General features: G+C 41.1%; 2 protein-coding genes across 6 annotated transcripts; one reads left to right on the top strand and one right to left on the bottom strand.

Annotated features, from left to right (window-relative positions):
• Positions 1 to 548: 548 nt before the first annotated feature.
• Positions 549 to 37,997, bottom strand: rfc2 (replication factor C (activator 1) 2). Its single transcript, XM_052035850.1, has 11 exons — positions 37,843 to 37,997; positions 24,757 to 24,826; positions 16,223 to 16,264; positions 14,619 to 14,725; positions 12,091 to 12,192; positions 10,561 to 10,661; positions 9,141 to 9,298; positions 7,745 to 7,810; positions 5,765 to 5,845; positions 4,939 to 5,052; positions 549 to 836 (listed from the first exon to the last, which is right to left on the bottom strand). Exons 1-11 carry the CDS (start codon positions 37,974 to 37,976, stop codon positions 726 to 728), a joined length of 1,086 nt encoding a protein of 361 aa, XP_051891810.1. The 5' UTR covers positions 37,977 to 37,997; the 3' UTR covers positions 549 to 725.
• Positions 37,998 to 38,056: 59 nt separating this feature from the next.
• Positions 38,057 to 83,016, top strand: rffl (ring finger and FYVE-like domain containing E3 ubiquitin protein ligase). 5 transcript variants are annotated; one of them, XM_052035851.1, is made up of 10 exons: positions 38,082 to 38,531; positions 41,809 to 41,850; positions 49,136 to 49,246; positions 50,571 to 50,613; positions 61,208 to 61,395; positions 70,794 to 71,204; positions 72,834 to 72,899; positions 76,163 to 76,373; positions 76,467 to 76,490; positions 78,101 to 83,016. In XM_052035851.1, the coding sequence occupies exons 5-10, from the start codon at positions 61,219 to 61,221 to the stop codon at positions 78,280 to 78,282; spliced, it is 1,071 nt and encodes a 356-aa protein (XP_051891811.1). In that variant the 5' UTR covers positions 38,082 to 38,531; positions 41,809 to 41,850; positions 49,136 to 49,246; positions 50,571 to 50,613; positions 61,208 to 61,218; the 3' UTR covers positions 78,283 to 83,016. The 5 variants fall into 5 exon arrangements, with proteins under 5 accessions (XP_051891814.1, XP_051891811.1, XP_051891813.1 ...); XM_052035853.1 differs by lacking the exon at positions 49,136 to 49,246; XM_052035852.1 differs by lacking the exon at positions 50,571 to 50,613.
• Positions 83,017 to 113,120: the final 30,104 nt, after the last annotated feature.

Genomic DNA, 113,120 nt, shown 5'->3' with positions numbered 1-113,120 from the left:
AACGGCTGTGCTGGCACATTGAAGGTAATGGTGGATCACATCATCATATCTGCCTTTGCCAGAAGTGGTTCCCGGGATATGGGATGGTGCACTAGGTTCTAATCATAAATCTTTATTGTCAGAGGGCAGTGTGGCACAGCAGGGGCAGATTAGTAGAGGACCACTGCCTTGCGGATTGACTGCAAGGCCAATCCTCTTGTATGCTTCAGTGAACAAGCGTGACGATGGCTTGGAGCTCGGCCTCCAAGCTTGTGCTAACCTGAGCATCATTTGCAGACTGCAGTGTGACTCCTGAGGTTCGCATGACCTTTAAAACTAACACACTTTGATTTACATCTTCTATGCCTTAACCCACAAATGTAGATCCTATCTATGTGAAAATATCAAATGCACATTGCAACATGGATCATTTTAACTGCAAACTGCAACCAATGCTTCAAGTACAGAAGATCTTCAAAAATGTTGCTAAAATGAATGCCAGGTAATACCTTGGTCTGAAATTAGAAAACAAAGATAATTTGCCCAACATCAACTCAACCAACGTCTTTGGTAAATATCAAGATTGTCACATTTATTATGTGAATTTTTAAGAAGTTCCAAAAGAAAAGTTACAAAAACTGATCTACAGAATCCCGAACATACAAGAAGAGTGATCGTATGTATCTAATTCAGTTCACATACAAGCCTTTGTAAACATAAACACCCTGGAGGATATTACTCATGGATCAGCTTGCAGGTGGAGCTGCAGTCTTTTGACAAAGTCGAGCAAGTAATCCAGCCATTTGCAACAAGGAGTTCACTCCTTCTGCAATTCTCATGTGTGTGTACCCAATCTCCTGCAGGAAGAAAAAAGGAGAATTTACTTTTTCAATAAATGACAAACTGCTAGATAGTTGCATTTTAGTTGTAAAGGCCAAACTCTATTGTCCTTTTGATTCTGAACATTTCCTTAATTAGACATTACAATTTTTGTAGCAAACGCCAACAACAGCTTTTTTCTACTATGCACTATCACCTACTTGAGGAAATGATAGGTTTTGTCGTTACAAGGTGAAAGATATGCCAACAATTCTTAAGTCGGCCATAATAAAGGAAAGACAGTTCAACCTATGTGGAACTCGACAATTGTATCAACTCTGGCACCAACTTCCCCCCACCCTCAAATTCACTTGGACTATTTCTGATACCTTGCTCCCCTTTCTGGATCCCCCAACTCCACCTCAGGATTTAAACTATACACTGATATTTACTGACTCCCACAGCTGCCTAGATTACACCTCTTCCCACCCTGTCTCATGCAAGGTCTTCATCCCTTTCTCTGTTCCTCTGCCTTCACCACATCTGCTCTCGAGATGATGCTTCCATTCCAGGACATCCGAAACGTCCTCCTTTTCTCCCCCCACATCCGCTCTCACTCCACCTCCCCCAGACAGAACGGAGGTAGAGAGTTCTCTTGGTCCTTACCTTTCACCTCACCAACCACTGCATCCTGCACATCATTCTGTCATTTCCCCCAGCTGCAATGTGACCACACTACTGGTCATATCTTCCCCCTTTCTGCTTTCCATAGGGACCACTCTCTCCGTGACTTCCCGGTTTATTCATTCCTCCCCACCATTCCTCCCTGTCCTCAGCACTTTTCCCTGCAATTGTAGGAGGTGCATCACCTGTCCCTGCATCTCCTCCCTCACCACCATCCAGAGACCCAAACAGCTCTTCCAGGTGAGGCAGAGATTCACGTGCACCTCCTCCAACCTCGTCTACTGCATTCGATGCTCTCAACGTGACCTCCTCTACATCAGTAAGACCGAACATAGACTGTGAAGCCGTTGCCAACACCTGTGCTCTGTCCACAATGGCCACCTGGAGCTCCAGGTTACAAGCCACATCAACTCTTCTCCCCATTAACACTATCTGTCCTCAGCCTCTTCCACTGCCAGGGTGATGCCAAAGGCAAACTAGAGGAACAGCACCTCATATTCCACCTGGGTAGGCTACAATCCAATGGCAGGAACATGGAATTCTCCAATTTCAGGTAGCCTCCTCCCCCTCTGTCCCTTTCTCTCTCCTACTGATCCACCCAGATCCTCTCGCACACTCCCTTCTTTCCAAACCCACCCCGTTACCCAGTTTCTTTCCCCTCTAACTGCCCATTACCCATACACTCTACCCACTCAGTCCCCTATCCTATCTCCTCTCCACTGTTCCCATCTGCCCACCTTCCCTCCCTTATCTGGTCCCACTCTTCCTTTCCTATCATATTCCATCATCTCCAGCCCTTTCCTGTCTCCACTTATCACCTCCCAGCCTCTGTTGCCATGTCCACCCTTTCCTTCCCCCACCTGGCACCATCTGTCTGCCAACCCCTCCTCACCTGGATCCATCTATCACTTGCCAGCTCCAGCCTCACCCCTTTATACCAGCCATCTCCCTTCTATACTCAGTCCCGATGCAGGGTCTCAACACGAAATGTTGACTGTACATTTCCCTCCACAGATGCTGCCTGACCCGCTGAGTTCCCACAGCAGTTAGTTTTTTTTTTGCTCCAAATCCCAGCATCTGCAGTCTCGTGTCTTCAAATTATACAAAGTCTTTCAAAATTTCAGATGATCCCAAAGCACTTGAAAACACTACAAGCAGTTTTGAAGAGTAGACATTATTGCAAGATACAAAAAATAAAAATCTACTTTGTAGAAAATTAAGCCTAATAATAAAAAGACCATGCTTATGACATTTCCACCTGAGCTGTTCTTTCTGCAAATCTGTACTAAATACTGACCAGTTTTATATCTTGACTCAAACCAGATGTAGCCAAGAGCAATCATGTCTCATCTCATTAGGGAGAAAACACTCGATTTGTTTTTCCAGAAGGGTTTAAACACAAGTCTCTTTGAGGAAAGATCATGTTGTAATAGCATCATTGCTCAATTTTTTTCTCTTCCCCCTGCTTTCTACTCACTTCCCACAGGACCAAACCTGTGGCACAGCATTCGAGTTCGAAGATCTGCTTCATGCTCTGCTCAATGTCACTTCTAACCAAGAAGTAAACCCCAGCCTAAACTTGACTCCTTGCTCCTGATGGCCCCAAAAAGATCAGCTCTCATGGATCACAGGATCATCTTCCTATGACTACAGCAGCCTAAATTTCCAATAGTTTTACCAGGAAAATTTGCCTAAGATCAGGAAACCAGCACAAAAGATGGAAGAATTTCAATCATATTGTATCAAACACAAGTTATCACAATGTACAACATAGTTACATAAAAAATGTTGAAGGCCAGCTCTACCACAGAACTGTCCCTGGCCCACTCAGAGGCTCTTCAAATTAACCTAGTTTATTTTATTATAAAAGCATAATATATTTATAGATATTCAACTTACTGAGAAGTTGACTTGTGTACCTCAATTAAATAAGTTAATGGCCCAGGATGTTTTTTTTCACCAATTGAACAATCAGGTCACTCACTGGTGGTGAAGTAGGTTGTTACATAAAATGGCTTCTTTTGGGTAATACAAGTCCATTTTTAACCATTTCAATAAGTCAGCACCATTCTTAAGTAATTTTTTTTTAAAAACTCCCGGAAGGCTGCTTTGCAAACAAACTTGGACAGAAAACTGAAACATTACTTCACTAAGCAAAAACTCAGTTTAGTGCAGCTCAAGTCCAGACTGCAAGCCGAGACATTGTACCATCAGCAGAAACTTAGAGCGCAGCTTACTAGACAGACATGTTGAAGTAATTCTGGACACAAAAAGCAAGATATGCAAGTCAGTCAACTACTTGGGGGAGGGGGTGGGGAAAAGGTGATTTTAATCAAATTAAGTACACATTAAAGACAGGTTAATTGTAGGGGCATGAAAAGAACGATTGTTCAGGATAATGCAATAAAGAAATTGGCATAAGATATTGAAGTCAGAAAAGATTAAATCATGGTTTAGATATATTATGCCAAATACTGAGACCTCGTAGATAAATGAAGAGCGTGTTCTAAAAATAAATTTTAAAGGAAGGAGAACCTACGCATATTCAGCAGAGGGAGAAAGAATGCATGTTACTAAAAACAAATTGTACAAAAAGTCAAGGTCAAAAACAAGTATACAGAATGACTTACAGTCAACTGAAGGGAAACAGTAACAACCTTTATGAACCTTGTGCCATTTTTGAGGTCAAGGCTCTTGCTGGCTAAAATATCTTCCAAGTTCTTAGCTTCAGTTTTTGCAGAAGGCGAAAGTGGGATCATGGGTTCACTCAGACATATGAAGAATTACAGCTGAAGACAAATACCCAATATTACAAGTGTGGCAAAGTGGCACAGCTAATACAGCCACTGCCTCACAGTACCAGAGACCTAGGTTCAATCCTGACCATGGACTGCATCTGTGTGGAGTTTGTACGTTCTCCCTACGTTCATTCCTAACCTTAAACTGAGCAGTTTGCCGACCATTTTAGAGGGCATTTAAAAGCCAACCACACTGGTGTGCCTAGAGTCACAAAGACCAGACTGGGTGAAGATGGCAGATTTCCTTTCCTGATGGATATTGGTGAATTCCAGAGTTCGGCAGATTATGACAACTCTGTAGCTCTGTGATCATATCTACGTGTCTTTTCTTTCTAAATTAACTGAATTTAAATTCTGCAGCTGCCATGATGGTATTTGCACTGAGAACACTGGATTCCTAAATCCAGACCTCAGGATTAATGGTCTGGCAATATGATCACCACTGCTCCACCACAGTGCCCCACACACTGCACACCAAATGCTATGTGTTCCAGTCTTGGTATGTAGTCAAATCCTGAAACTGTAGGAAGATCGCAATCGAGCAATTCAAGATCATCAGAGCGATTTTCTCAGATTGTTATTTTAAAGTCAGTGGTAACCACTTAATTAAAGTAATTCCAACTGCAAATCCTGGGTTAGACATTTCAACACTTCTTACCTTTATAAATTCCAGTTTCAGGTACTCCTGCATTTGGAAAGTTTTACAGACTCTGAAGATGTTGCCAATGATGTCCTCAGGTGAATAACCCAATTTCCAGAGATGAGCAACAACCTATAATAACCAATGTAGAAAGAGATAGAGAGGAAAGGTTGATGACACACTCCATTGCCAAATGACAGGAATCACAGGGGAAAAAAAAACTGCAATTTCTTGGGCAGCCAACTAAAAAACAGAATAAAATAAAAGCTAGATAAAGTGTGAATAGGGGAAAGAATATAAAGAGGTGGGCTGTGACAATATTTTGCAGACCTTTAAACAAGCATTAGATTAGAGAGAGGGAAGTACAGAAAACTTGGTGCTTTTTTGAGGAGGGCTGATAACATTGATTTTAGAGGAGGAAAGAAATGGGTCCCATATGGATGAAACTAAGACAGGAAACAGAGGATACGAGATGGGAGGAGAAATTAAGGAAGGGCGAGATAGTTGATCAGTCGTCACAATGCTTCAGAGGAAAAATTCTAAGCTCTTCATGGTATTGTATGCAAGGGAGTAAGAGATGGCTGTTCCTTGTTAAATTGTTTTTTGTTGAGAGAGTATTGGAAATAACTTGAACATGCAGAATAATATTGGATTAGGAGGGAATTTGGCAATGGTCCAACTGAATGTAGAACTGAAGCATTTACATATGAAACATTAACCGCTTATTTGTCTTCACACATCCTCATGACGTAGTGTACCATAAAAACTTAGGGAACACTGATAAGCGCGAATTGAGAGACAACAAAAGATGATTAAATTTGGCAAATGATCCTGTATGACCTACCTTATATGCCTCATCAATGTTTGCATTAACACAGTGCTGAATCATCTCTTTTACCAGGAGAGGATGAGGTTCATCACACACCTATTAAAAAACAGTGCAGTTGAAGAGAGAACAACAACAAAAAAATGTGTAATATCTTGTTTTTGCCTGTAATTACCTTAAGTTGCTATAACTCTCCATCCCAGGGATTTACCAAGGTCTTTGGATTGATTTTACTTGATGCCAACAATAGATAATAACTAGAAACTCAACCAATAGCTTTGTAAATCATGCAAATCAATTGGTCTACATATAGTATGGCTGACAATTGTGTATAAACACTATAGTGGTTTCCAACATCCTGTGATAGCGCTAAGGTACAATATAATATACCTCTCTTTTAAGGTTTTACTTAAAATTAAACATGCAAGCATGTTGTAGCCTCGCTTTATCTCAGGATATTAAATAGCCCTTTAAAGCAAACCATTTCCAGAAAGAGTATGTTACTCCCTGATGTGGTGGCAGATGCAGAGGTTACTTTGGCTAATCCCTCAGACAAATAAAGACTAACCTGTCTAATTTATACTGCAGTTATAATGACGTTTATGCATGTGTACACAAGACTGATGGATTAAGGAAGCAACAGTCTCAACTCCCCCAAGTTATCTTCAAATGGGGGAAAAGAAAACTGTCTTCAAAGGAAGATGCATTCTACTCTTAAAAAGTTAAGACAAAATCAAAACAAAAATCACTGAACAATGAAATTTTTTTTTAAAAAAGGTGCAAAAATAACAGAAACATTGGGTAACTAAGTATGCATTATCACAAGACAAGGGAGCGGAAGCAGGCCATTTGTTCAGTGGTAGTATTCGTGCTGAAGAACACATATTTGGGCTAATACTTCAATGTAATGTGAAATATTTTGGAGCACTGTTTTTAACCAACCAAGAACAGATCAATTGGCCAAAACTTCAAAAAAAATTAACTGTTAAATGCGTACAAATGACTTGGATGAAAACACCGAAGGTTTGGTTGCTAAGTTTGTCGATGCTATAAATATAGTTAGGAAAGTAAGTTGTGATGAGGACATAAGGAGGCTGCAAAGAGATACAGACAGATCAAGTGAATGGCAAAGATCTGGCATATGGAGTGTAATGTGGGAAAATGTGAAATTGTCCACTTTGGTAAGTAAAAGAAAGGAATGCATAACACCCAAATGGAGAGAAATTACAGGAATCTGAGGTGGAAATGAATCTGGATGTCCCTGTGCATGATTTGCCAAAGGCTAGTAAGCAGGTACAGTAAGTTATTAAGAAAGTTATGTGTTATTGTTTATTGTGGGGAGAACAGAATAAGCTTTCATTTCAATAACACGGGGCACTGGTGAGCCCACATTGGGAGTACTATATACAGTACTGGCCTCCTTATTTCAGGAAGCAATTAAATGCATTGGAAGCAGTTCAGAGAAGATTTACTAGGTTAATGCATGGAATGAACAGATTGTCTTATGAGGTAAAGTTGGACAGGCTGGGCTTACATCCTCTAGTGTTCAGCAGCCGAGGGGGGACTTGATCAAAACATGCAAGCTCCTTAAGTTTTGAAAAACTGAATCTGGAGAGGATGCTTCCTCTTGTGGGACAACCACTGGATGTAATATGTTTTGATATTCAGAAGGCCTTTGATAAAGTCCCATATTAGAGGTTAGTATGCATAATTAAAGCACATACGATGTGTAATACATTGGCATGAACTGAAAATTGTTTGACTGATTGGAAATAGGGCGTGGTAATAAATGGGTCACTGTGGGTAGACACAAGTGTGGAGCTGACATTGCATTCAGATCAGCCACGATCTTATTAAATGGCAGAGCAGACTCCAGGGACTGAGTGGCCTATCCTTTTTACTAATTTATTTGTTAATATGTATATTCAAATTCAAGTTCAGAGGATGTGAAAGATGCTGCACAAATCCAATGCTTTCTTTCCACAAAAATGCACTTACCTTGAAAACATTGTCACTGTTCACAAACTCAAATCCTGAATGTGTTGATTGCAAGTTGTTCAAAGCCTGTTAAGATTTGAAAATAATTTGATCTAGAAACCCAAAACTGAAAAACAAAATAATAACTAAGAAATGCACAACTCGGAATATCTACATCAGAATTTATGTTCAGAATGAGCTTGGAAACACCCAAATCTTGCTCTGTCTGCTTCCTTTTGATGTGAAGGTAGTATAGACAGACTTAAAGTTCCAAGAGTGTTGGGTCAAATCTGTTCATAGCCATGTCAGCTGCAAATAAGACCACCACATGGTATAACAGCTGCAGCTCATCATACAAGGTTGAAAGCACAGTACTGTCCTGTAATAAGAGGCCAATTACCTTACATCAGACAGATAAAGAAACTGGAAGTGAAAAATCTGTACTCCTTAATGAGAAGGGGAAGGAAAGCAAAATGAAAGCAATGAAATGTGGTGCCTGGATTTCTCAGTTCTGATGAGATGTTATACAAAATATTAAGAGGAATAGATAGAGTAGACAGCCAGTACCTCTTTCCCAGGGCACCAATGCTCAATACAAGAGGCCATGGCTTTAAGGTAATGGGTGGAAAGTTCAAGGGGGATGTCAGAGGGAGGTTTTTCCACCCAGTGGTTGGGGCATGGAATGCACTGCCTGGGGTGGTAGTGGAGGCTGATACATTGGTCAAGTTCAAGAGATTGTTAGATAAACATATGGAGGAATTTAAGATAGAGGGATATGTGGGAGGAAGAGGTTAGATAGTCTCAGGTGTGGTTTGAAGGTCAGCACAACATGGTGGGCTGAAGGGCCCGTATTGTGCTGTACTGTTCTATGGTTATCAACTAGGGGTGTGGACTCCACTTCCAAACAGATAACTGCTGAGCGTTTACACGTTTGTCAAAAAGATACTTCTTTGATGAATATCTTATATTTGAACTCTGCATCAAAAAAATGCATTGCAATTTACACAAGTCCTATTTTAATTGCTGGTAAAGGAACTTGGGAAAAATGGAGGAGAAATTTCTTCTTCCATGAACCCGTTCTCACTTACATTTGTCAACACTAAACTTATTAAAACTGAAACTTCAATCTTTAAAGCCATAACTCTCGCCATTGCAAAATGCTTCATAAAAATACATTGCCAAAATCAATATTCGTCAACAGTCCTAAAGCCCTCTGTGGCTCAGTATCAAATTAACTTGATTAATGTGCCAATAAAGCAAATTGGGATTTTTATTATGTTAAAAGGTACATGTATAATGAAAGTTATTACTTTTGAACTTGTGAAAAGCCCCACATCTACTTAACTAGGTGATATCGCTATCCAAGATCTAACAAGCAATACCCTTATTCTAGTGTCATGCCTAGTAGTGTTTTTACCTGTCTCATGTCTCCTTGTGCTGTAAAGATGATGGCTTCTAGTCCGTCATCTGTATATTGGACATTCTCCTTCTCAACCACCTGCATCAGTCTTGCAAGGACTTGAGCATCGGTAAGTTTTGTATAACGTAGAACAGCACAACGAGACTGGATAGGCTCTGTTAATACATCAAAAGAAAAAATAAGATCGAAGGTACACTAATCACCAATTACAACAGACAGAATTATAATCTGCTACAGTGAATTCACTCTGAATAATACCTTCCTAATATCTAGTCTTAAATTTATTCTGGTAGTTTGCTGGACTGGCCAGGGCATTAAAGAATTGGCTATAACAGTAAAAAAAAATTTGTCTCTGAAACAATGAATATATAGCAATTACCCTTTATGTGGCTTATCTCATCAACCAGCACTCTTAGCCATCACACTGGTATTCTTAATACTAAATTTTAGCAAATTGGAAATCACAATGAAACAGAATACAATGCAAACAAAACAAGCTCAAATCTTTAAGAAATCAGCTAAAGCACTTCTGTTATTGCATTTGGGTCATGATCCACCTCAAGTACACACAATATACATAAACAACCACATTTAAGTGAGTGCTAAATACAAGGTGCTGTACAGTATTAACAAAGTACTGGAATATAATACTTCTTTTAATTGTTTAATTATATAGCAACTGGTAAAGGCTCCCTCTTTCACTTTTCTCGCTGTAAAAAATACAAATTCTTGAAGCTCACAGCCATGGACTGCCAAACCCACATGATGCAATCAATCCTGGATGGGATCCAATCTGAACATTCTATGAGATGAACTGCATGACTGATTCACCTTGCTGTGGAGAGTACCCAGGTCAAGAAACAGTGAGTGACTAAAAATAAGCCAAGTGACACAGCTGAATAAATTATAAGATCAGCTCCAGAAGTGGTTACACTTGTATAATTTACCACCCTATCAACACCTGCTTATATTTAAAGCAATTACTTAAAACTACCAACTCTTTGTGAAATAGATATATATTAAGAAAAACGTTCATAGATAAAAGACAGGTTGGAGGCAGCTAATCCAAAACTTCAGTCCTCCAGAAGACATTCCAAAGGCAGGTTTGGGTGACATTTTCCCTATCCATCAGTGGATAGTTTTACTTGACCCAGTCTGTATTCTTTCCCACAGCCCCAGAGCAGAACCTGTTCTTCAGCCCTTAACTTCTCAACCATTTCACAGCACTATACTGTCTGACTGCCCTTTTGGATTTTTTAAAAAAATATAAACTGGCAAGTGCATAACATTGTTTTTTTAAAAACCCTGATTAAAACCATAAAACAAAATGGGCAACATATCCAGAAACAACGGTAGTCAATTTAATGCCTTCTGGAGACACATTTAGTAACAGATAATCAGATTAGCATAAACCTACCTATGATTTTATCTGAAGCATTGCATGCCAGTGCAAACCGTGTAGTTTTAGAGTAAATCTCCATTGTCCTCCTTAAGGCTTGTTGGGCTCCATCCGTCATACTACAAGTCATATAGAAAATTTAACAAAGCATGAATGTATTCTCCTTACCCTATATTCAGTTCCTACCTGTCTGCAAAAACTAGATAAGTACCTCTAGAGAGAGATTCAATGCCTACTAACAGCACTGGTTAATACAATGCCAGGTTTTTTTTTGAAACATGAATTGATGCCTGCTTCACACAAAACACATTTACTTTGCTGTCAATGATGGTTGTTTAAAGTAACAAGATAGCACCAATTGGAAAGGTGCTGTGTTTTTGGCTAAGTGTGGAAGTGCCCTTAATAGAAATGAAAGATAGTTTGACCTTGGATTCTTATAGCTGTTTGGCATACCTTTCAAACCTCCAAAAGCATTCCATAAACAATTTTTTTTGTAGTGAAGTCACTTATTTTAAAAACTAATTATATACAATTTGGTCCTATGGGATAAATTAGATAAATGATCAGTTAATCTGCATTTTCTTTTAGTAGTGCCATTTGAGGAATGAATGTCGGTTAGGATTTCAGGAAAACTATGTGCTCTTTAACTTATGCCATGGAATCCTACACATCCACCCCCTGGGCAAATGAGACCTTAGGTTTAATGTTTCACATGAAAGGTATCTACCACCAACAATTCAACGGGGTTGCACAAGAGTTTCAACATAAATAATGAATACGATCAGACCGAGAGGCAAGCGCCACAGCAACAAGTAGTCTTTGCAGTTACCAGCCCATAAGTGGCCCTAGGTACTGTGGAAGTTACTGGCCTCTGAAAGAATATCACAGACAATTTAAAAGCAATTGGGCATGTATGAAGTTGCTCAATTTACTTATGGCTCTGGTCTTGTCCCATATCTCATTCTCCCTCAACACTGGAGGAGGCCATTTGGCCTTCTGAGTCTACACTGGCTGTCAGTGCAAGCCTATTCTCCTTAACATGTTCTCTCACATAACTCTCTCACATGTTCATCAACTCCCCACTTGCACTAGAAGTCAATTAACCCACCAGCATGTTTCTGCGATGAGAGGAGAAACCTGAGAATTCGGGGGAAACCCACACCATTACAGGGAGAATTTGCAAACTCCACACAGACAGCACTGGAGGTCAGGATCGAAGCTGCTTCACTGGAGCTATGCAGCAGTTAAGAATAGCTACTGCACCACCGTGATGCACACATACTGCATCCTAATGATGTAAAAAGGGGTTTTCAAACCATCAGGGACTATGACAAGCAATGCAGAGTTACTTTCCGAAGCCAGTATTTTACATTTATTTCTGCTTACCTGGTCGAGGCTTTTAATGCTGCCCAAAACACACAATTGCAGGGGTGGCAGGGAAAGGCCTCTAATTTCCATGCCAAGGTGTGGCTGGTGCCTGGCCCTCAGTTAAGCTACAAATTAAATCAAATCATGGCATTTTACATTTAAATGCAAGAACCCTCTCACCTGTCTGCTTCATCCAGGATGATGATCTTGTGACGACCTTTTGGTAGCGTAACCTTCTGCTGTGCAAACATTTTAATTTTGTTTCTAACCACATCGATACCTCTGTAACAAAGGCATGTCACAACTACGTCAAGTCCTTGTTAAAGCAACATATGTCAAGTATTTAAAAAAATGTATTTAACATGAAACATCAAAAATAACTGCAGGTATTGAGCTAGATGAAAGATTCAATCTCGCATTTTTCTAAGGGAAGATGGTATAAGAAAATGGAAAGGTTCACAATTATTCAACAGTGGTGACTCTTCAGGGATTGAATCCTCTGGAACGGATTACTAGTGAACATGATAAACTGTTTAAGATATATTCCTCTAAAATGAGAGATGACAAATTCCTCAAGATTTCAAGGCACGTTAGAAACATATTAGTGAAGGTCACTCAAGTGAAACATCATGGGCACTGCTCCTAGGTTTTGTCACAATGACCCATAGTTGGTAAGGGGGATCTGAACAATGATCACAGAAATATTCTGGGCTTTTTGTTTGCTTTCTCTGGAATAAATACTAATAGCAGTTTAAAAAGGGCAGTGTACAAGATTACATTGAGTGTTGACAGAATCAAAAGGCTTTCCCTAACCAACTCAATACTAGAATGTCAGCAATACCTCATTGGTAAAATTTTTGTTGGAGTCAGAAGATTTCAGGGTCAAGCCACTGTCCACAGTCAAGTATGCAATTTAGGCTGACATTTCAGTGCAGGTGTGTTGCAATGTTTAAGTACTGACCTTTAGATGAGATATTAAACAAAAGTATCACCTGGTCCCACACTGGTTGTGAAAGATTTCACAGCAGTACTTCAAAAAAAAATTAGAAGCACTCTGCCAAGATCCCAGCCAACACCACATAAAATAAGTTATCTAGTTATGCCTCTCATTGTTCAAGTGGGTCGTCAGTGTGCAAAAATGAGATGCCACCTCGGGCTACAGCAGTTACAAAATGTCAAAAGTCAATCACTCCTTGTGAAGCATTGTCAGCAAGTGAAATGGACCATACAAATGAAAGTTATTTCCTTTTTTTGAACTGTTTACTGCACAGGTGGAGGCCATTCAGTCCATCAAGAGTATGCAACTCTCAGACCAACCCTATCAATCCCATTCCCATATTTATTTCCAAGCCTAGTCTCTCTCTCATATCCATTGACACTTCTGATTCTCCCACCAGCCTCCCACTCTAGAGATAATCTACAGTAGCCAATTAATCTACCAACCAGCATGCCCTTGAGACATGGGAGGAAACTGGTGCATTCCAGGGGAACCCCTTACAGTCAGAGGGAGAAGTATGCAAACTCCATGCAATCAGCACCGGTGATCAGTAGTGAACCAAAATGACTGGAACTGCCAGACTGCAGCACCACTCTGCCTCTCTCTTCATTGCACATTGTGAAATGGAATCATAAGACCACAATTTAAGAGCAGCTGATGACCTCAATTTTATTACTATCAACTGCAGCATTAAAAAAAACACATGCACTTGTTTAGAGCTCCAAAATCCATTGTTCATTTCAAATGCAAATGTTGAACAATAGATATCAGCTGCAACAAGGAACACTTTATTTTGAACATATTCATTTCCACATTTAATAATGCTTTTGACGGTATTAACTGTCAGGGGGACACCATCTTCATTGTGCCAATGACTAGACTGACAGTAATAATAGTAGTTTCAGGAGTTAACGCAAAAAAGACTGGAGGAAAAGTTGCCGAGTGGCAAATCCAGGCCGTAAACTTAAATGTTTTTTGGTGCATTTCATGCTCCTTATGAAAAAAATGCTTCCTTTTCCTCACACCTTCCAGAGGCCAGCTGCTTCTGAGACTACACTCAACAGGATTTGTAATGCTTGTGTCACTGTTATAAATACAACCAGCAGCAAAATTTCTGGATTTGATTAAGTGCATCAGATCTTTATTTAATCTTTCACTTTTAGCAAATGAAATTATGGATAGCTGGATTTCACTGGGTCTGTTTCAGAAAGAATGGCATCTTATGAAAAATAGCAATACGTAAACAAGGCAACAATAAAATAAAAGTTGAAGAAAGCACCAGTTGGTGAGCGCCTCTAACTGAGAATCCCTTGAACAAAAGCTAAAACTGATACTGTATTCTGCATTCGACTTCTGGACAGCATCATGTAACTGTGGGGTTACTGCGCACAAATTGCCTGCTGCATCTCCTTCATTACATAGGGACTACATTTCACAAGCACTTCATTGGCTACAAAACATTTTGTTATGCCCCAAAAGGGATGTGGATGTGCAAGTTTCTCTTCCTACCCCTTTTTACCAGTAATACCAAAGCCAAATGATGACAGACACCAACATATTTTTTAAAAACCTTCCTTTACTCTCTTTACTCCGGAGTCACAGCTAGATGGGTACAAGTATCTGCTTGACCTGTTTTGCTGTCAATGGTCAAGGTCCCATATTATATTCAGATATGGGAGTATATTTATTGTAAAAAATACAAGAATCTTACCGGTCATTTGAGGCATTGAGTTCAAGAACAGCGTCCTTCAGTGCAGGACCCAACAGTGCTCGTGCTAAGCACAAGATGCTAGTTGTTTTTCCAGTGCCAGGTGGACCCTAGGTAAAGATAAAAATAAACTATTAACAACTGAAGGTAAGCAAAAGATTAAGCAATTCATTCAAAATAAAAATCATACAGACTACAGAAGCTGAGAGAGAGCACTAAGAACTGGTATTCAGCAACAACTACTTCTCTCAATAAATACTAAAAAAAATTAGATTGTTAATTAGAAGATAGACATGGTTATGATTTAGATATAATAGCATAATGCTCCAGTTAGTTGCATCCAGGGACTGGGACCAATAATCCATTTAAAAGCCTGAATTCTGCTATAGCAGCTGGGAAAGTTAATTGAATCTGAAATAAGCAGCTAATATCAGTTATTGTATTACAAACTGACATAAAAAACGTTAATTCATAATATCCTTCTGATAAGGAAATCAGCCAACGCTGTCCGTTTCAAAAGAGACTCAGAAGCCACCAACATTGTAGATCAATAACTGCCTGGCTAGCTGCTCAGTTCAGCAGAAATTTAGTACAGGGAATAAATGTTAACCTAGCCAGCAACACCCACTTCTCCTGAACAAATAAATGCTTTTTATTAGATAGAATAAAACTGTTACCAAATCAATTTAACTAGTATCAACTGTACGCACCTGTCTCAGTGATACAAAGAAAATATACTACTAGATGCTTCTTGCTGTATAATGGTTTCTTTCCATAAACCAGCAATCCCCAATGTATATTTCCTAGGTAATTGGGGGGGTGGGGAGGGCAAGCCTTCTCATACCCAACAGGCAAAATGAGACTTTTTTTTCCCCAAATTGCTAATGACAATATACAAACACTAAAGATATTGAGGGATAAAGATCTTCACCCAACAGAGAAACACTATGTTAGAAAAGTCAACAATGGTTTTCTATTGACATCAACACTGGATTTCACAAGCATAGTGACCACAAGATTCAATCAAACATTAGGGATGTGTTGATCAAATGTTTTAGTCACATGCAAATAAATGCTTTAGGCTACCAAGAGAAATTTACATGCACAGGTGCAGATGGGGAGAAAGATGGTTTTCAAGGTCTTAAAAAGGCAACACCATCTAATTACTGAGTCAGGTAATTTTGTTACTGGTAAAACGTGTGTTATCTTTGAAGAAAACTGACATGTTCTTAATCAAAAGGAATGCGATGAATGTAAAAATAGCAGCCATTCTTGTCCAACCCATAAAAACATGCGAAACCGTTGTGTATGAATTGTACCACACCAAGAAACCATGGACAATCATCACTGTTAGGAAATCAAATGGCAGGAACAGCAGATACGAAGGCGCAGGGGATGCAAACTTACTACAGTGAATATAATAAGCATGTTATCAGAACTTATACAGACAACTGCCGAGTTCCTTTTCAAAGCATCAGGCGTAATTACTCTTCAGTATGAACAAAACGGATTGCTTGTATCAATGTTTCTCATGATTTAAAATGTTGTTTCAAAATCATCTCAATATGTTATCACGTAAGAAAATGAAATAAATGATTCAAACTCACTGCAATAATGATGTTTGGTACATTTCCTTCTCTTGCAAAAACCTGTTGAAAATGATGCAATGGAATTATTTAGTAACTACAATCAGTATTTATTTACAAATTCCCCAATTTTGCACATTCCAGTGCTTTGTGGATATATGGTGATGAGACAACATCAACAACACCTAACAGAGAGCCAGAAAATCAACATATCACTGCTGAGCAAAGAGACCATCATCAAACCGGAGTCTTGACCCAAAAAGATGTAGTCATGGCCACAAATCAAAGATTTATATTGGATTCAGCCCATGCTTAGTTTTTGCCTCTCGCAGGATGCCCATGGTCATGTTGAGACACAGGTCTCAACGTCTTGCTGAACTCACTAATGCAGTTACTCCCTGGGGGAGAGCAGGCTTTGAGTAGCAACTAAGCCAGAGATGACAGACACCAAGGACCTGCCTCCATTTGGAAGGCCATTTCCAATATGTCCAAGTACAGTACACCATGTGTTACGGACAGGTTGCATTCCTAGAAAACCATCCATTTTGCGATTGCAGTAACATGAACCCTTGACAAAAATTTACAAAATTTGTTGCTTCTTCCACATTTTGCGTTATTTAGTTATCTTTTCTCACATAAATTCCACAAAAGCAAATTTTTACTACCCATCTCATATTTTTTTGGTAGTGATTTGTGAATACCATAAAGGCTAATTTCTGTTACCTGAACTTGAGACAAATAGAAAAAAGGTGAGAAACATGTAATAACTAAACTAAAAAAAATCTACAAATTAAAAAAGTTGAATGTGCTTTTTAATGAATCTTTATGTAAGTATATTAAAAATATTACTTAAAATAATGTAAAGCAAATCTTTAGTGAAGGTCAGCAACTTCATTCAAGCTAATGAGGCCCTGCAGGATGCATCAGCCAATGGTGGCATAAAGCCGGCAGGCCAGGAACGAAGTGCACCTGACCCCTCAGGTCACGATATAATTGAAACTCCACTGCATCCAACTGCAAAAAATGTCAGATGCACTGCCGTCATTCCGCACTGACGTACTCAGGTGTGAAAGTGCAGAATGCACCACCATCTGCACTGCAGCTAACCTGTGCTTCTCTATAGAACCACTACTAGCCATCAGCAGAATTTTACACATTCAGCTTATGTAGAAAAGCAATTAGCTAGCCTGACTTTGGGAATACAAATGTTGTATCTCAACCTTCTGGCATCTTGAAACAATTGTTTTCTCGTAATTGGAACTACAGAACAAAATTAGAAGTAGAAGACAACCAGAAGGTCATTACATTCAGTGCCACAAGTTTGTTCCTCAGAGCCAAGAAAATAATGCAATTCTACATACAACAGTTCCACTCAGCAATTATACTCCTGTGAAGAATTGATAGGTTGCACAACTTGCTTCATCCTTTGCTTTCTACCAAAGAAACATAACTAAAGCAATGATCAGCACAAAATGAAGCTTCTCTTTCTTCTGTTATAACAGTCATCTCTGACCTTCATTATCTTTGCTAATTCCCCCGACTGAGCATACTGTCTTTACAGCGAGCAGATATTAAAATATCCCTAACCTCACTGGTGTCCAAAACTAATCATCAACCATCAGCTTTCTGAAGCACAGGTATAGGAACTGAGATAAAGATCAAGGCCCAGGAAGAAGGAAGCAAGAGCAAGGCTTTGAAAGGACGCCTCTTAAGCTTTGGCAAAGGAAATCTCAACCAATGTGTCAATATTTAACTGCAGAACTAACATGTCTCCAGGCTTCGACTTAGAGTCCCATAAAGTCAAATAACTCCGCAAAAATTGACAGGAATGACTATTGTTTTTTTTTTGATCATCTTGCATTCTTTCTTACTGACCATTTGTGAATCTTCAATAAGTTATGTCAGCTCAACTAGGAACAATGAAAAATATATCAGTATGCTTCTTTGATACATACATCATGCTTACTTTGATAGTTGACCTAAATTTCTTCCTTACCCCTCAAGCCTGGATCTCTAGTTTCATACAAAGAAATCATCTGATTCCCTCCTCCCCTCCCCCACCTTCAGCCAGATCATTGTCCATCCTCAATCAATCCCTCTTCCCCAATTCAGATACTCCTCCCAGACATTCTGGGAAAGTCAATTAAGCTAAATCTCATAGTCCAATAATAGAAGCTTCAACTGCTTGACAAATACAAAATATACAAAGTAGAGCAGAGTTCGCAAAGGATCCAAGTCCTTTTGTCTCTTTACAGAGGGAAGCTTCTGAAAGATAAAATATCTCCAAACACAGATGTTCCAGCAATGACATCAAGGCTGCCTGGTCCACATAGAAAATAGTTCTTATCCCAAGGAACAGCACAGTTTGCAACACAATAATCCAAAATCTTGCTAGTTACGTTTCCCAAATACACACCAAGGAAGTTAAATGTGGCAAGGGTTTCTACTTCTACGACACCTTCAGACAGGTCTAGATTCATTTCCCTTCTAATCCTTCTTCCATTTACTTTAAATCTATGTTTCCTGATGTTTGACCCCACAACTCTCTCTAGGTGCCTCATTATTTTATACACATCAAAAAAGCCTTCCCTGATCCTCCACTGTTCCAAAGAGTACAAAACCTGCCAATACAACCTTGCCTCATAGCCAACATTTTCTAGTCACAAGATCACAGAATGGTTACAACAATGGAGACGGCAATTTGGCCTGTCAAGTCCATATCAGTTCTATATAAAAAACAACACAGCTAGTCTCACTTCCCTGCCCACTACCCAAAGCTTTGCAAATTCTTTCCTTTCAAAGTCCACGCAAGCTACAATAGAATCTGCCCCCACTACTAACCCTGCATTCCAGACCACAACCACTCACTATGTAAAATAATTTTAATCTCATGTCACTTTTGATTCTTTTGCTGATCATCATCATTCTATGTCCACTAGCTCATGTCCCTTCTACCAACTGGAACACTTTTCCAATAGCTACTTTTAGTCTATATCCTTCATGATTTTAAATAGTTCAATCAGAACCACTTTCAGACTCCTCTCCTCCAAGGGAGAGCCACCCAAGCTTCTTCAGGCTATCCATGTAACTGAAATCCCTCATTCCTGGAATTATTTTGGTAAATCACATCTGCATTCTCTTTGAAGTCTAACAGGATATAATACTGTGGCCAAACCAGTGCATTATAAGGCGGCCAAACCTCTTCATAAGAACACTGGAAAATTGACGGAAAGTAGTTCACTCAGCCCCTCAAACCTGCTCCACCATTCAATATGATCATGACTGATTTGCCCAGGGTCTCATCTTTTCTGCCAGTCCTTCATAGCTTTCAACTCTCTGATCTTTCAAAGATTTATCTACTTCCTCTTGAAATACCCCCAACGATGTAGCCTCCAAACTCGCTGGGTTAGAGAATTCCAGAGACTAACCACCCCCTACAAGAAGTTGCTCCCGCAGCATCTCAGTTTTAAATGACCAGCCCCTAATCTTCTATCTCCCTCACTCAGGATTCTTCCATTAATGGAAAAATCTCGACATCTACCCCATTGTAGCCCCTCAGGATCTTCTATGTTTTAGTAAGATCATCCTGCATTCTTCTAAACTCCAAAAATACATATCTAATTTTTTTTAGCCGTTCAGGACAAGATAGCACTCCTATCCAGGAATTAAGACCATAAATCTGTGTTAGACTGCCCCCAATGCCAGTATATCCTTCCTTAAATAAGGGAACCAAAACTGTCCACAGAAATCCAGGTGTGGCCTCACCAGTACCCCGTACAATACTTTCCAATTTCTAAAGTCCAACCCTCTTGCAATAAAGCCCAATATGCCATTTGCATTCCAAGCCATTTGCTGTACTGACCTAACTTTTTGCAATGTGTGCACAAGAAAACTTGGATCCTTCCAACTCCACTCAGCTACAACCTGCCTTTAGATTCCTCTTATTGAAGTGCATGACCTCACAGTATTGCACATAAACGCCATTTGCCAAGTTTCAATCCATTCTCTCAACCCATCAATACCCTGTTGCAGATTCTAAATATCACACCTCATCCGGGTCATCGATGTAAATCATAAACAATTGAGGGCCAAGAACCAAACCTTGGAGCATCTACTTCTTTCCAGCAAAGGAAAGGATCCAAACATTCTCACTCTCTGCTTTTTGTGAGATAACCAATCTTCAATTCATGCTAACAGACTTCCCCTATTACCATGAGATCTTATCTTGTACAACACCTTTTACGTTGTCAAATGCCTTCCAAAAATCCAAATATACAACAAGCACAGGTTCGACTGCTTTTGTAACTCTGCAGAATTCTTGTAAGTTGTCAAGTACGATTCACAAAATCATGTTGACTTGGTTTAATTGCTTTAAGCTTCTCTAAGTGATTAAGTGATTATATATTCCAGCATCTTGGCAACAAGATGTTAAGCTAACAGGCCTATAGTTAGCTGTTTTTTTCTTCTCTTCTTGAACAATGGAGTCACTTTTACAGTTTTCCCAGTGTTTTTGAAAAACTTTAACCAATAGCTCTACCATTTTTGCAGCCACTTCCTTTAAAACCTATGGTGCATGCTGTCAGGACCTGGCATTGTGTTGGCTTTCAGTCCCATTAGTTTTGTTTCTCATGATACTAATTGTTACATGTTCTTCCATACTGTTCGAAAATAGCCCACCTGATATCATTGGGATATTTGCAGTGTTCTCCATCATGAAGAATGATGCAAAGATATTATTTAACCTATTCGTCATTTTCTTGTTCCCTATTGTTAATTCCTTAGTCTCACTCTCTAGGGTCCCACACTTCCCCATGCTACCCTTTTCCTTATTACGTAGCCATTGAAGCCCTTGTTGTTTGTTTTGATACTACTTGCCAGTTTTCTCTCAATCAATTTTCTCCCTCATTAACTTTCAGTCTCTCACTGCTGGTTCTTGTAAAATTCCCAGTCCTCTGGTCTACCGCTTGCATGCTCTAGTCCTTGTTTTAATATTTCCCCCGATCTCCTTTGCTACCTACAGATAATTCATCTTTCTCCTAGGATCCCTCTAATTACATAGATAGGATCATGCCTGTTTATAAAGTGCTGGATGCCATATGCTTTTTAAGCACTCTCTCAGCCTGCCCTGCCATATTCAACAAACTATGCACAAACCCATACTCTACGTTTATACTGTTAGAAATGCACCCTCTAGTTTATATTCCTGACATTCTTCATACAAAAATTTCATCTGCCACTTTGCCATCTATTCCACCAGCATGTCTCTAAACCCTTATTATTCTCCACACAATTCACTCCTCCACCAAATTATGCCCTGTATACCCAAGTCTAAGTCATTAGTATACATTAAAGGAAAGCAGTGGTCCTTGTATCATTCCCTGGAGATCTCCACTGGAGGAAAGCAGAGTTTCTTCCAATACGAAAGCAACTTTTTACAATCATCCTGTTTACTGTTACTTAGCCAATCCATACTGTTACAGCTGATATCATTCCACAAACCTCAGTCTTGATTACAAACCTATTATGGGAGACCTACTTGGTCAAATGTCTTCTACAAGTCCACATATAAACTTCAATCACTTTTCCCTGATTGGGTTTTGAAGAAGTAATTGGGAGAATTAAAGTAAATTTAATTCAATTAACTAAAACACTGTTTTCTTTTACAAAATCCATGCTCACTTTCTCAAATCTCTTTACACTTGTTCAAGTGACTGCTAATTCTGTCTCTTCTGGACTAAAGGGCCAAAACTGTACCCAGTACTCCAGGCGTGGCCTTGCTAACACTTTGTACAATTGTAACAATACTTCTCTTTCTAAACTAAGATAGCAACAAAGGCCAATGAGCCATTTGTCTTCTTAACTGCTTGCTCCAAATGCATGTGTCCTTTTTTGTACCTCATGCACAAGAACATCTAGATCTCTCTGTACTCCAATTATTTGCAGTCTCTCTCAATTCAGATAATAGCCTGACTTTCAAATTGTCCTACCAAAATGCATGACCCCACACTTTCGCATAGTAAACTTCATTTGCTAAGTTTTAGTTCACTCACTCAACCTACTTATATCCTGTTGCAAGAGTCCAAACATCCTCATCACATGCCCTCCCACCTATTTTCCTGTCCTCAGAAAACTTGGATACCTTACATCCTGTCCCGTCTGCCAAGTTATTAAGATAGTTGGTAAGTAATTGAGGGCCTATGACTGATCCTTGAAACGCTACTCTAGTTACATCTTTCCAGCCTGAAAATAACCCATTCATTCTAGGTCTCTGTCTTCTATGTCCTTCCATGTTAACAATTCCCCCATATCTACTGCACTAGCCTTTTATGTGACACATTGTCAAATGACTTCTGTTAATCCAAATGTACAACATCTATAGGTTCCCCTCTAACTGCTCTACCTGGTACATCCTCAAAGAACAAACTTATGAAAATGATTTCCCTTTCATAAAACCATGTTGATGTGGTTTCATTGCATTAAGCTATTCTAGCAGCTATTTCTTCCTTGATTATAGACTTCAGCACCATCCCAACAACAGAAGTTAAGCTAAATGGCCTATAGCTTGCCACCTTTAGTCACTCCCACTCTTCAACAAGAGTGTCACATTTGTAGTCTTCCCAATTGCTGATATGTTCCCAGAACTCAAGAGTTTTGAAAACAGTCAGCCACTGTCTTTGCAGCCACTTCCTTTAGGATCCTGGCAATTTGTTTGCTTTTTGTCCCATTAGTTTTTCCAATACTTTGTCCTGTGTTAGGCACTGTTGCAAGTTCTTCCCTCCTATTTGAAAATAACCCATTTGTTATCCTTGAGATGTCTGCAGTGTCCTCCACCATGAAGACTGATGCAAAAATATTAGTTTAAATTATCTGCCATTTCTTTGTTTCACGTTATTAATTCCCCACACTGGGGAATTAATTACTTACCTTAGCTACTTCTTCCTATTATATCCAGAAAAGTTCCTGCTGTTTGTTATATTACTTGCCAGTTTACTGTCCATAATCAATTTTCTGCCTCCTGATTTGATTTTTTGTCCTTCACTACTGGTTACTGAAAAATGCCCAGTCTACTGGTCTATCAATGTACTTTTTACGTTTGCTTTTGATTTAGTATCTCCTTGAACTCTTTTGTTAATCACAAATGGTTCTTCTTTCTCACTGAGTCCCTCTTTTTGATTGAGATAAATTTCTGCCATGCATTATGAAATAGCTTCTTAAATATCTGCCACCACTTTTCTACTAATTTCTCCATTAGCTTATTGTCCCAGTTCACTCTAGATAACTTTCTTCATAGCTTTGTAAATGCATTTAATTTGAAGACACTGGTTTTAAACCAGGGGTGTTCACTCTCAAAGTATATCTGGAATTTTACCATCTTACGATCACTTCTCTCTCAAGTTTCCCTACTTACAAGATTCCCTTACTGACCCTACCTCATTAAATATGACCAAATCTAGAATAATCTGTTTCCAGATGGGTGCTCTAATATATTGCTCCAAAAACAAACCCTGATGTATTTCACAAATTCCTTTTTCACAGTGCCCTTGTTATGTTGGTCCAATCAGCGTGCAGCTTAAAACCACTCTCATTAATTGCAGTTCCCTTCTTGCCTTCTGTTTTTCCCCCCATTTATGCTTTATCCTCTCATGAGGCAATACCTTGAAGGTCTATAGGCCACTCTCACCAGTGTCACCTTTCCTCCATTATTCCTTAGTTCTACCTAAACCAATTCTACATCACAAACTACTGCATCTATGATCACTACTTACCAATGCACTAATATTTTCCTTGATTGATAACACTACCTTTTGGCCCATTCTTTTGGAACGTCAAATAATCTGGGAGACCAAGTTCCCAGTACTGGTCACTTTGCAACCACAACCCTCCAACAGCTATTAAATCGAATTCATTCATTTGTATTTATGCCTTCAATTCATCTATCTTGTTCGAAATGTTGTGTACTTTCAGATAAGGAACCTTAATCCTTGATTCATTCAATTTTTACTTACTCTGGTTCCAATTTCTGCCCCTTTCTGTCATACTTGAATTTTTATTCACTCCTTCACTACCCTGAGCCACTGCTCACTCACTTCTTTTTGACTTATTAAACATCTCATCATTTGACTCCATCCCTCTCTAATTGGTTTAAGGTCCTGTCCATAACCCTAGCTATATATTTTGCCAAGATACTGGTACCAGCACAGTGCAAAGAAACCCTGTCACAACAGAACAGCTCTCTTCCCCCATTACTGGTGCCAGTGCCCGATGAATTGGAACCCATTTCTTCCACACCAATCTGAACCACACATTTGCTTCTCCAATCTGATTTACCCTCTTCTAATTTACACCTGGCTCCTGTAATAATCTGGAGATCATCATCTTTGTGAGTCTGTTTTTCAATTGTGTCTCAAAGTGCTCGTAATTTTTTTTAGCATAACCTCCTTCCCAGTCCTACAATGGACCACGACAAATTGGTCCTCCCCTCCCACCAAGTTCCCCGCCAACCAAGAGATGTTTGTTTCTTTAAACAATGCTGCAGAAAATTATGAGAAAATTACCTCCAGCCGACTGACTGTTTCTTCATTTCCCACAACTTCATTCAGTTTCAAAGGTCTGTACTTTTCAACCCTGTTTAACAAAGAAACACCATAGTACTTTAAAATCCACGTTTTGACACCTTGATAAGATTTGTCTTTCGACAACTTGCTTTAGAATGATGTTTCCAAAAAAAAACACAGAAGAATGCATGCTGATTTTTTTTTAAACAAGGGATTTGAGAAGTAGTAAAGAAAAGGAGACTGGGAAAGCCTATTGAAGATCAATTGAGTAGATGGACAAGAATTTCCAAAGAATATAGTTGCCGTAGTTGGTGGATCACAAGTGAGAGGTGCTGATACAAGCACAGACAAATGTTGAACCAGTCACTTCATTTCTTTTCATGCTACTTCACACTGCACTACAATCTTTGCACCATTCTGTTGTTTTGCACTCACTGTATTTATTGTTGTATTTATTACCATGTATACCATTTACACCGTGAGCTTCACGTGAGCAAGGAAATTCATTGCATCCTGGTGTACATAACAATAATCTGAATCTGAGTACAAGAGCAGACCTAAAGCAAGAAGAGGCTTGAGACAGGGTGGAATACAGGATAGGCTTTTTACTGCTTGAGCCTGCTCCAACGTTCACATTAACTGTATTCAAACAAATTGATTCTGGTTCCATTAACAACACTAGTGTAAAACACAAATTCAGCCTCACTTCTGAATTTTTCAAAAGGCTCAACAGGTTCTTCCTGCTTCTTCTCCCACACCTGCCAGAGAAGGAGTTCCAGATTTCCTGCATCTTTTACTCCTCTGAATGGCACTGAACTGAAATCCTCTAGCCTAGAAAACAAATTTTCTACCCATCTTACTAAAGCCTGGTGCCTTACACAGAAAGCAGAGCCCTCTGCTTCACTCTCTCCTTGCTGTTTTGCACTTAAAATGCCACCGGTAAGCTGCTTGAGACTTATTCCCAATTATCTACTGGTCACCCCTCAACCACTTTTGAGGCTACTCCTCTTTATGGCCAGATATCAGGAACAACTTGTATATTTCCCATACTTGTGGTCTTCTACCCAGCTCCTGTTACATTGTCAGAAGATTCAGAGTATTTGTTTTAATTTAAAGACACACTTCAATTTACAAAGAGATTATATTAAAGAAAAATGTACAACTTGAAATGGCATTTCAATATGTAAAAACTCTGGCTTTATTCCAGAACTTGAGGATCTCAGTCAAAAAAACCTAACACTTAAAAATACATTAACGCAAGTATATACAATCATAAAATATTGTCTTATTAAAATTAAACCCTGAATTAAAGTAACAACAACATACATAATATACCCTTTCAGGGTTTTTACCACGAAGCACCCAGGATGTTATGGAATCTTGACAGGGTGGACATCCTCCTCTGGGACAATCTAAAAAGGGGTGACTGTCCCAAGTTAAGAGCTTGAACATTTAAGACAGAGGAGGCATAAAAAATTCTCAAAAGGATTGTGAGTATATGTAACTCTCTTCCTCAAGAGGAAGGCAGAAGCAGAATCTACGCTGAAGCAGATTTGTGATAAACAAAAAGGTGAACGTAGGGATGCAGAGCTGAGGTAGCAATCACAACAGTCATAACCTTACTGAATGGCACAGCAGGAGAAGAAGCCAAGTGGTCTCTTCATAGCAGCATTGCATGTTGCAGTGAAAGCAGGGTAGGCGAGAGACAGTTATTACTAGTGTTCAGATGAAAGTATTCCTGGTGAATCCAAGCTTAATGGAGTTTGTGACACCGAAAGCAATGGTTCTTCCTGTGACTGTTCCTGGGTGGTTGATATAAGAGTCAAAAGCCAGGTGTCAATGGACATCTAGAAAGCTCTCCTTTTCTTCATCTGATGAAGTTCTTTACAACAAAGAACAGCATTTTCTATCATGTGGTCACACCATGTGGTGGCTTCTTCCTCCACCTGTGACTTCTGTTGCTCAAGTTCTAACATAAGCTCTTCAACAAGTGACTCCAGCAACACTTCCATAACAGCTTGGTCTACTTCATCAAATCCAGCCTTATTTGCTGATTTGACAGCACCTCCTTGGAGATCTTTCAGGTTCGTAAACCCACAAGAGTCACACACACACTCTGGCTATAATGTTGTCCATACACCGTTCAGTGTTGCATGGTTTATGTCATCCCAAGAGGGACTAATGTAGTCTGTGGCAATGTTGATATTGTACCTCTTCCAAATTCCTGAACGATGGGCTCGTCATTGTCATTTGTTTCCAAAATGACATGCTGCATCAAGCACTTTTGCCTTGAACCTATTGGTAGCACCCTAGTCCATAAGTTGCAACGAAGTAGTGTTAGGAGGGAAAAAAAATGTTGTCATCCTTGATGTTAACTGGATCTATAGGGCATTGTCACCATGAGCAAGGCTCTGTTGTCAAGGTTACTCTTCACACATTATTATTTGATGAAGGAGAAACAACATCATATCATTGTGGAAGTGTGGCATCATTCTCCAGACTTTTTTGTTACTTCACTGCACTACTGGAAGTATGGCACTTGAACATCCTTCAGGTCAATCAGGTTCTCTGAGCAGAAGATTAAGAAAGGTTTAAGTTTACAGTCACCCTTGACAATGCCTCCAAGGAGAAGAGCAAGTTGGTCTTTGCCAACTTTAAGTCTGGAGCAGTTTACTCATCCCTCAAGATGAATGCATGGGAGGACATTCACTTCCAAAAGAGCCCCATCTCACCCATATGAAATTTGTTTAGGAGAGTAGGCACCCTCCCCAATGACTCAGTTCAGCCCCTTTGGAAAGTTTTCTGCCATCACAGGACCCGCATTTGCTGCCTCCCATAACAGGTAAATATTATGCACGATGCACATTTCTGGAAATGTTTAAATCAGCCATGGCTGTCCTTGAACATATCAGCACTTTCAGAACATTCATCTCCCCCCTCATGATCTTTCAAATCTTGCCATAACAATCTCACTTTTTCCATCACCAAATGAAGGTGCACATGCCTTTGATTATACAGCATTATAATCCATTATAACATCTCTGCTTTTTATAACACTTGACACACTTCCAGCAGTAACATTTTACTACATCCAGTGGAGGTCTACTTTCAATAGCCAATTGTGTCAATAATGAATTATGTCAACAGGTTGCAGTTTCTTCCAATAGGTTCTGAGGTTAGTGGTCTGGTTTGTTTTCGATGCCTATCAATCCAATTGATAGTGATCCTTGTTGATGCAGCTACAGCACCTGGAATTTCAATTGCTTCTTATAGCTAATATTGATATAATTTCTCCCTTTGCCACTTCTTTAATTTGTTATTGTTTGTCACAGTAAAGAAAACTTTAGTGGTGCAAGGACGTACGCCCTCAAAAATCAATTGTGCTTTGGAAAAAATTCATAAATCAGCTGATACCTATACAACAGAAGTTGAGATAGAAAGGTTGATATCTGTGATTAACGACAAACCTAAACGAGCTCAAAGTTTTAAATACATTTGTGGTCAACATCTGGTCAAGTCTCACATTTCCAATTTCTAGCTGCCTCAGGAAGGTTATCTTAGGTTAGAGAAACAAAGAACCACAGTGCTGGAATCTAGATGAAAAAAACAAGAAGACGCTGGAGGAACTCAGCAGGCCAGGCAGCATCCGTGGAGAAAAACAGATGGTCAACATTGAGTCAGGACACTTTTTCAGGACTGAAGATAGGAAAAGGGGAAGCCCAATATATAGGAGGGAAAAGCAGAGCAGTGATAGGTGAACAAAAGAGGGGAGGCGGGGTGGGCACAAGGTGGTGGTAGGTAGATGGGAGGGAGGAGTGAACTAGGGAGTCGCGGAGAGAGCGGTACCTGCGAAAGGCAGAAAGGGGTGTGGAGGGGAAGATATGCTTGGTGGTGGGTTCCCGTTTGTGATGGCGGAAATGGTGGAGAATGATGTGTTGGATACATAGGCTGGTGGGATGAAATGAGGACAAGGGGGGGACCCTATCCCTGTTGGGTTTGGGAGGGGTGGGGGTGAGAGCAGAGGTGCAGGAAATGGCAGAGGTGTGGGTGCGAGCTCTCTCACCCACAGTATGGGGAAAGCCATGGTTAGTAAAGAAGTTGGACATCTCAGATGTCCTGGAGTGGAAAGTTTCATCCTGGGAGCAAATACAGTGGAGGTGAAGAAATTGAGAGGAAGGGATAGCGTCCTTGCAAGAGACAGGGCGAGGGGAGCTGTAATCAAGGTAGCCGTGGGCGTCAGTGGGTTTGTAGAAGATGTTGGTGGATAAAGAATCTCCTGAGATGGAGAGATCGAGAAAGGAGAGAGAGGTGTCTCTCCATTGCCAGTCACTTCAACTCCCCCTCCATATGCCAGTCCTCAGCCTCCTCCACTGCCAGAGGTCCAAACGCAAACTGGAGGAATAGCACCTCTTTTTACGTCTTGGGACCTGTCAGCCTAATGGCATGAACATCGAATTCTCCCACTTTAAGTAAACCAACCCCCCCACCCCCATGCCTCTTCTTTTCTTTTTCTCTGCTTTCCTAGCCCCTCTCTGTTTTCTCCTCACCTATTTCTTTTTTCCCTCTTCCTGCCTCCATACCTTTGACCCATCCCCTGGTGGATCTACCCTCCCCTCCTCCCCTACATCTGCCTATCACTATCTCTTACCTGCATCTACCTATCACCACCTTGTGCCCACCCCACCTATCACTTCCCCCCTCCCCCCATACACTGGGCTTCCCCTTTTCTTATCTTCAGTCCTGAAGAAGGATCCTGACCTGAAACATTGACTGCTTTTCTCCACGGATGCTGCCTGGCCCACTGAGTTCCTCCAGCTTCTTGTTGTTTTTTGGTTATCTTAAGTTTCTTTATAAATCATTGCAATCCTTCTACTGACTGATGTTGGTTCCACAACACTGTCAAGTAGGGAATTCCAGAATTCTGACCGGACGATAAATATATAACCGAGATTCCAGCCAGGATAGTGCAACACTGGGGAGCTGAATGACTTTTCTGTGACTTTGTCCAAGCAGATTTAGATCCAAAACAAATTCTAACACAATGCATCATTCTGCAATAAACTTGGAACCAAGAAAGTCACAATGAATCGAAAAGACCGTGGAAAACATGGAATGCAAAGGGGGCAAAGAAACATTTTATGAGGGAATGGAGAGGGAGGAGGGAAGGAAAAAGTCAGCTATTGAGCAAGGAATAGATTAATCAGAAGGAAACAAACTTTCGATAAAAAATACTTTATACACAAGCACAGGTCGTGCACAATGGTTGCAATGGCTCATCTGGCAACTAGTCTTATTAAGCTCTGGTAACCTTATACTTAGTTTGTGATTTCCTGTTGAAGATCCACATCAAGGAAAACAGCAGAACTAGATCCAGTGCAATATAAATCATCTTGAAGACTGAATGCAGTCTACACCAATATTTACATACCTTTCAAATATTACTTTCCGCGTTACTGATAATTCGGTGGACATTTAATACCATATTTGGACTGGGAATTAAGTGGTAAATCCTATTCTGTGCCAGTTTGTTACTCTCAGCTGAGACACGTCGTATGTTTGGTTTTAGACAGCCCCAACTCTTTGAAAGAGCTATTTTTCCTTATTCTTTCCCCAAAGCACTGCAATTGTTCCTTTCCATATATTTATCCAATTTCTCTTGCAAAGTTAATATTGAATTCCATTTCAATGGCTTTTAAAAATGTGTGTAATGGAAAATAGCAATTCAATGCAGAAAAAGAACACATATCTGTACAGGAATGAGCTTGGGCACTCAAAATAATTATCATTACTCCAGTACTCTAAAACTGGACATTTTAACTACCTGTTGAATTAATGTAAATACCTTCAAATATAGTGAGAAAGGTTTCTGATTGGCAAACAATATTCCATGGACTGCAAGAAAATGAATGGAAGGCAACTTTTAATAGGCAATGGTAATGCTATCTCATACTGTGTCAGGTCTATCAGTGATTACAGCACTGGGAAAGTAGCCCAAATAACTCATACAAATGAATACTTGAAGATTTTAAACAGCACTATACTCAAGCACTAGATTAACTGAAGTTCCTGTCCCTACTCCTCTGACTCTTTTAATATCATAAACCTGCGTCTCCCAAGTTATCCAGTTTTCTGCTAGTGAAACAGTTTCTCCTTACTTACAATCAGAACCACTCCAGTTTCTTTTATTTACTATCAAAACTGAGTCTACCCTAAACCTTTCCTTATTTGAGAACAATCCTAACTTCTCTACGTTACTGAAGAGGGAGATACAAGGACGTGTCTGAAAGCTGGCCCCGCAACATGATGTTTTGGCAAGTTAACCTCTATCTTGCACAGACGCTGTCTGATCTGCTGAGTTTTTCCCCAGCATTTTCTGCTTTTATTCCTTGTTCTGATACCTTATTCCATGAAACCCTGACCTACTTTTCCTCTGACATAGATCATTTTAAAACATATTTAAACACAGATTGCACATCCTAGTATTTATACTGCTGTTTAGAAAGCCAGTTATTTCAATTACTGAGCTCTTTAAAATCTAATCTAGTAAATAAATTGTTAAAATAGTTTAGACACATGAACAGGCAGGGAATGCAGGGACATGGGCCACGTGCAGGCAGATAGAATTAGTCAAATTGGCATCATGATCAGCACAGACATAGTGGGCTGAAGGGCTTATTCCTGTGCTACACTTTTCTAAAACAGTTAAAACTATATTTCAAAAACTAGAGGTCAACTTATGACATACAAATGCACTCATTTTTCTATTGTGTGTTATTTTAAACTCATTGACTTTTGGCACACATGCTGCACTTCTTGTAATTTAACAGATTATGGTTTATGCAAGTACACAAAAATCTTGCAAAACAATAGATATGGCAAAATACAAGAAAGTTTCAACAAATAATCTAGCAAAGATGATAATGAACAGAGCATGGAAGAATCTGATTAATGGAATGCAACTGAAGATAGATAGTTGTTTGTAACAACTAAATAGTTATTCAGAAATCACATTTCAGTCAAACCAGACATTAGAAGCAAAACATTTTAATCAGATTTTTTGTGCTTGACTGACCAGTTGGAAAAGAAACGTTAATTCAAGACAAACCAATGATAAAAAGTATACAGATCAATATGTTCAAATAAGCTTTCAGCTACCCTGAGATCTTACTTAAAACTCATTCATTTCCCCAATGCCAACAATGGAAAACATTGAACTGACAAACTCTCGTCCAACATTCAGTTCTGGCTCCGCAGAAATTTTGCCCAGCTGGATATTGGGAAGACCAGAGCCAATGAATTCAGGGCTTGCCAAAAACTCTCTTCACTGGCCATCTCTCCTTTCCTGGCAAATGTCCAAGGCAGAACCAGACTACTCATAGGATCCAAAGTGTAATATCCATCCACATAAGCAGACCACTACTAAAACAACTTATTTCACATAAACAAATTGCCCAACTCCACTCTTGCCTCAGCTCCACTGACGTTTGAGAATGTCAACGATGCCTTTGTTCCTGCTCGGTATGACTACTCCTAAGCACTCTAGCATCCCATTTTCAACCTTCAATAAACATGTTATCCAAAACTCTGCTGTCATCCTGAATTATACCAAGTTCCTTACTGGCACCCACTAAGCAATGCTTTGATTTCAAAATTCCACTACACGTTCAAATCCCATTTATCTCCGTAACCTCCTGCAATATTTCCACTATATCTGCACTCTCGCTTCTTGAACATCCTCAATGTTGTTTAAAAATCATTCTATCATTGGCAACTGTCGTCCATTGGCTAAATTCTGCAATTCCTAGGCCCAGACTGCTTACCCTCCTTGGAATCTTCCGATTCCGAATAAGGAGGAGGGTAGACCGGCCGGGGTGGTGAAGGTGGGGGGGGGGGGGGGGGGGGGGGGGGGCTGAGGGGTAAGTTACTTCCTCGATGTCAGTGTCTTCCCCACTATCAAAAAGCAGCTAAAGTCCAGACATGTCCAATGGCGCTGTTCGATTATTAGTACCTTTACTTTTTTTTTCCTTATCATACAATTCACACAAGGCCTTACGAACTATATATGGACGGGGTATACCCTGGTCATCTGCAATAGGGATATCCCTCCTTTTGGCATTTACTCAAAAGACCACCGTTCTCATTCAATCTCTTTATTACTTGATCCGAGGAGAGAGCACCAAGCCAGGCACCTATGTCCCGGACCAGGTGGTCTCTAAGATACATCAGCTTACAAGCATTCTTATATTTTTTTGGAGGTGCAAACAATTACCATACAAGGAATGATCATGCATTAGCCAGACAACAGTTCGCTTACTCTTTACATCATGATTGGTTACAGAAAAAGGAATTTGCTTAAAATAGTTAATACTCCGGTTGAGACAATGGTTCCTTAATTTTTTTTAGACCATCTGGATCCATCGGCTATCTTTGTATACATAAGGTTCCCCATTGTGACCTTAGTGTCAGTTTGGAGAAGCAAGAAACAATTCTGCAAACTTGTAGGGAGAGGAACTGTTTATCATCCCTCAAGGTTGCAGAAAACTAGCTGAAGCAAGCAGAAGGTCTGGAGCAAAGCCGTGCAAAGCAAAGTATAACCATTTCGAGCATTCTAATACAGCCATACCGATGTACCCTTTACTCCACGTCCCAGGGCTCACAACCTTTTACTCCCCTAACCTTCCCTTATACCTTATACACATTCTCAATGTTGTTTAAAAATCATTCTATCATTGGCAACCGTCGTCCATCGGCTAAATTCTGCAATTCCTTTCCTAAATCTTTTCTGTGCCTCTTGCAGTGTTTTCTACATTAAGATTCTCCTCAGAACCTCTTCCATTGGTATGTGCCCAAATATTTCCTTGTTATAGAACTATAAACATTTACAGCAGACAAAGAGATCATTTGGCCTGTTGCGTCAATGCTGGCAAAACAAAACCTACTTGCGTTACTCCAAATTCTAGCTCTTACGCCAGTGCTGCAGTTTATGGTTCAAGTGCTCACGCAGGTAACATTTAAAAGTAACAGTTTCTGCCTTTCCCACCTTTTCATGCTCATTTGTTCATCATTCTAGCAAATTATTCCTATCCACAGTTGCAGATGCTCAGAGTGCCCACCAAGCTAGTCCCATTTGCCCACATTTGACCCATATCCCTCTAAACCCCTCCTATCCGTGTACTTATCCAGATGTATTTTAAATATCGTATCTGCCTCAACCACTTTCTCTGGCAGCTCGTTCCATATACCTACCAACCTCTGCGTAAAGCAGTTGCCCCGTGGGTGCCTTTTAAATCTTTCACCTCAAACTTATGCCCTCTAGTTTTTAGTTCCCTTTCCCTGGGAGAAAGACTATGTGCATTCATCCTATCTATACTTCTCATGATTTTATACACTCTTAGAAGGTCACCCCTCTATCTCCTACATTCCAAGGAATAAAGTCCTAGCCTGCCCAACCTCTTGCTATAACTCAGGCCCTTGAGTGCTGGCAGCATCCTTGTAAATCTTTTCTGCACTCCTTCCAGTTTAATGAAGTCTTTCCTATAACGGGGCGACCAAAACTGTACAGAATATCCAAGTGCAGCCTCATTAACGTCTTGTACAACTGCAACATAATGTCCCAACTCCTATACTCAATGCCTTCTTCACCACCTCATCCACTTGTGGCACCACTTTCAGCAAACTATATACTTGTACTCCTAGGTCACTCTGTTCCACAACACTCCCCAGGGCCCGAACGTTCACTGTATAAGCCCTAACCTGGTTTGACTTCCCAAAATGCAACACTTCACACATATCAGAATTGAAAGCTCTTTGCCAATCTTCAGCCCACTTACCCAGCTGACCAAGAGCACCCTGTAATTTTTGATAATCTTCTTCACTGTCTACGATACCACCTATTTTAGTATCATCCGCAAACTTACTAACCATGTCTTGCAAATTCACATCCAAATCGTTTATATAAATAACAAACAACAAGGATCCCAGCACCAACCTCTGTGGCACACCACTAGTCACAGGCCTCCAGTCCGAGAAACAACCTTTGACCATCACCCTCTCCTTCCTAACATCAAGCCAATTATGAATCCAATTAGCTATCTCTCCCTGGATCCCATGCAATATAACTTTCCAGACTAGCCTGCCATACGGGACCTTGTCAAAGTCCTTGCTAAAGTCCATATAGAAAATCTAGAAATGGGATCAAAGTTTTTGAATAATGGGTCATTTCATATGGACACGAGCAATTTCGTCTCTCAAATTACAGTAGATCACTGGAAATCTCTACTCCAGACATCTGTAGAGGCTAAGTTATTTAATATATTCAAGGCCAAGATAGACAGATTTATTTTGTCAATAAGGAAGTGAAGGGTTACGGGGAAAAGGAGATGAGATCATAATGGAGATGAAATCATGATTAAGCTCTATTTCCTTGTTCAATTAATAATTTAACATCTATATCCAGTCTACACTTAAAACCTGCTGACATACAAGGAGTTTATTTAAATGATACCTCTTAATTTAACCATATTTATCTATTTTTATTTTTAAAACCCTTATTACCACTAAACCACCTTTAAGAAATTTCCTGAATTTACACTATGTCGAAGGTACACTCCGTTAAAAAGCTTCATTCTTGTAGCTATCCTTGTGTGATGTGAAGTCAGTATTTGTTTGACAATGCTCCTGTGAATCACCTTGAGACAGTTTGTTACTATGTGGGCCCCCTCTCCTTGTAAAATCTTCCACAAAGAAATCCAATAGCATTTTTTGCAGATATGACTAGCACAATAGCAATTTGGAAAGTGAACAGTACATGGGCCTTTACTGCAAGGAGGGTGAAGTCCAGGAGGATACATTGCTACGATTCTACACTGCTTTGGCAAAACCAAACATGCAAAAGTATTAAATACTGTTTTTGTCTCCTTACTCAAGGAAGGATAAACTTATCTCGGAGGCAGTGCAGCACAGATGCACTAGATTGATTGTGGGAAGAGAGGTTTACCATATTTTAAAAAAATAGACAGTGGTCATTCAGCCCCTCAAGCAGGCCCAAATGTCTAATAGATGATGGTGGATCTCATCTTGGTTTCAGCTCCACTTTCCTGTCTGTTCAGAACTCTCTATTCCCCTATAGTCCAGAGTTCTCTAGAGTAAAGAATTCCAAAGACTCATGACTCTCAGATGAAATTCATAGTTCAGAGTCTACACTTCTCTAATTCTACATTCGCCATGAGGAGAAACATCCTCTTGGCATCAGTCAAATGAGATAGAGTAAAACTAAGTGGTGAGAAATGTAAGATGGATTGAAAGTATAGATGTTGAGTGGCTGTTTCCTCCAGCTGGAGAGCCTCGAATTAGGAAGCAAAGTTTCAGGATAACTGTTGAAAATTTTGCAGACCTAAACCAATCAATTTTGAGACTAACAGAATCAAGGAATCTTTTGGGGGGGGGGGGGGTCAGTAAATCAGACAGGAATGTGGAGGACTATCATGAGCAGCTAAAGAAGTTAGATTTATATTCTTTAGAGTTTTGAAGGATGATGAGTGATCTTATTGAAATATACAAGATACCACGTGGGTATGACAGAGTAGAAATTGAGATATTTCCATTTGTAGGAAAATCTCAAACTAGGAGACAGAGTTATAAGATAAGAAGGTAGTTGGTTAAATTTGAGTTGTGTAGGAATTTCTTCTCACAGAGCAGTGAATCCCTAGAATTCTCCACACCAAAGGGTTGTGGAGGTTAGATCCTCTGATGTGTTTACAGAAGAGGTAGATATATTTTGGCAAAATCAGGGCACTGTGAGCTACAGTGAATTGCCACAGAACGGAGATAAGGCATGGGACATACTAGCCATAATCATATTGAATGACGGGGTCGGAGCAGGCTTGAGGAGCCAGGTGGCCTACTCCTGCACTTGGATGAGTCAACCTATTGAATAGCAGAACAGTCAAGGAGGACAGAATAGCCTACACCAGGCATTGCCAGAAGTTCTTATATTAATAAACCCTAAAACTAAGACCTCCAACCCACATAAAACTCAGTCTACCAGTGATCCCTGCCCTCCCATATGCTTCAAAGAGTTGGATTACTTACAGTAGACATTTCAACCAACATTGTCACCACAAACTCCTCCAAAGTCACAGGAAGAATAAGTAAACCAATGTCAACATCCTCCCCCAGGCCAACATCCCAACAATGGAACCCCATTTACATTCAAGTCAGCTCTGCGTGGCTGAGTCCAAAACCAGATACTCTGTACTGGACTCTTTCGTGGGCTGAGATGACCAGGTGCTCAAGTTCATTGTCACAGGCATACATACCCAGGGTATAAATGCCATGAAAACTAGCTTTTTGCAGCAGCACATTCTCTCCTCTCCCATCAGGCAGAAGATACAGGAGCCTGAGGGCACGTACCACCAAGCCCAAGGACAGCTTCTACCCCACTGTGATAAGTCTATTGAAAGGTTCCCTTATACAATGAGATGGACTCTGACCTCACGATCTACCTTGTTGTGGCCTTGCACCTTATTGCACTGCAGTTCCTCTGTAGCTGTGACACTTTACTCTGTACTGCTATTGTTTTTACCTGTACTACATCAATGCACTCTGTACTAACCCAATGTAACTGCACTGTGTAATGAATTGACCTGTACCATCGGTATGCAAGACAAGTTTTTCACTGTACTTCAGTACAAGTGACAATAATAAACTAATACATTCCAAATATGACAAACATAAATTAACGTAAGTGGACAGAGGAAGCAGTTCAATGATGTACTCAAAGCCTCCTTGAAACAAATGCAACATCCCCATCTACTCCCGGCTCAAATCAGAGGAGCATTCCAGATGGCATTGAGAACCTCTCGTCCATTGGTGAGCAGGGTACAGAAGCCCAGCCGTGGGAACGACAGGCCCCACCTGTGGCAGCGCCCACAGACCCCACATAGACCTCATCAGTCACCTCCGAGATGGAGGTGTCCCCGACCCCGAGGGGCCGCCGCTGTGGGAGCTTGCTGTGCAATAACCGGCTGCTCCCATCACGGCGGTGCCCACGCTCCACAGATCACGCCGCAGGGCGCCGTCGCTCACCAGGGCAACTCGTAAGTGGCACCGGCGGAGGCAGTTCGCCCCGCAGCGCTGCTGCTGCTGCTGCTACTGCAGCCCGGGACCTCGGCCTCCCGCCCGTCCGCGGCCCCCGCCTCCGAGCCGTTCGCCGTCTCCATGTCCACGGTTTCCCGCGCAACGCGCGTGACGTCACCACGCTGAGGGCGGCCCGTACGTCACCGCCCAACTGTCGATGCCCACAGCCTCGGGGAGATGCGTAACAGAGCATTGCATTTACCTGAAGTAGACTCTTTAAAATATATTAACTTTGTTACCATCGTATTCTCAGACAGTGCGGTCGGATTATCCCCCTCTTTAAGCGTCGCTGTTTATGCCGGCGTTTTGCCAACGATACTTCAGCGCGGCGCCAAGAGTTTCCCTCCGTGCCTCGGCGTGGTAAGGTCCTCCAGCGCCAGGGCGCCTGACGCGCGGGCACGGCGGTGACGGAGCCGAGTCGGTTGGCGGCTGAGGCGGAAGGTTGAGCGGGTCAGTGAGTGCGGGCTCGTCCCCTCCCCTCCTCCCCGTTGTTCTGGTGCTGTGTCTGGTCTACTCCCTCGCCGCTCCAGCCGGCTCCCCGCCCGTTTAAGTCCCTCGCATGTTTGGAGCAGTACGGCGCTGCCCATGAGGCGAAACAAGGGAAAGTTTTGGAGAAGGAACGCAGGAAAGTCCCGTCGGTAAGGAGCCTGTGGTTAGTTTGTGTTGGCAATGGTGTACATGCCGCACAGAGGAGCTAACTTGCACTGGAGTGTACCTAAAACATACCTCTCTACTTCCCAAGTACCAGCCATACTTTTAATGCACACCTTGACTTAACTCCCTAATGCCTTCTCTTTGCTACAGCTTGAATTATCTTTTAACTTGCTGTACTACTTGTAAATATAAGGCTACGATTTGTGTCTAGTGTTATTATGTACTCTTCCAGAACAGGATAATGGTGTTCAGTGATACTTCCTTGTATGCAGTGAATTGTAGCTGGAAGATATGATTATTACAGAAACCCTGAAGCTTAGTTGCTGCCAGTACAGTTAAAGGCGTGTTTCTGAGTATTTCTTGACCATGGATATTTAACAAAACTACAAAAGTAAAAGTTTTCATGTTGTTTGGTTAGTTACACTGTAAAGCCTGAGGGAAGTAAAATCTATTTGGCAAGCTGTCAGGGTATATTGGGTGCTAATCTTTTCAGCTGAGTTGTCAATAAGCTTTACTTTATGGAGGCTTGTGTTGTGTTTAAAATTAATCTAGTAACAAAACTTAGGTGAAAAATATGGTGCGATGTGCCTGATACAGGAGCTCTTGGTTGTTTGATTTGACCAGTTTTCATTTTATATGTTTTCTCAAGTTTATTTCACCCAACAGTTGTTACAATGGGTGGCTTGTTTTTGCAATTCAGTGTCTATAAATACAATAGCATTAGCAGGGGAATGTAACGATGAAATGGCTTGTTACGTAAACAGGATTTTGTGAATCTTGTATTTGCCTTTATGCTTCAGGTTTTGAGTATATAAATTGAATTATTCCAGGATGAGGCCAAAATCAAATCAAATGGCGTTATTTTGAACATTTTCATCTTGCTTTGAATTTGCTTCTATCTCTTATTTTAAGTGTATTCCACTGATTCCTTTAACAGATCAGCACAATGTATTTTTAAAATAAAAGATGGAAGCAAATTCATAGCAAGATGAAAATTTTCTTGTACGTTCTTCCTTTTATGCCCAAGCAAGACTGGCAACTTCCTCTTTACCTGGCATCTTGTCCTAGTACTGACTGGAATGGGTGTTTCATGCCTCCTTTGCCCTTCATGTTAAGAAGGAATGGCAGGGTAATCTCTGATTTCCCCCTATATACAAGGATGGTATGTGGAATTACCTGTTTAAAATCTGTTTAATTAATGACAATAAGTTGTATACTCTAATTGTTTTTTTTCCTAAATATCCTTGTTAATTTTGTGATCATCTTTAGTTGTGCCCTCTTGTTAGTGCCTTCATTTCATGTGGTAACAGCCTGTTTTCTGTGTATCCTTCAGAATCTTGAATGTCTCTGCATCTTGCTATCTTTACTTTATTCTTTGAAGTAGTATAGCCCAAATTTGATTACTGATCTCTGCCTGGTTTGATTTTTAACCAAGTAAGTGGCAGGAATATTATTGTTTCCCAGTGGAAGATTTCCATTTCTGATTTTTTTTTTAATGACTTGTTGTTATGGTTGGAGACTGAACAAGCTTTTCATGATTTTTGGTGACGCATGTAGGTAGATATTCTGATGTTGCTCAGTGTTTAAATTAATGCTTACAAGATCACATGTAGGGTGATAAGTACAGAAGCAAAGATACAAATGTTCAGGAAGTTAGGGAGGATAGAAAATTGGTGAGTGAGTCTTGAGGACAAAATGGGAGGGATAGAAGATGCCCTCAAGGACAATGTGTGCTCCCATTTGTTTCCATCTCTGCAATGAAACCCACTTTTAACAAACAGAATGCTGTGACAATTCATGCAAATTTGAATACAAGTTGTTGAATGATTTTATAGAGTATTTCTACAGTGAATGCAAGTATGATTTGGAAGGACTAATTCAGTTACAATAAACATGATTCTCTGTCAGGTCTTGATATTTGTTGAAAATCTCTATTGCACATTTGAAAGTCTCTAACCTTCTCCATCTGAAACTACACCTCATCTCCTGCTTCTCTGACTGTCAATGTACTTCCACCTCTTTCCTCATCGTTATCAGCTGCATCTTTGGCCACAGATGTCCCATGTTAGACCATAAGACCATGTTCTACAGTTTTCTGTGTTAGCCCTTTGTTTCTCCAGTTACCAATACAAAACCTTCTGTCTCTTTGCTTCAGTGAAGACCTTGTTTGATGTTAAGGCAGAATGTGATTTACAAACTCCATCCTCCATGTTGACTTCCTCCTTGCTCTCTGTGGTCTTCATTTTTGGCCAATGCCTTTTCATTAACACTTAAACTGTTATCATTTTGAAGAAGAATTTCCATATTAACATTGAAACCACCAACATTATCAGTTTTGAGAACTATTGCTGATGAAATATACCTTCTGGTCGCTTATGTTGAAGAAATATAATCATGAACTGCTTTGTTTTATGTCGAAGAGTTCAGTACGTAAATTTCTAAACAGTATTTTATACATTTAAATATTTTATGCAAATCTGAATATCAACTTGTGTGGATCAGTTAATTCATTAATTTTGCACTATATGAGCCAATAAGGAAATTGAGCATTCTGCCCTTGATATTTCTGTCCATTTTAAGATTAAGCAGGAAAATGAGTCCTTAAAAACTTTAAACTAGATATAAAAACAAAAGCCGGCTCATAAAAGGGCTGCAGTCTGATTGGAGCAGAGAATCACAGCTTTAAATGTGGTCAGAAAGCTTGAAAGTTTGAAAAGGATCAGTGACAATTTGAGAGCTCTTCTTATGAGCCCCCATTCTCGACCAGTTCTTAGATTTCAACAACCCCTAACGCTTCCAAACTCTTTCCTTCTAGTGCATTGAAATTGCTTCTTCAGTCCTATTGGCCATGCAAACTCCTGTCGTGAACCCTTTTTCAGAGCTTAAATACATAGTCTGTATTCCCTGTGCTCAATGAGTCTTCTCCAATCTTTGGATTCGGAAGTTCCAAGAGCTTTGTTACTTTTCCAGTTCACATTTACATTATGGTCATCTCGCTAAAGGATAGTCCCAGTACTGACCAGTCTATATCCTTGGTCCAAACATTATTTCAGATGGCAGTGCTCATAAAGCTTGTGTAGATGTAAAAGCAAAATTTCATTGATCCACTTGCAAATATACTTCCATTAATTTTAGAAAGTTTTCCATCTGTTTTAGTTGAATAGGCAGAGTTGTAAGAATGTAATTATCTAAATAACTTGAAATGGGTAGTAGTAATACCATCTTTCCATTAAGTAGTATTATTGTGGTGTGTAATTACAGATCACTCTCCCAAAGGTGAGGTGAAGACTGCTGCCAATTCAGGTGAGTGTATGCTGCTCACTCTGAGCCTCACAAAAGTAGATAAATTGTTGTTGAATCGGGTAAATGTGTCCTGTGCGGCCTTCATTCAGTATCATTATGCAGATAATTCTGTGAGTACATCTCGAGTTCTCTGTAGACAGAGCTATAAGGCTAATACTGTACCTCTTGAATTCCAGAGGATTTGAGAATCTTATGAAGGCACCAATATGTAGCTAAATTACTGAGGGTAATCATTTAAGTTGGGGTTTAAAGTTAGAGTGGCTGAATGAACGAACAATGGACACATTGTTGTGGTTCTACTGTATGGTATGGAGTTCTTTTATACTGTACATGTAGTTTTGTTAAAACCAGTATGGAAAACACTATGCACTGAATATCTTTGTATTGGAATACTTCACTATTATATTAGACTAATCATCTGATCACCTATGACCAGTTCTTTTATAAACTTGATCAGACTCAAACTTGATTCTGTGCTTGCCTTTATTAGAATGGCTAAAATTTTTGTGTGAACTAGGCTTGTCTCTAGGCAAACCAAGGAATCAATAGTAAGAAAGTGGTTTCAAATTCTCTATTAGGTGGAGATATTTTGGTGTTGATTTCTATAATGTTTTAATACAACATTTTGGAATAAGAAATTCTTGTGTTCAATATTATGTCCTCACCTTGATGTGCTTCATAGATTTAATTTCTGTTTAGTCACTTGTGTAGTCATATGCACCATCTAATTTGCATATGTATGAGATTTAATTGGTGGAGGAGTGAATTTTGGGAGTGCACATGAGGAAATTCCTTACTCTTTGAACTGTACCATGGAATTCTTAGCACTCAGCAGGACAAGGAGATGGTATCTTGATTTGAAATGACTCCCTTTGGTACTGCATTGAAATGTCAAATTAAATTAAATGTTCAAGTTTGGATAAGGGTATGAACCCGCAACCTTCTAACTCTTGAAGTAAGAGTGTTGTCACTGGCTCTGACTTTGTGCTTAATAATGGAAGCTTTGTGCAATGCCTTTCAGCACCTGTGCCCAAACTTCTATTTCTATAACAATTGAAGAGACAAAAATTGCTCACAATTTATGTTGCCTCTTCAGTGCAGCAGTGGGCAAGTATTGTATTGAAAGAGGCTCTGTCTTTTGGACAAGCAGCATATGTCCCTTTGGCACTACTTGTAAAGCGGTAGACAGTTTCTCCTGGTGGCCTGCTGAACATTTCTCAAATTAATTCAGTAGAAGAGATTTGGTTATTTATCTTGAGTCACTGTAAGATTTGACTGTGTGCAAACAAACACTATAGTTGCCTATATTACACCTCAAAAGTGCTCAGTGTACTGATGAAACACTTTGAACTGTCCTGATTTGAAAGTTCCTGTGTAAATGTAAGTTTTTTTTTCCCCTTGATGCTCTAGACTCGGTAATTTGTCGTCAGGCCATAAAACAAGAACAAGCTGTGTGTCCTCTTAACCTTTCTGTGCTGTTCAGAATGTTAGTGAGTGATCCTTTACCTCACCTGCACTGTCCCATCTGATCCATGCATCCTTTTTATTTAATTTGAATATCTATCGTTTAACACTAAATTTATTCAATTGATCTGGATCTCTCTTGGGTAAGAAATTGAAAGATTCACAATACTGATCAACAAAAAAAGCCACTTGAAAATGGCATGGTTGAATGCCAATCATGAGATAATACCTACTGGGTCCACACTTGTTGACTAGGGGAAATGGACTTGGCGTCTATTACTAGTCTCTTGCAGAATCTTGTACATATTTCCTCTAAACTCTAGTGAACATAGGCCAGTCCTTCTCAACGTAGGCCAGTCCTCCTTCATAGAGCAATCTCTCAAACGCAACACTACTGAATCTGCATTGCATTTCCTCTGAGTTAGGTTATAAATCTTAGAGCAAAGCTTTACATGGTACACCCAATGCACAGCACCATCTAGGATGAAGTAGACTGCTAAATTGGTACCACAACACTTTAAACATTCACTCTTTCAATCAATGTTACTTTACACCTACAAAATATTCCATCCACAAGTTGCACTTAAGAAACTTGCCAAAGCTTCTAGGGAAAATGCCTCCCTAACTCATAGCCTCTGCAGTTTAGAAGGATGGGAACAGGGGGCACATGGCACCACCACCACTTGCAACTTCCTCTCCTAGTTTCTTGCCCTGCTGACTTGGAAATATCACTGTTCTTTCATCAATGGCAGGTGAACATCCTGGAACTCAGTAACATGGCTTAACCCTATAGACTGGAGAAATCCGTGACGTAAAACGCAAATACTTCATTGCAGGAGGGCCTTTTTCTTAGCTTAAGCTGACCTAGCCAGGGTTAATTGCAATAAAAATTGCCAAGCAAAACTGTAATCAAACAATTGGTGACCTTCTGAAGTGCACATGATGTAGATATCATCTGGATGCATCTACATGAGTGGGACAAGTAAGGCAACAAGAGGCAGAGTTCCCTCGATGAAATGAAGCATCAGCAAGGACCACATAAAAATCAGATTGAGCCACCTTCTTGAACTACTAGAGTCTTTTGGGAGAAGGTATTCCCACATTGCGATTGGGTAGGGAGTTCCAGGATTGAGACCCAGAGATGAAGGAATGGAGGGAAGCATGTATGTGGTGATGTTCCAGAGTGCCTGCTACACTTGTTTTCCATTGTGCTGTTGGAGTGGTCTAAGTAAGGAGCTGCAGTGCATTTTGTACATGGTGCATACTGCAGCCAGGGTAGGAGGTTGTGGAGGTAATTAATTCTCAGGGTGTTAGCTGGGCTGCCAGGAAAGTATATTGCTTTGTCCTGGATCGCTTGGTGGTGGGCTGTCTTGTAGATGGCAGGAAAGACTTTGGAGTATCTGGTCATACACCACTCACTGTAGGATACCCAGTTTCTAAACCCCTCTAGTAGTCATGGTATCTGTCTAGCTGGTCAGTTTGAGTTTCTTGTCAATGGTGTCACCCCAAAACATTAGGCCTCAGTGATTTTATTGTGTTTATCGTCATGATAGGGAAATGGTCTTTCTCGTTTTGGAGATGGTCGTGGCCTGACACTTCTATGGCCCATTTGTTACTTGCCACTTAGTAGTCCATAACCAAATTTTATCTAGTTCTTGCTGCATGCAGGCATGAATTGATTCATTTGCTGAGAAGTTGTGAATGGAATCGAATGCTATGCAATTATCAGCAAACATCCCCACTTCTGACCTTATAATGAAGATCATTGAAGTAGCAGTTAATGATAATTAGGCCCAGGGCATTACCCTGAGGAGCTTCTGCAGTGATGTCTTGGGGCTGGAATGATTGTGCTTTAACAATCACATGCATCTACCTTTGTGCAACTTATGACTTCAATCATTGGAGTGTTTTCCTCTTGATACCTATAAATTTCAGTTTTGCTGGAGCTCCTTGACACTATAGTTGGTCCAATGCTGCCTTGAAATCATGGATAGTCAATCTCGCCTCACTTCTGGAATTCATTCTTTGGTCCATGCTTGAACCAAGGCTGTGAGATCTGGAACTATGTGGACATTGGTGAACAGTTGTTGGTGAATGAGTACCATCAATGACACCTTCCATAATTTTGCTGATGAGCGAGTTGTCTGAATAGGAATTAGATTAGTTTTGTCCTGCTTTCTTTGAACAGGGCAATTTGCCCCTACCAGGGCAATTTTCTACATGACCCGCTGCATGTTGCTTGTAACTATGCAGGCATTGTGCAATGAGTTCTGTAGCACAAGTCTTTGACGTTACAGCTGGGATGATGTCCAGTCCCATAGTCTTTGCTATATCTTGTGCACTCAGATTTGTCTTGATATTATGCAGAGTAAATCAAATTGACTGAACGCTGCCTTTTGTGACTGTGGGGATCTCAGGAAGAAGCTGAGATGAATCGTCCGCCAGTAACCTCAGTCTGACTGGCAAAATGCGACTGCAAATGCTTCAGCCATGTTCCGTACCCGTGTGATAGGCCTGGCTATTGTTGGAAATGGGAATATTCTTGAGGCTGTTAATTCCTTGCTGGCAATTTAGTTGTCTATTACCATTGCACAGTTTGATGTGGTAGGACTGAAGAGTTTAGACAGAAATACTGAATATAGAAAGTTCAGAGGGGAAGTGAAAAAGGAAATGCCAGAAAAAGATTGTGTCAGAGTAGATTGCTATTTAATATACAAGTGAATCCAAAAAGTCATCTTCAGGCTTATAAATACTAAATGGGTGAAAAGAAGGTTGAGGCCAGCTAGGAACTAAAAAGATTCATTTACAGAAGTCAAGGACATAGCTTTATAAAGAGATGTTTCGAAAGTTTACTTTAAAAGAAAAAGTAGCTGAGACACTGGATAGATTAAAAAATCAATGAAAAGTAAGTTCTGGAAAGGCTAGCTATAAAGTAAATCTCACCATTTTCTTGGTTGCAGGGGGAAGTGGTAGAAATTATGAAGGCAATATCACAGTTTTCCAATCCGCTTTGGATAGTGCGGTTGCGTGCCGCAGGACTGGACCTCTAAGTGTCACAATCTTTTTCGCAACTGCGGGCCTGTTCTTGGTGGGGAAGCTGCTAGAAACTAAAATCCAAGCAAACTTCGGGTTGTTAACAAAGGGGTGATAAAGGAAGGCCAGCATGGATTCATTAAAGGCAAATTGTGTTGATTTTTAAAAAATTGTGGTAATTGTGCAATTGCTGTGTGTATATGGAGTTCAAAACACATTTGACTAAAGGAACAGTGGTAACGCAAATAAGAAATTGGTGCCGTGCAACAAAGGATGATAAGCTGTTCGTTTTGGGCTTGAAGAACATTGATGTGAAAGCCTTGGGAGATGATGCAAAAAAGTATTACTGGAATAGTCCCAAGATTGAGAGATTCAAAATTTGTGGATTGATTGGATAAACTCTGATTATTCTCCTTTTAAATGAAGATAAATTGTTTCCATTAGTAGATGGATAAAGAATCAGAGGGCTCAGAGTCTAGATAATTGACAAAAGAACCAGAGGAGATGTGGGGAAAAACATTTTTGTGTAATTAGCCCCCTTGAATTTGAATATACTTTTGGAAAACATATTGAAAGGAGATTCATTGGTAGCCTTAAAGTAATTGGATAAGTACCCAACAAGAAAAATAGCAGGGTGGTGGTGGGTGAGGGTGGATAGTGGGTAGGAGAGGGGTGGGGTAGTCTTTACTATTTTACACTTATAAAAAGCCAGTGTGGGCTCCATGAGCCAAATGGTTGTGTGTGCCTACTGTATAGCTATAAATGATGGCCTTGACAGCAAAATCAACATCGTTCAAGTGAATGTAAAAAGAGATCCACATGGGTCTGAGTAGCTTTGCAACTTTACACATAATGAAGCTTTATGCATGGTAAGTACCCAAACAACCCCAAAAGGTAAGTCACTTAGGAATGAAAATAAGTGAGGCAGTCAGTGATGCACATTAATAGTTATGTGCTCTGAGTTATCTATATTTTAAACTGTTGCTAATTAGGTTTTCATTATAAGGTCTTTCATCTGCTGTTAGTACCCTGTAGCTTAAAAGTAAAATTTCAACTATGCAGCCTTTGATTAAATGCTGTCATGTTTCTACTCTTGACTTCAGATTACCCTTGAATTGTTTCCAGTGCGTTTGTCAAATTGAGTAATTTTTTTATATGAACGATAAACTTGAGATATAAATGTTTTTTTCCTGACAAATGATTATAAAGATTGGTAACAGTGACTTTTGATGGGTGTTACTATGTTGATAGAATTTTGCTACTTTAATGTCTTATTTCTCAAGAAAATCAAATTGTGAGTGCTCATTATCTTTGCCATGTAGTTCCTTACAATTTTGAGTTTAAACATTCAAGTAAATGGTCTGATTATTAGCTGAAGTATTGGGTTAACAGATGCACTTAAAGCTAAATGATGATAATTTTGATGTGTACCTACAAAAACCTTCAAGACATTTACCAGAACAGCACACCTGCATTACAGAGGGGTTGCTTTCCCAGAAAAGTGTCCGTATCATGGTTCTCCACAATGCGAACCCATGACAAAAATCGACAAAGTTTGTTGTTTCTTTCGCAGTTTGTTTGTTTAGTTATTTCTTTCTTACAATAAAGTCTGTAAGAGTGAATTTTTATTTTGACTCTCAAATTTTTTTGTTAGTGATTTGTGAATTTTGTTAGGGCAAATTTCTGTTACCCTAACTACTGAAATTTGGAGGGTACACTAATTCACAAATTGTGCATGAGCTTTTTACTTTTATCAAAATATGCATTCTTCTAAATTTTGATTGAAGCTTGCTGAAGTGTGTGTGTTCATCCATCAACAAGACCATGGTTGATCTGATATTTGGCCTAAAAATTCATTTTCAAGCCTGATCCTCATAACCCCAGGACAAAACACAATCTACTTGCTGAATTACCATCCACATCCACATTCCTCTGCTCACTTTGCCATGGATGGCCGTATCTTGTAAAATGAATAGTTATTTCAAAAATTACTAGTTCAACCACAATCAATATTTGATTTACGATCCCTTAATTCTTAAAGTTGTACATTAATCTCCAGCAGAGCTCTGGAATTTCTTTTAATGTACACATTAGAGTTCATTGCATTTTGTTGGAGATAAGAATTCTGTTACATAAATTCCTTAGTGTGGTTTGCAAGTATAAATTCTTTGAGTGTAGGCATTGTAGGTGCATTCTGTAGACAAAGATTGTGATAATTTAGATAATGGGTATATGCAGAAAAATATTACTAATTACGTTGTGAAAGTAGGATAAGACCTGTGCAAGTTCAAACACTACAATATTCATCTCTTCACAAAAGTATTGAATTTACCTTGATAGGTTAATTGATGTGGATAAACTTGGATCCTTATGGGGGGGAGAAACATTTGGATCCAATTATGAGGGTACTGTCAGGTTCTTCTGTAAGCTTGGGTTAAAATGACCCTTAATTTCAGTCTTTCACTTGTGTCTGTATTATTATGTTGCAGTCCATTATTGCACCGAATTCTCTCATTGCTGTGTTTATGATGTCTTTGTTTATAACTAACCTGCTACATTGCTGGTTTTAACCAGAGCACTATCAATGGAGAATTCTCAAGAGATCATGGCATGTAACCACTGTCTCAAAAGTGTTTCCATTCCCTATTTTGCATTTTTTTTCTCTAGTAGCGTCAAGTTTGCATGTCCAATTGTATTTCTTCAGACATCTTGTCTTTGCCACCCAATGGTCATCTCTGACAACTCCTAAAGCTTTGTTTTTCATCTCTTCCTTTCCGGTATTTCTCAGTTTAAAAGGATATTGTGGAGCAGAGCCTGGGATAGGGAAAAAGTGCGGACTAAGGAGAATTCCATGAGGTTTTGACAGTCGGACTGGAGCTTGTACAGCAGAAGGAACAGGGTAAGAAAATCCAAAGGAGCAGCTGTTAGAGCAAGAAATCTATCTGTGTGTTGCACCTTTCCTTTCATAGGCCCTCCCAAAATGCTTTGAAACCCATCAAGTATTTGTGGTGTAGAGTGCCTGTTGTAATGCAAGAAATGCAATGGTGCTTAAAAAGCTCCTGGAAACAGCAGTAAAATAAAGGACTAGATCAGTTGATTTAGCTTTTTGTTGATGAATAAAGAATTGCCAGGTCTTTGGAGCATCCCTGCAAATGTTTATCTCATCTAAGAGCATCTAAAACTAAGCAGCTGCTAGTAAACGGGGAGAGTCGAGCATAAGGAAAATGTTATTGTCAGAATAATAGAAGATATGCACATTGATAAAATGGAGGTGATTATCAATGTGGTGCCTGAAGCCATGGAGTGATTTGGATGTAAAAATTAGAATTTTGAAATTGACAAACTGGGCCGCAGATCATTGAAGGCTGAAGTGGGAGGAGAAAGTGGAAGTTCGGGTTAGTATGAGTGAGGATCAGGAAATTGGAGGTTTGCAGGGAGGATAATGGAGAAGTTAACTTTAGGATAATGAATAAGGAATTTCTGCTGCAGAGAAGTCAAGATAGACTATGACTGGGAAAAGGAACCCTGGTAAAACTCAGAGGTTGTGATGAGAACTGAAATGGATGTTTTTTTTCCCTTAACTTTCAGCTGAAAAAATATAGAATTATTCAGTTCTTTACTAGGTATGCCATTTGAAATTGTAGCATCCTGTGAGTATTAGAGAAAGTAAAGCTTGGATGTCATCAGCATTCATGCAAATGGTGACACTACATGGCCAAGGAGTGGTACGTAGATAATAAAAAGGAGTCTCTGTACAATCAGTGCTGGGGACTAGAGCTATCTCCTCCAGCTCCCTTGCCACATCTGTTATTTTTTTTTGCACATTTTATCTTTTTCTTGTTTAAATTAATTTGTGATCTATGATACCTATGGAAAGCATTCTGCAAACTTGTAACACCTTGTGAAAATGCTCTATTAATACTCGGTTTATTTCCCCTTGTTTCTGACTTGTCAACCAGTGAAAACCAGTTTCCGTAAACTCAAATTTTCACTAGACACTTGTTAATCTCCTCGGCTCCAGTGAAAAACATTTCATTTTCTAGACTTTATAAATATAATAAAATGCTTAAAGTTGTAGTCATAATCAATTTAGGCCAGTCCTTTCCATGACTCTAATATCCTTTCTTTATGGGGCCTGCTAATTTTTCTGTATATGATGTAATTTAAGTTTTGAAAGTCAACAAATATTTAGCTCCATTATTGACTCCTTCCATTCTTTTCAGCTACTCCCACAGTTCTCACCTTCAGATTCCCTTCAAAACCAAGGTATAATAACCTTTAATACCATATCTTTCTCAGTCTCCTTTCTGTGCATGCTGCTCCTTGATAATTTCAACTGTTAAATTTAAGCTGCCATTGTGCAGTTTGATTGCTTATTCAACCTTAAATTGTGGCCTGCCGTTGGCAGACTAAAATCATGTTGTTTAGCGCTTGCCAGTGCCTAATATGTGCCGCTTGCTTGAAACTCACTCATTTTGTTTCTCCATTAAGTAAGACTTTTTGTATTCTTTTTCACCCTGAATTATGTTGAATTGCACATCTGATTATGGTGAGGACCATCTTGTACCTTAATGGCATTTTTTGTTTACTACCAATTACTTGAAATTGAAACCCATTGAGAATTGATTTCTGGAGTCTCTGTTCTCCACAGCATCAACTAATTCAGCTAATGTTGCTGTTTAAATAGAACATTATTTAAGTCTTGTTAATATATCTAAAAATCAACAGGCCCAACTGATTATAATAAACAAACATCTCTATCACTTTTGTGTTCGATAATCAGATGGTATGTGTTATTTGAGTTACAGAAATTTGATAAGTCCCTTGTTAAAGTGCATTTGGGATAATGAAGTGTTGGAATCTGGGTAACAAATGCTAAGCACTTATTAAGGTTAATTTTAATGCAGCTTTAATAGAATCACCTGCTGAGTCTAACCTACATCTCTTGCATAATATTTAATACGCTTACTATGGATGGCCCATATTAGGTGTCTGATATACTGTTTGTGTTGAATTTGTGCCAGAAGAAACAAAGATTCAGATCTAGATAGTTTAGTAAATGGGTATAAGATCTTAAAGATGCAACAAAAAAAACTGCTCAAATTATCTGTGATTCCATAAATAACAGTTTTATTAATTGGATATTAATTCATTGCAGTTATCACATCCAGGTCTAACTTTGAAGAAATATCTGGATATGATAATTATATTGTAACATGCTTTATATCTGTAGTTTTGTACTAGCTTGGAGATTTGTCTTTTGGTTTTTCAGTTTGTTTGATGTAACATTTGATGTCAACGTAAAATGCAACACACCACTAACATTGCATTATGAACGTTATCAAGTTGATGCTACTGCAGAAAACTAATCTAATCAAAGGAAAAAAAAATTGGGAAAGATGCATTCTAGTTTTAGTACTGAAGGCTGTGCAGGCTCAGCTGTTCCTGTACAGTTAGAACACTACTGTTTATCTGGAAGAGTGATAAAATGGCATTTGATTCATAACCTCATACAGTCATGCAGCACGGAAACGGACCCTTTGACACACCAAATCCACTTTGATAAACAAGCACCCTTTTCGCTAATCCTAATGCCACACTGTTCCCCATTTACTGTCACCATATTTCCATCAACTCCCCCAGATTCCATCATTCACTAAATTAGGGACGTTTTACAGTGGGCAATTAACCTACCAACCCACATATCTTTTGAAGAACCTCATGAAGTCACAATGAATGAGCCCCAGACAAATAGAACCCAGGTCGCTGGTGCTGTGAGGCAGCAGCTCTACTCGCTGTGCCACTGTGCTGCCAAAATAAACCTACCTAATGCAACCGATCAATGGTGATTCAGTAGCCCTACAGGTCACAGCTCTTGGAAGTAAACTTCCAAGTACTTTTTAAATGTGATAAAGGTTTCTGCCTCTACAGGTTGTTAGTCTTCAAGAAAGAAGGGGAATGTAGAAGTATTGGATGCTGTAAAGCTACAATGTGATCTCTAGCAGTTAATGTGAGAATAAACCATAGAATCAACCTGTTAGCATGAGAAGTAGGTTTTAGAGGGTGCAAGGTAACGAGATTTGGGGAAAAAGGTAATCTGGAAGATGACTAAAATATTAAACAGTGAAACAAGGATACGTACATGAATTCAAATCAATCAACAGAAATTTTAGGATTGACACAAGGTGAGCCTTTTCACAGAGTAATCAGTTCTCGGAACTGGCTTCGAGCTGGACAGATGTCAAAAATCATTTACAAAATAATTTGATGTATCACTAAGAGAAATATAAGATTGCTTGCAATGGCATGGTTGAGAAGCATAATTCTGATGCATTGTGCTCAAATTAATTTATAAATATCAATTAGGTACTCAATTCTTTTAAGATGGGGTTCCATTCCTGAGAGATGTTCATAAACCAAACAGTTCTTAAGTCAGAAATGCAGCCGATCGGCAATATATTTAAATAAAAACATAGGCTAACCAAGGGTGTAGTTTAAACCAGGCTGTTGAACTCAACCATTCAAATTTCTCTAAGTTGCAATGATATTGCTGTGAACCAAGTTCCCACATGGCAGAAGATGCCTTCAGCCCCACAGCAGCTGGCAAATCCATCCTGTCGGTCTCCCAAACGCTCGTTCATGTGTATGGGATGTATACAAGTCAGGCATGTGTAACCTGTTGTGATACAGGTCCTCCCCAAGTTATCTACTAATTGGAGCTGAAACACAGCAAATGGCCTATGTCAGTTTTGATCCTTGGGAGTTTTGTCTTCCTTGTTTTGCCCAAACCTATCAGAAAATCATATTTGTTTCTCCAAGTTTATCTATTAATAAATTCTACTACTCAGTTTGAATATTTTTTTTCCTTGTGCTGGTTGATTTGTGTAAAGTAAGCCAAATGGTCTCAGGGTTAAAAACCTCATCAAAAAGATGATATGTAACATTCGATCAAAAATAACAGTAAGATGGAAATTAGACTTTATTCTGTTTCGAATGCAGAATTATCTTTAATCATCTCTATTCTGATATTTCATTTTGATCTCCCAAACTAACATAGACCAACCAGATCTTTAACGTTACTATTCTGAAATATTTGTCCAGTTGAAGCAAATTTACCATGGAAAGTAAAACTGTATTTGGTGCAAGATGATAGTAAAATTGCATTAAGAATATCGAAATCTGGTTTCAATGGTGTTTTTCCTCAGCAGTTCCCTTAGGCTCCCTTAGTCTAGATATGGATCAAAGAGTTGAATTCTAGAGGCAAAGTGAGAAAACTGCATTTGACAATGCAACATTTGACTAAGTGTGGCTTCAAGGAGTCAAGTCAAATTGACGTCAATGGAATCAAGGTTGAAGCCATTCCTTGCACAAAGGTTGTAAGGTATTGAGGGTGAGTCCGTTCAGTCCCAGGATTATGTCTTACCCTGAAGCACCTTCAACTGTTTTTTTTTTAATGACCTTTCATCATAAGGCAAGAAGTGGGAGATGAAGCAGTAGATGCCTGCTTTCAGCAGGACCTGGACAACATTCGTGCATGAGCTGATAATTGGTACCATGTGAGTGTCCACTGTGATGAGAGGCTCCCTCAACGTTCAACAACATTGCCATTGCCTAGTTTCCCTCATCCATACTTTGGGAGCCACATTAACCAAAAGTTTAACTGCACAGCCTCAAAGAACAAGTCAGAAGCTGGTTATTTTCTGACTGCCTGCAATCTTTCCACCCCCTCAAGGCACGTTAGGGATAATGGAATATCGTGTCTAGGTAAGTGCAACGCCAATGGCATTTGAAACTTGACGCCATCCTGAAGAAATCGGACCATTCACTGCCTTAAACATTCACGCCCTCCCTCACTGGCTGTCTGTGGCTGTTGTATTTTAGATCATCTTAAAGATCAATTGCAGCACTTTGTCAAGGCTTCCTCAAAAGCACCACCCAAGTCCATGAGAACAATGGATCATGGAACACCTCCACCTGCTTGTTTCCATACACCACCCTGATGTAGAAAATCATTCTTGCTTCAGTATAACTGGTTCTAAATTCTGGAGTTCTTTACCCAGCAACACAGTGGGAGCATCTTCAACAGAAGGACTTCACTGAGTGTTAACAAAGGCAGTTCACCATCCACCACCTTCTTGTGGGGAAAATAGGGATGTACAAGAAATAATATCTTGCCAACAGCATCGATATCCCACAAATGAATGTAAACAATTTTGAGTTTTTTTTAAAGTGTACCATCCTTTTTAGTATGCTAGGTAGTCTTTTTTTAAAAAAAAGTTTGTTTTTACTAAAATGAAAATGAATTTCGTTTGGTATTGATGGAATTCTTACATGATGCATTTATTTACAGTTCTTAAGTCCTGGTTTCTACATGTGGAGCTTTTATTATGTACTAGCATGAGAACAGATGGTTCCAGGTTTACATCTGAACGTGGAATGTCAGGGTAAATGGACTTTTATGGGGGGGGAGGGGAGGTGTGGCACCTTAATATTTTGTAGAAATTCACATGCATTCTCCTAGATTCAGTCATACAAAATATGACTTCTGTTAGATATGTTGCTACTTTGTGGTTTCAGTTTTTCTGCTCTGTTTACTGATCAGTAAACGTTTCCCCTTGGGATCATTACCTGATGTTTATCTCTGTTACTTGTTTTGAATACATTATTGGTATGGGCAGGGATATTTTGAACAATGAAAAATGTATGCAGCAATCCAGTCAAATGATTTAAAAGTAGAAAACCAAACTTGACATTTTTATGTTTAGATATTAATGAACCTGAATCCCATCCGATTCTGGTTCAGACAGCTTGATAGATACACTAGTATCAAAATAGTTGAACTGATGCCTAATCTTTCAGAAAACTTTAACTATTCTGAACCTAGCTTGCTTAACCTTTTGACTTGCGTTAGTTATTTATTTGCTCAAAATCTTTATTAAATAACAGCACTCGTGTTGTAATGCCACACAGAGGAGTTTTTAGTATTGGTATTCACCCAAATAATTGTATTGGCACTGCGTGAACACCTTGGCCTAAACAATAGCTCACTTGGTGAAATGATCATTGTTAAACACTTATCCAATTGACTTCAATGTTATGAATATTTTCTGCATTGTAAGTCTGTTTTCCTCCTTCTGTTCTATCTCTCATTCTCCAAGTCTGCTGTACAAAAAAAGAAACACCATTTTCCAGGTTGGGTAGTCAATGATTATGCCAGCAGTGGGAGATAAACTGGTGAAATACAAGTGGGTCTGTAAAATTAATTGCTTTCTAGGTGGCTTTTTTGGACTCTCGAAATGTAAAACTTCAATCTCAGATTAAAGTTTACCTTACTGGAGTTTAGAAACTTCTTACATCTTTATGCTCATTTGCATTTCAGAAAGGTAAATCTTCCAAGAATTTTCAAGAGCTCAACACAAAAAAGTGCATTTAGTTACTGTAGAAGCAGAAAACACTCAACAGGTCAGGCAGCATCTGGAAGAAACGCTGTTAACATTTCAGTTGCTAGACCCTTCATCAGAACTGGGAAAGAGAAAAGAAATTAGTTTTCGTTAGTGGAGCAGGTAAGGAAGGATGGGTAGAACAAAGGCTTTATCTTTGAAAGAACGGGACTAAATGAATTAAAGTGGCACTTCGAAGTCATTGTGCTCCTTTGCATGGTTTTGCTGAAAGAGAGGCTCTGGGACATGCTGAGCTGGCAGATAATGCTAATAGAAAGAGGTAAAACTGAGCCAAAATGATGAAAGGTAGAAATGGTCAGTTCTGATACAGACATAAGGAAAGAGTGAATTGCCTGAAGTTGGACAACTTGATACTGGATCTGGAAGGCTGCAAAAAACTTCAACTGATCTGGATCTAGTATGCTTTTGACTTGTGCCAATTAGTCATTTGGTCAAAATTTTCTTTAAATAACAGCACTCAAATTGAAATGCCACCTTGGAGGAAGCCACAGGTAGTTAGGTTAGAGTGGGGGTGGGGAATTAAAATGGCAGGTAACCAGAAGCTCAGGGTCACTCCTGTAGACTGCATGCAGGTAGTCTGAGAAGCGATCATCCCAATCTGCACTTGGTTTCTTTGGTGTAGAGGAGACCACATTGTGAACGCTGAATGCAGTGCACCGGATCTGAAGAAGTGCAAGTGAATTGCTGGTTGTTTGGGCCCTGCTTGGTGGGAAGGGAAGAGGTGAAGGGACAGGTATTGCATCTCCTCCCCTAAGATGGGAAGTGAACCAGGGAGTCCTCCCAGCACCTGCCAAAGTTATGTGAAAAGATTCCTTCTAACCAGTGCTGCAGCATATATCTGTGTTTAAATTGATTTCAAATTTCTGACATTAACTGCTTTCTAAGTGGCTTGGAAAGCATGAAGTTAGTTGCCATGTATCTACCTTTTTAATGCTGAGATTTGATGTTTCATGCAGTTTATAATTGAGCTGCTCTTTTTGTATTTATAGAGGTTTCTGAAAGGTGGTTTAGTTTTTGCATGTAGGAAATAGTTCAAATTTAATATATAGACATTTAATAGACTTCTAGACTTTTTAGACTCACTTTTGTGTTACATTGAATCTGTTGAGCATTTTGAGTGATATTTCTTGACTGAACATTCATAGGTTTACATTCAAGTACATATTTTGTTTGATATAAATGATTTCCCCGAATCCAAACAACCATCTTGAGGAAGACAGAAACAGCAAGACTAATGTAATCACTGGTTAAGCAAAGATGTTTGCAGAGTAAGTGTACTGATGCAGTAGACTTCAAAGCAAAACTGTTTCTTTAAAGATAGCTGCAATAGCTTTGGCTTTGACAATTAAGCCACAATATTAAGAGAGCCCTGCTTAACCAATGATTTTGCTGGTATTGATGTTTTTGCCTTCTGTAGGAATGTGGTTTGGATGCAGGACAATCATTTACATCACATTATCTTAGAGGTTAGTAAATGAGAGGAGTCCATTCTCTTACTGCTCCAGTTTCTGAAAGTTAATCATTTCCAGTAATGCAGCAATGTACCCTTCATTGATCAGTCCAAATGGTGCATTCTTGTCTCGTTTCTTGAATGTTACATTGTGAAATTAAGATGGGATGTAGATAAATTTTCCCTTTAATCTCATTGAATGGCAGTCAGGATTATATCTGATCTGCAAAATGCCTCAAATATTTTTCCCAACTAACTCCGATTTGGAAGAGGCATTTGACTTGTTCGTTGGCATTTATGGAAGAGCCCCAAACCTTTACAACCTTTTTGTTTCCTAGCTTCATTCCGGAGAGGCCTGACCTAGTCCTCTGCTGTCCTATGAGCAGAAGTAATCTTTTCTCTATCTGCCCTATCCATTTCCCCTAATATCTTAAGTTTCAATCAGATCATCACAATCTTCCAATTTCCAGGGAATCCTATGTAGTGCAGTCTCATTTTGATCTCACTCAAGTCTGGGTATCATTCTGGTAATGTTCATTTCGCACTCATTTCAAAACTGAGCACTACCTTTTTCAGATGTGTCCAGCAATGTCCACATCAGCCCAGATGTCATCTCAGCAGGATTTTTAAAGCTGTACTGTATGCTTGGACTCTTGTTTTCTAGTCCAGTATTCTAATGCCTTCTCAAATTGTCTCCTGTACCTGTTTGTGACATGAATCATTAGGCTGGTGACATTTTCATTCTGCCATTCTCGGTCATGCTGGTTCTCTGCGGGAGTGACTTGGTCCTTTTTTCCTTTCCCTCGAGTACTTGTCGGATTCTCTATTGAAAGCCTTAATTGAATGAGCGTTATGCATTTTTCTTTTTTTTTGTTTACCCATTAGGGATTAATTTTTTTTGTAATCAAACACTTTTTTTTATTTATGTCTTTTAATTCAGCTGTTTGATAGTTGATGCTGTAGTGAATTACTAAACTTAAGGTTTGAACATTTCTTACTAAGCTGGCTATGTCCCAAACATGACAGCTGCCTGAATGAATCTGTAGCAAATGATGACATGTCCACTGTGAAGTGAAAAAACTACTGCTCTTCTTCACCAATCCACTTGATGTGGCTGAACATTGGACAATGTGGAGATGAAGTCCAACTCCATCATAACATTTGCACGAACCACCATGCAAATTGGGATAGGTTCAGAGCAGATATAGCAGCACAAAACTGGGAATCCATGAGGGGCTATGGCCATCAAGAGTAGGATTATGTTTCTGTTTTTAACATGAAGGAATATGGCATATCCTTGACTCTTGTTAAGCTAGGTTCATTGAAGAGCAGAGAAGAATAAACCAGGAGTAATACCAGGTATATATAATACATTTAAAAAATATGAGGTGCCAACCTGGTGAGGCTACATACAGGACAAATGCATGCTAAGCTGAAAAAGCATGTTCCAGAGAGCTGACCCCACAGCCATTGGATTGAATCAAAGCTCTACCAAGCACAGTCATTAATGAAACATAGAAAACCTACAGCACAATTCAGGCCCTTTGGCCCACAAAGCTGTGCCAAACATGTCCCTACCTTAGAAATTACTAGGCTTACCCATAGCTCTCTATTTTTCTCAGCTCCATGTACCTATCCAACAGTCTCTTAAAAGACCCTATCATATCCGCCTCCACCACCGTTACTGGCAGCCCATTCCACACACTCACCACTCTCTGAGTAAAAAAACTTACCCCTGACATCTCCTCTATAACTACTCCCCAGCACCTTAAACCTATGTCCTCTTGTGGCCACCATTTCAGCCCTGGGGAAAAGCCTCTGACTATCCACCTGATCAATGCCTCTCATCATCTTATACACCTCTGTCAGGTCCCCCTCATCCTTCGTCGCTCCAAGGAGAAAAGGCAGAGTTCCCTCAACCTGCTTTCATAAGGCACGTTGTGCATTCCAGGCAGCATCCTTGTAAATCTCCTCTGCACCCTCTCTATGGCCTCCACATCCTTCCTGTAGTGAGGCGACCAGAACTGAGCACAGTACTTCAAGTGGGGTCTGACCAGGGTCCTACGTAGCTGCAACAATACCTCTCGGCTCCTACCTTTGAACATCCTACCTTTTGTATTGAAGAGTTCAGTACATGTGTGCAAAGGAAAAGACTGAACCATAACTACCATTTTCAGTCAGAAGTGCCAAATGTTTGCTCTGCATGGATTTTAGCTCAAGAAATGACTAGGTGCAGTGGATAGAGCAGAGGTTAAGGACCCAAACAATAGTCTGGCTATAGTGCTAAAGAGCTCCAGACTCTGCTATGCTTCTTGCTAAGCTGTTCCATTACAGCAACACTTTCACAACTCAACAAAATGGGAAATTGTCCAGGTTTGCCTTTCTGCACAAAAAAACAATAATACAACTCCAATTTAGTGAGTTGCCAACGTATCATGAGCGGTGATTGAAACTGTTGGCAGTAGTGTGGTCAAGTAGCACCTGATCACAGCTCATCAATGCTCTATGTTGGTTTGACCAACACAGGTCCTGTCTGGATCTGATTATAGTTTTGGTCCAAATATAGAAGCCTGTATTAATATAATACCCTTCACATATATTTTCAGGACATCCTAAAGCACTTTACACCAAGTGAAGTCCTCGTGTAGTTTAGTTACTGTTGTAATAACCATGGCAGCCAAATTTACACAGCAAGATCCCACAACAATTTGATAACGGCCAGGTAATCTGTCCACCCAAAGTCACTGGGAATCATTCCTCTTTTGAATTTGTGCAAGGGATTTTTTTTACATCCACCATAGAGAAGGCTTTGATTTAACTTTTCACTTAGAGGACCAAACAAACATGGGCCAAATATTTGAATTACAGAGGTCCCTGTTCTTGTTTAAAGGCTGCTTTGATATCAAGAAGCCCAAGTCAAAGGAAACTCTGTACAGTACTCCCTAGCACAAAAGATGATGGTTGTCAGAGGTCAGTCATCTCAGCCCTAGCATAAATCTGCAGGAATTCACCAGAGGCCCTCTATTTTAAGCATCTATATTTAATGACCTTCACTCCATCGTAAGATCAGAGTGGGGATGTTGGCATTACAGTATTGAAATAGATTCTGAGCTCCTCGTTTAATTAAGCTTTCAGTCAGTGCCTGCAGCAAGGTCAGGTTGGGCTAGGAAATAAAAAGATACTTTCATGCCATAATGGTGCCAGGTAAGGATCGTCCTCAACAAGGAAGCCTCACAACCTTCCCTTGACATTCAGCCATACTGAAATTGTCTAATCCCCCACAATCAAAAGTGTCCCTCTAAACTAGAAACGAAACAGTACCAGTCAAATTAAAGGAGCAACAAGAGCAGGTTAGATGTTGAGTATTTTGTAGCTAGTTGCCAGCCTCCTGACTCTAGTAGTTTTTGGGCATCTACAAAATGCGTGTCAGGAATGAAGTGGAATATCCTCCACTTAACTCTGAGTGGAGCTCCAAGAAGACTCAAAGGTTGATACCATCCAGAATGAAGCAGCTCGCATGATGGGCAACTTGTACATCCCTCTAAACGTCTACTTTTTGCACTGCAGGTGGAATATAGTTATGTGCACAATTAAAAACATGTACCTAATTACCATGGTTTCTTCAGTGACATTACCAAGCTCTCCTCCTTTACAACCTAGAAGGCAGCAGGTGCAGGGAATGCCTGCACCAAGTTGCCAAGTCGCTCACCATTCTGACTTGGAACCAGACTGACCATTCTGTCACTATCACTGGATCAAAATATTGGAACTCCCTACATAACAGTACTAAGTATCCTTGCCATAAGGATTGAAGTGGTTCAAAAGGTAGCTCAACTCTATCTTGAGGGCAACTTTGGATAATAAGATGTTCATGTAACATGAATAATTTCTGAATGTTTGGTTAAATATGCTGTGTAAATAAATAATCACTCTTCTGCCATTAATGCAGACAGCACTGCAATGTGGGCCTCCTGCTGCAACTGGTTCTGCGTGGACAATCAGACGATGGATGAACCTGAATACAATCCTAGAAGGCAGGCATACACTAATGCAGGCTATAACTCTCAGTCGTCACCACCTGGATTGGAAAACACATGTAGAGCTTGTGGTTCTCAATTTGAAAATGCTTCGCGGAAGGTAAGTACGTGTATTGTAATCTACAGATTAAAACTGAACTAAAGCAGAAGTTGCTGGTTAGAAATAACAAATTATTTTTTTTCAGTGCTGTTATTCTTTGCATTTAATTTTGTGATTGTATTAGAACTGAAGCAAGTTGGAATGCAAGGTAAATATAATCACGTTCCCTAATAACTAGTATTATTCGTTTATAGGGAAATTCTGAAGTGTTGAATTGATACCATCCAGAGCAAAGCAGCTTGCATGATAGGCATCCTGTTTGTTCAAGCAAAAACCTTTTCAAAACAAAATTAGTTAGAAATATTATGCAATGAAGAAATATGTTAAATATCTTAATTTTATGTCATTATTATTGTAATATTATGGGGCCCACTGGTATGCCAGTAAAGCACATCTATTTGCAGTGGCCACTTCCATGTATTATTTTCTTCCAGTTTTCTCCTTTTCTGCTAATGTAGTCTTCCCTGAATGTGTTTATGTTTGAACCAGATATCTCATATATTGATAAATTATTCAATTATTGTATAACTAAAACTAAACATGGATATCTAGTGATGGGCACACATTTTGCAATCCTGCATATATTTTGATGGTGGTTGAGGCAGCCTTCTATTCCAAGGGACAACAGGTTGTGCCTTGTCAGTCGACTCAATTGTGTGGTGTGGCTCAGTAGCCCTATCTGACATGACCCCTCTCTGCTGCATTTGCTGGCCTCTATTTTCTGAGACCTCCTCTCAACAAAAGTATTCCATTTTACTTCAGCTCTCTTTTGACATGAACCCCGCCCCACCCCATTCTCTGTACTGATGCATCCCATTTTAATATCCTGAGAATAGTTATCAGTGTAACAAAGGGATGGGCAACCAGCAAGACATGACCCAGTGGCTCATTCACTGTATAGTGTAAGCTTAGAAGTAAGGCTGTCATCCAGTGCAAGTGTTCTTGTCTAGGTAATGAATATAATGCTGATGGACTGTAGTACTTCTGAGTTGGTGACCTGGTCCTGCCAGGAAATTCCTAGGATGTGTTTGAGGCAGTAAAGGTGAAAGCTTTTGCATATATTGTCCAAGTCCTACTGCTGTAGAGGAGTGCACTAAGGACATAGGCTTGGTAGGTTTACTGTTTGGTGTTCTTTGTCAGGTGGGATAGGTTGGGCTTGTTTCCCCTGGAGTGAAGGAGGAATTGGGGGTGGGGGTGGGGGGGAGCCTGATAGAAGTGAAGACGATTATAAGAGGCATAGAAAGGGTAGATAGTCAAAATCTTTATCCCATGGAAGAGAGAAAGTCTTTACAGAACACTTGATATCTGGAAAGCGCTGCCAGAGGTGGTGGTGGAATCGGATACAATTGCTATGTTTAAGATGCATTTAGACAGGCACCTAAATAGGCAAGGCATACAGTCCTAATGAGGGCAAATGGGATTGGGGTAGATGGGCAGAGAGATCGGCGTGGACTGAAGGGCCATTTGTGTGTCTGACTGTTGGTCTAAACTCTTGCTCAACTGGAACATGTGCATTGCAAAAGTTGCACGTGCTAATTTCAGCATCAAATGTTGACTATTAGGGATCATATTATTGCACTTTTTTTCCACAATGGAAAATTTGTTAACAATTTTGGTTTCCTCTTCTTCGCTAGGATCTTAAGACAACTTTTACATCTCCACTGTTGTCTTCACTTAATTCCAGAGACTGTTCAAGACCATGATCTTTTTGAATCTGTGTTATATATAGCTGTGCTTTTACTTAGCTAATGGGAATGTCCTTTGCTGCTTTAAACTTTAGGAAGGTAGCTGAAGTATCATTAACTATTTTTCATAATTTATACTGGAGCTTGAATGTTTTGAGGGGAAATATTCTGGTTACTTTTTTAAAAAAGATTACAAGTTGTCAATCCTTTCCAACAGAAATGGTTTATTCATATGTTTGTTACTTATAATTTTACTCAAACTTTTCAACTCCTCAATTAGTTGTCAAAAACACTTTTCTTTCCAAACTCTATGTTGCTTTACTTAAAAATAACTTGAGGCATTTTGCTCTAAATCTTGAGTGAAAACTAGTTAGTGTTCCCTATCTCATGCTGATTGAAACCACAAAAGAAATTTAAGATTATTATTGAAGCTTCAAGAAGATTTATTTGTAGTGAAATATTTAAGGACACCCTCTGAATCTTGTTTTCTTTCAGATGAGCATGAGCACTTTGTCATGATCAAACCTGTTATTCCAGTCTGCAGTTTGGAATTCAGTTTTAAAAATCCCCCTTTAAATCAGTTGAGTCACTCTGTTTGAAAGCTCTATTTATAAAATGGTATCAGTTTCCTTGGAAGCATTTATGAGCTATTTCCCATGTATATACAGTGTTTAAAAATGTGAGAATACGGCATAACTAAAGACCAAAAGATGTTTACCTCAAAAGAATGAGGCTGAAAAGAAAATTCCTGGATCCACACATACCCACCAATATCTTATGATCGACATCTAGGCCGACTTGTGTGGTACTAAGGCACTGTTGCATTCTTGAAGGTGCCTCCTTTCAGATAAGACCCATGTGTACTCTGAGGTGGACATTAACAGATCCCATTGTACTATTCAGAGAAGAAGAGAGGCATTCTTCCTTGTACCCTTACCAATATTTATTCCTCAATCAATGTCACTAAAAAGATTGTCACTTTGCTGCTGTGGGAACATTTGTGTACATTGACTGTCATATTTGATTCATTACTACAAAACCACACTTCAATACTCTCTAATTTCATGAATTTGTGAAAGGTGCTACAGCTCTTAACTTTTTTTTCATTTTCCTACTTTCACTCTATCGATTTTTCTTTCTCCCCTTTTCATATTTTCACCTTTCATGTTTATTTTATCAATGGCACACACTAAATAATGTTGGGCTTCCATTCAAATAACAGCTAGATATTCTCAGTATCTCAGGGCAGAAAAGGGGAAACTAAAGCTGTAAATTATTTTGTAGTCCTACTCCCTCAGGAAAGCTTTGTGCTAATTATATAGGTGGTTAACTGATTCAGAGTTGTAATATTAACAGTCTAATTCTAAATGATGACAGTGGAATAGTTGTGGGGTGGGTGTGTTTAAAATTACAATTCCAGTCTCTTATTTTAAAATTGTAATCATTCATCATTAATATCATCTAAATATAGGGACCATAATCATCAGTGGCATGTATGATCTTTAGGTCCATTACTTTCAGCATCATTAGAAGAGATTTAAAAAGCCACTGTCATCCTAAAGACCTGTAAGGTCCCAAGTCATTCTCTAAGTAGGATCACTTTGGGACCTAAAAGGTAATCTGTGTGGAGCCAGGGGATGTGGGTGAGGTCCAAAAAGATGCTTCTCATCTGTATTCACCAAGGAAGGGGACATGGAGGATAACAAGTTCAGGGAGGAATTTGTTGACAGCCTGTAGCATTGTAGGTATTAAGGAGTAGGAGGTGTTAGATGTGTTGGTAGGTATAAGGTTGGATAAATCTCCAGGGCTGGATGAGATCTATCTTGGTGCTATTGGAAGCAAAGGAAGAGATTGGGATTGCTGGGGCCCTGACAGAGACTTTAGCATCTTCATTAGCCACAAAAGACTGGAGGATAGTTAATGTTTTAAGAAGGGTACCAGGAATAAGCCAGTCAACTACAGGCTGGTGAGCCTTGTGTCAGTTGTAAGGAAATCATTTGAGAAAATTCTAAGAGTATTTTTGTATATTTGGAAAGGTGGGGACTGATTAGGATTAGTCTGCATGGCTTTGTGTGGGGGAAATTCTGTCTCACTAATTTGAGTTTTTTGAGGTGGTAATAATGGAGATTGATAAAGGCAGGGCAATTGATGTTGCCTACATTGTACTTTAGTAAGGCATTTGACAAGGTCCCACATGGTAGGCTGATCTAAAAGATTAAGGCAAATGGGATCCAAGATGAGCTGGCTAGTTGGATTCAAAATTGGCTTGGCAAAAGGAGGCAGTGGGTAGTGGTGGAAAGATGCTTTTCCGATTAGAAGTCTGTGACCAGTAGTGTACTGGGACCTTTGTTTTTTGTGATGTATTAACTTGGGTGTGAATGTAGGAGGTATGATTAAGTTTGCAGATGATACCACCGTTGGTAGGCAGTATCTCCAACAGCGATGAGTCGGAGTACAGGAAGGAGATAGAGAGCTGAGTGGAATGGTGTGATGACAACAACCTTTCCCTCAATGTCAACAAAACAAAAGAGCTGGTCATTGACTTCAGGAAAGGGGGCAGTGTCCATGCATCTGTCTACATCAATGGTGCTGAGGTCGAGAGGGTTGAGAGCTTCAAGTTCCTGGGTGTGAACATCACCAACAGCCTGTCCTGGTCAAATCACGTATATGCCACAGCCAAGAAAGCTCACCAGCACCTCTACTTCCTCAGAAGGCTAAAGAAATTTGGTTTGTCCACTTGGTCTCTCAACAACTTTTACTGGTGCACCATAGAAAGCATCCTATCTGGATGTATCATGGCTTGGTACAGCAACTGCTCTGCCCAGGACCACAAGAAGCTGCAGAGAGTTGTGGACACAGCCCAGCGCATCGCAGACACCAGCTTCCCCTCCTTGGACTCTGTCTTTACCTCTCGTTGTCTTGGTGAAGCAGACAGCATAATCGAAAACCCCACCCACCCAGGTCATTCTCTCTTCTCTTCTCCTCCATCGGGTACCTGAGGGCACGTACCATCAGGCTCAAGGACAGTTTCTATCCCCCTGTGATAAGACTATTGAACGGTTCCCTTATACGATGAGATGGACTCTGACCTCACGATCTACCTTGTTGTGACCTTGCACCTTATTGCACTGCACTTTCTCTGTAGCTGTGACACTTTACTCTGTACTGTTATTGTTTTTACCTGTACTACATCAATGCACTTTTTACTAACTCAGTGTAACTGCACTGTGTAATGAATTGACCTGTACAATCGGCTTGTAAGACAAGCTTTTCACTGTACCTCTGTACAAGTGACAATACTATACCAATAAGTTTGCAGGTGGCACAAAATTGGTGATGTTGTGTTTAGCGAGGAAGATTATCTCGGGCAACAGCAGGATATAGATCAGATGAAAAGATGGGTGGAGCATTGGCACCTTGTGCATCCAACAGTCCAGAGAAAACAATCCAAGTTTGTCTAACCTCTCCTTGTAGCTGATACTCTCTAAACCAGGCAACATCCTGGTGAGCCTATAATGCACCCTCTCTAAAGCCTTCACATCCTTTGTGGAATGTAGCAACCAGTAATGCACACTATATTCCAAATGTGGTCTAACCAAAGTTTTATACAGCTGCAACATGTCAACTTTTATACTCAGTGCCCCAACCACGTCCTACAAGCATGTCCTACACCACCTTTACCACCCTTTTCTACTTGTGTTCCTGCTTTCAGGGAGCTGCAAACTTGCATCTCAAGCTCCCTCTGTACTTCAAGGGCCCTGCCAATCACGCTTGCATTTGAGCTCCCAAGGTGCAACACCTCACACTTGTCCAGGTTAAATTCTATTTGCCATTTCTCTGCCCATATTTTCAACTGATCTATATTCTGCTGTATCTTTTGACAACCTTCCTGACTACACATTACTCTGCCAATTTTTGTGTTGTCTGCAAACTTACTAATCAGCCCATTAGTAATATGTATATATCATAAACAACATAGATCCCAGCACTGATCCATGTAGAATACCACTGGTCACAGACCTCCAGTCAGGAAAACACCCCTCCACTACCACACTTTGTCTTCTATGTCCAAGCCGATTTTGAATCCAATCTACCAAGTCTCCATGGATCTTGTGTGTCTTAATCTTCTGGATCAGCCTACCATGAGGGACCTTATCAAATGCTTTACTGAAGTTCATGTAGACAACATCCACTACACAACCCTTAATCATTCATCTTCCTCAAAAAAAAAAGTCAAGTTTGTAAGACGTGACTTCCCCTGTACAAAGCCATGCTGACTATCCTGAATAAATCCATGCTTTTCCAGATGTGAGTTGACCCTATCCCTAAGAATCTTCAATAATTTCCCTACCATTGGTGTGAGACTCACCAACCTGTAATTTACTGAATTATCTTTATTGCCCTTAAACAAAGGAACAATATTGGCTATTCTCCAGTCCACTGTGACATCACCTAAATAGGCAAGGCGCAAAGGATACGGTCCTAATGCAAGCAAACGGTTAGTGTAGATGGGTAAAAAGTCATCATGGATGTGGTGGCCAATGGGTCTGTTTCTGTCCTGTACAACTCAATCAACTTTGAATACCACAGTTGCCGGTAATGCATCTAACTAGCAACTAACAATGGCCATTAAATCTTGACCTTTGGTAGCAGCACCCTTGTGTTGTGACGGAATGGAAAAAGAGTTTGAGGACAATAAATCAGTACATACAGATGTTTTGTCTGATATGAGAAGGATGGTGAATATTATTGGAATATTATAGATTTGTTAGCACAGTACAGATAGTGAGATTTTGGGGCACTGTTATCTATAAGGAACAGTCATTGCTGTTCTGGATGTGGTCAGCCACACCTCCTAATGAAATGCCTCCTGTTGACAGCTATTTGAAGCCAGCATATATTTGCATGGGAGGTTTTTTAACAAAAGATTAATGTTTCTGGAGTTAATGGCAATGTATTTGATTGGATTGTAAATTTAATAATCACAATTTGATAATACAACTATATTTATCCTGAAGAAGGACATAATAGTTGAATTTGGAAATGGGTCTTTGTCTATGAACCTGCCATTTACATTGATAAATGATAGATGATTCTTCTATTAAGTCTTTCTCTGCAGGATTACTAAAGGAAATGGTGTTGGAAGATGGAAATTGTGGGTGATGAGAGCTACAAGGAAGTGCACAGAGATCCCATTGTGATTGAAACATGACTGTGGGAGATGTATGGAGTGAGAGGTTTTGGTGGACATTTAATTCTAATAAGAAATGTCTAGTGGAACCAAGAAGGAATTTTTAATTATTGAAAATGAGGAATTGTTCAATCTGGGTGTAATTCTCACTGTGAAACACATGAACATAAGAAATGGAAATGGGAGTAGGCCATTCAACTCTTTATACTTCAACATTCAATAACATTGTAGCTAATCTGTGACTCTTTCCTGTATAAACTGATGTTCATTGGTTTCCCCGAATATCCGAACATCTGCTTAACCTCTTCTTTGAATATACTCAACAACTTAGTTCCACAGACCTTGGGTAGAGAATTCTTATCAGTCCTGAATGACTAGCTCATGCTGGGACCATTATTCCTGGTTCTAGACACCCCAGCTCGAGGAAATGTCAGTGTTAAACAGCTTCTTTGGCCCACTGAATCCACAGCAATCATCAAACACCCATTTACTATAATGTAACATCAATCCTATTTTCTTCTCCCCATATTCCCTTCAAACCACCCCCCTCTCCCTGTCAGCTTCCATCACTTATGTACACATTGGGGGCAATTTACAGTGGCCAATTAACCTAGCAACCCACATTTCTTTGGGATGTGAAAGAAAACCGGAACACCCAGTTGAAACCACTGCAGGAGAACATGCAGACTCCACACAAATAGCACTGGAAATCAGGATTGAACCTGGGTCTCTGGAGCTGTGAGGCAGCAGCTGTGCCACTGAGCTGCGCTTGTCATCCCTGTGTCTACCCTGCCAAGCCCAGTAAAAATGTTGTATGTTTCAATGAGATCGCCCTCCCCTACCCCACCCCCCAACCTCCCATGCCAGGAATCAGTGAGGTGGAGGGGAACCTAGCTGCACATTGCAGAGGTGGTGAGTATGGTACCAGTCAAGCAGACTTGTTCGACCTGGATGTTGTGAAGCTGTTCGAGTTTTGTTGGAGCTGCATTTCCCCCAAGCAAGTTGAATGGTCCGTCACCCTCCTGACTTGTACTTCATAGATATTAGGAAGGCTTTTGGATGTCAGAAGGTGAATCACTCAATTCAAATTACTCGGCTTCTGATCTACTCTTGTAGCTATGTAGCTGGTCCAGAAGCCTAACGATGACTCCCCCGGGATATTGATGGTGGAGAACTTGCCAAAGGTGATGACTTTCAACGTCAAGAGTAATTCAACTTTGGAGATAGTTGATGTCCTGAACTTGTGTGGTGTCTATGTCACTTTCAACTCAACGGCCCATGGCAAAATATTGCCTAGGTCTTGCCGTATGTAGATAAAAGCTGTTTTATTCTTTGGAGTTCTGAATTAGGTGAATTCCTGGAATTCTATTCCATAGGTGACAGTGACTACCCTTGACATTAATACAGCATTTGACCAAGTGTGACCACCAGGAACCTTGACTATCTTCCTTTGTGAGAAGTAGGACTTCAACCATTGGGAGTGTTTTCCTCTTTTTGCTTGTCATTTTCAGTTTTATTGGTGCTTGTGCATGGTCAAATGCTGTATTAATGTCAAAAGTAATCACTGAACTTATGGAATTTAGTTTTTTGGTCCATATTTGTACCAGAGCCATAATGTGGCCTGGAACCAGGTGATGCTGGTATAATCAGTGAACAAGTTATTAGTGAGTAATTCTTCTTGAATGCACTGTCAACCATACCTTACTGATGATTGAGAGCAAACTGATTGGATGGATATTGATTAGCCAGACTGAATTTTGTAGGCAGGATAGATCTGAGCAGTTTAGATCAGTACTAGTGCTGTATCTGCACATGAACAACTGGCTAGAGATGCACCTTTCAGTTGTCTGGGATGTTGTCTGTTCTGTGTAGGTGGTGATGGTGGGTGATCTCAGGAAGTAGTCAAGATGGATTATCTGGTCAGCACCTGTTTGAATGTGGCAGCAAATGTATCAGCCTTGACTTTGGCACTCCCATGCTAGGTTCTGCTGTTTGAGGATGGGTTTGAGTTGCTGCTTCCTGTTGATTTACACAACACCACTCGTGGTGCAGTGTTAAAAAATTGAAAAGTCGATTGAAAAAGCACGTGCATATGTATGACTATGGATACAGTTTCAAATTGCAGTGTTCTGACTTGTATTTCTTTTGAGTGTATTAGAAATACTTGCAGTCTGTTATGCAAAAATTGCTCAAACAGTTTGAAATGATTTGAACATCAATTTCCTAAATTACTGTTACTGAGAAAGGATGAGCAAGAAAGCAAAATAATACCTTGCAAGCTGCATGCCACAGCGTAGTTATCCTTAAAACAACATATTCAAATTATTATGAGCAGTTATGTGGGAGTTTGATTATGGAAACATTTTGGGCAATGCTGATTTAATGCTTTTTAAAAGAAGTTCTTTTTATTTGTCGGTGGGGGGGGGGATGGGGGGAAATCATCTCGAGAAAAAACTCTTGTGTTAATTGAATTACTGCATTACATGTTGCATGCTGCCATTAGTGTTTCCCCTCTTTTTCAGCATGTATGTGTAGATTGTAAGAAGAATTTTTGTACATCCTGTTCAATCCAATCTGAAAATAGCCCTAAAATATGCCACACTTGCCAGAGGTTTCGTACCACAGACTTCCACCGGGGAGAACTGATGAAACTGAAAGTGAAAGAATTGCGCGACTACCTACAGCTGCATGAAATTTCAATGGAGATGTGCCGAGAGAAGTCTGATCTAGTAGACTTGGTAATGGGCCAGCAACCTCAGTCTGTACCATCCAGTCAGGTGCATATTCCTCTATATAGAATGGATATGTCTGAGCAGCAGACCTTCATATCAAATGTACACACAGGGACAACAGCATCTACCTCACATGATGCTCCCCCACCATACGGAGCAACCAATCCAAATAGCCTAAGACATTCTCAGGAAGCAAACCTGGTATGTTTTTTGTTTGCTAAATCTGTAAAAACTGCATATGAGCCATACAAATGTTTTAAAGTTGATTGTGAGGTCTTTAATCTTGAATCAATATAAAATGGAAGGTCAAGAAATGAGAATTTCTGAATGAGTTTAGAAAGTTGAAGTGTGCTTTTATCAAAACACAGGATTCTGAGGTGGGCTTGACAAGGTGGGTGCTGCTAAGAGGATGTTTCTCCTAGTGGAGAATCTCTAACCAGGGCATTGTTTTGGAAAAAAGACAGATGTAAAGGGACTTCTCTGAGGATCATGAATCTTTGGAATCCTCTGCATTTTTGGTGTATGAGGGAGTTCAGGAGTCTGGGGAAACAGGCAGGAAAAGAGCTGAAGCCAATATCAAATTAGCCATGATCTAAATGAATGGTGGAGCAGGTTCAAAGAGCCTGTGGCCTACTCCTATTTAAGTTCCAATGAATTATATTGTCAGTCATAAGACTGTTGTAGATTTTTAATAAAAAATAAGATTCCCTATTAATTCCTCAGTAATAAATATTTGTTTGGTTGTTTTTGGCACATTTGTAAGCACCACAGTGTTTGAGATGCTAACAATCATCACTAGCCAACCAGCAAGGTGAGTTTGCATGCGTTCCACATGCTTACCCTGCCTTAGATTCACTCGCTTTTACTGTGATAGCACATTACTTGTGTTTTCTTTTCTTTTACAATATTTTTATTAAATCCATGAAAAAAATACAAAATATGTGCATCAAAAAAGAGTAAAAATACTACTGAATACATTGTTAAATCATACTTAAGATCACAATACTCTAAATTAATAATTGCATATAATAGTTAATAAAGGAAAAAAATTGAAATATTTTATTAAAAAAACCTACTCCCACTACCAAAAACCAAACCTGTTTGATGGAAAAAACACAAGGAAAAACCCTTTAAAAACTTAACAGTGTCAGCCAATATCTGCATTTTAGTCACCAAATCAGAGATTTTGAAAATAATTCAAAAAACGTTCCCCACAAGGTTTGAAAGTCTAAGTTAGATTCAAAAACTGAACAGCGAATCTTCTCTAGATTCAGGTATGACATAACATCCTGTAACCATTGAGCATGAGTAGGCGGAGTAACTTCCTTCCATTTAAGCAATACAGCTGTCCTGGCTATAAGAGAAATAAAAGCCAGAATATGTAAATCAGAAGCCTTCAAAGTTGTATCTTTTTCTCCAATGATCCCAGATACTTGTGTTTTAAACACATGTTGCTGAACAATAAAGATGCGTGCTTAACCAAATTCAGTTTTAGTTGCAAAAGAAATAAATAGTCTTTATTTTTGAGTTTATCTAAAATGGAGAATGTCAGAACTTCCTAGTGTATATCTAGTGGTTTCAGTTGGAGATCATATGAAGCAGTTGACAGAGGACAAGGATGGCATAATTTGTACTAATTGAAAGTCTGTACTACTGGTTGCAGAGTAATTTGAAAATTACTGGTTAGCTGTGAACCCTTATAAATGATGCAGCCTTTCTGTCTTCTTCATGGGCTTTAATCCTTGGGTGTTTTATTTTGTTGGGTTTTGGAATATGAATGTGAAGTATTGAATTACTGATTTGATTTTTTTCTGGTCTGTACATATACAGATGAATGCAGAAGTGACTGGAGGCAATCAGAATGAGTCTTCGGCACAAATTGAGGAAGAGAATGAGGTAAATTGAATATTTGCCCCTGGTTTCACAGAATAATTTTCTTTTGTTTCTAGCATTCTATAAAAAGCACTGGTAAGAAAACTGATTTGCAGCCATAAAAGTTGTTTTCTAAGGGGATCAGTGATATGTTAAACGTACATTGACCATATTTTCAGACAAAATTAGTTTTTTTTATTGTAGCGTAGTTAATTTTAGTCAATCCCACTTGAGCGTAATAATGGTGTATTAAACAGCTTAACCCCTATACTTGTACAAGTCCGGCAAGTACCCATTCGTATGAGCTAATTATTTTAAAACATTTTTAAGCGTCCATGTTAAAATGCTTTTTATAACACTAGACAAATTTTATGAATAAATGTGCCTTGTTCCATAATTTCTCTTTTACCTTTTACATAATATTTTTCCTAACGAAACACTTTTTAAAATTTATCTGTCACATTCCGTTATTGAGACATTAACCTGTGTTGTATAAAAATAGTAAGCACTTATTTTCAGTTGCTTGTTTGGAGTTTGACAAAACTTAATTGGACTGATTCTTTTAATGCGCTTTTTGAATATTAAAGCGCATAGTGCTGCCATGGGTGAAGTTATCGCTAAAGATGGTATATCCATGGCATCCTAGGGCAATGTCACTTAATTAATAGTCATGACTAAGTGTGGAGGAGTTTAAGGATCTTGGAGGTTTTTCTGAAACTGCTTGTTTAGTGACCAAAGTTTAGAGCATTAATGTTAACAAATCAAGCAGTATTGTGTCACCAATCAGAATCTTTAGGTTCAGTTTATCCTTTCAGTTGTTGTAGTAGAAGGAGAGGGAGAACAGCCCAAGCTAAAGTTCCAAAACTTGATGGTAATGAACTTCAATTACAAATCTACAACCTCTGTCCACATCTGGAAAAGTTATGTCAAAAGACATGAGATGCTGCAATTGTAACCGTTGTCAAGAAAAGACAATCCACCTGCAGTAGCAACAGAGGGTCTCCCTGCTGTCTGTTATGTAAAGTCATTGCCAGTGTCAACCTCAGCTGCGTCCGATCTGTAGCTGAAGGACTGCTCCCCAAATCACCGTGGATTCCGTCCCTCTGGAGGAACAACGGATGTGATTTTTCACCTTGTGACTACTCCAGATGAAATGCAGGGAGCAGCACCAACTATTGTACATGGCCTTTCTCAACCTTGGTTAAAGGAGGAACTCTGGATTACCTTTCTCAAAATTGGCAGCCTTGAGAAATTCATCTCCATCTTGCATTTGCTTCGTGATGAATTCAAAAGACCATAAGATATAGGAGCAGGATTAGGCCATTCAGCCCTTTGAGTTTGCTCTGCCATTCAATCATGGCTGATTTATTTTTCCCCCTCAACCCCATTCTCCTGCCTTCTCCCCGTAACCTTTGACACCCTTACTAATCAAGAACCTATCAACCTCTGCTTTAAATATACCCAATGACTTGGCATCTACAGCCGTCTGTGGCAATGAATTTCACAGATTCACCACCCTCTGGCTATAGAAATTCCTCCTCATCTCTGTTCTAAAGGGATGTCCTTCTGTTCTGAGGCTGTGCCATCTGGTCCTAGACTCTCCCACTACTGGAAACATCCTCTCCACGTCCACTCTATGCAAGCCTTTCAATATTTAGTAGGTTTCAATGAGATCCCCCCTCATCGTTCTAAACTCCAGCGCATACAAGCTCAGAGCCATCATACACTCCTCGCATGTTAACCCTTTCATTCCCAGGATAATTCTTGTAAACCTGCTCTGGACCCTCTCCAATGTCAGCACATCCTTCCTTAGATATAGGGCCCAAAACTGTTCACAATCCTCCAAATGTGGTCTGACCAACGCCTTATAAAGTCTCAGCATTACGTCCTTTTATATTCTAGTCCTCTCAAAATGAATGCTAACATTGCATTTGCCTTCCTTACTACAGACTCGATCTGCAAGTTAACCTTTAGGGAATCCTGCACTAGGACTCCCAAGTCCCTCTGCACCTCCAATTTCTGAATTCTCTCCCCATTTAGAAAATAGTCTACGCCTTTACTCCTTCTGCCAAAGTGGATGACCGTACACTTCCCTACACTGTATTCCATCTGCCGCTTATTTGCCCATTCTCCCAACCTGTCCAAGTCCTTCTGCAGACTCCCTGCTTCCTCAACACTACCTGCCCCTCCACCTATCTTTGTATCATCCACAAACTTGGCCACAAAGCCATCAATTCCATCATCTAGATCATTAATATATAACGTGAAAAATAGCGGACCCAACACTGACGCCTGCAGAACACCACTAGTCACCGGCAGCCTACCAGAAAAGGCCCCCTTTATTCCCACTCTTTGCCTTCTACCAGTCAGCTGATCTTCTATCCATGCTAGTACCTTTGCTAGTACCTTTCCTGTAATACCATGGGCTCCTATCTTGTTTAGCAGCCTCGTGCTAAACCTGCCTGCTACTTCCTCAAGGAATTCCAACAGATTTGTCAGGCAAGATCTCGCCTTGAGGAAACCATGCTGACTTATGCCTATTTTATCATGTGCTTCCAAGTACCCCGAAACCTCATCCTTAATAATGAACTCTAACATCTTACCAACCACTAATGTCAGGCTAACAGGCCCATAATTTCCTGTCTTTTGCCTCCCTAAAGAGTGGAGTGACATTTGTGATTTTTCCAATCCTCCGGAACCATTCCTAAATCTAGTGATTCTTGAAAGATCACTACTAATGCCTCCGCAATCTCTTTAGCTACCTCTTTCAGAACCCTGGGTGTTGTCCATCTGGTCCGGGTGACTTATCTACCTTCAGACTTCTCAGTTTCCCAGGCACCTTCTCCTTAGTAATAGCGACTACACTCACTTCTGCCCCCTGACTCTTTATTAGGATAGCTTACCAGAGCAAAGAATTAGTGTTTACAAACCTTTGTAGCAATTATATATGGGGGAGAAAAAGCATTCTTTGGATAAACAAGTGTTTCTCTTCCTGAGCATAAATGGATGTGTGAGTCATGTGGTTACAATCAAGTCTATTCCCCTTATTAATGAAGGAAAGGATTAAACAGCTTGGGTAAAAATACATTTTGCACTAATTTCATTACCCTATATCTGTTTGGTTGAATTTGGAGAATTTGCTGTAAAATTGTAGTGTGTCATTGTATGGAAGAAGTACTGTATTTTTTTATCTAGTGTGTGGAATATGATTTAAATGTTTCTAGTGGTACTCTTACTACATATCCATCTGTCTTTAATCCCTCTGTTTTTGTTCGGCTTTATTCTAGTCTGATTCAGAGGAAGTAATTGTCCCAGGGCGGCACAGAGCCTCTTTATCAGACTTGACTTGTGTGGAAGACATTGAAGCGCTCTCAGTGCGCCAGCTAAAAGAAATACTAGCGCGAAACTTCGTAAATTACAAAGGGTGTTGTGAAAAATGGGAGTTAATGGAGAGAGTGACAAGATTATACAATGATCAAAAAGACCTTCAGAATCAGGGTAGGAGCATTTTATACAGAGAATTACATAATTGAACTTGGTATTTAATACCATTTGTTTGAGATATACCTTTTTTCTCATTTCTTTTTGCAGCTGCTGAATTCAAAACTCAAGATGGTAAGATTCTTCATATTTTCACTTTTAAGAAATACACAAATTTTCACTATGTTCCATGGCGCACAATATTATTTCATTTTTAGAACACAGAAAAATGTAATTTAAGCCAACTAGTCGATGAGGTGATTATAGCCGCACAAGCCTCCTTTACTCCCATTTCCCCCTTCATCCTCTTTAATCTAACCCAAAGCGCTTGAATAGGTAAATCCATCAGAATTATGAAGGAGGTAAACGGTACCTGAAGTAGCATTTTGAAAACTGTGTTCTAATTAATGCTGAAATTTTACCTTGGAGCACAATGTTCATCCAGTAAAAGATATTAGTGCTGAAGAGTTGATTATTTTCTACATTTTTATTCAATATTCATTTAAAAACATCTCTGGATTTGATACTAGTCAAAAGAACCCTTCACCTGCTTAACATATGCCTTTGGCCAACTCTTGGGAAAATTCTGCTGCTGCCCCAGTGTAAGTTCTCTATTTCTAAGTGAACCGTGTTTGGCATTTCAGTGAAGGTACATGTGTAATGCCAGTCAGTGCTAAATTACTGAGAAGCGAAGTTCAGTTTGTAAACACTTGCTGCTATGATCAGGGCACAAATTGCAGCAGATGTAACACCTCACCTATCCCATCATGTCAGTTAGCTTTGTTTTCAATAAACATTCCTTTATTTGAACTTCCCTTCTTCCTCCTGCTTTCAAACGTGGGATTCAAACTAACTTCAAGTGAGAATTGGTAAACAGTAGTGAAGAATTAGATTTTTATCCTATTAAATTTGCCAGTTTCAAACCCAAAACTGAGAGATGAAAAGGTCAAGGCACTTCTGGTACTCTAAATTCCAAAATTTGACTGTACCCTTAGCTTGAGTTACATTACATTTGTGGGGTGATAATTTACAAAGCACTTCCCTGTTTGTATGCTTATCTGTGCTTGTTAATATTTGAGAGTATGAGAACTAAAATGATGAGTTTCATTCCCTCACACTGACATTCTGATTTGACCACTATAATTGAAAGTTGTATTCTGGACCTAAACAGTTTGCTGTGGAGCACAAGAGCACGAGAAAATTTGAAGCAGGAATAGGCCATTTGGCCCTCAAGCCTATCCTGCCACTCGATATAGTTGTGGCTGATCTGCCCCAGGCCTCAATTCATCATCTCTGCCAGTTCCACATAGCCCTCATTTCTCTGATCTTCCACAAATTGACCTATCTCTTCCTTAAGTACCTCCATTGATCCAGCCTCCATAACTCACTGGGGTACAGAATTCCAGAGATTCGCTAGCTCTTCAGGAGGGAATTCTTAGCAACTCAGTCTTAAAGGAGTGTCCCCTTTATCTTGTAACTATGCCGCCTCCCACTCTGTTTCCCTCATTCAAGATTCTTCCACTGGTGGAAACATTTCAATATCTATCCTGTTATGCCCCCTTAGGATTTGATATATTTCAATAAGTTCATTCTTCTGAAATCAACTGAATATAGATCTATTTTTATTTGTCCACCGAAGCTCTTACTGTTTGTTGTGATATTACCTGCCAGTTTTCTCTCTGATGCATAACTGTACCATGATGCACAGTTCAGGTATTTTCCACTGATTGCTGTTTTGTTTGTAGGTGGGACAGGATCATCAGCTGCTGATGAGCACCTCTGTAAAATATGCATGGACTCTCCAATCGACTGTGTGCTGCTTGAGTGTGGCCATATGGTCACGTGCACTAAGTGTGGAAAGCGCATGAGTGAATGCCCAATTTGTAGACAATTTGTCATACGGGCTGTGCATGTCTTCAGATCTTGAGTAACCACAGCTACTATGAAAACATATCAAATTGATTGGAGGAGTGCATTTTCGCAACCCAGATCCCATCCTGCTGGTTTAAAACCTCTCAGTCCACCTCTCCTACTAGTAAGACTGTTAACACATTTCTACTTCACTCATTGAAAACACCATTTAGTTGTATAGAAAGTTTTACATAAAAAAAAATATCATTTTACCTTGGCTTTGTTTAAAGGGTAACTTGCTAATCTGCAACACCTTACATTATTAAAAAGTAGGGTATCAATGAAGGAAATGGGATTGGAAAGAAAGCTTAAAGTAAAGAGAATTTGTTGAAGGACACAGGTCTTGTTTCATTTGATGGAATAACATTTAGGTCTGAGCTATTTTGAGGTGTTGCTAATACCAAAATTTGGAGGTGACAGTTGTTCCAGGTATTCAATGTTTTGCATGCCATTTGGTTAACGAATGGTGTTGACAAAACATGAGTGCAGGTTGCTGGAGGCAGGGCAAGAAGAAGATATTAAATGTAAGCCAGATCCTTTTAAAGGAATTAGTACTTTTGAAGGATGTACTTGTGGATTGAGCCTTCAAAGTTTAACAATGACTGAAGGCAATTTAGAAATTGTGGACTTAGTTTTTACTAATGGTTAGCGGGAGGAGGCAGGATGGCTCCATGTAATGGAAGCCTATGCTTGAGAAATTAACGTAGCAAAGATGTATGTGCATTAAAATGAACAAGAATTTATAGATTATTGAAACTTCAAATGCTATCTGATTTCAGAGACTACTTGTGTAACAAGCAAAAAAACATACTTATTACAATTTGCACACCTAAATGTAAGGCAAAACCACTTACACGCACATGTATAGGTTATACTGGGTTGATAAGATGCACCATCCTCATTATACCTCAAACCTTAAAACTTAACTCCGTGCAAAGTTGCATGGTTCCATATCACTTGTACAGTTCTGTGCAATCAGAATCTTTCCTATTTTTATGCACAATGTAGACTGAGTATGCCTAAAGATCAGTAGAAATGCACAAGTTAAAAAGTAAACAAGATTTGTCATTTAAGTCTAGTCTGATCTTTAAATTTGCATTTATCTCCAGTGCAATATTGCCGGTGAAAGTTTACAAGCATATCAATAAGGCTAAAGTTAAAATAATGGAAGCTAAAATAATGTGCTCTGTTAAATCAGTTAAGATTAACTACTACCAGCACTCATATCTCATAAGCATTCCATCTTGTTGTTCAGATGCTGCTTTCCTTCAGTTTGCAGTTATTACCCTATTATCTGAATTTAAATTAAGTCAATGTCTTTTCCCTCTTAAACCTTTCATTTTCAGTTCCTTCCTCTTTGCCCACTCTCCCCAGCTGCAAAATGAACACTTCCAGCATCTGGTACAATGTTTGAGTGTGTTTTTTATTCAAGAATTTTGGAAACTAGTGCCTTGAAGTAGTCTTACTGTACAGGATTTTTTTTTTGCTGGTTGGGGTTTCAACATGCAAATATTATAGATCGCTAATGTTTGGATTATAATCAATCTGTTAAACCTCTTCAGACCATTAATTGTACTGGACCTGTGGCTGTTTTGATGATGCAATGGTGTACCTTTCGTCCATCTGCATGGTTATGTTTACTGTTTCCTCCTTCAGATAAAGCTGTTTTGTTTTTGGCCCATCTCCTTCAAATTCATCCCATTCATTTAAATCTGTTCCCGAATTCAATCTTTGTTTTGATTGTAGAAGCTGACTATCCATTTATCTGAGATGGTGCTACTTGTATCTTGAAAGTAATAACTGGAGGAAGGCATGATGGTTAAAGTCCTGGTTATTGGGTTTACATTGATACAAACTTTTGGAGGGTCATATGGTGCCTAGACCAGAATGTTTCTAAATTTTACTTTTAATGCCAGTCACATCTTCAGCACACATCAAAAACACATGTATATTGGTCTCCAGTAAGTATTCTACAAGAGGCTTTCCATATGAGTAACACAATATCTCCCCATTACTCTAAAATGGTGGAAACTGATATTTTGCCACAAATCCTATTTCTATTATATACATTATGGAGAAATAGTTTAATTTCATGGGAAGAAGTGCAACATGTAGTCACCTTCTCTTCCATAAATGCTGCTTTGAACTTGTCTGTACTTCTGCAAGGCAATTTTATCTTCAAGTTTCCCACTTTCTCCTTACATTCTCCTTACATCCCTAACCTCTCACCACACCAACCCCTCATTCTTTCTCATCCCACCCCACCTATCATGTGAATTCTACTTGAGTGCATGCATTTTTGATAGACCTAGTATGTTGGGCGGGAATGTCTGCTGTTGTGAGCATGGTTCTCCAAATATAGAACATATTGTCTAAAACACAAAGAAACTATAGTGCTGCTGAGAGAATGGACTGAGGTTCTGTTGGATGCAGTACAATATCTGGAGTGACAACTCATGAAGGCTTCATAATACAATAACAATAAGGCTGGAATTTTCCCAAGGCCTCTCCTATTCTGCCATTGCGACTGGGCAATTTGAGGTGTGAACAGGATATTCATTCACCTTCAAATGAGATTGGTCCCAATTTATTTAAACATCCAGTTTATTTGTGCAAAGTAATTTATGTAAAAACTGTATTTTGATAGAAATAAGTCTTACTGAGGACTGCCTTTGTTGATCACTGAACTTTTTACAACTAGGGTAAATGACTAATTGCAGATTTATACAATTTTATACTATTTGATGTCAGCTTGGTTTTTACATTTGGATTATCTCTGCTTTTAGCTTTCTGGAAAAAAGATTGCAAAAGCATTATTGTTGAAAAACGCTGTCAAAATAAGCACCTAATAGACAAACTACTGAAGATTTACCTTCAGTTTTACCCTCTCCACAAATATGAATTTTCAGTTGTACTAGTCTCCAACAGAAAATTTTAAGTGAAAACTCCATCCGTTTTGTTGATTCATGGGTCTCGAGGACATTTTTACCTTTCCCGTACTATGAAGTCCGAAGTCCTTTAGCTTGGCTTCTCTGAAGTTCATGTTTTTGCAAATTGGCACATCTTAGAAAAATCATTATGGTTCTGTCAAGATTTTTTTTCATTCAGCTTTACTTTTTAATGATTTGTGTATTTGAAGTGACTAAGATTCTGATGGTGCTTTACTTTTGAAAGCAGACCCTTGGGGAAAGTGGACAGGATGTTTGGGGGAGATTTTTATTTCTCCCTGTTCATCCCTAACATCCACTGAATATTTAATATTGCCTGAAGTGCCTTAGACATTGCTTTCATCTGCTCACTAATAGAGTGGAAACTGAAGAATAGTGCTATTTTTATAGAGAATGGAAAATAAAACAGACGCCCATTGATTCCATAGGCCCAGATACATTAAAGGGGATGGAACATTGCCATGTATGATTATGCAGTCCCTATCTGTTTCATAGAAGAACATAATATGAGCTGATTTCTGTTGTTGATCTGGCCATGTCAGTGGCTTCAGCAATTTGATGGCTTCTACAAAACAATGGACTTCAAATCATGCTGAGTGTCACTCTGCAGGCTGTGGAGCAGGCTTCCCAGTCCACAGAGGTGTGCTGTTTCCTGGAATCCAGGTACCTGATGTCACAACATTTAATGCAAAGACATTGCCATTCTGTTTTGACAGTCTATGGAAATTTGCTTCTTGTGGACACACAAATTGACAGGTTACCTGCAGTGATTTTATATGTGTGGCATTATTTGTTGCATTGCCATTGCATTTTAACTGTAGTGTATTCAGCAAAACGAGGCAGAGATTGAAGGAATACTGTCCATTGCACCAGCTCTCCTTAACTGTTTGTATTTCATGCAAGCATTTTCTTTCAATTCTTCCAGAATTAATAAATTGTGTTGTAAATTCTCTAAATGAAACCCATAGTGGAAACTTAACAGACTATCTGGTGCCCTATGACACCATGTTACGTTGTCCACTTTTAAAACTTTTCAGGATCAACTTTTGTTTTTTTAAAGTTGCCATTTAAAAAAATAATTTAACCGTGTAACAGCATGAAACTTAAATTAAATCAGGGAAAATACAAGGTGAAGAGACCTATGCTAATACAAATAATTTTTTCACTAGATTAAGATTGCAATATTTTATCTGGGCTTTTGTTCATTTTTTCCCCCATTTCATTTTGTAATAAAGCAGTTGTTTTATTGCAGAAGCATAATTGGTGATGTGATTTTCAAAAAATCAAATAGAAAATGTAGCTTGTACTATAAAAACTGGTGATTAAGGTATATTTACATGGGAAATGCATATCTCTCATCGAATGTATAACTTCAAAATGTTTAAAGCAAATGTTTTTGTTTATATTAAATATTATTTTAAAAAATAAGTGTGAATGTAATAGCATTGGATGGATTATTTCCCATAGCAACTGATCGAGTCAGGAGCAGAATTATGCAAAAAAAATAGGTCATTAAAAAAAATTGCTTCACTTCCTTCATTGAAAGTACAGCTTAATGAAATTTATCTTCATTTTGGGCGTTTAATGTTTCTGTTTCACTGATGCAGGAGAGAAGTTCTGCTGAGTACCGAGTAGACTCAATTCTTATGATTGAATGGATTTTGGTTATCCATCATATTATCTAGACTGAAAAATATTGTCTATTCTGATGAACTAGAAATTTATATATATATATATATATATGGATAATTCTTGAAATTCCATAATTTTAAAGCCTTTTAAAACTTGTACAGGATTTAGATTTTTATTTGAACAATAAAGACATATAAATTTAGAATTTTGATGTATTGACGTTCCAAAAAAATACATGCAGAATGATTCTGTAACTAATGTACATTTCATCTAAATGGACTTAGGAGATTGCATATTAGAAATCCTACAGTTTTGCGCTGTAATAGAGATGTTCTCATCCAAAAGAGATTATCCATCTCATTCCTCACAGTAGCCCATGAGTAAGATGGGAGCTTAAATCATACATTTTTCACATTATCCCGGTAAGTACAAACTGATCATGGGTTAAATGTTTGCAAGTTGGGGTTGGCATTTCTTTTATATGAACTACATTTGTGCTGGCCAGCAAAGCTTCATAGACTAGCAACTTAAATGTAGCTCGTTTTTGCAAGCAGTGCTGCATTTTTTTTGCTGTTTATATCTGCACTCCCCACAATTACTGACTCTTGGAGAGCAGCTTGAGTCATAAAAGTGAATAAATGAAAGGCAATTCCACTGGGCACAGCACAAGGCTAATTTATTGAGCATTTGGTATACTAAGTTATACTCAAAGCTTTCTTACGGATCAACACATGAAACTAGATTCATGGGATGAATCTTGCTGGGCTTGGTGTCAGCAATTCCTATTGGGCTGTGCATGGTTTCCAGCAGTTGGACGCAGTCTTGCTGGGATTTCCCAGCTCTATGCTGCAGAATCTCTACTGACCTTATGCTGTCAGACCTATCAGAATCAGGTTTATTATCACTGATTCGTTGTTTTTTTGTTTTGCGGCAGCAGTACAGTGCAGGACGAAGACAAAAAAATTATTGTAAGTTACAAAAATAAATATATAGTGCAAATGAGGAATAAAGATGTGTTCATGGATTCATGGACCGTTCAGAAATCTGATGGTGGAGGGGAAGAAGCTGTTCCTGAAATGTTGTGTGGGGGTCTTCAGGCTCCTGTACCACCTCCCCTGTGGTAGTAACATGAAGAGGGCATGTCCCAGGTGGTGAGGGTCCTTAATGATGGATGCTGCCTTCTTGAGGCATTGCCTCTTGAAGATGTCCTTGATGACAAGGAGGGTGGTGTCCGTGATGGAGCTGGCTGAGTCTACAACCCTCTGCAGCCTCTTTTGATCCTGCACATTGGAAACTCCATACCAGGTGGTGATGCAACCAGTCAGAATGCTCTCCACTGTACATCTGTAGAAATTTGCAAGAATGGTGACATACCAAATCTCCTCAAACTCTAATGAAGTAGAGCCTCTGGTGTGCCTTCTTCATGACTGCATCAATCTGTTGGGCGCAAGATAGATCCTCTGAGATGTTGATGCCCAGGAACTTCAAGCTGCTCACCCTTTCCACTGCTGACCCCTCAATGAGGACTGGTGTGTGTTCTCCTGACTTCCCCTTCCTGAAGTCCACAGTCATTTCCTTGGTCTTGCTGATGTTGAGTGCGAGGTTGTCATTGCGACACCACTCAACCAGCTGATCTATCTCACTCCTGTGCACCCCATCACCATCTGGGATTCTGCCATCAACAGTAGTGTCATTGGTGAATTTATAGATGGCATTTGAACTGTGCCTCGCCACACAGTCATGAGAGTAGAGCAGCAGGCTAAGCACGTATCCTTGAGGTGCTCCTGTGTTGATTGTCAGTGAGAAGGAAATGTTGCTGCTAATAGGCACTGACTGTGGTCTCCTGATAAGGAAGTCAAGGATCCAATTGCAGAGGGAGGTACAGGATTTTAATGGGGATTCTAGGCCTGCAAAACAAGTGGCAAAGAGGAAGGGAAGCTATTTTGCTTCAGTTTAATGTTCTTCAATTATTTCAGTGCTTTTGTTTGAGTTCAAATTTATTAGTTTTTAAACTGAGTTTGACACTTAGCCCTTGCTGCCCAACCAGAGGGTATGGAGGGCCATTTTGAGATCAGCCCTCTGCATCAGGACCAGGTGAATGCAAGCAAGCAGGAAAGAGAAGCAGCAGGATGAATCCCAGCACAACTGAGCTCATTGGTTTTTAATTAGCAGTTTACAAACTTCTTAAAATAGTAATGGCCGAAAGAGATGAGAAACATTCAACTGACAAAGTACAAAGGATGATGTGGATTAAGTAACTGAAATAAATAGAAAAGAAAAACCTATAATAGCAAACTTTTCAATGAATTACTTGTCAGTCTTTGCTGTAAGAGGACAAGGAAAATCTACCTTGCATTCCATTGAAACTTTTAATGTAAAAATCATGGAAAGGAACTCACCAAAATTGGCATAAGCAAAAATTATTTAGAAGTCAATCGATACTGAATGCTGATGCTCCCTGGATCTGGTAGCTTCTATTCAAGGCATTTAAAGGAATTGGTTTTAGAAACTGGAGATTATTTAGTCATAATCTCCCAAGGAACTGTTGCTTCAGAAAGTGTTCATTTAAATTGAAATGTTGCAACTGTAATTTCATTACTTAAGGTAGAAGAGCAACTTTTTAAAAACCTGTTTAGTACAAGAACAGTGTTGTTACTGGAATATATAAAGGAGACAATGATATGAACACTAACTAATTTGAAAGTGCCAGACTTGATTCGTCAAACTTTGGTCACACCTGATTGAATGTTCTGAGGTAATAACTAAAGTATTGGACAAGGGACTTCTAGAAGATTTACATTGAAGCACCACATAGACTGTAAACTGGAAATGCAAATTATTGACTTGCCTGGGTTAAATGATAGGCATGGTTTGGATAATTGGTATGTGCTATAACTGGAAAGGTGACCTGTTATAATGTATGCTGTGGCCTTGACAAGCCACTAAAATGATAGCCTGAGAATTACTTACAGCATCAAAGAAAAGGCACCAATTAATTTTGCCGTCCAGACTTTGTGACCTTCAGTGGCGGTTTCCTCTGATCCAGTTTTATTTTCCAGTGCTGAGACCTCCACAGGGGGTATGTGATATCAGCAAACTGAGCAGGAAAGCAAGGCTTCTCAACCAATCCAATTGAATCATCTGCACAGCATTACAAAGCCCAAACCAGGAAGTATAAAGCAGCAAATATATTTGATTTATGAGAGGCACAATTGAAATAATGATTTGGACGTATTCACCTTGTATCTAGAGGACTTGAAAACAGTGGTGGGGAGAGGGGTAAAGTATGTGTTATAGCTATACACATGGTGGTGAGGCCACACGTGCATGATTCAAGGCACCACCCCATCGGAAATATTGGGAATACAGGAAGTCCCCGGGTTACGAACGAGTTCCGTTTTTGAGACTGTTCGTAACCCGATTTTGTATGTAACTCGAAACGGTGTCCGCGCATGCGCACTTGGCCCGGGGATCACAGCCGCGCATGGTCCCAGCTGCACGTTCGCACTTGGCCCGAGGTTCCCCGGCCGCATGTGTGCACTTGGCCCGGGGTTGGGCCAAAGAAGGTTTACCGCCGCTGTGGTAGGATCAGGGGCTGGGCCCGCTTACGAACTGACCACGAAGGTCGGTTCGTAAATATGGGTGTTCGTAAGTCGGGGACTCCCTGTACATTGGAAATTTATTGGAACTATCAACTCTAAGTATTGTTCCCTGATCTATCCTAGTCAACTTTCACCTTGCACCTTTATAACTTCCTTTGTGTAGTTTTAGGCCTGAGTCTTAAATTCTGAACTCTCCATCATAACAATTCTTGCATATTATCATCTCTGGGACCTCACACAGCAAGATTGCTAACTAATCCTTTCTCGTTAAGCAATACCCAATCTAGGATAACACGCTTTCAGGTTGGTTCTTTGATATATTGATGCAGGAAGCCATCCTGTATACACTCCAGGAATTCTTCCTCTGCCATACCATTCCCAATATGACTAGCCAACCTAGGTGTAGATTAAAGCTGCCCATAATTGTACTTGAACCCTTTCTGTATGCATCTCTAATCTGCTGTTTAATGGCATCCCCAGCGTCAACAAGACTTTTGTTTTGGGTGTCTGTATACAACTGCCCTAACCTTTCACTTTCAATTTCTTAGCTCTACCAATACAGATTCCACGTCATCTGAGCTAATATCCTTCTGCACTATTGCATTAATCTACTCTTAAACCAGCAATGCAACCCCATCTTTTTCTTTTTCATTATCCTTCCTAAATATTGACTACCCCAGAAGTTTAGTTGTATCTATTTAGTTTATCATGACTGTTTAGATCTGTGCAATTAATTCTTCCATCCTATTGAAAAAGCTCCATCTATTACAATAGACTGCCTTTAGGCTTTACATTTAGTATTCTGAGATACCCTTGGCATTATTTTACATCTCAGCCCTGTTTGCTTTTTGCCCTTGATTTCTGACTTCCACTCTTGCTTTTCCCCCTCCTGTCCCTGTTTCTATTACAGTTTTCCCCCCTTCTTCTGTCTCCCTGTAAATGTGGTTCTTCCCTGTGCCATTTTAGTTTAAAGCCTCCCCAACAGCCCTGGTAAACTTTTCTTTCCCCCTCCTCCCCACCACCCCCCCCCCCCCACCCCCCAATCCAACAGCCCTGGTAAACTCCCCCAAGGACATAAGTCCTGGTTCTGCTCATACAGGTCCTACCTTCTTCAGAACTTGTTCCAATGTCCCAGGAATCTAACCGCCTCCCTTCTGCACCATTTCTCCAGTCATGCATTCATATAGGTCTGTTCATTTAACCACTAGCATGTGGCAGTGGAAGTAATCCAGAGATTGCTTTTGAAGTTCTGCTTTTTAACTTGTCTCCTAATTACTTAAAACCCACTCACTTACTTACTGAAGAGCACTGCACTCCAAGGACTACTATACACAAACTAGAACTGTATTCCCCAAGTCTAGGGGCTATTGGACTGAAGCTTGTAAAACTATTGGGCAGATAGAATTTATGTTTCCTGGTTTGGGAGTCTGGGAATGGGGGGAATAGTCTTAAAAATTAAAAGTATACATAAGGGAAATGTTTGAAACCCTCTTCTACATGCATCAATCGTTGTACTTTTGGTTAACAAAAATAAATTGTAGATTCAAAGGTATTGAAGATATGGGACAAATAGTATTGGGTCTTATCATGTGTGATCAAATTGACTGACTAAATTGGCTTTTGAAGCTAAATTGACCACTCTGAAGGGAAGATGAGAGTCAAAATTACACATGCTTTCTAAATTTTTAATTTTCTTTAGTGTGAGGTATCTCAAACCTTTTTCTTTTCAGGGCAAGAGAGATTGTTCAATGATTATCACTTAGCATAGTGTGTGTGTATATATTTTTAAAAAAACACCTTTGGAATGTACCAACCCTAACTTTTCCCACCCTTTTGGAAAGAAATTATTGAGACTACTGCAAGCTCACAGCAGCGTCGTCAACAACCTGTGACAAGTGGATTTTGGTGCAGGTGAGTGTGAATTGACCATTTTAAAACCAGGAAAGGGTAGGGCCAAGTACTTTTTTTAAGTAGTGAATAACAAGGGGCTATGAAGATCACTTGACATTTGGGGTCCATGTAAAAGGGTCACTAAGGTGACATAGTTGGGTACAGAAGATCAAAGGTTAGTAGAACAGCAAGGCAAGAGGGAGGGGAACGTTCTGTGAGCCAGCCAGGCATAGCCCTGGTTTAACTACAGCTGTAACAGAATGATTTTGTTGAAATAGAAGTGCTTGAGCATGCACAGCAGATCCAGCAGGAGCGGGGAGAAAAATACTCTTTCGACATATGGACACATGGTTTTGCAAATAAATCTGCATATTATCCTTTAAGTGCCATGTGATAGGTTCACTACCCAGCAAGATCCAATACATCTCCCCAGCCCACTTCAGCTTTTCCAGCATTTCCATTAAATTAAATGTGAATAAATTAAATTAAATGTGCTTTTTAAAAAATAGAATCAGTTCCATTACAAAGTAAACAAGAGTTTTGTGAATCAGAATAGGCCACAGCATACAGAACTCATTGTGCTTCGTGCCATTAGAGTCACAGAGCAATACAGCATGCAGACAGGCCCTTCAGCCCAACGAGTCCACACTGACCACGTTCACCCAGCTTAGTTCCAATTCTCTGCGTTTGGCCCCTATCCCTCCAAGCCCTGCCCCTCCATGTACCGATCCAAGTGCTGCTTAAATGATACTATTTTACCTGCCTCAACCACTTCCTCTGGCAGCTCGTTCCATATACTCACCACCCTCTGAGTGAAAAAGGTGCCGCTCAAGTCCCTTTTTTTAAAATCTTCCCCTCTCGCCCTAAACCTATGCCCCCTAGTTTTGGACCCCCCTACCCTGGGGAAAAGTGTGTGCCTCTCTTAATTTTAAACACTTCTATAAGGTCGCCCCTCATTCTGCTACTTTCCAAGGAATAAAGACCCAGCCTGGCCAACCTCTCCCTATACCTCAGGCCCTCTGGTACAGCCAACATCCTCGTAAATCTTCTCTGCACTCTTTCCGGTATAACCATGTCTTTCCTATAACAGGGTGACCAAAACTGTACACAGTACTCCAAGTGTGGCCTCACCAATAACTTGTACAACTCCAACTCCTGTACTCAGTGCCCTGACTGCTGAAGGCCAGCGTGCTATTGTTGCAATTCTACAAGAGCTTAGTGCTTTCTTGTTTCTTCAAAGCCCAGACGTCTATAGGCATTGATGTGATACTAAAGAAATATTTGCCGATACTAGTCTTTTGCCTAAACCAGTTACTCCTAGACATGAATGCTTGACTTGGCATGACTGGGAGCATTAGCAAAAGGGCATATGGAGCAGTATGAGAACAGAAAGGAAAGCGTAAGAAGAAATGTTCAGTGGGAGATCTCATCTGCCAAAGGACTTCAGTGAGTGTTTCTTCCACCCTAAACTTGCTGAAGAACAGGAATGAAATGCCTGCTACTCTATAGCTTTACTGGAATATTACACCCTGCTTCAGTTATAGCCTCAGTGGGGCAAGGAAATCAATGCCCATAGAATTGGACTTTTAGAGTTTGGCTTCCTTCAGATTGGAGGTGGAAGTATCTGTAACATCTCAGTTTACTTTGTACTGTTGCACGAACAGCCTGCCCATTTTCAAAGAGAGTTGTGTTTCATTCCTTGTGAAGGACCAGCAGGTGGCGACACCACCCAGCTTCTGTATGTTGCAGGGTGCCATTGATTGTACACCGGAATGGGAATTCCTGTTTATCCATTGTCTTATGGGATTCTGCTCCCTCAACATCCACTGAATCAGATGGATCCCGGCTGAAGTCATGCTGCCTTAACTCTAGCTGAGTACTGTGGTGGACAGCTGCAGCTGGGCCGTGGCAACAAACGAAAAGGTCACTATTAAATAGCAAGAGCTATAACAACTCGCCTGGTGCCTCTGGCACTGAATCCACTCTCATAAGCAGAATGCACATGATGAAAACTATACTGCCATATGAACCGGACCATTGGCAATGCTGAAATACAGCTCTATACCTCGACCTCTGGATGAATTTTCCCTGGTTTAACAGAACAGATGCTGTGGTGGTCTGCTGCATGATAAACAACAAGGCCATCGTGAAATCACACTCGCCTTCAGTGCAGAGGCAAGTTAGACAACCCCGGTCCTCAAAGATTTCATCTGAGTGCAGTTCCAGTAACTGCAATCCCAAACTATCACAGTGCACCTGGTCTCAATATAAAAAAAAGTCACCACAAAATAAAAATTCTAAGCCAAATTATATGAAAAGGCATATTGCATAGAAGTCGATGTGCAATCCTTAGGTACTGTCTTCAGTGTATCTTTGGCTGACCTTGTGTTCTCCCAGGAGTTGCTGCTTGGCTGCAGAAGGCTTCCAATGTTCAGTGGAGAAGAAGGAAGGTGGGTTAGAAGACTCGTCTTTGGGCTGAATCATCGCAGTGTGGGTGACAACAGACTGGGTAGTGGGAGACGGCGGAGGCCTGACTGAGTGGGAGGGTGGGATTGACTGCTGTGCTCCTGAGAGGAAATGACAGCTTTGTGCTCCAAGGGACCACTGCAACTCCCCAGAGTGGTGTCACAATAATCCCAGTCATACACAGGAGAAAGATATTGGTGGGCTCCTGCGGGACCCTTTGCATACCGTAATCCACGATAATGAATTCGATGCCAAGGTCTGATTTAAAGGGCTGTTCTCCCGGGACTGGGCAGAGATAGGGCTCTCTACCTGAAAATCAAAAACAAACTGCAGACGCTGGAAATCTGAAGTAAAAACAGAAAAAACTGGAAATACTCAGCAGGTTAGGCAGCATCTGTGGGAAGTGAAACAGAGTTAGGGTTTCAGGTCAAAGACCTTTCGTGAGGACTCCTTATCTGTGGTGACCCAGATGGGATACCATGTCCTTAAAGTCTCCGGGCCTGGGCAACATCAAAGACCAAATCCCACACTACAGCTGTCTGCTTATGGAGCACAATGACATTATTCCTGTTCCTTCAGCAAACTGTTCTCTTGAAGAGGAAGAAAAAAACCCCCACAGCTGCAGAAAACCTGAAATGAAGACACAAAATGCTGGAAACACTCAGCAGGTCAGGCAAACCCTGGAACCCCGTACCCAACAAATATCGTGGTGAGCTGCAGTGGTTCTAGAAGGTGGTTCACCACCACCAAGGGCAAGTAAGGATGGGCAATAAATGCTGGCCTGGCCTGGCCAGCAATACCCAGATCTTGATCGCTGAAATAAATAAAAACAATCTTCCATGTATGATCCCCTATTGTCATCCTCCACTGAGTCCTCGGGGGGGGGCAGTAGTCACACTTGACTTCTCTCTCCAGGGAGGCAGCACATCAGCGTCCTTGTACCTTCCTCTGCCTGCAACCAGGTGCTCCGGTTTCCTCCCACATTCCAAAGACGTACGGGTTAGGAAGTTGTGGGCGTGCTATGTTGGCGCCGGTAGCGTGGTGATGCTTTGTGGGCTGCCCCCAGAACACTCTACGCAAAAGATGCATTTCACTGTGTGTTTCAGTGTGATAAAGGTATCTTACATCTTCTAACCACCAATGCTGTTATCCGTCCACGTGGAATGCACCTTTGTGACTTGGCCTCTTCAGACTTCACGGTTCCTGTTGTCAAGACGGTAAGGTCTGTTCATCCTCCTCATTTCTCCTCCCCTCGCGTCCATTGTGGACCAGCAGGGGATGGGTGTAATGTGAGTCTTTACTGTAACCTGCAATGATAAAGATACCAAGAAGACCCTACCTATGCAGATGAATGGGGCTATCTTTGTGAGAGACCAGCACACATACATGTATAGTGCAGTGTGGGAGGAGATAATGGTGAAGGGCCAGAAGATGCAGTGAGATCCAGGATGTCCTATGTTGTACAGACCTTCTCCTCCAACCCGGTTGGCAGGTACAGGTCCTCCCCAGGTTACAAACACCCCAATTTATGTACAGCCCATGCATACAAACAAGCATTTGAAACACAGGTGGGATGGATTTTCTGGGGGCTGCAGGTGTCTTCTGCCATGTGAGAACGTGTCCGATTTGCTGACTGTCCGGTTTAAGAACAGTTCACAGGAACGGAAGCCCGTTGTGACCCAAGGACGACCTGTGCTCAGGTTGCCAGGATGTGACTGGTGGTGTCCCATGAGGATCTGTACTGGAGCCTCAACAATTCACCAATAATAACTTACACACTGGGGCAGGAAGCTACCCATCCAGGTTTGGCAGTGAGATGAAGATAAAAAGGTAAGTCTTGTAATTAAATTGCACCTTGCACACCCTCGGGACGTCACATCAGCACCTTGCACACCCTCGGGACGTCACATCAGCATCTTGCACGCCCTCGGGACATCACATCAGCTGGACACAGTGGGTGACAGACAAGGTGGCAGTAGCTAATTTGCCAGGAACGATGTAATTGCATCAACTGACCTGCATAGAGGAGATGGTGCTCACTGTAAATGGAGTGGCCCGTACTAAAGTCCTCAATCGGCAGTGGTCTGGAAACGCAGAATACGAGGGAACCCTTAACCAATCCTTCCATGTCACTTCCCTCCTCCCACACCCTCACCCAGTTGACAAGCTGCAGGCGATGTAAGCCTGTACCTCACTTTAACCCCCTTCCCTCACAACAACTCTTCCTCCTCTCTCTTTTCAGAAAGCCAAGAATTGTTTGGCTAATACTATGGGTAGTTTAGAAGTTAGCATCAGGGTGGGATGAGCACGTCCTCAGACACTGTGTAGGACTGAACTACAGTCAGGGCCCAGGGACAGGGTAACACAAGGGTCAATCCCCAGAATGCAAGGCCAACCAAGGATTCAGATGAGGATGGTGATGGGGAAGCCTGCAGCAGAAGGTCGATGGGGCTGATGAAATTCTTGGTGCATTGTACACAGGCATTCATACATGGAGGACTTCCTGACATTGGCATCGGGCTTTGGAACCCTTTCCATAGTGGAAGGGGTGAGCAACCTTGTGGGCTCGACCTTAATGCAAAGTCAATGCCTCAGCTTCTACTGCAGTGCACACAGAAGCCACCCAATGTCTGGCTGCTGTAGTGGGATAATAGACTCTTGTTATAACAGCTCATTGTCCTGCTACACAAGCTGAGACTGCTTCCACCATGCATCAGCACAGCAATGTTTGAATGGGTTCGCAGGGAGTGAAGCACTCTAGCGATCCGTTGCCGTGCAGGTTACCCGAATCAGTGATGGATTGGAGTGCCTCTGTGCAGTGGACGCGTTGAGCTCTCCCTGTCAGTCGTCTTTCGTGAACCCACCACTGGCACTCCATCAGTGCCCTTGCTGTTACCTGGCAGCTGTCCAGCTCAGAAAGCTGACGGAGAGCAGACACAAGATTCTGCAGCTGCTGGAATCTGGAGCAACACAAAGGTGCTAGAGAAACTCAGCGGGTCAGGCAGCATCTGTGGAGGGAAATGAACAGTCGACGTTTCGGGTCGAGACCCTTCATCGCTGACAGTCGCACAGAAATACATAGTCTGAAGGTGGCCCTTCTAGGCCCAGGGGTGCTTGAGTTTGACATTGAGGACCATCTGCAGCCTCCAGCCAGTGAAAGTCACCAACCAGACTATAACCACTGGGACAGTGCTACTTAGGAGCATTGCAGTTGGCACGAAGTGGGAGCACAAGGACAGTTAGGTTTCGATGTAGTTTGATATGCTTTTACTTACCATTTTAGACAGCAGTCCTGTTCCCACTTTCACTTTTGCATTGTTGCTGATGGTCGGAAATAGAAACTGGCTTGGAACTGCTGGTGAATGGGGAACTAGACAGTGTACTGATGTCACTGTCTATCCCTGTCCTGTCCCCTCCTCCTTCAGGCTGCTCGCTGTTTAGCTGGCGGGAAGGCTGAGCCTTTTGTCATGGTGAGGTTGTGCAGGATGCAGCAGCTGACATAAATTGACACCTTTTCTGCAGAGAACTACGCATTTGTTCCAGAACAGAAACGTAACTACAGGCTCAACACGCCAGTGGTGTAGAGGTTCACATTTATCACCTCCACTGGCTACCCTTTGATTTATTAATGGTAGAAAGCACTTACATTACAGGTCAGAGTTGATGTTGGCACTGCAAAGTGTGTTGTGTCAGCTGTGCTCTAGCTCAGGACAAATCCACAGAACTTGCAGTTGTTTTCTGGGACAGCTGTTTCACCCTCTGGAGTTTGTTCCACTTTCTATTCTACGCTTTCTCGTCAAAGGCTCGGCTTTGAAGCTGGGTCCCCTTGGTGAAGATTTTAGTGTCACTGGCACTAATTGATGGCTGTCTGTTCTTTGTTCATGATGTCTAGGTCTTTTTCCTTGAGATATTTGATGTATCCTTCCCTATTTACTCTGACCAACATTCAATCTTTAGTTGTGACTCAGCTTGTGAGTGGGGAGTTGTAAGTCGAGTACCTGTACACACGGTGTAGTCTGGTCACAAGATAGCAGCTGTGACTCGAAGTTGTTTCAAAGTTATTTATAAAGTAGAAGAGGGTAACTCTCAGTGTCCAATCAAGATAGACTTCAGCTTACAAGCAATATGATCTGAAGAAGAAGTGCCACTTGTTAGTCTTTAATCACTGAAAAAAGTAGGCCTGATTTACAACAAGTAACCAATCACCCTCTTTCTGAACTTAGGAGCAATAAAGTTGTTGGTCAAATAGCTTTCATAAATACTTACTGGATGTGAATTATAGATATCCGTGCCATCAGAAGTCAGCTTTACTCAGGGTTTTCATTCTCAGCTGCAAATCAGAAGGCCCTGGATTCAAGCCAGCTCCAGAGATCTGGTCACAAATTCCAATGTGGTATTGAGTGTTGCTATTATGGGTGCCATCATTCAGATGAGATGTTAGAGACCAGAGACCCATATGTTCTCTCAACAGGCAGTAAAAGATGCAATGCCATGATGCAACAGAAGAGAAATGCAACTGTCATAATGCCATGGCAAACAATTATCCCCCAGAAAAACATCAGTAAAACTGATTTACTTAACGGGTGTTAAGTGGAAGGTTGCTCTTGGACTGGAGGCCTGTGGTGTTCCCCAGGGCTCAGTGCTGGGCCCATTGCTATTTATCATCTGTATCAATGATTTGGATGAGAATGTACAAAGCATGGTTAGTATTTTTGCAGATGTCACTAAAATAGGTGGAGACAGTGAAGACGGTTCAGGAACTACAGAGGGATCTTGATCAGTTGGGTAAGTGGGCCAAGCAATGGAAAATGGAGTTTAATTCAGATAAGTGTTTTGTGAAGAAAACTCAGGGTAGGACTTCACAGTGAATGGTAGGGCCCTGGGGAGCATTGTAGAACAGAGGGACCTAGGAGCACATGGTTCCCTGAAAGTGGCATCACAGGTAGACAGGGTGGTGAAGAAGGGTTTTGGCACGCTGACGTTCATCAGTCAGGACACTGAGTATAGATGTATAGATGTTGGTCAGGCCACATTGGAATATTTTATTGAATTTTGTTCATTCTGCCAAAGGAAAGATTCCATTAAGCTGAAAAGAGTGCAGAAAAAATTTACAAAATGGACTGAGTTATAGAGAAAGGTTGAGCATTGCCGGAACATTATACCTTGGAGTGTAGAGGAATGAGGGGTGATATTATAGAGGAGTATAAAATCATGAGGGGCATAGATAGGGTGAATGCGCACAGTCCTTGTTTCCCAGGGTTGGGGAATCAAGAATTAAAGGACATCGGTTCAAGGTGAGAGGGAAGAGATTTATTAGAAAGCTGAGGGGTAACATTTTCACCCAGAGGGTGGCCAGTATATGGAACGAGCTGCCAGAGGAAGTGGTTGAGGCAGGTACATTAACAACATTTAAAAGGCACCTGGACAGATACATGGATTGGAAAGGTTTAGGGGGATATAGGCCAAACACGGGCAAATGGGACCAGCTTACATGGTTGTCTTGTTCGGCAAGGACCAGTTGGGCCAAAGGGCCTGTTTCTGTGCTGTATAATTCTTTGACTCTCATAAAAAGCATAAACAAAATGATGCACAAAGTTTGTCAGATCATTGGCTGAGTCCTTCTGTTACCATTGCCTGTGCCTTGTGGATCCTTCCTGTGTCCTGGGTGACTTTGCCCTTGAGGTGACTGCTACAGACTAAAGCAGGACTTCTGTGGAATTACAAGAGCAGCATAGAAAACCGGGACCGGTCACCTGTGCGTTGGAGGTGCTAATGGAAGCAGAGGGCGAGGTTTTCAATGAATGAAAGACATTTACCGGCTTCTGTTTCGGTCATTTCCTGTCTTCACTGGCACCTCTCCAATTGCACTGTGAACTAATCCCGAGCCTCTGCAGGCAGCAATAAATAATATCATTAGCAACCGCAGATCTCGATGGACCCCGTACCTGAGGTTGCCAGATCCCGATGAACGGAAGCCACCTCCTAGTCTTACTTACCCCAGGGAGAGTCAGGAATGTTTGGCTGTGAGTCAGAGGGCACCCCCATTGCGAGGGACATTTACATCAATGAGCTCAATCCTGGAGTGTTGGGGGGGGCCAGGGAGGTGGGTGATGGAGAAATGGATACAGAACCTATGATCCAACGAAGCGATGGTTGGCCTTGAAACCAACCACGTGCCCCAGTGCACAAGCAGCATGTGTGTGCATGGTGAAGTACTGACAGAAATCCAACCACAGGCACCATATGCATATTCGTTTGTAATTCTTGTGCAGAATATTCCGGCAACTGGCAATGCAAGGGTTTGGGATGGTGACCGGTAATGACAGGTTGGACGCTGAGAGGACAGAGGGGCGTTATCTAGATCTAGTTTTAGATTAGAGCTGACCCATTTAAGATGGAGATGGTGAGAGTCTTCTCACAGGAGGTTGTGACCCTTTGGAATTCTCGACCACCAACAATGTCGTGCCAGAGTCTTTGATTGTGGTCAGAGCGGAGATTGTAGAGAGTCAAGGGTCGTGGGGAGAGGTTGTCGAAAGTGGTGATAGGGCCGAAAATGGAACAGCCATGGTATTATTGAATGGCCGAGGACCCTCAGGATCGAGTGGCCAACCCCTGCTCCTCTTCCTTATGGTCATAGCAAAGGAAAAGAGGTCGTGGAGGCTGCTGGCTTTGAAGAGGCACAGTTGAGAGATAAGATAAGATATCTTTATTAGTTACATGTACATCAAAACACACAGTGAAATGCATCTTTTGTGTAGAGTGTTCTGGGGGCAGCCCGCAAGTGTCGCCACGCTTCTGGCGCCAACATAGCACACCTGCAACTTCCTAACCCGTACGTCTTTGGAATGTGGGAGGAAACCGGAGCACCCAGAGGAAACCCACGCAGATACGGAGAGAACGTACAAACTCCGGGATGTTGCCTGGATTAGAGAGTATTAGCTATAAGCAGGGGTTGGACAAACTTGGGCTGTTTTCTCTGGAGTGTCAGAGGCTGAGGGGCATCTTGATAGAAATTTATAAAATTATGAGAGGCATAGACAGGGTAGGTAGTCAGACTCTGTTTCCCAGGGTGGAAATTGTCAAATACTAGAGGGCATGCATCTAAGGTGAGAGGGGGAAAGTTTAAAGGAGATGTGTGGGGCAAATTTTTACAGTGGTGGGTGCCTGGAATGTGCTGCCAGGGGTGGTGATATAAGCACAGCAATGTTTAAGAGGCATTTAGACATACACATGAACTGGCAGGGAACAGAGCGATGCAGACCATGTGCAGACAGATAGCATCAGATTGGCACCCTGGCCGGTGCAGACATGTGGGCTGAAGGGCCTGTTTCTCTGCCGTACTGTTCCATGTGCTCTGTTCTAGGATAATTTTAGTGTAAATTTTAGTTAAGCTTTGCTGTTGGATTTCCTAACCTTAAGTTTGTTATGTTTGGAATGTTAGCCTGCCAGTGTCACGTTCATCAGGTGGTCAGCTGCAAGTGGTTCCTTGAGTTACTGTCAGCAGACTCACAACTTGGGATTCTGGTGGTAAAAGTATACACGGGTTCTGCTTACATACAGGATTCCCATGGAGAGCAATTTCTACTGAATATAAAGTATGGGAATTTGTTGAAGTAGGGTGCTGTTTGTAGATTTAACAATAAAGTAACAACGATTTCATCCATAACTTCATTTGATTTCCCTTCGCTTTAGTGTTAAAGCTACAAAAATTGGGATATTTCAAGCAGTAACACATTAATAAGAAGTATTAATAAAAGGAGAAGAATTAGGTTTCTTAGATAATTGAGGGCTGCTGAGTACTGTTGCAGCCATTCGTTTGCCGTGTGGGAGCTACAGGTCACTTCACGTGTTCTGGGAACTTTGCCCTTGCAGTTGCTGCTTGAGGTCTGAACGCAGTGGAATTACAGGAGGACAGGGGCGGAGTGAGACCAGCCGTGGGTACTAATGGAAGTGAAAAGGAGTATTTAAACATGGGATAGGCACCTATTGGCTGTTATTTGAGCAATATCCTCCCTTCACTGGCACATATCCAATGGCACTGTGAACTATCACACACCTTTGTAACTACACTAATCACACACCCATGCAGCCACTAATAAATTGGGCAATTAGTATTATTAGCAACTTGTACCTGGTGCAATAAAATGTGAGGCTGCCAAAACTAGAAGAATGGAAGCTGGTTCCGAACCTTACCCGTGGGAGCCTCAGGAATGCTCAGAGCAAAGCATTTGGTTTGGTGAGGAAGGGATCTGGAGATGGGTTGAGCTCAGTGCTGGGGTGCTGAGGGGGAACACAGGACTGGCTACAGAACCTACGATCCTCGAGAAGGGACGGTTGGCCTTGAAAGCGGCCACCCACCTCAGTGCACAACAAGCAGTGTTAGGGGCAGTGACGTACATGGTGAAGCACCCTGCAGCAAAACATCCCCCGTGCACCATCTGCTCGACTCTGTACACACGTAACTTCTGCAGAGGATATGTGACCACTGGGTTACACAGGAGTATTAAATGAGCGGAAGAGAAACCTGTAGTGACTGTTCCTTTGTTGGAGACTATAGTCACATCAGAGGAGGGATCAGGGCAGTCGGTATGTAACAGAGGGGAATAAAGACTTGAAATTGGACCCCTGATAGGAAGGAGGTAAGGGGACTGACAAGCTGTTAGAAGAAGGGCTGGAAGAAAGTTGTGGATAGAATCCCCGGAGCTCTGGAGTGACGAACTTATAGAAAATGGTTCAGATTCTGAGGGGCAAACACAGAATGGTTTCTGAGAGGATGTCGTTCTGAGTGAGGTTATCTAGAACATGCAGGTACAACATGGGATCCCCCACTTAAGACGGAGAAGAGGAGGAATTTCTTCTGAGAGGGTGATGAATCTTTGGAATTCTCTTTTCTGGAGACCTGTGGAGGTGACGTCATTGAAGATTGACTGGCATTTGAACTACCAGAGACACAAGAGGCTGCAGATCTGGGATCAGGAGCAACAAACGAGCTGCTGGGGGAACTCAGCGGGTCGGGCAGCGTCTGTGGAGGGAGATGGACAGTCGACGTTTCAGATCGAGACCCCTTCATCTGGACTGAAAGACAGAGGGGAGATGGCCCGTATGGTGAGGGGGAGGGATGGAGCAAGATTGGCAAACGATAGGTGGATCTAGGTGAGGAGGGGAGGGTGGGAATAGAAGCTGGAAGGTGCTAGGTGGAGGCAATAAAGGGCTGCAGATGGATCTGATAGGGGACGAGGGCGGAGCATGGAACTAAATGAGGGAGGTGGGGAGGGGACCCAGTGGGAGGAGTGTGTGGGTGGACTGGGATACGGGGGGAGGAACAGGGTGATGGGAGGGGGGGTGGGGGGGTGTAGGAGGAACCGGGTAGATCAGGAGGAGGGAGAAAAGGGACAGAGGGAGAGCAGGTTACATGAAACTGGAGAATTCAATGTTCATGCCATCAGGCGGAACGTGAGGCATTGTTCCTCTAACTTACACGTGGCCTCACCCTGGCAGTGGAGGAGCCCGAGGACAGACAGGTCGGGGTGGGAATGGGGACGGGAATTAAAACCAGGAGTCCCAGACGGGAACGGCGGGCAGAACGCAGGTGCTCGGCAAAGCGGTTGCCTGGTCCGCACCTGGCCTCGCCGATGTAGAGGAGGCCACATCAGGACCACCGAATACAGAAGGCAAGGTTGGAGGAGATGCAGGTGAATCTCTGCCTCACCTGGAAGGGCCGTTTAGGGCCCCGGAATTTGAACTACCGGGGAGTCGAGAGGGTGAGAAGGTGGTGTTGAAACAAAAAGGCAAGAAAGAAAAAGAACAATGTTTTTTTGACCATTGAGGTGGTGCAGCCATTCCTAGGGCATGTGGGTGCTCCAGGATATTTGGTGTGTCCTGGAGAACTTTGACTTTCAGGTCACTATGACAGACCAGGGTTTGAATGTAGGGGAATTGAGATCGATTATGGGTGCATTGAAGGTATCAATAGAAGTGAAAAGGTCGTCTCAACGTGAGAGTGGCATTTGTTGGTGACCTGTTGGGCAACGAGGAGAATGGAGGACCTGGCATTTTGACTGACACAACGCACAAGGCACTGGATTTTAATCACGCACCTTTGTAACTACATTAGTCACATCCCTTTGCAGCTACTAATGAAAGGGTGAGTAAAGGAAGGGAGTGTTAATAGTGAGCTCACAGCCAAATAGACCTTGTACCTGGCACACTAAACTGTGAAGGTGCTAAAACTAGAAGATCGGAAGCTGCTCCCAACTTTAGAGTCATTGAGGGTGAAGACTTCCTAAAATCTGTCCAGGATAATTTTCTAGAGCAATGTGTTTCTGGTCCAACAAGGAAGGAGTCATTGCTGGATCAGGGGAATGAGGTGGGTCATGTGCATAAAGTTTCAGTGGGGGAACATTTAGGTAATAGTGATCGTAAATTAGTTAGATTTAGTTTAGCTGTGGAAAAGGAGAAAGAGCAATCCAAAGTAAAAATAACTAATTGGAAGAAGGCCAATTTCAATGTGATTGGCCCAGGGAAAGTGGAGCCTAAAATTAACAGGCAACACTGTTACAGAAAAACAGACTGCCTTCAGGGAAGAAATGTTTCAGATACAGTTGAGACGTTCCCATTAGAAGCAAAGATGAACGAATAATTCCCAAGCTCCCCGGATGACGAAAGAGATACCGAGGAAGATAAAGCAAAAAGAGGCTGCTGTTGACCAGTGTGAGGTTGCAAGAACCGGGCTGACGAGAGAGGAATCAGACAAGAAGTGAAAATTAACATTAAGGGCAAAGAGAATGAATAAGAAAAGATCAGCTACAGCGTAAATGGGGATCCAAAGTTGTTCCATAAGCATCTAAATTGTGAAAGGGTAATACATGGAGGAGTGGGACCAATTCAGGACAAAACAGGAACTTATTTGCTGAGAGCAGTGTTGAATTGAGATACTAAACGAGTACTTTGAATCTGTCCTCACCAGCAATAGGATGCTTCCAAAGTAATAGTGAAGGAGGTGGTAGTTGAGATACTGGATGCATTAAGAATTGATAGCAGGGAGGTGTGAGAAAAGTTGGTTGGAAAAGTAGGTAAGTCACCAGGACTGGATGGGGGACATCCTAGATTCTGAGGGAAGTACGAGGGGAAATCTTAGACACACCGATCAGTATCTCTCAATTCTCTTTGGATATGAGGGTCATACCAGAGGACTGGAAAGTGGTGAAAGTTATTCCCTTGTCCAAAACAGAACATACAGTAAGGACAACCCAGCAAGTACAGACCTGAGAGTGTAACTACAGTGGTGGGTAAGTTTTTGTAAACTTTGATCTGAAACATGATTAAGAATCACTTGTACAAAAGTGGATTAAATGAAGCAAGGTGGCGTGGATTTGCTTAGGTCAAATTGATAGCACTTTTTGATGGGGTGCTGATTAAGACGATGGGGGTAATGCAGGTGATGAGGTGTGCATGGAGTTCCAGATGGCTTTCAATAAGGTGCCACATAACAGGCTTATCATACAGTCATTGAGTTGTACACACAGAAACAGGCCATTCAGCCCACCACGTCCCTGCCGACCTTCTCACCCACCTACACGAATCCCATTCGCCCGCACTAGATCTGTATCCTTTTACGCCTTGACTATTTAAAAGTTTGCCGAAATGCTTTGTATGTGTAGTAATTGTATCTTATTCCACCTCTGGCAGTGAGTTCCAGATGTCAACCACTCTCTGTGTAAAAAAAACTTGCCCCTTTAAAATCCCCTTTAAAATCCCTTCCTCTCACTTTAAAACTACGCCTTCTTGTTTTTGATACCCCTACCACAGGAAAAAGATTTTGACCATCTACCCTGCCTACGTTTCTTACAGTTTTATACCTCTGTCAAGTCACCCCTCCAGCCTCCTTCGCCCCAGGGAAAACAAGCCCAGCCTGTCCAATCTCTCCTCATAACTAAAGTCCTCCAATCCAGGCAACATCCAGGTGAGTCTCCTCTGCGCCCTCTCCAGTGCAGCCACATCCTTCCGATACTGTGGTGACCAGAACTGCACACAGTTTTCCAAGTGCAGTTGTACAGTTGCAACATAATGTCCCAACATAATGCCCCAACCTATGAAGCCAAGCATGCCATATGACTTCTTCCCCACCCTATCGACCTGTGCTTCCACTTTGAGGGAACTATGGGTTTGGACCACAAGGTCCATCTATTCATCAACAATCTTTAGTGCCCTGCCATTTACTGTATATGTCCTACCCCTATTTGACTTCTCAAAATGCATCACCTTGCACTTGTTGGGATTAAATTCCATGAGCCAACAAACTTCCCTGCTATCCACCAATCTTAATGTCATCTCAAAACGAACTAATCATACCTTCTACATTCACATCCAAGCCATTAATATATGTAACAAACAACAAGAGTCCCAGCACCAATCCCTGTGGTACACCACTGGTCACAGACTTCCGATCAGACAACCATCCCTCCACCACTGCCCTCTGCCTCCCATCACCAAGCCACTTTTGGATCCAGTAGCCAGCGTGTCTTGGATACCACGTGCCTTAACCTTCTGGACCAGCCTACCATGCAGGACATAGAATAGTACTGTACAGGAACAGGCCCTTTGGCCCATCATGTCTGGCCCAACCATGATGCCAAATGAAACTAGTCCCATCTGCTTGCACATGACCCATTTCCCTCCATTCCCTTCATGTTCATGTACCCGTCTAAATGCCTCTTAAGCACCACCATCGATTCTGCTTCCAACCTTGTCAGATGCCTTACTAAAGTCCTCATAGACACATCTGCCACAGGGCTTTCATCAATCTCCCCTGTCGCCTTCTCAAAAAACGATAGTGATCAATTGCAGCAGGATCTGAATAGGCAGGTGGGATGGGCAGGTGAGTGGCAGATGAAGTTTAATAGGGAGAAATGTGAGGTGATGCATTTTAGTGGGAAGAATCAGAAGAGGCAATATAGAATAAAGGATCCTGTTCTAAAATAGATGCATGAGCAGGAGGACAAATGGGTGGAAAAGCCATTGAAAGTAGCAGGAGAAGCTGAGGAAGTAGTTAATAAGGCTTGCCCAATTCTGGGCTTTATCAATAGAGACATAGACTATAAAAGCAGAGAAGTCACACTGAACTTTATAAAACATAGGTCCAGCCCTAACTGGAGTATTGTATTCAATTCTGGTCGCCTCGTTATTGGAAAGATCTGAAGTCATTAGAGAGGGTTCAGAGAGATTTACAGGAATGGGGCAAGCACTACAGCTACCAGGATAGAGAGATGGGGGCTGTTTTCTTTAGAGAAAAAAAGGCTCAGGGAAGATCTGATAAGATATCTTTATTAGTCATATGTACATCAAAACACACAGTGAAATGCATCTTTTCTGTAGAGTCTTCTGGGGGCAGCCCGCAAGTGTCGCCACGCTTCCGGCACCAACATAGCACGCCCACAACTTCATAACTCGTACGTCTTTGGCATGTGGGAGGAAACCAGAGCACCCGGAGGAAACCCACGCAGACACGGGGAGAACGTACAAACTCCTTACAGACAGTGGTCGGAATTGAACCCAGGTCGCTGGCGCTCTAAAGCGTTACGCTAACTGCTACACTACCGTGCCTGCCCAAAGTATATAAAATAATGGATAGAATGGATGGCAAGAAGATCTTCCCATTGGTGGGGGGGGGGGGGTCGAGAAGGACAGCTGACATGAATAAAGTGGAAGAGAATTAACAGTGACACAAGGAGAATCTTTTATAGGTGGTGTGTGGTTGGAATCTGGAATTCATTGCCTTCGGATGTGGTGGAGGCAGGTTCTACTGGGGCCTTCAAAAGGGCATTCCATAAATATACGGTGAGGAAAGGTTTGCAAGGCTATGAAGAAGCACTAGAATTATTGGGTTACTCTGGGATAGAGCTAGCTCAAACACAGTGGGTCGCAAAAGACCCTGGTGCTGTAACCTTTCAATGTTTCAAGGAAAGTTTGACAGACATTTGAACTACAAGGGACTCGAGGAGAGAGAATGAGACAGTGGTTTTGACACAGGACTGGAAATGCTGTGATCTTATTGAATGGCAGAGCAGCCTCAAGGGGCAATTGGCGGACTCCTGCTCCTTTATCTTATGGTAAGAGTTGAGCAGTAATAGAGCATCCAGCAGCTTTGAAGAAGACACACTTACGAGGGGTGACTCTTGGTGACATCCTAGCTGCTGAAGTGGAGAGTAAAGAGATTGCAGGGTTTCTTGTGGCCGTTGACACGGAAATAAATGAAGGGATGATGTTTATCGGAGGGACTGGATTCTACCAGAAGGGTACAGTGAGCAATTTATACAATTTTATAAAACCCAGATTATGAAGGGAGAAGTAATTTCATTTTCTCAATTTAGTTTCTTGCCTTATGATAAGTTTCAGTGTTTGATCTTATTTGGAAATTTCACTTAAAATGTCCCCTTTGAATTTATTTAAACATCATGGGATTAAAGAAAGCAGAGGATGGGGAAGGGCTATCTAATCAATCACGGGTGTGTCAGTGTCAGCTTTCCAGCTGGAGTTATCTTCCACAATTGTATTTTTCTCTCCCCTTTATATAGTCTTATATTTTAATGCAATTCTTTGTATGTAGATGTTATAAAACTGAAAGGTTCTAAGATACATTTTTACATTAAGTAACTGGGTGAACTAGCTTAGGGAACTCCTGCCTGTTCAACACGTGACATGAGATTTTTTAACACTCATCAGGTGTTCAGGACCTGAGATCCTTGCCTTAGTCCAAGGACGATATCTTGAATGATGCAACTTGGAGTCCTTAGCACAGAGTGCAGCAGTCCACTGGGAAAGTACAGTACGGGAATTTATTGAGCATGGAAATTTGTGGGAGGGTAAATTTATTAGAAAATTAAGTTTTCCTGTTAGAATTTCCTAATCTTAACTGGTCGTTACATTTGGACCGTTAAGCTGCCAGTCTCAGAGTTAATTAGGTGATCATATGAAACTGAATTGCTGTCAGCCGACTCAGAGTTTAGGATCCTGGTATATGTCTACATGGGTTCTGCTAACACACTGATTTTTCATAGAGTGAAATTTCTTCCAATTGTAAGTCACAAGAATTCAGCGAAGTAGGGGAAGAGGAAGGAGGGTTTTAAAAAAAAACAGGCTTAAATTAATAGCCAGTTTTGGGCCCCACATCTTAGGAAGGATGTGCTGACGTTGGAGAGGGTTCAGAGGAGATTTACGAGAATGATTCCAGGAATGAAAGGGCTTAAGTATGATGAGCGTTTGTCGGCTCTTGGACTGTACTCGCTGGAGTACAGAAGGATGAGAGGGGACCTCGTAGCGACATTTAAAATGTTGACAGGTAAGGATAGAGTAGATGTGGCTAGGCTGTTTCCCTTGGTGGGCGTGTCCAGGACCAGAGGGCACAATCTTAGAATTAGAGGGTACAGTTTCAAGACAGAGATGAGGAGAAGTTTCTTTACCCAGAGGGTGGTGAAATTGTGGAACTCCTTGCCACGCACAGCAGTGGAGGCCAGATCAGTGGGGGTATTCAAGGAGGAGATAGACAGATATCTAAATAGTCAGGGTATCAAGGGATATGGGGATAAGGCTGGCAAATGGGATTAGAATAGTTTTTTTTTCTCTCTTCTTTTTTTCCCACCCCATTTCTTTTTCCCTTGGAGCAGACTCGATGGGCCGAATGGCCTGCTTCTGCTCCCTTATCTTGTGATCTTGTGAATAATAATAAAATAAATATTTAGTTACTACCTTTGCTTCGCATTTAAATTTACAAAGATTTGAATAATTCAATACAGGGGAATAAATTAATACAGAGCATAAATAAAACAGCCAAAAGGAGAAGAAGGAGATTCCGTAGACCACTGGTGCTGGCTGAGAACTGTTGCATCCATTCCTGTGTCACGTGGTGCTACAGGAGACTTCACATGGAGTCATAGAGCGATACAGCATGGATACAGGCCCTTCGGCCCACCCAGCTAGTCCCAATTTCCTGCGTTCAGCCCATATCCCTCCAAGCCCCGTCCCTCCATGTACCTATCCAAGTGCTTCTTAAATGATACTATTGTACCTGCCTCGCCCACTTCCTCTGGCAGCTCGTTCCATACACTCACCACCCTCTGCATGGAAAAAGTTACCCCTCAGGTCCCCTTTAAATCTTTCCCCTCTCGCCCTAAACCTATGCCCCCTAGTTTTGGACTCCTCTACGCTGGGGAAAAGATTGTGACCATCCACCTTATCTGTGCCTCTCGTAAGTTTAAACACTTCTATAAGGTCGCCCCTCATTCTCCTACGTTCCAGCCTGGCCAACCTCTCCCTATAACTCAGGCCCTCTAGTCCTGGCAACATCCTCGCAAATCCCTGCACTCTTTCCAGTTTAACCGCATCCTTCCTATAACAAGGAGACCAAAACGGTACACAGTACTCCAAGTGCGGGCTCACCATCAACTTATACAACTGCAACATGATGACCCAAATCCTATCCTCAGTGCCCTGACTAACGAAGGCCAGCAGGCTAAATACCTTCTTCACCACCCTGTCGACCTGTGACGCTGCTTTCAACAAACTATGCACTTGTACTTCTATGTTCAGGGGACTTTGGTCATGAAATCATTGCGTCAGACTAAAGTCTGAACACAGTGGAATTACAAGAGGCCAGGGCGAAGTGAGACCAGTCGCGTGCGCATCGTGGGTGCTAAGAGAAGTAGAGGGTGATTTACAATGCGCAGAAGGCATTTATTGGCTGCCATTTGGGTGGTGTCCTCTTTTCACTGGCAGGTATCCAGTGACGCCATGAACTAACCACACACCCATTCTGCTGCTAATAAAGGGGTGATTAGTATTATTAACAACCGCACACCCAAGATGGACCTTGTACCTGGTGCAATAAGATGTGCGAGTGCAAAAAACTAAAGCTGGCTCCTAACATCACTTACCCCAGGCAGCCTCATGAACACTCACTGGAAGGGGTATGGGAATAAAGGGAAGAAATCCAGGTCAGAGAAGACAACCACTGTTGATGAGCTGTGGTCAGTGAGAGGTATGTGGAACTAGGGACAGGATCTATGATCGCCGAGAAGGGATGCTTGGCATTGAAGCTACTCACCCACCTCAACACACAACATATAGGTGTATTCATAGTGAAACACCCTATCGAAATCTATCCCCTAAACACCATCTATGTTCATTTGTAACACTTGCAAGGAATATTTGGCCAACTGGTAATGCAGGCGTTTAGGATTTTGACGGGCACTGGTAGTGTGGCTGCTGAGATGTTTCCCCTCGTGGGATCACGTAGGCCTAATGGTCAAAGTTTCAGAATAAGGGCTCATCCATTTAAGATGGAAATGAGGAGAAATTTCTTCCCTCGGAGAAGAACTACCACAGAGGCTCTGGGGATGGAGTCACTGAAAATATTCAAGGCAGATTTGTCAGACGTTTGAATGAGAAGAGAGCCAAGAAGTGTGTGGGGGTGGAGATTGGGAAACCGGTGTTGAGGCCGAGATTGGAACAGTCACTACCTTACTGAATGGCCGAGCAGCTTCAGGAGGCTGAGGCAGAGAGCCAGCGACGGTCGGACTTCCACAGAATTAGATGCAGACGCAGTGAAGAGATGTACCTCTTGGCACAGTGCAAGCAGCTAAAGTGGTGGCTAAAGAGATTAAGGGGTAACTTATGGGCTGCTGAAGTGGAAATAAGGGAAGGGGTGGTGTTTAATGGAGGCAAATGGACGGTACCAGAAGGATACTGGGCAGAATTTATACAAATGGCTTACAGAGGGCCAGGGACAATTCACCCTGGTCTGGAGGGAACATGACAAAGGGTGGAGGGGAAGTTGGCTGATTGCTTACTTCCAGGATGATGTCAGAGGGTATTAGGAAAATTAGTTATTTTAATTATTCATTTTTCAGGACGTGGGCATAGTTGGAAATGTCAGCATTTATTGTCCCTACCTAAATGCTCTGAGAAAGTGATGGTGAGCCACTTTCTTGAAGGAATGCAGTTCTCTGTGTTACGTACCAGCAACAATAGAAACACACCGAGTCATGTACAAGTGTTAAAAGCTATTTTATTAACAACTACTTGTAATGATAAGAAAAGTAAAAACGTTAGAGATCAAACATTAACCCCAAAAATAAACTCGAAGTGTGTGTGGCAAATTCCCAAACCCCAAGTCCAGGAATAGTTCTCAAAGTTCAGTTCAGCAAGTCATAAGGTGAAACGTGAGCAAAGGCTTTTGCAAAACCACCATTGACTGAAGACAAAATGTAGAGAGAAATTACTGAATCCACATGTTCCACAATGGAACCCATATGACACCTCGATCTTTGATGGTCTCCATTGCTCCGTTCCAAAGTACCTGCCACCCTGAAGGCATTCGAGCGTGGCCGTCCACAGAAATATCTGTTTCCCACTACAGGTTAACGACAAAGTGGACTCCACTTGTTTGCTCCAAAAATCCATACATGGATTGTAGGGACAGACACAGCTATCGTTCTTCATCCATAGATCCAGAGACCAGCAGTCAGTCTCTCTCTCTTCCAACTCACTTTGACTCACTGAGCAAAACCGTCAGCACGTTGTAATCTTGCTGTCGTGACGACAACACACACACACTACTACTCTACGGTCCATGTCTTAAAGGGACATTCACCAAATAGCAACCTGTAGGTACTCTCACATTACTGAGTTCCATGACTCAGACCTGAAGGACCAATGAGATATCTCTGCAGCTTGGAGGGGAACGTGAAGGTGGTGGTTTCTGCATGCGCCTGCTACCCTTGTCCTTTTTGGTAGTAGAGGTTACAGGTCTGGGGGTGCTGTTGGAGTAGCCTAGGCGAGGCTATTTTGTAGATGGTGCGCACTGCAGTTACTGTGCACTGGCATTGAAGGAAGGAAATGTTCAGGGTGATGGATGGGGTGCCAATCAAGTGGCCTGCTTTATCCTGAATGTTACTGAGCTTCTTGAGGGTTGTTGAAGCTGCACTCATCCAGGCAAGTGGAGAGTACTCCATCACACTCCTGGATTGTGTGTTATTGATGCTGGAAGGTCTTTGGGCTGTCTGGTGAGTCACTTACCAGAGAATACTTGCTCTTGCAGCCACTATATTTATGTTGCTGATGCAGTTGAGTTTTTTGGTGATCAATAGTTACCCACAGGATGCATATAGTGGGGGACACAGTGATGGTAATGTCCGTGAGTGTCAAAAGTGGGTAGTTAGAGACACAAGAGACACTGCAGATGCTGGAAATCTGGAGCAACACACACAAAATGCTGGAGGAACTCAGCAGGTCAGGCAGCATCTACGGAGGGAAATGAACAGTCAACATTTTGGGCTGAGACCCTTCATCAGGACTGGAAAGGAAGAGGGCAGAAGCCAAAATAAAAGGGTGGGGGAGGGGGAGGAGCACGAGCTGGCAGATGTCCAGGTGAGGGGGGAAGGTAGGGCGGTTGGGAGGGGGGAAGTGGGAATGATGCGAGAAGCTGAGAGGTGAGAGGTGGAAGAGGCAAAGAGCTGAAGAAGAAGGAATCTGATAGGAGAGGACGGTGGGTAGTTAGACCCTCCTTCATTGGAGATGGTCATTGTCTGGCATTTTTCTGTCACACTTTTTAGGTTGCCACTTATTAGCCAATGCCTGAATGTTGTGTTTGGTCTTTCTGCATGCAGGAAGGGGCTGCTTCATGTGCTGAAGAGTCTCAAATGGGATTGAACATCGTGCAACCAGTAGTGAACATCCCCACTTCTGATCTTGTGAAGGAAGGTCACTGATGAAGCAGCTGAAGGTGGTTGGGCCCAGGACATTGCCCTGAGGAACCCCTGCACTGATGTCCTGGGGCTGGTATAGCTCACCTTTGACAACTGCAACTATCTTCCTTTGTGTGAGGTACGACTCCAATCACTGAAGTACCTTCCCCTCGATGCCCATTGACTTTGCTTTTCAGTGCTCCTTGATATCACCCTTGGGTAAATGCTACCGTGCTTGCAAGAGCTGTCATTCTCACTTCACCACTGGAGTTCAGCTCACTGGTCTGCATTTGGACCAAGCTACGGTGATGCCTGGAGCTGAGTGGTCCTGGAGAAACAGCAGTTAGACGTCAGAAAGCAGGTTATTGGCGAATAAGTGCTGCTTGTTAGCGCTGTCAAATGACACCCTCTGATAAGTCCTGATGATTGAGAGTGGACTTCTTGGGCAATAATTAGCTGAACTGGATTTGCTCTGCTTTTTTGTGACCAGGGTATAACTGGGTAAAATCTTGCACAAGGTCAAGAAAGTGCTGCTGTCGTGACTGTATTGGGTCAACAGAACTCGAGGCACAGCTAGTTCTGAAGCACAGTACTTGGGGATTATAACCGGGATGTTGTCTGCTGCATCCAGTGCTCTTGGTCATTTGTGGCTATCTCATGGAGTGAATTGAGTTGGCTGGTTACTGGTGGGGATCTCAGGAGGAAGCAGAGATGGGCAACACAGTCAGCACAGACGAGTTGGGCCGAAGGGCCTGCTTCCCTAGTGTCTGACTCCATGGAATATCCTTCTGGCTGAACCTGGCTGCGAATGCTTCAGCTTTTTAGTGCTCACATGCTGATCCACATCATTGCTGAGAACAGGGATGTTCTTGGAGGCTTCTCTCCTCCTTAGCTGTTGAATTATGCTCCAGCCTGCATCAGTAGGTGTGGTGCTGCTAACCTGGACCCCAACAAACACAATGTCCCTCAAGGATACACACAAAGGATTGAGGGTGCTGGTACTGTGGGCAGATAAATCGAGGGAAAATGGCCTGTATTCTATAACCTGCAGTTATCCAGGAGAGTGGAAAGAATGAACCAGATGTTCAAGGAAAAATTATATGACAGATTTGTAAAGTCTCTGGAAAATCCTGATATCCTCATACAAAGGGGTGGGCTGGGTGAAGGGTGCTGAGAAACTGTTGCTCAACCCTACCCACCTCCAAGAATAGGATATGGGGGAATCAGGTAATAGTGAGGAACAATGCCCCAGTTTTGGGGCAGAGGGGGGAAAGAAGTATTTGAACCTCTGTGTAAGGACCCTTATAACATTGGAGGGAGAGCTAGCAGCAGTATGATTACCAGAGAGAGCAAGGTGTTTCCACATCAATCAATGTAATATGTTTTCTAATGCGGAGGAAGGAAGCAAAGAAGGCAGAGGGGAGAGGGTTGGATGGCAATGTTATGGAATGGGGCACAGCAAGTAATCTCAACTGATCTTGTGTGCTGGAAACGTGACAGGAGAGTGTGTTAGAGAATGGGATGCTGTTCAACTTCATCAGCAGTAGAAGGTCTCAGAATTGAGTGGTCAAGAGAGATGGAAAGCTGCATCACAGGACATTAGGGATCTATGATGGGGGTGGGGGGGGGGGTGTAAGTATGAAATGTGGCATAACCTCCAGTGACCTCCCAAGGGAAAGTGACTTCATAACAGGGTGTCGAGTCAAAGCACTGAGAACTCTTAACAGGTTTGATAATGGTAAAGATGGGGAAGAACGTACAGTATAACTTTCAATACGTCGATCATTTGCAGCAGGCAGGACTACAGGTGCCTAAATATGCAAAGCAAAAATGGTAACAAAAGACAGGTGAAAGATGATTTTGCTCAGTTAAACCAAAATAACAAAAGGAGAAAAGAGAAATTTTACAGAACGGTGAGGTACAGCATGATATGGGCTGATTAATGACACAGCTGTCAGATTTAACACAGAAACCTCATTGGCAATCAGTGTGAATAATGCTGAATTACAAAGGGAAGTGTAGACCGAAAGATGCAATTAAAGAAAACGTTGTTGGAAGACAATGATAATCAGGAACATCAACTGGGAGGTTCAGGTTATGTCACTGCATCTACAGGAAATTACTTAGGAATTGGAAGCACATGCCTAGGCAGCTAACTTGTCACATAGACAAGGGCAAAAATGATTCTATGAAGGCAGCTTATGAGTGCAGATTGTTTAGGTCCTGGTTACTAGAACAAACTAGAGAGAGTATAAGCCTTTTAAAGAGATGGGAGATTCTCTTCTGGATAAATAATCAACATTTGCAAGCCTTGTGAACCTATGAGAATGCTTTGAATCCTTTCAGCTCCATCGACCTGCAGACTATAAGGAAGGGAAGGGCACAGTAAGAAGAATACCAGTGATACCCAAAGGAGGGGTTATGTCTCATATCAAGTGAAGAATGAGAAAGAATGTTTATTAAAAATCAACAAATGAGTTATGTTTTGGTAGGTGTCCACCTAGAAGTCTGCAGGAAGAGCATGGTTAACTGTACTTACAAGATTGGTAATTGGTGCAGATTGCAGCACCTGCAGAC

This window comes from Pristis pectinata, chromosome 21 (assembly GCF_009764475.1).
Source record: "Pristis pectinata isolate sPriPec2 chromosome 21, sPriPec2.1.pri, whole genome shotgun sequence".
NCBI classification, from domain to species: domain Eukaryota; kingdom Metazoa; phylum Chordata; class Chondrichthyes; order Rhinopristiformes; family Pristidae; genus Pristis; species Pristis pectinata.
Note: the sequence above shows the minus strand (reverse complement) of the source record. Positions and strands in the feature narration are given on the sequence as shown.

Excerpts from the sequence above, each read along its gene's own strand:
- rfc2 (XM_052035850.1), bottom strand. The coding sequence starts at position 37,976 with ATGGAGACGGCGAACGGCTCGGAGGCGGGGGCCGCGGACGGGCGGGAG. Across the intron at positions 14,726-16,222 it reads TACCAAACATCATTATTGCA|GGTCCACCTGGCACTGGAAA; the intron begins GTGAGTTTGAAT and ends ATCTTTACCTAG. Across the intron at positions 12,193-14,618 it reads CTCAATGCCTCAAATGACCG|AGGTATCGATGTGGTTAGAA; the intron begins GTAAGATTCTTG and ends CCTTTGTTACAG.
- rffl (XM_052035854.1), top strand. The coding sequence starts at position 61,219 with ATGTGGGCCTCCTGCTGCAACTGGTTCTGCGTGGACAATCAGACGATG. Across the intron at positions 71,205-72,833 it reads ATTCTCAGGAAGCAAACCTG|ATGAATGCAGAAGTGACTGG; the intron begins GTATGTTTTTTG and ends GTACATATACAG. Across the intron at positions 72,900-76,162 it reads AAATTGAGGAAGAGAATGAG|TCTGATTCAGAGGAAGTAAT; the intron begins GTAAATTGAATA and ends GCTTTATTCTAG.